General features: G+C 39.1%; 1 protein-coding gene and 1 long non-coding RNA gene across 2 annotated transcripts; one reads left to right on the top strand and one right to left on the bottom strand.

The window, feature by feature from the left end:
* The first annotated feature begins 455 nt into the window (after nucleotides 1–455).
* On the top strand, nucleotides 456–87,646 carry LOC149747892 (uncharacterized). Its single transcript, XR_016395204.1, has 3 exons — nucleotides 456–599; nucleotides 73,573–73,650; nucleotides 87,188–87,646. It is a non-coding gene; the product is annotated as an uncharacterized LOC149747892 (long non-coding RNA).
* TCF21 (transcription factor 21) lies at nucleotides 36,313–38,785 on the bottom strand. The gene is made up of 2 exons (XM_022557002.2): nucleotides 38,167–38,785; nucleotides 36,313–36,402 (listed from the first exon to the last, which is right to left on the bottom strand). The coding sequence occupies exons 1-2, from the start codon at nucleotides 38,614–38,616 to the stop codon at nucleotides 36,313–36,315; spliced, it is 540 nt and encodes a 179-aa protein (XP_022412710.1). The 5' UTR covers nucleotides 38,617–38,785.
* Nucleotides 87,647–121,896: the final 34,250 nt, after the last annotated feature.

Here is a 121,896-nt window from a genome sequence, read left to right as displayed (position 1 = left end):
CAGTATGGGCTAGAATTTGCTGTGCTGGAGTATTAGAGTGGATGGGCCATCATGATCAGAGCTGGGGGTAGAGGACATGAGATGAAGTTGGAGAGAAACTAAGGCCTTGAACGTTCAGTGCCTTGCAGACCATGCAGAAGGGAGTTTGGATTTTCTTTCAAGTGCTAGTGGAAGTGAAGGGGTTTAAGCTGTAGAGTGGCATGGTCTGATTTACCAAGGAAGTGGCAGGGGAAAGGCTCTATCCCAACGATTACTGCCACTGCTGAAAAGTCAGCTTTACAGCAATGGTGACTATGGTCTTTATGAGGCACCCTCCTTGCAGGAGACCAGCAATATACCTGGTATCAAGCATGTCAGTTGCTTTGGACCCCCTTTTGTCACAGATCAGTCCACAATCTGTCTCATTACAGTATTTCCTTATTCTGGAATTGGGTTTGATTTTACTGCAGGCACCGTTCTCCATAGACTCATTGAACGCTTTAGCTCAAACACCATTCCTCTGACCCAGGAATTCATTTCAAGATGAAAGAAGTAAGACAATGAGATAAAGCCCATGGGCTTCACTGGTCTTATAATGTGCTCCATTATTCAAGATCCAGGTAAGATTATAATATTATTCATTATTCAGGTGCCAGGTAAGATTAGAATATACAGCGTATGTTCTGAACCAAGCCTCTCCATTAATACAGAAATTGATATCTAGGCTGGGAAAACAGTAAACCTTATCAGTTAGATATGTGCTACTAAAAATGTGATTTATAGACAAAAGCCAGTTTGTAAACTACTGATCAACAATAAAATAGGTATAGAAATCAAGAGGAGCATTTTGAAACTTTCAATAATCTGACATTACTGTGACATCTAAGCGTGCAGTTTTGTATTTATGAAAACACTTGTCTGTGTTGGGTTGGTAAATAAAAACAAACAAACCAAAACACTGATCCTTCACCACAGTTATGCCCACTAAGGCTCCAGCTTTATGAACTTGGTTAAGAAAAAATCAGGTTATTGGAATATGTTGGCTACTGCTTGTCTCCCTTAGTGCTTTGAGAGAGACAAACTGTGGTTCAGCACAGCCTTTCTGAAGAGACAGGCAATAGTGGGGTGGTACTTAGACAGCGTTGTTAAGAGGAGTCCTTTCTGCCAGTGATTTAGTTATCCCGTACCGGTAGGGATTAGATAATATCTACTCTGCCAATTGAAACAACAAAATTTTCTGCCCCACATAAAGTTAACATGCTAGCTAGGAATGCAGAGTCCCAGCAGAACAGTGGAGTTGGGGATCCTCATTTCTCAGGATTCTACTCGAATATCCCCTGCTGTACACTCTGTACACCAGCTGAAAAAGTAATTCCTCCCATTATGCCAGTTGAGTGGTGTGCAACTTAAAGGACAGAATGTGATACTGTAACCTGGCTTTATGACCCCAGCTGTTCCCTCCCTCTGCGCTCAGATAGCGTAGTGTCTGTGGCAAAGACAGAGAACTAAGATCTAGGGAGAATGATACAGAGGCCAGGCCAGTTTCCAAGGGAGAGAAGCAGGAAGGGCAGAGTCCATATTCAAAGCTTACATTTCAGTGAGATTTCTGTTAACAAGCTAATGGATTTCCTCCAAATGACACTGTTTGAAGGTATAGCCAGAAAATCCTCAGCCTGGCAGAAGGCATCTCCTGGTATGCTGTCTCAAAGACAATGTCCCAGTCTCTGTCTCTGTAGAAAGATGAATTCGCTTGCTGGGGCAGTCCCAGGAGATTCCTTCTCACTATTCCTCTAAGGCAGGGTCTTTCAGGATAATAGATAAAGGAAATCTTGGCGCTTTGATTGGCTCACCAGATATCTCAGTCCTCTGCTGGAGAAGAGAGGTGCTTCTTACCCTTGTTACTCTTGTCCACCAGGATACGGTGTAATCTCACAGCCATCACGTATTGCATCTCCTTTTTGCCGTTTCTCGTTAGTTTTTGTTATCCCATCTTCCACCTCCTTTATTGTATACTTGTGCATTGGGGAAAACTTTATTATTCATCCTTTAGCTACATTTGGACCCGATCAAGATTGACTACACCCAAAGACCCTGAATTTGGGCTGGGTATGACTGAGTTTTCGCCTCCCACTGGGTAGGGATTGAGTACATTGTCAATTGTGTATGGATCATTGCTTTATGTTAAGAGAAACTATAGCTATGGAGAAATCAGTGTGTGTGTGTGTGTGTGTGTGTGTGTGTGTGTGTGTGTGTGTGTGTGTATGAATACACCGAACAGCCAAGGGTGATGTGAAGGGAACATTTATTGTTTTGTCAACCCAGAGCTCCCCTCTTACTTTGGGAAGAATACTCTTCCCTTCTATTTGGGGCAACTACTTCTACTCTTTATCTACCTCCAATCTAATATGTGTCCAAATGGGACATGCAGTAGCCACAGTGATCGATAGAGCAATGGGTTTCTGAGCTGAGCTAAGGCAACTATATAGTATCTGTACTGTAATTGAGTTATGGCTCTTCATTCCAAATTCAGTCTTTGTGCCTGTTCTGTGAAGGTAGATCTCGACCCATTGAATATTCTTCTTTTGTTAGTTATCACAGTGTTACACTTTGTCAGTAGAAAAAGTGCTGGAGCAACACTGAAGGAGGAAAAGGTTTTGCTTCCTGGTTCCAGTGTGCTTCCCTGCCAGGCACCTGAAGCATGGAAGGTTTTTCTAGAATCCACCTCCTGCGGCACAGGTGGCTTCCCCAGCCCCACTCAGGGGTCTGAAGGACAGTCAGTGGTGAAGGAAAATCTTCTAAGTGGGCATAATTCAAATAGTATATTTGTTTATTCACCATGTCTGGAGTGAGGGATGACCAGAATGGGCAGTTGCTAATGGTTTTTCTAGATGGAATGGGATTGGAAGATTGGAGATGAGGAAGTATGGGGAAGAGGTATATGAATGGATTTCTCTGAATGGTCACAGACTGTGAAGATATCTGTGTCCTATCTGAATGCACATTAAAGGTACCCACTGTAGAGGAGACTCAATAATCAGGTGGATAAAATGGTGCACTCTGTGGGTGTCAGCCAGCCTCTTTGCCTAGCCACCCCAGTGCTTGCTCAATGGGCTCATGAACAAAGTGGCCATAGTTGTAGGGATGCAGGCTGTGCATGTGCTCAGCAACCTGGATTTTCCAATACTAAGGCTCACCTAGCTGATGCTACTGCCAAGAGCCTAATTTTGCAAAAGCAGAAAACAACATTGACTCCCTGATACGGTCCCAGTCCCCAGGGTGATGAACCAGCCATCTGGCAGGTTGATTACACTGGACCTCTTCCATCATTGAGGGAGCAAAGATTCATCCTCATGGGAATAAGTACATGTTCTAGAAATGGATTGGCCTTGACTGCTCATAATGTTTCTGCCAACACCACTGTCTGTGAACTCACAAAATGGTTTATCTACCACTGGTACATTACACACAACACTGCATCTGATCAGGGTGCTTGTTTTACAGCAAAGGAAGTGTAGCAATGGGTCCATGTCTATGAAATTAACTGATCTTACTACATACACCATCACTTGGAAGCAGCTGGCTTAACTGAAAAGTGAAATGACTTACTGACGACACTGTTATGATCCAGTTGGGAGGCAACACTCTGGAGAAATGGGATTCTGTTTTACCGGATATGTTTTGAGTCAGAGACCATTATATGGTACTCTCCCTCCTACAGTCAGAATACATTTGAATCAAGGTGTGGCAGTGGGAGTGTCTCTTTTCACTCTGAGGATTTTTCTTCCCTTACCTAAAAACTTTGACTGCTGCTGGTGTGGAGATATTTGTCCCCAAGGGGAGAATGTTTCCTTCAGGAGATGCAAAGGTTCCAGTAAATTGGAAGATGAGGCTATCAACTGGTCATTTGGGGTTCCTTATACCACTGAAACAAAAAGCAAAAACGGGGTAATCTACTGGCTGGAGTGATTGATCCTGATTACCAAGGGGAAATTGGCTTGCTTATTCTACACAATGGAGGCAAGGAGGACAGCCTGGAGCCCAAAAGATTTTCTGGGCATTGTCTTAGTACTTGCATGTCTAGTATTAAGGATAATGAAAAATTAAAGCAACCAAAAGTAAAAAGTAGAGTTCTTGAGGACTCAGAACCTTTGAAAATGAAGATCTGGGTCATTTCACTAAGTAAAGGATCCCAACCAGTTGAGGTTCTGACTGAGGGCAGGGGAAATACGGAATAGTTAGAGGAAAATGGAAGCCATAGATACGAATTATGATCTTGTGAACAATTACAGAAACAGGGACTGCAGTATCTTTGTATATTATCTATTGACTTGTTATATCCATGTGTTTATTTGTATTTACTAATCGTTTTCTTCCTTTCTCTCCTTCCGATTTTTATTTTATATTGAAGTTGTCAAAGTTGTATTCGTTTCCTAGGGCTGCTGTAACAAAGTACCACAAACTTGCTGGCTTAAAACAACAGAAATTTGTTCTCTCACAATTCTGGAAGACAGAATTTTGAGATCAAGGTATCGGCAGGGTTGGTTTCTTTGGGAAGCTCTGAGGAAGAATATGTCCCATGTCTTTCTCCTAGTTACTGGTGACTGGCTGCCTGGTAATCCTTGGCATTCCTTGGTTTATAACATATCACTTCAATCCCGCCTCCATCTTCATATCGTCTTCTCTGTTTCTCTCTGTGTCTCAGATCCCCCTCTTTCTTCTCATATAAGGAACAGTAGCATTGGATTTAGGGCCCCCTCTAAATCAGGATAATCTCTTCTCTAGATCCTTAATTTATCTCCAAAGACCCTATTTCTAAATAAGGTCATGTTCACAGGTACTGAGGGTTAGGACTTGGACATATATTTTGAGGCCACAGTGCAACTTACTATAGAAGTTAGCTTTACAATCAAGTCTTTAGGTAACAGAATATTCAGTGGAACTGTGACTGAATTTGAGGATTAATCAATACAGGCAGCGGTGGATACAATGAATCCTAGGAGTCTGTCTCCTCATTTTGGGGAAAAGGTGAGACGTTCACTTGTAAGAAGGATAGCAGTATCTTACTAGAATACATAGCAACACAGCATTGATTTATCATAGACAGGTGCATATGGAAGCTAAGTAGTCACAGGTTCCTGTAGTGCACGGGGCTCCTACAAAGTGTCTGCTTGAGTGTCTGCTTCCTGCAACACATGCAGCTCCCGCAGTTCCTAGCTCCTGCAGCTACCTCCAAATCTCCTCATCACTGGGTATTGTAGGATATTGCCTCCAGTCAGTCATCACCTTGTGAACTACATTCCCCAGCACCCAGGGCCAGTTTCCAGTGAATTTTTTCTGTCAAGCATCATAGCAAATTCTGTGTCACTTGGTAAGCCATGGCCATGCCCTCTCCAACAAGGTCTGGAGCTCAGCCATGGAGGGCTTTTCTCTTGGGTGTTCCATCTCAGACCTAGAGGTGGCATCTGTTCCTTATTTGCACTATTCTTGTATTCCTTAGAGTTTTCTTTATTTCACACTAGCCAATTCTGCAATACTCCAATCCCCTGTTATAGATAAGAATTATGTTGTACTGTCTCTGCTCAAATTACTGTGTGATTTATGTCTCCTGATTGGATTCACGACTCCACTTTCCTGGCTCCTGTGATTGGTTGGGAAGAGGACATATGACCAAGTCAAATCAAAGAGTTTTGTTTATTGAGATGCAGCTAGGAAAAAGAACAATTTCCTTTTTTGGTAGTGAAACTGGGAAGGTGTGAAATGAGGGCAACAGGCTGACGTATCCTCTTCTGTAAGGCAGAGAATGATAATCACTAGGAGGTAACAAAGCCGACATGGAGACAGAAGTTGGAGAGAAAAGAGAAGCAAGTGATTGGCTGGAAAGTTCAGTGGTATAGAGAAGTCATTTCTCCTCAATTGTATCTATAAATTTAATGTTATCCCAATCAATAGCCAGCAATAATTTTTTAATGAAACTAATCAGATTCTAAATTTCATCTGAAAAAGAAAACGCAAGAGCATAACATAGACAATTTTGCAAAAGAGGGAATATTATACTTCCAGATATAAAAACACATTAAAAAGCAATAATAATTAATGAAGTATACTTCGGGCAGGAATGGGCAAAAATATGAGTGGAAAAGAATAGAAAATACAGATCCATGTATTTAAAGAAATCTACAAAGTGATAAAGGTGACATTTCAACTCTGTTGGAACAGGATAAACTATCCATAGATGGTATTGAGACAGTTGGCTATCTATTCGAAAAATATATAGTCATATCTTTATTTAGTAACAAAAATAATTTCCACATGGATTAAGGATCTCCACTGTCTCTGATTTTAGCTCCGTTTTGAAGAAGTTCTTGACATTTGTCGAATGCATGGGTTTCAAAGATCCTCAGCTCTATTAGGTTTTATCATCAAATCTCTATCCATATAGTTTATTTTAAAGTGACTACGTAATCTTTCATTCGACACATGTAATACATGAATACATTTCTCAGTAGAAATTCAGACAACACAAGCATACACAAAGTGAAGTCTCCTTTAGTCCCCCACCTCCTACCATCCCATCCCTCCTCAAAATTAACACTGTAGTGTGACATTTCCTTTATACGGTTCAGAAATTCTCCAGTGCTCTAGTCTTCTGGCATCATAGACTCCTTTTTAGTGCTCTGAATTAATTTTTATTTGTATTTCTTCTGTTAGTTTAATTGAATTTTGAAAGACTAAGGAGGTAAATATGTTTTTAGGCCACCTTCTTGAAACAAAATTTACTTGGTCCTTTGATTAATAATTCAATTCACAACTTAGATAAATAATAACATTATTTTGAAATATATAAAATAAAAACTTATTTTGAAAATGCATCTTGCCCTCTAGTGGTGAGAAAGTTATCTACTTGATTTCTACTCTGGAAATTCCCTCATGCTTTTTAGCAGTTCAAGTAAGTTGGGAGAGCAAAGTGGAGTCTGATGCAAAAAGAGTGTCCTTAGATTTGTATTGTTTAAAAGAGGAGTTAAGGTATGCTGAACGTTAGACATTGTTGAGTTGTTAAATAAGATCACTAGAAGACTATTGCTATTATAAAAAGTAAAAAATAGACTATAAATTCCCATCTAATAGAAGGCCAAAATTAAACAACAAAACAAACAGATATAAAGTCAAGAGAGAAAGAAAACACAGAAATAGTAGAGCAAAAGAGATCATAAAGTAAGATAGTGGAAACAAATTCTAAATTTCCAGTAAACATAATACATGTAAATAGATTAACCTCTCATGCAAAAAATCAGAAAATATAGTAATAGATTAAAAATAATTCAACTATATTCTGTCTATAAATATATTAAGCTCACCAGTTAAAAAATAGAGATTGTTCTGGTGGATTAAAAAATAAAAATACCAGGAGAACTATATTGTTTGCAAAATATTCTTTACATTTAAAGAACAGAAAGAGTGAAAGCTAAAAAATGCAAATGATTCCAGAAAAATGCTAAACATTAAAAACCAGTAGCCATATTAATATTGTCAAAACAAAAACAAAATTGATGATGAGAAATTGACAAATTTAGATCAGAGAAGATATCCCTATAAATCTCTCTGATTTATTGAACTATAAAGCAGTTAAAAATTAATAGAGCTATAGTTTTTTGTTTTGAATTTTATTTTATCTTTTATATAGCAGGTTCTTGTTAGTTATCTATTTTATACATGTTAGTGTATACATGTCAATCCCAATCTCCCAGTTCATCCCACCACCCCTCCCCTGCCCACTCCCACCACTTCCCCCCCTTGGTGTCCATACATTTGTTCTCTACATCTGTGAATAGAGCTATAGAAGTTTTAATCAACATAATTAACAAGTTTTACTTGCTTTAAAGAAGAAAGCCTGAAAATTGATATGGGAAGTATCAAGTTAGAGAAAGAAAAACAGAAGAAACTCCAAGAAAGCTGAAAAAATACATTCACTTCAAATGGACCAAATATATATGTAATGCGGTCAAGACCTTCTCTCCTAAACAATGCTGCAAAAGACATTTTAAATTCTTCTCTGTCTCCCCTATTTTAGACACCATGCAGACTATTATCTTTCTTTTTCTTTGTTTTTATAAATTTTATTTTATTATTTTTTTGACTGCACTGGGTCTTCATTGCTGCACACGGGCTTTCTCTAGTTGCAGTGAGCGGGGTCTACTCTTCGTTGTGGTGCGTGGGCTTCTCACTGCGGTGGCTTCTCTTGTTGCAGAGCGCAGGCTCTAGGGCGTGCAGGCTTCAGTAGTTGTGGCATGCAGGCTCAGTAGTTGTGGCTTGCGGGCTCTAGAGCGCAGGCTCAGTAGTTGTGGCGCACGGGCTTAGTTGCTCCGCGGCATGTGGGATCTTCCCGGACCAGGGATCAAACCCATGTCCCCTGCATTGGCAGGCGGATTCTTAACCACTGCGCCACCAGGGAAGAACCTGTTATCTTCCTATCATCTTATTTTTTCTTCAGAAGAGTTACAATATTACTGATTAGTTATTGATTTTCCTCTGAAACTATGCCCTGATTGGATTGGAGTGTTTTTGTATTTTTCGTAGGAGGAGCTGTTAGAGTTACTTTCATTAGGAATTGATGCTTTCTGGTTTTCCTCTGAGATGGTGGTTTTATACATAATGATTGATTTTAGTACATTTTCTAGGGTATGGAAATTGAACACAACCAGTGTTTTCTAGGTCATTTATAACTTCCATCACAATCTCCCTAATTTCTTTTGCCCTGGAGACCCTCAAACATTCAAAGAGGTTTGCTGAGCTTGTTTTATTACCTTCCTTTGGGGAAATGCTGGGAACACCTCACTTCATGCCCTCCCTCATTACTTCCTTACTCTTCACCTGTGCTGGTCAGCTTGCTCCTGAAGGCTTTGTCCCATCGTCCTTTTCTCACAATCTTCATAGATTCAAGTTCAGTGGCAAGTCACCTTTGGAATCATAAATCAGAGTTTGGAGATCTATTCAGTTCCATAAATAAGGAAATAAGGGCCCACACTATTTTTCCTACTAGTGTCCTCCAGAAACTTCGGTCTGAATCAGTTGGTTTCTTCCCAAACTTACTACTCATTCAGTAACAATGAGGATCCCTCCTTGAAAATACAGAAGAGGAAATGAGAGACAAGGCTGCCATCGTGTGGTGTGATACTTGAACAGAAAGGTGGAGTTCACACAGAGAAGTGTGAGAATTGGGGAAATTACACAAGGTGAAATTTCCATTAGTTAGAACAGTAATTACCAACTTTTAGTAATTACAACTTTTGGACCTAGCCATGTAGCTGCCTGAAGTCCCAGGAAGATATTATAATTGACCCATGTCCATAGATTGAAAGGTCTATGGAAGGCACTTAGGAATCTATAGTTTTCATTTAAAAATATGGCTAGATATGCATAATTTTATTTGATAAAACAAAATATAAGATATTAAATTCTTAAAATTCTCTTTGTTCCTACCTTTTTCACAATCAGATACTTTTGGCATGATAGCCATGTTATATAAATGAGATAATTTAACTAAACAGAATTTAATGAATGCCAAGTGAAGCAAATATTTAAATAGATTTGCTCTAGTTTGAGTGTCACAGAAATGGGCACTGAGATCTTTTTTTGGTTAAAAATAAAGGGGGGCCCAAGAGGAATCACTGCTTGAGTTGCATAGAGGCCCGCTCTGTGGCTGGGATGCCACTAATAACCAGACGTAGGGTAAGAAGAAAGGCAATGAAAAATAATTTCGCCAAAATATTTGCCGTATCAGCTGCTATCTTCATCCTAGACAACTGTAAATTGCTCATGTCAAGTGTCCACATGTCTGCCCTACCTCACTTGGAATTAATGAAAATGGGCAAGGGGCACCATATCAGAAACTCTTCTTTCCCTGCTAATCTAACAGGGTTAGAAATGGGCTTCCCCCTCTAAGACTGCTTAACATTCTTAAAGAAGTCTAATCATCTCAAGGGAGCAATCTCTTTCATTAATCAAAAGCAACTGAAAAATGTATTAAGCCCATTTTTTATTTTTAAAACTTAAAAATATAGAATATTTGAAATAAAGAAAGTGTACAACACAGGGTAACTGGATGGGCCCTGGCTTCATGATCATGAACTTGAGCTCTGGAGTTAGACCTATTTTGGATTCAAATTCCAGTGCCACCACTTATGTGATAACTTGGTGAAATTATTCAACTTCTCCAATGTTCAGTTTTCTTATCTGAAAATGGGACTACTAACCGTACTCACAGGGCTGTGGCAAAGATTACACAGCAAAAGGCATGCACAGAACTTAGCACAATGCCTAGCATTTACTCACTGCGCCATAGATGTTAGGCTGATAAAATCTCCCAGCAGGGGAGATGTGTGTACCACTATACTTTAAGTGTAATCACAATGGAGCTATCAAATTTCTTAAAGAAAACCAGCACTTCTATTTCATTTTTTAACGCATTCTTGGAAAAGATGTTGTCCTAAAAGTAACAGATTCTTGCCAGCAGGATTTCTCAAAGGCAGGACCTTAGTTGAGGCACCAAATTTTAGCCTAGAACATGGAATTTCTTAGCACATCGCACAAAAATTAGTCTCTTGGTGCGAAAGGCTGAGTTAGTGAACACAGCAGCAATTTTCTAGTGAGATGGTCCTAGGCTTAGAATTTTAGATCCATCAGTTACTAGCTGTGTGTTCTTGAACTTTAGTTTCCTCATATGTTTGTTAAAGTAAGAAGAACAGTAGCATATACTTACATACTGCTTACTATTCAATATATAACAGTGTAGATTGTGTTATCCTGCATCAGGGAGATAATGTATGCAAGCATCTGTCCTAGAGCAAATCTCAAAAACTGGTTTTTGTTGCCCTGGAATTCTTTGATGATGGTGGTGGTGATGGTGGTGTCTAAAGAAACCTTAGGGTTTAGATACCTGGGAAGTTGATTTACAGATCCATTTTGTCTGATGAACAGACAAATAAAAACACAGGAAAAGAATGGTTTTGCCAGTGTTCCAGTTATCAAGGTATTGCCTCTCAGCTCCAGATCCACCCTTTTGCCTGCTCAGCTCTAAATCCAGTGTTCCGGAGCTAGATTTTATAAGCATCTCTCCTTTGCAGCTGGTGGGATATTAAGCTTTGTCAGTAGAGGGCGCAGGAGGGACACTGAAGGAGGAAAGGTACCCTTTCTGTTTCACCCATTTGTGCTCCTTCTAGCAGCCTCCTTCGTGGGCCAGCTTCTGCAGGCCAGGCTCCTGCAGCGTGTGTGGCAACCTGCAGAGTCCAGTGGCCAACAGAACATAGCACCTCTCTGCAGGGGCTTCCACCCAGCATCTCTGGTGGCTTTACAACAACTTCTGAGGTATGGCACCTTTTGTGGATGGTTTTCCCTTGTAGCATTCCCAGAGGTCCAATTCCCAGTGACTTCCAGCCAAGGATTCCAGTTTGCCAGCCTCTGTTTGCCTCCACCCCAGAAGATCGTTCCTTGCATGCTGGTCCCAGCTGAAATTCCTTGCTTGCCAGCCTCTGCTCCAAGCACCTGTGGACCAGCTGTGGTCCAGAGCAGCACAGAAATCTTCTCTGGTGGACTTCCTCGGTAAAAACTGAATCCTAGCCTTGGGAAGGGGGCCTCTCTTACAAGTTTCTTCCCTCTGTGGGTAAGCCCCATCAGCCCCAGGGTTCTCCCTTTCTAGTTAATCCTCTGCTGTAGTTAATAACTTTTTAAATTAAATTTTCCCTGTTCAGATAACTATATGGTTTCTGCTCTCTGATTGGACACTGACTATAAAGGTGGGTCCTTAATCCAACTTCTGTGGAAACCCAGTGAACTCTGCTCTACCATCAAAGTACCTTTCTTGTGAAAAAATTTCCTCTGTTTCTTATATCTCTCTGGGAAGTTCTGAATAGAATGGAGAGTTTGCTTTTCTATGTCGATCACGTCCCTTTTGTCAATCCATCCTTGGCTCAGATATATACATTTCACTAAATGGGCAAATCAATATTGATGGGAACCTGCAAATGTTATGCCTGTACCAGTTATTAGTTGATTTAATTTGGCTGACTTGTAGCATTCTAGAATTATAGTTGGCTTCATCTCAATCTCTCCTCCCTTTTTTCTCTTCCTCTAACCCCCTCACCCTGCCAGTTCCTGACCCCCAAAAGTTGAAACAGGAAGCAGTGGGTCTGGAGACTAGTAAGGGAAAGGAAAGTTATTATCGGAACAGAGTATCATTATAACCTGACCCCAACCTTTCTCTTATGGGCACTGTGCCTTGTCCCAGACAGATGCATCTTTACATCAGGTGGCCACTTCAGTTTCTATATGTGGACTGTAACTTACTGCCCCTCTGCCTCTCCAGGCGGTGTGCTGGGACTGGACCCATGGTAACCTCATGCCTGCTTACTCTCTCCTATAGGGGGACAGGCTCTGGGTATATAGATCCCAGCAAGTATCTGACTCTTGGACCTGCCACAGGGGATGTTAATCTCTGTGACCTCAGGGGGAGCCAGTCCTATCCTCCCCCCACAGGAATAACACCTAAAGCTCTGGGGAGGCTCCCCATCCCCCAGTATGGCAGGTTCCTGCTTGCTTCCTTGGTTTGGGGTGAGGTGGGGCTCTCAGCTGAGCCCTACACCACATGCAATATCTTCTTCCAAAGAGAGTCTTCACATGACAATCTCCTTTCTCTCCACACTTTCCTGTCCCTTTCATATTCTTGATTCTTTATAGGGGGATCTGTTGTGAATCTTAACATCTGTTATCTTGTACTGCCTCAGTGAAAGCTTCTATATGAACATTCTCTTATGCGAGACTAATCCTAATGGTAATTATTTTTATGAATTTCTTTTATAAAGAATAAAGTCAATGCTATAATTTTTATATCAAAATTCATATTAATAATTTATATATTTATAATCTAAATTATATTTATATATAAACAATATAATTATAAACTATATATATTTCTAAACTATATATGTGTATGTATCTATATCACTCTCTGAGTCTAAGGAAAACTTTAAGACAGACTTCATATATTTGGTATGTTTGTTTCTAATTGCAGCTGTAACAAATTACCAAACAAACCTAGTGGCTTAAGACAACAGAAATTTATTATCTTACAGTTTGGGGGGTCAGAAGTTTGAAGTTGGTTTCACTGGGCTAAAATCAAGATGTCAGCAGGGCTGCATTCCTTCTGGAAGCTTAGGGGAGAATCAGTTTCCTCATCGATGCCAGTTTCTAAAGGCTGCCACCATTTTGGCTCATGGCTCCTTTCTATCTTCAACACCAGCAATGGCAGTCCAGTCTTTCTCATGCTGCATCAGATTGCATTGGGCTCACTTGGGCAATCTAAGCTAAAGCCCCCTATCTTAAAGTCAGCTGCAGCTGAATGGCAAGCTTAATTCTATCTGCATCCTTAATTCTCTTTTGGCACGTATATCAGAGAAGCAGAACCAGTAGGAGACATATATTAAGAGATTTATGGCAAGGAGTTGGCTTATGCGATTGTGGGGGCTGTCTAGGCACGTCTAAAATACACAGGGCAGGCTGTCATGAAGGGCAGCTGAAACTCAGGCATATGCGGAAATTTCTGTCCACAGGTGGAACTTTTTTTCTTCAAGGAAGCCTCAGCTCCACCTTAAGCTCGTTCAGTTGATTGAATGGGGTCATCCAAATTGTCCAGGACAACTGCCCTTACTTTAAGTCAACTTTAATGGATCATGGATTTTTTATTTAGTACCCGGGGACTATAGCCTAGCCAAGTGGACATGTCAAAAAGACCATTACAGTCCACTATTTGTCTACTTGGCACACACACACAACTCCATAAACCATACTTAACCTCCACATAAAGACATCAACAGAATCGTACTTCCACCCGACGTCACACATACTCCATACAACCAAACACACTAACCCTTTCTCCAGAAGAGGATGCAAAATCCTAGGGTAATATTCACTCTTCTTTTTGATATTCTTAAAAATGTGATATAAAGTTAATTGTCATTAATATATCTTAGATGATAAAGGAATAAGAGAGAAGAAAACAAAAATAATTGCTTAAAATATATACAAAATATTTATAACAAAACCAGGAAGAAACACTCGTAACGATTATAGCCCTAATTTCTGCAGCTGGTTACATGGTTGTAGCTGGTATTTATAGCTATCTTCTTCCACTATCCATTTCATATTCCCTTGGCCCTCAGCAAGCACCTCAGCTAGTCGTGGTTCTTTACCTGGTGAAGTGACCCAAATCTTCATTTCTGAAGGGTCTGGGCCATCAGTGGTCCTGGCTGAATTCGATTTTTTACAGCTTTCCATTGATTTAATTACAGGATATGATGCTTAATTTTATGTGTCAACTTGATGGGTCACATTATTAAACATTATTTCTGGATTTGTCTCTAGGGGTGTTTCCAGATGAGATTAGCATTTAAATCGGTAAAGTGAGTAAAGTAGATTGACTTCCCCAGTGTGGATGGGCATCATCCAATCCATTGAGGGCCTGAATAGAACAAAATAGGAGAGAAAGAGAGAATTCACCTTCTCTGCCTGATTGTTGAACTGGGACATAGGTCTTCTCTTGCCCTTGAATTGGGACTAACACCATTAGTTCCCCTGGTTCTCAGGCCTTTGGCCTTGGACTAGAGCTTATACCATTGGCTCTCCTGGTTGTCAGGTCTTCAGACTCAGATTACAACTACACCACCGGCCTTCCTGGGTCTCCAGCTTGCAGATGGCAGATCATGGAACTGTTTAGCCTCCATAATTGCATGAGCTAATTTCTTATAATAAATCATATATACATATTATTTATATTTATACATATTTATATAATCCTATACATTCTGTTTCTCTGGGCATGATAGTACAGTTGACCCTCATTATTCAGGGATTCTGTATTTTTGAATTCCCTTATAATCCTCCAATCAAGACTAGCAGGCTTTTGTGGTCATTTGCAGATATGGACAGAGCAGAGAAAAATTTGAATCAATTTCTGGGCATGTTTCTAAGTTAGGTTATACACAAGGCTACACTCTGCTTTTTGTTGCAGCTCTAATATAAAGATAACCAGAAGATATAGCCAGTAGGACAATGCAATGATAGTACAAGAAGTTCCAGCTCTGGGGCCAGTTGGACAGGGTTTGAATTCCAACTCTGGCACCTGCTGGTGGGGTGGCCTCAGGCAAGTCACTTAACATTTCTGAACCTCATTTTCACTTTACAAAAAAATGAAACTTTTTGAAATAGTTGTAGCATTTTTCCTTTTGTGAAATAAAGAAAATGGAATTTACCAGGATGAGTTGTTTTAGGATTTAAGATTGTAATCTATGTGAGAAATGTATGTATACATGTGAAATACAGGCATATTTCCCCTGGAAACAATGGTTCAATATTTACTACTCAGTGTTTGTATGGGCTTTGTAGAACATAACTACCACAAATAAAGAGAAGTGACTGTACTAACAGGTGCCCTAGGGTATCTCCTGTATATTCTTCTTTACTTTCTGTATAGTAGCAACTCAATTTCCCTTGTTAATCAGGATAAATCACTCCAGCCACTAGAATAACCCCTTATTTACCCGTGTATTCAGAGGCATGAGGACCCCAAAGTGGCCAGATGTCAGTTTCAATTTCCATTTCAGTGGAATCATTGTTGTGTCTCCTGGCGGAACCATTCCTCCCTTTGGAACTAGGACCTCTAGACCAGCCTAGACCAGCAGAACATAAGTTTGTGTGGTTAGGTAGCAAAATCTTTGATAGTGAATCATCAGTGATAATCGTGAGTGAAGCCATTCCCATTGCCACCCTTTGATTCCTGGACCTGTGAATCCTGGTTATGGGAGACTGATTTAGAGGATATGCTGCCTCTTGGAGGACATTGCCCCAACCCAGGAAGGTATTGTCACTTAGCCAGTGCTGTAACTGAGTCTTCAAAAGGCCATTCCACTATTCCAGCAAACTAACTGCTTCAGGTTGATGGGGAACATGATAAGACCAGCGATTTCCATGAGTATGGGCCCATTGCTGCATTTCATTTGCTTTGAAGTGAGTTCCTTTATCAGAAGCACTGTTCTGTAGAATCCCATGATAGCGGATAAGGCATTCATTCTACAAGTCTATTCTTTGGCACGGTCTGAAGCTGCTGTACACCGGTAGAATTTCTTCTTGATTAGGAAAACCTCAGCTCTGCTTTTAAGGCCTTTCAAGTGATTGAATCAGGCCCAACCAGGTTATCCAGACAATCTCTCTTACTTGAAGTTAACTGATTATGGACTTTAATTACAAAATATTTTCACAGCACCTTGAATCTGTTGGTTTATGTCTCTTGACAAATTTGGGAACCTTTTAGTTATTATATGAGTACTTTTTCAGTCTTGTTTTCATTTTCCTTTACTCCCAGGACTCTGATGATACAAATGTTAGATCTTTTGTTATAATCCCACAGGACACTGAGGACCTGATCAATTTTTTTCAGTGTATTTTCTCTCTTTTGTTCAGATTAAATAATTTCTATTATCCTATCTTCTAGTTCACTGATTCTTTCCTCTGTGCCCTCCATTCTGCCATTGGGCCCATCCACTGATGGTTATTGTATTTTTAGGTTTTAAAATTTCCATTTAGCTCCTTATACCTCCTACCTCTTACTCTTCTTGCTCTTCTTTTTCTTCTTCTTCCTCTTCCTCATTCTCTTCCCCTTCCTTTTCTCCTCCTCCTGCTAAAAGAATATGTTTAGTTTTGTAAGAAGCTGACAAACTGTCTTCCAAAGTGGTTGTACAGTTTGTATTCACTCCAGCAATGTATGAGAGTTCTGGTTGCTCCACATCCTCATTAACATTTGGTGTTGTTAGTATTCTGGATTTTGGCCATTCTGTTGCTGTGTTGTAGTATCTCATTGTTGTTTTTAATTTACATTTCCCTGATAACATATAAACTGGAGCATCTTTTTGTATGCTTAGTTGCCATCTGTATATCTTCTTTTGTGAGGTATCTGTTAGGTCTTTGTCCTTTTTTTGTTTGTTTAGTTTTTGTTTTTTCCCCTTCCCAGCCCTCACATTGCCTGCTCCACTGATGGATGGGTTCCCCTGGGGCAGCAGAGCTCTGAACTGCAAGCAACCTGTCCCCTGGAAGACTGTGTGTGGTGTGTGGGAGCAATTAAAATAACAAATCTACCTACCTGGGCCTGTTACACATTTCACCGTTACCCCCTCTTTTTACCCATTTCTTAATCATTTTTTTTTTATTGTTGAGTTTTAAGAGTTTTCTGTATATTTTGGGTAACAGTCCTTCATTAGATATATCTTTTTCAAATATTTTCTCCTAATCTGTGGCTTGTTTTTTTTATTAGCTTGACAGTATCTTTTGCAGAGCAGAAGTTTTTAGTTTTAATAAAGTCCAGCTTATCAATTCTTCCTTTCATATATTGTGCCTTTGGTGTTGTATCTAAAAATCATCAAACCCAAGGTCATCTAGATTTTTCCCTGTTTTATCTTCCAGGAGTTTTATAGTTTTACATCTTACATATAGGTCTGTGATCCATTTAAGTTAACTTTTGTGAAGGGTGTATGGTCTGTGTTTAGATTCCTTTTTTTTTTGCATGTGGATGTTCAGTTGTTCTAGCACCATTCGTTGAAAAGTTTGTCTTTGCTGCATTGTATTGCCTTTGCTTTTTTTGTTAAAGATAAGTTAACTATATTTAGGTGGGTCTATTTCTGGGCTGTTTATTCTGTTCCATTGATCCATCTATTCTTTCACCAATACATACTGCCTTGATTATGAAAGCCCTAACTTTGTTGTTCTTCAATACTCTGTTGGCTATTCTGGATCTTTTGCCTCTCCATATAAACTTTAGAATCAGTTTGTTGATATCCACAGAATAACTTACTGGGATTTTAATTGGAATTGCATTCAATCTAGAGACCATGTTGGGAAGAACTGACACCTTACAATATTGAGTTTTCCTACCTATGAACATGGAATAGCTCCCCATTTATTTAGTTCTTTGATTTCTTTCATCAGAGTTTTGCAGTTTTTCTCACATAGATCTTGCACAGGTTTTGTTAGATGTATACCTACATATTTCATTTTGGACAGTGCTAATTTAAATGGTATTGTGTTTTTAATTTCACATTCCACTTATTCATTGCTGGTGCATAGGAAAGCAATTGACTTTCCTATATTAACCTTGTATCCTGCTACCTTACCATAATTACTTATTAGTTCTAGAATATTTTTGTTGATTCTTTTGAATTTTCTGCATAGATGATCACGTCATCAAGAACAAGCAGCTTTATTTCTTCCTTACCAATCAGAATACCTTTTATTTCCGTTTCTTGTCTTATTGCACAAGTTAGAACTGCCATGTTGATTGTCTTTTTAAATTTATTTTGAGTTCTTCCTGGTTCTTAGTATAGTAATTTTTTTATTGAAACCTGCACCTTTTTGTATTGAGAAAATGGATCTCATTTAAGCCTTCTGTTTTAGCTGGCTTTTTCTGACACTACTCTGGCAGGGCGCCATTGTTCCTTGTTAATGCTTTGTTACTTGTAATCAAACCTTGTTACTGCCAGACAAAGGTGAAAGTCCAGATGACCCACTTGGCCTCCACTGAGACTCAAAGGTGGGTGCTCCTTGTTACTGCTTGGACAGGGTAGGAGTTCTGGTACCTCACATGGCCTCCACTGACAATGCAGTGGCAGTGGTCTTGTTACTGCTGGGTGGTGGTAAAAATCTTGATTCTCCAGTAGACCTCTAACACCACCTCAGCAGGGAAGTGGAGGGACACCACATTACTGCCAGGTGGGGATGGAAGTCCAGTCTCCTCACATGGTCTCCCCTGACACTGCAGGAAAGTTACTCCATGTTGTTTCTTAGGCTCCAAGGTCTCTGGCTGGTTTCAAAGTCTATTTTTGCTTTATATAAAATGTCCAGAGTTTTTAGTTGTACTTAGCAGTCAGATAGAGAAAAATACATCTATTTCATCTTTCTGGGAGCAGAAGTCCTCAGCAAAAGTTTTAAAACTTTATAACACTGAATATTTTCCAGGGTATGAGGAAATTGGTACTGGGAGTGTAAACTTTTTCAAATTTTGGTGAGAGCAATTTGATAGTAGGCATCCAAAAATTTGAACAAGATCAGCAATCCTACTTGTAAGAATCTATTCTATGCAAATACTAACATGAGTACATAAAGAATAAAGGTGATTATTTTAGCATTTTTTATAATAGGGAAAATAATTAGAAAACAATTATCCAAAAATAGAGAAATGGTTAATACGGTATCCATAAATGAAATTGTATGACTTTTTAAAAGCAAGCTGAAAAATAAAACTTATTGAATGTTCTACACATACTAAAATTGTTAAGTGAGGCTTTTCCTGTTGCTTTGGGCAACTAAAGCTATAGGCTATGGGCAAAGGATCATAAAGTAACCTATTCTACAGTGATAGGTTCTACAGTGATAGGGAACCTTGAACATTTGCAGCTGACCTCTCTATTAAGGCTAAAAACAAGTGGGCAAAATTTGCTGCCTCCAAACCTTATCCTAGTACATCCCCTGCCCTTCCTCCAGCCTCAGCCATCATCTCAGTGTTCCCTTACAGTCCTATAAAAAGAAGACCTAGGGATAGTGGTAGGGTTGGGAAAAGTCTTTGAAGTCAGATGCTGTTGGTTTATGTGGGACCTCTGTTTATTCCCCACTGATTTCCATGGAAAAAGGAGGGGTGATGCTTACCCCCCACCTCCCCATCCGCACAAATCAAGTTAAGGGAGAGAAGATCAGGAGAACTGCTTACAGACATTAAGGTTGCGTGAAACACTGTGAGACTGGCATCTCATCCCCTGAAGGAAATTTTGGGATTTGGGCTAAAATAGTTGATCCATCAATCGGCCCATATACGTATATGAACAGGGGAAAACAGAACTGGAGACAGATGGTAAATGGATGAGAGCTGACCACAGGGTGAGAGGACACCAGAGGCAAGAGGGAAGGTGCTGAAAAGGTTGGGAAAGCTAGACATGAAGATGTAGAGACAAACTCCACTTCATGGAACTGTACAGAAGGGTGGCTTCATAGCATCCTCTCCCCTCCCAATATCCCCCTCCCAGAAGAAAGCCTACAGAAGAACTTACTCTTGAGCCCAGGTGAGAAGATATATTTGGGCCCTTGTTACATAGAGGGCAGCCAAGGCAAGCGAGAAGCAACAACCAGCAGAGGACCACAAGACTAGGCAGTCAATAAAGAAACATCCTCTCTCATCCTCCCTTACAACCTGCACAACTGAAAATAAGTTCTTAAATAGGTAGAGGAAGAGATAAGCCAGACCCCCGCCCCGCTTGACTCCAACCCCAGTCAATGACCAAACTCACTGCAGGTGTCTGGAGCCATGGACCATGACTAGCAGAGATGAGATCTGCATCAGATGAGATTGGAGTTTTAAACTGGACAATACTGAATTTGTCTTTTAATTATGAAGTGTTGGAAATGCTGTGGTATCTGCCCAAGATATCATTAAGGATCTGTTTCCCACTCAGAAGAGGAAATTCGACATAGCATAGTAACAGGAGGAAGGTGAAACTGGTTTCATTTTTATCCCTGTGAACTTAAAACTGTTAATCAACATGTTACATGTTCATGTGTGTATGCATGTATGCAAGTGTGCATATATATTCATTAGTCTATATGTGTATATATTTTCTAAGCAAAAAGAACTGTTTGGGAGTTTCTGTGCTCCATTATTTGCAGTGGCCACAATCTGGCCAATATAAAGATGGAATTTATAACAACCAATAGGTTTTTAATTTGAGAAATAAAAGAGTTTTCTTTATCAGTAATGGATGTACACACTGTATGTTCCAGCCAGATAACAGCATGTCCATAAATTTCACAAAGTTGAAATGGCTTCACCAGTTGATGAGAATAAATCTTTCATATTTGTATCCCACACATCCCAATGGGCTAAGTCCCCACTGTCTTGACTAGCGATCTGTAGTCTTTTTCTTAATGAATTTCTAAGAGTTTGACCCTGTAGAGGGTCATTTTCAATGTTGGAATCTCTGGGGGACTGGTTGGGTGGGGGCAGGAGGTAGATTGAAGCATCAGGGCTGTCCTTTCAAGGTAATCAGAAACAGTGGCTTCTGGCTCCGTTGAGCCAGTGTTAGCACTTCTAACTTCCTGCTCGGTTTGAGGTTGACAGCTGTCACTCTTCTCCTTGAACCAGCTCCTTTGGAAGAGCAGACTCCCTCTCCTCCCATGGGTTTCTGCTCCCTCCTCTGCCAATCTCGGGACTGTTTCCTGGTATTCTTTTTACACTAACTATTGGAAGTCTCCTATTTCTGGTGACTCCCTCTTTAAAAAGGGGTTCCCACAGCACAGTAATTTGCTCATCTGGGATACTATTCTTTCAGCCCTCAGGGGCTAGTTCAGAGGATGGTCAAGCCTAGTTTTTTATTTTCCCTGGAAAAAAATGCTATCTTCAATATCTGTACCCTGCTGCACAGCTGGTCCACTCCTTTTCACTCAGCCTTCACTGTCTTTCCACCGCTCCAGATTACTTTGGGGACCCGCAGGTTATCAGGTCTGTACATCTCTTAACTCCAATTGTAAAGAGAGTTTCAAGTGATTTCTCACAGGACTTCTGAGCTCCATGCAAACCAAGGGGTATGCCTGGGCATCTGTTCTATACATCCCTCAGTATTTCATAGCAGTAAAGCTAATCATGCAGCAAATGTGACCAGAACATTTAGGGAAACTCTAGGGCGTGGTGGCGACTAACTCCGATAAACCATATAACTCAGCAACTACCCAACCCAAATGCTACCAAGGGAAATAACTTGCCTTTCCTAGCAATCTGAACAATTTTGGGGGCAGAAACTCACAGTCTCTCTCAGTAAAAGCTGTATAAGAAATAAGTGAAGTTACCCCGACCTGGCTGGAAAACAAGTTAGAAAAATAATGAGACATCTTTGACAAAGACCTAGAAGATAATGTTAAGCATTCATAATGGTTCATTGCAATGGGTATCCTTATATGCTGCTAGTGGGAGTTTGAATGGGTACGACCTTTCCGTAAAGCAATTTTGCAATATTTATAAAGAATCATTCTTGGAATCTATCCAAAGTAATAATCTAAGAGGTAATCAAAGATATAAGCGTGCATAAGGATGGTCAATACAGAATTATTTATCATAGGAAAAATTAGAAACAACTTAAATGTCCAAAAATGAATGATAGCTTCCCCATTAAATGGAAGATTACCCAGTCATTAGAAATCATGTTTCCAAAAAATTGTATGATGTAGCAAAAAGCCTGCTTCATAATATTAAGTGACAAGTAGTAGAGTACGAACCGCATATACAATATTAACCTAATTTTGTTATGTTTATCAACCTATATGTCTGGAAGTAAACCTTTTCTTTCCAAATGTTTTAAAATAATCATAGATTGCTTTTATTATCAGAAAAAAACTTACTTAAGAGCATTTGTTCTAATTTGGCAACACCTCTATTGGGACTTTCTGGTTTGGGGGTAAAAGTCTTTTCTATAAGGCACATGAGGTAAAATTTTGTTTTTAAAAGTTCTTGAGGATGGAATGGAGAGGCAAAAATTTGGAAACAAGGTTACTCCCTCCCCCAACAGTTGCACAGTTATAATAGTCTTAATTTTTTCATGTTCTCCTTCAACCCTTGCACAAAAACAAATATTATTTTTTTAAAGTTGTAAGTTGACCCAAAAGGGGATGATGGTATAAATTAGCAGAGAAGAGAGAAATCTGTTCATCTCAATCCCTCGTTCTCTTTCCCTACTCAATGGTTAGACTTCCTTACATGGGCAAGAGAAAAAAACAGTTAAATTTAAAATTTAGTCCAAGTAGTGATCTAGGTAATTGCTGATGGGGTGTAAAGTGAGAAGCAATTTGGCAAAATGTATGAAGAGCCTAAAACTGGTCATGCTCTTTGGCCCAGAATTTTACTTCTGGAAGATGCAGACAAAGATCCAAAATGGGTATCGTGAACAAACTTATGGTTACCAACGTGGGGGAGTGGGGAGATAAATTAGGAGTTGGGGGTTAACAGATACACACTACTATATACAAAATAGGTAAACAACAAGGGCCTACGGTATAGCTCAGAGAACTATATGGAATATCTTGTAATAACCTATAATGGAAAAGAAACTGAAAAAGAATATATATATATTCTAATATTCTAATATATATATGTAAAAAAAAATGGGTATCATGGCCTAAAGTGAAATACCATCTAAATATCTAAAAATCATGGACTGGTTAGGTAAACTGTGGATAGGATAAATAAAATTTGGTAAGACATTAAATCTTTTGAAGGTTCACTACTTCTTCAGAGTGCCGTGCTTTGGGCCATCATCCTCTTTTCAGCCCTATTTTGCTTGTTCAGCCATTGGTGGAGATAAGCCCAGACCAGGGTCAGAATGGTAACTAAATAGATGTGCACATATCATTTGTTTTTGAATTTTTTCTAAATATTATGTAACATGCAGAAAAGGAAATCATTCTAATGAGAGAGGGAGTCTTAGAAGGAGTCTCATGTTCTTCTTGGTTCTGTATTCAGGGCCAGCAGAGGTTCTAAAACTAGTCATGGTACCAAGAGTTTCTGGGTCTTCTTACATTTAGTTGAGAGTGGTTGGGCATTTTCCTGGCCAAATACCAGAAGTCTGGCTCAAAAACCACATGAAAGTGTTTTCTAGAGTTATGACTTTTTAATTTAATGATGAAGGGAACTTTAAAAACATTGCTGGTGAAGAAATCAAGGCACAGTGAGATTAAATGATTAATGATTAGCTTGGGGTCAGAGTAGATTAGCCCCTAAAGCTCAGGCCTATGAGTTTTTGGTTTTTTTTTTTTTTTAATAAATGTTTTATTGTTTTACTTTGGAAATTTTTAGATGTTTAGAAAAGTTGCAAAATTTTTTATAGACTCTGTATCTTAACTCACTTTCCCTATTTTAAAACTTTTTACATACACAATTTGTCAAAACTAAGAAATTAACATTGGTACAATTATCCTAAATCCATACGTTATTTAGTTTCCTTTATCACTACCAAATGGCTTTTTTTTTATTCCAAAATATTATTCAGGATACCACATTTTACTTGGTCATTGTGTCTCCTTAATCTCCCTTGATCTATGACAGTTTCTTTAGTCTTTCCATTTTTCATGACCTTGATAGTTTTGAAGAGTACTGATACTTTGCAGAATATCTATTAATTTGGATATGTCTGATTTTTTAAAATAATTAGTCTGGTGTTATTGGTTTGAGGGAAGAGTACCATGGTGTCTATGAGCTTTTGAAAATATCACTTAAAAATATCTTATCCTAATAAACTAGAGTATACCTGATAATGTAATATTGAAAAAGTTAGTGGAATTCAGTGTCATATAGTTTATGAGTTGCTTTATAAGATTCAGAAGAGAAGAAAAAGCAAAAGACAGGTTCTGGAGATAAAAAGCTTTGGGAAGTTCATACTTGTTTGAGGGGAAGGCCCCTGAGATGATGCAGAATGCTTGGAAGGTAAGGCATAAAAAAGTTACGCTCAGCTATTATAGGGCATGGCTGACTCTGATGGTCTATCATTCATAGTTCTGGTGTTGATTTTCCAGTAGTGAACATAAGTTTCTGCTAATGCACCTATCATATCCTGAAAATGTTTTGCTTTGGACCGAGAGCACATATTTGCAAAATGACTGCCTATATCAGTGTGGTAGAAAGGTGGCCCACTATATATAGCCAATCTCCAAATGGCCTGAGATCCAATTTTAGCTTTGGGAAAATAAAAGCCTCCAGGACAACCACCTTGGATACAAAAAGTGACGTTTTGAAATCACTTCCCCAGATATTTGTTCACTCCTGGGAGATTGGTTAGTCTGGGGTAGAGGCAGTGCACCATGTTGGACTAGCTTAATGAGTGACAGGCTGAGCTGTCTGCAGCACTGACTTAGAGTGTGGCAGAAGCAGCCAGTATGTCCCAGTAGCCCACCCTTCTGGAAACTGGTACAGCAGGTGCAAGACTGCCCTGCTCTTTCAGGTCCTTGCAGAGAAGAAAGTCTGCAACTACTGGAGAGTAAGACCTAAGCTGGAGATAAGAAAGGTGTCATCTTATCTATTTTCAGTGTGTAACACAGGGTCCTACATACACTGGGTACTCAGTGATGATGCATGGGATGAAGTGAGCTACTGTATATCATCATTCTAAGATGCATTATTTTTCACATTTCTAAAATTGAGATGCGCCTTAACACTGGTCTATTTGTTTGAATTTTCTATATTGTTGGTATTATCCATGCTGGGTTAAATTGCCATGGAAAATGTCTTTTAAAAGATTATACTGGGCTTCCCTGGCGGTGCAGTGGTTGAGAGTCTGCCTGCCGATGCAGGTGACACGGGTTTGTGCCCCGGTCCGGGAAGATCCCACATGCCGCAGAGTGGCTGGGCCCGTGAGCCATGGCCACTGAGCCTGCGCATCCGGAGCCTGTGCTCTGCAACGGGAGAGGCCACAACAGTGAGAGGCCCGTGTACCGCAAAAAAAAAAAAAAAAAAAAAAAAAAAAGATTATACTGCATCAGAATAAATTTTATTTTGGTATATAGATATCAATAATAAATATAATTTTGCTATGCATAGCAAGGCATGGAAATAGAGAACTAAAGTACGGGAACAAATGCATTTTTCATTGGAGGAATATCCATAATTCTGTACTTTCTTGCAAAGGCACGTGCAGATGCTTTATAGAACTTAAGAAAGGAAGTAAACCGTAAGTAGATGACCCTGTTACATTTTGTCACTGAGATACATGCAACAGATTGCCTGTCACATGCTGTATTAGCTTCCTGTGGCTGCTGTAACAAAGGACCACAAACTTGGTGCCTTAGCACAACAGAAACTTACCCTTCCTTGGCTGACAGCCAGAAGTTCAACATCAGATTCACTAGGTCAAAATCAAGGTGCATGTATGGCCCCGCTCCCTCTGGAGGTTCTAAGGGAGAATCCATTCCTTGTCTCTTCCGGCCTCTGGTGGTTTCATCACCCTACTGTCTGCCTCTGTCTTCACACGGCCTTTTCCTCCGCTGTGTATCTAATCGCCCTCTCCTTCTCTCTTGTAAGGACACTTGTAATGGCATTTAGGGCCGACAAATAATCAAGGATAATCTCTCCATTTCAACATCCTTAACTTAATTGCATCTGCAAAGACTTTTTTCCAATTATGATAATATTTACAGTTTTCAGGGATTAGGATCTGATGTCTTTGAGGCCACCATTCATCCTCTTATACATGTCAAGTAATGAAACTAGTGTCAGAAGAACCTCCAAATTTCTAAGAATAGGTAAAAGAAAAGTGGGTATGATTAACTTTTTTTTTTTTTTTTTTTTTTTGCGGTACGCGGGCCTCTCACTGCTGTGGCCTCTCCCGTTGCGGAGCACAGGCTCCGGACGCTCAGGCTCAGCGACCATGGCTCACGGGCCCAGCCGCTCCGCGGCATGCGGGACCCTCCCAAACTGGGGCACGAACCCGCGTCCCCTGCATCGGCAGGCGGACTCTCAACCACTGCGTCACCAGGGAAGCCCGGTATGATTAACTTTTGTTGGTATTTTCTTTATCCTTCCTTCTGACAAAATCAAGAAAGGGTAAGCACTGAAATTTGCAGAATGTGTATCAGTGGCTTGGAAGAAAATCACAGTAATTATAGAGGAAAAATCTTCTAAGAAATATTCTTTGTAACCCAGAGGACAAAATGGGTGGTACAGCACTAGAAATTGACAATTCAAAGTGGGAAATAATTCAGAACGGCTAGACTCTGAATATGAAGAAGTTTTAGGAAAACCTTAATATGGCAGATTAATTATAAAAATGGTCCCAAATCTCACCCTTCTCTGTATCCATGCTCTATGCGATGTGACTGCAGCTTTTCCCATCAAGAAGTAGCATCTGTTTCCCCACCTCTTGAACCTAGGATGCTCTGTGACTGGCATTAGCCAATACAACGCAGCCAAAGTGACACTAGCAAGTTTTGAACCCAAGTCCAAGAAGCTTGTGAGTTTCTCTTCCCTCCCCAGTCACCATGGAAGCAAGTACATGCGGGCCTATTGGATGATGAGAGACACGTGGCTCTGTCACCCTCATCACTTCAGCCAGTAGCCAGCCTGCCATCAGACATGTGAGCGAGGCTATCCTTGACCAGCTAGCTCTCAGACAAACTGCCCCCCAACCACAGATATATGAGCAAGCTGAGTGAGAACAGCATAGCCCTGTCCAGATCAGCAGAACTGCACAGCTGACTTGTAGATGCATGAGCAATAACAAATGCTTACAGCATTAAGCCGTTGGGTTCTGGGTAGTTTATTACATGACAAAAACTGATACGTAATGGGTGGAAAATCACTAGATTTTAATGGTGGAGTAAATAAATAATTCAGAATGAATTGCACTCTGACTACAAAACAGGTTTTTGGACTATTTTAACTAACTTATTTTGCTTATAGTTTCCTTTTTTGTATCTTTAACAGTGGTAGAGGATAAAAAATATTAGTAAGTCTAAAAGAGTTTTTAAAATGAGTATAAAACAAAAATTCTGATTGAAAAAAGCATCATGTCCTGCCCTTCTTGTAAGGATTTCTTTCTTTTATAGGGCTATCCTATAACCCATCCTTAATTTCTTTTATCCTGGGGAGTCTCCTATTTTCAAGGCAGGAGGCCATTTCAGTTTAATTAAGTAGAAAAATTCTATACTCAGCTTTCTGCCACTAATCCACCATATATCTTCTGGTGATTTACTTCCCCTCTCTGTGTTTCAGCTGCTTTACATGAAAAGTAAGGGTGATAATACCTTCTAGTTAGGGTTGTTTTGAAGATGAAATATGATTGTTCATATGCATGGTCTCTGTGTAATGCAGATGGATGAAGAAAATTAATAAAGCTGAATCTATACGAGTTAGCATTTTCCTAAATATGCCCAGTAATAGCACTGGCATACCAGTGGTGATTTTCTCAATAAAATTATTCTATTCCATAAAGTAGATCATTTGGTTATATGTATATATGTTTTCTTGATGTTGGTATCTCTACCCTTTCCCCCCATTACAAATACAACATGACCTTTTTCCAAACACATGTTGCTCACCATTGGTGTAGCAGAATAAAACCAGGTGGCCCATATGCAGACACCTCAACCCTGATTGCATTAGATTACATTTGTAGCAAACAGATTTGGGATTCCTGTCTCACCCAGAGCCTACATCTCAAAAGAATCTGCCCCAGCCATCAGGCAACCTGTCCATCCACCCCCAGCCAACCAGAGCTGACAGGACAAGAGGCATACAACTGACCTGGGGAATTTAATCAGAGCCTCTTAGAACGAGTCTATAGTAGTCCATATGCATATTCCTTATCTTAAGAATTCAAATTAAGAGGTGCTGAGACTAAAATTTTGGATAGTAGAGCCTACAACTGCATGTTCTTATAGAATTGGGGCCATAGCAACCTAACAAACAAGTTCCATCTGAAATAAAAAGTTCAGGAGAAGTAGAAAGTAAGTCAGCACAGAAAATCAAAAGAGGAAATGCAGAAGACTGGCAGAGAAAGCAGAGATAAGAGCCCAGAGAGCTCCAGAGAGAGAGGAAGGGAGTTGTACTCTTGACTTTCAGTTTCCCAATAGATTTTCCCCTACTGTTTATTTTTTGCCTGGAGATGTCAGCCAGAGTCCTTGTACTATCTTTACAATGCCTCATTCCCCTTTTTATTTGAGCCAGTTTGAAGGGATTTTTGTTCCATGTAACCAAATGACCCCTGTTGGTTTAAAAAATTCTCCTGGGTTTAGAGATGTCTTGGGTTTCTTTTTAGTCCTTGGTGGGGAGAGAAAGAATGCTTGTTAAGAAAAAAAAAAAAAAAGTTGAAGGAGCTATTGAGTGGGTGACAGATGCCTGAAAGTGAGAGATTAGAGGGCAGCAGCAGAAGATGGTATTCACATAAAGTGCAAAAGAAGAACAAAAACGTTCTATTAAGATTCATTAGTGAATAATTCCAGGAACCAAGCAGAAAAGTTTAGAGGTGACTGGTCCCCAGGGATAGTAAGAATACTGAAGGGAGACATGCGTTGTTTTGAAAGACACAGTACTTACTATAGACATTTTCCTGGGATTTAGTGCTAAAAGGAGAATCCGCATGTGTTGAGGACTAATGTTTCAGGTTAATTCCCCATCAACAGAATTGATGGTGAGTTTTTTCATTATAGATTTATTTTTAGTTTTAGAATACGTGTCCATTACCAAATTCTAAAATTAAAATTAGATGATATATTTAAACCAGCCTTTGGTTATAGCAATGCAATATGAACTTACCTAGAAAACAGAGGTATCTCTAAGAAGCCTATTATTAAGCTTTATACGTTCAGTCCTCTTCAAACACTTACCACATGCCTGTCACTCTGCTAGGGGCTGGGAAACAAAAGTGGATCAGTCAGACATGGTCCCTGCCCTCATGGAGCTAGTGAGGATAAGTACAAACTAAGTAAAGAAACAGAGAAATGAAAGAAAATAATGATTACCTGTTATTGATAATGTTATAAATGTTGAAATACAGAGTTAGGAACCGGGGACTTCCCTGGTGTTCCAGTTAGGACTCCACACTCCCAATGCAGGGGGCATGGCTTCGATCCCTGGTCAGGGTCATGGGGGAAATTAGGATCAGGATCCACTGTGGACAAGGTGGTGAGGTCTGTTTTGATCACATTCAAAATGACCTGAAGCAACTGGGTTCTCCTGAGAATTTAATAATTCTATATAATAATTATTCTACTCAATAATTACTACTGGGTAGATAACTATTTAGGGGAGATGCATATCATTCTTTCAGGCACTTTTATAACTTAATGACCAGAAGAAGAAGAGAGGAAAGGAAGAAAACCAATATTAATTAGTGCCCATGATGTACCAGACATCGCCCACATACATTATCTTACCAAAGCAATCATTACCTTTTTTAAAATAATTTTTTAAATTGATGTATAGCTGATGTACAATATTATGTAAGTTTCAGGTGTACAATATAGTGATTCACAGTTTTAAAGGTTATGCTCTGTTTATAGCTATTATAAAATATTGGCTATATTCACCATGTTGTACAATGTACCCTTGTAGCTTATTTTCTACCTAATAGTTTGTACCTCTTAATCTCCTACCCCTATATTGCCCCTCTTCTCCTCCCTTTCCCCACTGGTAACCACTAGTTTGTTCTTTATATCTGTGAGTCTGCTTCTTTTATGTTATATTCACTAGTCTGTTGTATTTTTTAGATTACACATATAAGTGATATCATACAGTATTTGTCTTTCTCTGACTTATTTCACTTAGCATAATGCCCTCCAAGTCCGTCCATTTTGCTGCAAATGGTAAATTTTCATTCTTTTTATGGCTGACTAGTATTCCATTGTATATGTATACCACATCTTCTTTATCCAGTCATTTGTTGATGGGCACTTAGGTTGCTTCGTATATCTTTGCCTTTTGGGTAGCATTTGCAAAGCAGTCATTATTATACCCATGTTTTCAGATGGAAGAACTTAGGTCCTAAATGGTCAAGTTTCTTGCCCAAGGATTCAGTCAAAAGCTTTTTCCGCTATACCCTCCACTAGATGTAGATCTAACCCACACAAATGGCAACAAATTACTTGTTTATCACTACCTGGATTAATTTTAAAATAAGGATCCTTTCAGTTGTATAGTCTACATTTTATCCTATAAAGTCTCTCAAATTATCTCCACTCTTCAAAACACCTTTTAAGCTAATGATTCTGACCTAAGGGCCATATAAATTCAAAACTAATAATGTCATCTTCTACTGGGAGGGGAAAGAACAGACTTCATCTGAGTGTCAGGGGCAAGGACAATTCAAACAACCCATCCCCAGCTGATGCCATCTGGTCCCAAGATGTCTGCTTGCTTTATTCTTTTCTCAAATATACACCCAGATTTCAACTAAGAGGTTCCATTTCTTTCTGTTTTTTTTTTCCAGAAATTTTATTTTTTAAAATATTTTACTTATTTATTTTGGCTGCACCATCTTCACTGTAGCACGCGGGATCTTTTAGTTGCGGCATGCGGACTCTTAGTTGTGCCGTGCATGTGGGATCTAGTTCACTGAGCAGGGATCCAACCCCGGCCCCCTGCACTGGGAGCCCGGAGTCTTACCCACTGGACCACCAGGGACGTCCTGGTTTGTTTCAATTTAACCATGGCAACAGCCCCACTGTCAATTTCTTTGCTTCACCTGCCTGCCTTGTATCTTAACTTCTTCCTTCACCATAGCCTCAGAATTAATGATTCACTGGCGGTTCAACATGTATTGAGGTGTCGGGCGCTAAGCTGGATGCTGGGTACAATGGATGAGATGACGTCGCCTCGAGGAGTCTGGTCTCATAACTCGAAGACATTCTCAACTGTTCTCTCTGCCCTTTCCACCCCTTTCTCCTCCCTCTGCCCTGGGAAGGGATCTGTAGCCTAGTCCTTGGGGTGGTTAATATTCCCATGAACGGGCTGGAGGTGGACCAGCTGAGCCTGCCAGATAGAAAGATCAAAGGCGCCCGGAACCCCGACGCCTGGAGGAAGCCAGCCTGGCTCTCAAGAATGCCACTGGCACCGTGCGAGTTTCCTAGGGCATCGCCAGAATTTGGAGAAAAGGATGCAAAGCTAAGAAAGGAAGTTCCTCTCGCCAGCTGGCTGGAGTCTGCGCCTCTCCTTGTTGACTGAGCAGGGTCATTACCCTAGAAGCTTCCCTGGGCGGTGTCTTTGCGCTGGGCCAGTCCGCATTGGCACACGCACCCGGCTGTCTCGGAGGCGGCTCCCGGAAAGGGATGCGGACCCAGGAGGCAGTGTAGGCTGGGGCTCGAAATCGGATTCTCCATCCTTCTCCTCCCGCCCACTTCCAGAAACTTGTCTCCCGGGTAGAAAAGCCTCAGAGGAGCCGTTCCCTACGCCGCCTCTTGGCTCGGGGCCCTTTCCTGCCGGAGAGCCCCACCCGGCGCTTGCCACGTTCTCCCTACCAGCTCGAGACCCTGCACCTCAACCCCAGGCTGACTTCCCACCAGCCGGAAGCACAGGGCCCCAGCCCAGAGCAAACCCTCATACTCCCCCTGGAGTGAAGGGGCAAGCTTTGCTGACCTGGATTGGACCGCGGGGACCCTCTGCGCAACCGAGAAGTTGTAGAGGGCATGAGTCCCGCGCGCTCGGATTTCTCTCCCCCTTAGGGGTCGCAACGGAGCCAACAGCAGCCGGGCCCTAATCCATCCAGGCCTTTAATCCATCACCTGAAATCTCTTTGAGAGCTCAAGACGAACGCGCACACACATCCATACACCAGGGTTGCACAAATCTTTTATTAATATTTTCTGAGGACGAGTGGTTTGATGTCTTGATCGGCATTTAAGCGTTAAGAATACACTGCATGCCACCGTGGAGCGAGTAGAAATGTAAATGAAACTGGAGCCCAGAACATGCAGCCTCTTAAGAAAAAGTAATTCCCAAATATTTTCTTTCTCTCCGCTTCAACGCCTTTTGTTTCTTTAATGAGACAGATCCCCAAACAGTGATTCTGAGTGTGGTTTCCCGACCAGTAGCCTCAGCATCTTTTGGGAACTTGTTAGAAGTAGAAATTCTGGGGCCTCACCTCCACCTCACACCTCTGGAATCTGGAACTCGATGGATGGAGCCCAACTTTCTACTTCCAGGAGCTGTCCAGGTGATTCCCATACACACCCAGGAATCACTGGCTCAAAAGCCTCCCTGGTCAGTGTTTCCCACTGATCACTAAACATAACTAGCAGGTACCAACCTTGTTTACCACTTATCTGTTTAGAAAGAAGTCTGACGTGACAGTGGGGAAGACTGCTGGAAGCACAGTGAGTTGCCTATAAGAAGTCATAGAATCAATCAGAAGGGGGAGAGAGAGAGAGAGAGAGAGGGAGAGAGAGAGAGAGAGAGAGAGAGAGAGAGAGAGAGAGAGAGAGAGAGAGAGAGAGAGAGAGAAAAGGGAGGAGAAGGGATTTCCCCAGCTTCAGTCCACTTTCAGTATCTGTCTCCTCCTCCTGAGAACTCACAGACATGCTTATTTGAAACATGTCATTTTCCTTCCAGCCTTCTACAACCTGCTTTGGTTGTTCTCCTTCTAGAGTATCTTAGAAAGCACCTTCTAAGATATTTTTTATAACTGAGAGGTCACACCTCCCTCACCCCTAACTATCTGGCTTGTGGTAAAGGGGGTCCCCCACTCCTTTCGATACCGCTTGCCTCCTTTAAAATCGAGACATGCCAAGTACCTGTGCTGGCACGGTAGGCTCAAAGTCACACCCCGCTGGGACAGGCTTGAGAAGAGCACCAGACATTGGGACGTAGGGCATGGTGGGTGCAGGAGGACTGACGACCTGGCAGAAGAGAAGGGTCCATGGGAAGGAGAGATGTTTAGACTGTGGATGTGTGTGTAGAGGGGGGTGGTCCTGCGCCAGGGCTAGTGGTAGCCACAACCCTGTCATTCCCACCATGTTGCTTGCTCCTTTCTGTGGACAACCTTTGGGTCCCCTAGTGTGCCCAGGCTCAAAGGCTGAGACCCCTGTGCTCAGGGTTTCCAGACAGCCAGGCACCAGTGTAGCCTGTCTATTTGCTGGTCCCACTCCCTATCTTTGTTCTCTGAATTTTTCTGGACTCTGGATTTCTAGGAAATCGTCACATTGGTATAAAGCTCTAGACAAAATGGGAGAACATCGAGGAGGGGTAAAGGGGTGTGTGTGTGTGTGTGTGTGTGTGTGTGTGAGAGAGAGAGAGAGAGAGAGAGAGAGAGAGAGAGAGAGAGAGAGAAAGTTGTAACCTTCAACATTGCATTGAAGGGGTGTGTTGGTTCCTGCAATAAAAAGACCCTCGCTTGTGCATGCTCTCGAGCTTCCTGCCTGAGTACTTTCAGGTCTGGTCGGGTCTAGTATAGGCAGCTCACCGCCAGCCACTTAGTACAAGTGACCAATATGTGCACGGATCTTTTCCATTGCAAAGCAGTTGCAAAACTATAACTTCATTTGAGCACCACTAAGGCTTTGTGAGGTGAAAGAGGAAGTGTATGAGTACAATTATTATTATCATTATAATCACGTTTATCCCCACTTTTGGAGATGAGAGAACTGAGAATCCAAACGCTTTCAGGAAAGAACTGGACGCAAAATTAGGGCTTAACTTGCGTGTCCCGCGTGCACAGCTTCAGGCCTCATGCTGAAAGCACAGACTGCAAGTTGTCGGAGGGAGGCATGAGGACTTTTTTTAACAAATTGTTTTGCGGTTGGGGGTCGTCAAAGAATGAGCAAGCAGGAATTTCTTCTCTAGGGGGCCGCCTGCGTAGAGTGCTCAGAATTTTGAGTATTTATTGTAAAAACGTGAGTGGGAGCTTGGAAAATTTGCTGAACGTGAAACGCAGACAACTGAATCACGTTGGGACGCATCTCTGACTTGAACTGTGGATCGGTGAAGTGAGGGTAGACGGTCCATCGCTCTGGTAGAAGCGAATTTGGGAAAGGTGGAGGTGGCCAAAGCTTAAAATGCTCTCTTGAGGGTCAAGTCCGGGTAGGGGGTTAAGGGGCTGGGAGGGAAGCCTGACACCCTGAGAGGTCCTCCGACGTGCGAATGACAGCTACGTGGATGAAGAGTCACCCGCGTTCCCAGCGCTTGGAGAATGGAGATGTGGACTTGGTAACGTGGTAACTGTCTCTGGCAGAGAACATCCCTCCTGGCACAGCGGTTCCCCGGGTCAAGAGCATCGCCGGCTCCTTCCCTGCTGTCCAGGCTGAGGGCTCCACCCTCTAAGCGGCCTTTGGTGTTGGTTGAAGGTAAGTGCAAGAGCGGGGGAGCCCTTACTCAAGGTACCTAACTGAGCCGAGAAAAAGGAAAAAAAAAAAAAATCGAAAAGAAAGAGCAAATGAAGCGGAAGTTTCAAGGCCCTCTGCGAGGAATAACAGTATAAATAACCGAAGACGTCTTGTAAACACTGCGGTCATAACCCCGAACATTAAACAGCCCCGGTGGCATCTGGCGCATCGGCCGCCGCTGGCTGCGCTGGGGCAGAGAGGGAACCCGGTCCCAGGCTCCTCGGACGCGCCTCTCTGTTTATCTCAACTTAATCTTCCCCAACGAGCTGTTCCGTAGCCTGGAAGATGTTTAAATTAAAACCCAATCCACCGGAAGTCGTGGAGAGGAGCTGAACGCGCTGGCTAATGTAACCGAAAGGCAGGCATGCGCGTTGTTATAAGTAATCATCAATTATTAATAAGAAATATAAAATACACGTTGCAGCCCTTTGAAAATCGTAAAACACATTCCAAAGGTATGGCATTTATGTTCTTCATCGCTCCCAGTATTTCTTCACTGTTTTGCAGCTATGGGTTGCTTGGGTTCATGTACGCGCCTGGAAAGTTATAGAATGTGGAGTTTACCTTCCTGCTCGTGTTAGCAATTAAACTGTGGAATAACTGAAAATCAGATTTTTCTTTTCTGGTGTGTTTTTCTCTTGAATTGTGTAACTGTTAATAACTTTAATCCTTCCCTTTCTTTGTTTACAGTTACATTATTTCCAGTTGTCTGAAAAGTAACGTGCAAACTTGAGGGACTAGTTTCTTTTTGAGGTTTCAGTACAAAATATGATCTGCACCTTCACAGTGGAAATCGTATTTAATCATTGTCTATCTCTAGAAGTTTGGATTGAGACTCAAAAGAACCACTTTTATTATATAGCTCCCCCATACTTCCCCATATTTCTATTCCAAATATATATTTTAAAAAATCACACCAAATGTCAGGGCTTTTAGCAATATAAAGAAAGATTTATTTTTGAAAGTAGCAAAACTTGTTTGAAAAAAATATATATCTTTAAGTGAATTACTTTATAAATGTGACTGTCAAAGTCAGCTATTCTATGATCTACATTTTACAACATATTGTACAAAAGATACACATTGATAGGCTCTTATTATCTATTTATATATTTATAATTACATATTGCACTTGGACCAGCAAGGCTCGCAGAGTCATTCACGGTAGAAGTTAATAAAGTTAAATAGATGGGAATCGTTGTAAGTACAATTGATGTCCTCTGGTTTGGAAACGAATCTCCTCGTCGCTGTAAAGTGTTCTCGAGGGGTGGGAAAGGGAGAGGAGAGTTGCAAGGGGGAAGAAGAGACAGAGAGCAGGGAGGGCAAGGGTCGCCTTCCCGGGGCCCGCTCCCCCCCACCCCCCCGCCCCGGGAGCGCGCCTTTCCCAGACTCGCACCTCCAAGGTCAGGACGCCGTGGTTCCACATAAGCGGCTTGCGGTCACCACTTCTTTCAGGTCACTCTCGGGTTTCCCGGCCACCATAAAGGGCCACGTCTGCAGGAGAGAAGAGGGTGGAGGAGGTAAGTGGCCATGGAGGAGGGGTGGGATGAGGCGGGAGCCCGAGACCAAAGGAAAGGGCGCCCAAAGGAAAGGGCGCGGTGGGGGGCAGGCAGTGAGTTGGAGAGGCCCGTTATCTCTGCAGTTTTCCCGGTGACCTAGTGCGCCCTGTGGCTGGGTAAAGCAGAAAGCAGCGTTGGCGCCAAGCCACAGCTCGAGGTGGTAGAGCAAAGAGGGGCTCGCCCTGGGTTTGAAGTGAAACACAAGAGAGGCTTGGAAAGCCCAAAGTGGTTCCTGCCCTGCCACAGCCCGGAGGCAGATGCTAGGGTGAACCGGAGCAGGGAAGCCGAGAAGGACCTCGCGCCACTGGGCGCCGGGTTCAAGGTGAAGCGCCCTGCTGGCCCTCTTCTGACGTGCTGGTCAGGCTTCCCAGCCCTCTCTCTTTCACCCCCATGGATTTCCCTACTTCTATCTTTAGTTTCCTCCATCACAAACGCCGGTTTTAACCACAGTTTCTAAATTAATCCCCAGCTCTTAAAAACAAATAATGTTAATAAAAGAATATAGCCGTGTGTTTTCACATTGTGTTCCTGCTGGGCTGAGCAAGCATAGCTTTCTCTTCCCTTCTCCGTTCTGTGTATAATAAAGCTCCCTTAAGTTTCTTATTCCAAGATGAAGGCAGCAGCAGTTGTAAATGAAGGCACTGCTTTCATTTTCGTTCCAGATTTTAAAAAGCTGTTTCCTCATTCAAAAACCCTGACTTTTAATTAGAAGGAAAAAAAATTTTCACAGCAAAATGTGGTTTTGCATCCCCCCCCAATTCCTGAAACCAATTCAGAGAGAAGACAATTCAAACCTTCAAACCTCTCTCTCTAGTGCCCACCGATAAGAAGACTTTTAAGAGGAAAACCTCTCCTTCTTATCATATATAAACAGAGGTGGTAGTTTTTGTTTTTCTTTAGCCCCTGGAAGGTTTAAAATTAAATCAAACGAAAAAGGAATTAAAATATAGTTCTCAAACAGTAAAATGCGGTTGAGAAAAATATTAGACTCAATGAGCATTATTCTTTAAGATAAAAAGTATCATGTTCTTAAACTTGAAGGAGAGTGACCTATTTTAATATTATTTATTACACTAATACTCGTGATAATGTTCTGATTATGCTGGTATTTGCTAGAAATTCTGGGATTCGAGAATGTTAATCCATCTGTAGGAGAAGTGCAGAATATTTAAATAGTTGGGGACTTATGTGACAGTTATGGGGGGGCATGATGTGTCCATATGTAAAGGTTCTACATATCCTTGGGAAAGAAACAGAGTTGGCTGTTCTTATTTACAGGAATTAGAGGGGGCGGGGAATCAAGTTCTACTCTTCAGCTGAAAGAATAAAAGGATTACTAAAATGCCGCCTCAGCGCGCAGCATCTTGTCCGTGTTCGCTGTCCCGCACCGGCCCTGAAGGCGCTGGCGCGAATGCGGAGGGATCCCTCCTCTTTGCCAGCTCGATACGCCTGCAAACTCCTAATTGGGCTGCCACGTCAAATACTCGCATAAATCAACGCGTTCCCGCGGCTTGGAAGGCAGAGAGTGAGGGCCGTGTGGGGATCGCCTGCACCGGTTCCCTAGAGACGCTGGCTGGCGGTGACTAAGATGCGCGGCTCCCAGGCTGGCGCGCACCCTCTCACCGGGGACCCACTGCAGCCGCGCTGGGTCGCCCCCGCCCCCCTCCCCGGGACGCCGCCGCCGCACCGGAGAACTTACCAGGTTGACCGGGTGAATATAACCGTTCTCGTACTTGTCGTTGGCCAGGATCTGCCTCAAGTGGGCGATGTAGCTGGACGCCAGCCTAAGCGTGTCCAGCTTGGAGAGCTTGGTGTCCGGGGGCACCCAGGGCAGCGTGGTCTTGAGCCTGGAGAAGGCCTTGCTCAGCACCCGCATCCGGGCCCGCTCGCGCGCGTTGGCCGCATTGCGCTGGACCTGCTTCCCTTCCTGGCTGACCCCGCTCAAGGGGCTCTTCTTGGTGGGAGCCTTCCTCCTCTTGCCCAGGCCGCCGCGGCCCTTCTGGGGAGAGCCGGTCTCGCAGTTGGAGCTCTCCTCGGTGCTCTCGTTGGAAGTCACAAACTCCTTGTTCGAGTCCATTTTCAGCCCGTCGCAGTCCAGCATCTCCACCTCTTGAAGGTCGTCCACATCGCTGAGGGAGCCGGTGGACATGTTTGGGGGAGAGGATGAGAGAGACAGGGAAGGGAGAGAGGAGAAAGGGAAGAGAGGAGAGAGACCCCGAAACCAATGGACCCCCCGAACGTGGAGTGTGGGGCAGCCACCTCGGCTTCGGAGCCGGGAGTTGCGGGTCTGGTTGGGTCTCACACCCCTTTCCCCTTCGCAGAGTCTTGAGAAGGAGCCGCGAGGGCTTCTGCGGGCAGGAAGCCGACGCTCTGTTTCCCCACCCCCGGAGTCGTGGCCGTAGAGGAGTGTGAGAGAGCGCTGAGGAATTTGGTGGACACTAGGAATTTATCTGGGGAATAGAGGCGGATCCTTGCAGCCCAGGGGAGGGGCCTGCCAGGCCCCAGCAACTCTCTTAGACCCCTTTCACAACCGGAGGGAAACTCACGCACAGCCCCTGATTTCCAGCCTTTAATGTGAATCAACTCCATTGCAGGACGCAAATACCAGTCACCTTCTCCCACTCTTGGCCGGTCTGGGGAGGAGCGGGCCCTACTGAAGCTCCTTCTCCGGGGGCGGCCCATCTCCTAAGGCCCGCTTTCCTTCTTAACAGGTCATAGCTGCCTGAAACTGAGAACTTTAGGAAAACGACCACATCCTTTTGCTCTTTCTGGGCCTTCCACCCACAAATCTCACTAGCATCCTCTGGCTCCCCGCTTCCCCCCAGAAAATACCAATTAAAATGCAGGCAGGGATCAAGCACCTCCTGCCAACACCCTTTAAGACTCTGTGGCTTTTCCAAGATATCTTCACACCTTAACTCTGGTGAATTAAGACAATAAGTGCTTTCTAGGATCATTAGGATGATGACAGAGAAAGTACCAAAAAATCCATCTACACCTGGTCACTTTAAAGATATCGAGGAACTGCCAGTGTGTACACGAACAGACATGACCATTGCACACCCACACACAACCACACACAGTTTAGGGGGAGTGGAGGAAATGAGATAGAGTAATACTGGTGTGTGGGAAACATTTTGTTAGTCGATAATCTTTTCTTAATGAAACTAAAACCTATAACCTTTTCTTAATGAAATTAAAACTTTCCCCTAAATTTCTTTCTAGAAATGCAGTTAATATTGTCTTAAGAATGTTAGTTGCTCTCAGACATCACCTTGTCCGGGACTTCTGGTTTCCTCCCTCCCGGTGCTGCCTGCTGCCTTCGCCTTCTCCTTACATCCTCTTGGCTACCAGGGTTCTGCATGTAAAGCTGACATTACAAAACATTAAGCAAAATGTCCTGTTCAGAAGGTTCTTTTTTCCATCTCTAACTCCAGCCCTGACCATCTTTCCTGGAGAAGAAGAAAATCTGGGGAGTAAGTAGAAAAGCAAAGGGAACCAGAAACCAAGGGATTGAATGACATCGATGAAATGAAATCAGAGAGACAGAATGCATGAATCTTTCTTACTAGTTCTCCAGGTTTATTTCCTTGCAATTAAGCATTGACAATGAGGGGCTAGAGCAAAATGCAAGAGCGGATTCTGAGCTTTTGGCTTGGAATCTGCACCCCTCTCCTACATTAAGATACCATATCTCTAATCCTGGGCTCAGCTGGGAATTCACTAACCTCTAACATTTTGTTTTGTTAGCAGGGTCTTGTTTGCTTTCCCCCTATGCTGTAAACTAAACAGATTGTCAGCAAATCAGTCTTTATTAATGAATTAGTGAGACCCCTCCCCGCCCCCATAATATCTTTGCCCAGGATCCAAAATTTGTTAATCACCGGTGTAGAGATTTATGGGCTCTCTTATTTTCTGTTGTTTGTGCAGGTGGAGATTTAAATGACCATATCCACTACCAAGATTTATTGCGAGAGTGATTGATGTTATAAACCAGGAAAAGGACTCTTCACACAGCAGGGATGATAGAAATATCAAGTTGAAGTTGCCTTTGTCCTCATGCACAAATGACCCAGCACTACAACACAGAAAGTATAATAATTTAATCTGAGATTCAAGACAGCATTAAGAGAACACCCAACAGGCCTGTTAAATGTTTCCCCTCTGATTCCCAAATTAGTTTTCTTTGATTTTCCCTCCCTTTTCTCAGTCTTGGTAAGACATGAAAGTTTAAGTTATTTTTAGACTAAAAGAGCTATGTGAAAGTGGGCATTGGCCAATACTTTGTGAAACGTGTGTGTGTGTGTGTGTGTGTGTGTGTGTGTAGCTACTGAGATATCTGCGGAATAACCACAGGTAATTTATTTATTTGGGCTCTGGAATGGGATGATAATTAAGAATCAGAACTATGGCCTTACCATATACCAGGCTAGTAAGCTAGGAAGATTTTGCTTAGAGTACTTTTCTTACTGGAGGGAGAAGGTCTGATTTTCTGCTGCCCTTCAGTTGGTAAGCTGCTGAGGCTGTTTGGGGGATAGTAACAATCATAGTAATATATACATCCGAATAGATTTCTGCTCTCTGATTTTTCTAAGGTTTGAAACTTAAAAACAGCAATTTCTGGAAAGGAGCAAAACTAGCTTCATGCCACAAGCTGCTTTTTGTGCCTAGCAATGAGTATTATTTTTTAGATAAGTAAGAATTAAATCCACTTATCCTGCAGTGATACAGTTAGTCTGGGAAGGGCTAGTGGGTTGATAATGAACTTGGGGTATTTGTAAAAACCCTCTAAGCGATAGCTACCTGTTTGGGAGCAAGCTATGAAGAAGGCTGTTATTTAGGTACCTGATGTGCAGTCTTGAAGACAGTAGATTAAGATGAATAATACTTTTTCCTCTTGACATTTTGTGTCTACCCTACTAATAAACACTTAGGGACAGATGGGTGGGGGAAATGACTTATTGTTGGATTCTACTGAGAAAATCAGTTAAGCTGTAACTTAAGCTGTGCCAGATTCTCCCAAAATATAAACTATAATTTTGTGAGAAGAGAAGCATTTTTGAGAAACTGTATTAACTCTTTCAATAACAAGAGAAATCCTTTGAACATTACAGTTTCAAAGAACTAAGTAGAAAACTAGTGGTGTGAGAGCATGAGGTAGTTACTAAAAGTTCTTACCTTACTTTTAAGAGAGAATTTATGCCTCAGCGACATCTGGCCAATTTGTTGCACACTTCTAACAATTTGTTCTGCAAGAAAGGCTATCTTTGAAAGATTTCAATGCTAAGGAAGATTTATCTCCAAAAGTAGTAAAATGAAGATTAGGCATGGAATGTATCCTTGAACATAAATCCTCGTTTATCAACTGATAAATTTTCAGGAAGTTCAAATTTGATTCAGTTGCACTTGGATGGGATAATTTGCTTCCTTTTTTATGAGAAGAAAAACTTCAGGGCTTCTTTTGAACTGACTTCATCTACCATCATCCCATTCTCTTTCCCAGGGGGCAGGGAAATATGTCTTTAAACTCGAATTTTAGTCCTTTTCTCATACTCCCTACTAGTTGGCCAGGAGGCACACAGGCTGGCAAACTGGCGAAACTGCCAATTCTATCTTTCTTTCTTCGCTTTTCATTAACACCTCCAAATGTGTTATTCTCTTTGTTTGATGGTAACCAACACCACTTCAACGATGTGCTGACCTTCTATGCAAATCCACATCTCTTTCTCCATTGGACACAATTGCCACTGTATCCTTTGCTGCTAATTGATTATTTTCCATCTTCAGCTTATAAGACTATTGAAATTTGACTGTATTTTGTTAAATTTTAACTTATTTTGTCAGGTGAGCATTATCTCCCCTTACTGATTTCAAATTATAATGATGCTGGCCTGTTATATTTTGGCAGCCAAAGTGAATACAGCACCAGTGAGTGAGATTGGTGGCTATGTAAGGACATCAGTGATGGTGATGCTATTATCTTTACCTGGCACCATTTTTAAAAATTTATTTTATTGACATATAGTTGATTTATAATGTTGTGTTAATTTCTGCTGTAAAGCAAAGTGATTCGGTTATACATATACCGTATATACATTCTTTTTCATATTCTTTTCCTACGGGGCACCATTTATGATCAGTATTCAGAAGTCCTCTTGGTGTTCACCTTACTGTCCCCCTCCTTTTCATTTAATTCAATGAATTGTAGATCCAGTGCTACAGCACTAAAATTTAAAGCTGGCAGACAGCAACAATAAAGTCCAAAGAAAGACTCATTATGGTTTTCAGATCCAAGAGTTAACCTTGCATCCCACATGCTCCGAAATGTAACTCTGAAAGAAACAAAGCCTGTGTACGTGAAAGACAGAGTTTACCTTAAGGGGCAAGTGAGCTGAAAGAAACTCAGGCAGATAGCGAGAAGTGAAATTTTTACAAATTGAGTTTGATGTCATCCTAAGTCTTCTAACACTAGCATATTTTATTAGACCTGCTCAATATTAGGAGAGAAGAGAGAAGAAACTGAACAACTCTCCTGTCAGGTGCCATGTGAGGTTCTGTGCCTCCATTCTCCCATTTTATGTAGAATCTCTCTTTTCTGTTGTCACCACTAAAGAAAGAGCTGCTATATGAAATAGAAATCTTTTTTTTTAAAGTTATATTTGCAATTTTTAGTTGAAGTATAGTTGATTAACAATGTTTCAGGTGTACAGCAAGTATATATCTCTTTTCCAGATTATTTTCCATTACAGGTTATATAAGGTTATTATAGGGCATTACAAGATATTGAATATAGTTCCCTGTGCTATACAGCAGGTCCTTGTTGCTTATTTATTTTATATATAGTAGTGTGTATCTGTTAATTCCAAATTCCCAATTTATCCCTCCCCACCCTTTCCCCTTTGGTAACCATAAGTTTGATTTCTATGTCTGTGAGTCTATGAAATGGAAATCCTAGTAGAATGTGTGCCAGAGGCTTTCCACCCATAACAATGAAGTTTTAGAAAAACTTGCTTGAGTGATGACTTTTCTGTGTCTTAGTGTAAAGCCTGAGCAAAACCTCCCAAGTTTTCCTAAAAATAATAAATTTTATGGATTATTTGAAAGATGCCTATAAAGCATTTTATGTTAAATATGGCTTATTGATGGCAATAAAACAAAGAGGCCAACTTACCGTCAGGCCCCTTCCTATCAGGTTAGGATAAGATGGGCAAAAAATAAAATCACAGCTTCTTTCTGGTGATGATCTGCTTGTAATTACGTCCTTGTGGCAGGTGCTTTTAGCCTCAAGGAGCCAAAAATCATGAGTCATGGAGTTTAGATCCTGGGACCATCAAGAAAGTACTTAGGATGTGACTCCTGACCTCATGAGCATAAAATATGTCCAGGTAATGTAGTATTTTAAAATAGAGCTCCAAAGTGATAGACTCTTAGAATTGGAAGGGGCTGAGAATCAAGAAGGCCCCTAAGTGGTCAAGAATTCTGTGCAGGCTCACATAAGTGGTCAGCTACAGTATTGCCACTTGAACCTGTGTCCTGATTTGCCTTGTAATGCTCCTTCCACTAAGCTAGATTGCTTTGAATTGCTTTTCGTGTTTGAATAATGATAAGAAATGGGTGAGAAAACTTATATCCTATCATCCCCTATTTAGTAACAAGAATCTGTAGCAACTGAACCCTGAACTATACAAAATGAGACAAACTCGAGCCGTCCTGGGGTATAATGATTTGAACTCTGTCTAAGGGGTTAAAGTAATGTAAGTTCCAAAGTGGCCTTGTTAAAATAAATCTCATTTCTACCATGGGGACCTGATGGGCAGCCCAAGGGCCACTCATTCAATGAACACATCCTCAAATCTGCCCTCTTCTCTCCATCTCCCCTGCTAAACACTGGTTCAAGTCACCAAAGTCTTTTACTAAGATGACTACAAAAGTCTTCTAAACGCTCTTCCTGCTTGCATTCTTGCCTTTCTAAAATCGTCTTCCAACAGAGTGATCCAAGCCATTCCCCTTCTTAAAATCCCTCAAAGCTTTCTATTGTGTTTAATACAAAATCCAAATTCCCTATCATGGCTTACATGATTCTGTTTGGCTCACCACCCTCCAATCACACTGGCCATGTCTGTATCTCTCAAAAACACTGTATCATTGCCACCCCAGGATCTTTGTCCTCACTCCTCTCTCCGTTTGGAGGCTCCTCTCCGGCTCTCTGCGTGGTGGAGTCCTTATTTTTCAGGTCTAAGTTCAAGGGTCATCTTCTAGGTAAGAACTTCCTGAGCATCCACTATGAATATTTCTGTCCCATCATCCTATTTTATTGATTGATCATAAATAATAATAGCCAACATTTACTAAATGTTTACCACAAACCAGGCACTGTGGTAAGCACTTTCCAGATTAACTCACTTAGTTCTAGTAGCAACCTTATGAGATAGGAACCTTGGAGGTGAGAAAGTGGAGGCACAGAGAGAGTAAGAAATGTGCTTAATTCATGAAGCTGGTGATCCAGTTGGCTCCTGCTGTGTTATAACCCAAATTGGTGGCTTAAGTTAGTGTCATTTCTCTTGGTTCTGTGGTTGCTTGGGCTCAGCTGGCTGGTTCTCACTTGGGGTCTCTCATGCTGTTGCAGTCAGAAGGCAGCCGAGTCAGCTGAAGGCTTGATTAGGCTGAACATCAAAGATGACTTCTTCATTCACACACCGGCATGGGCAGAACAGCTAGGGTTGGTCTGGCCGGGCATCTCTCTCTGTACAGCCTCTCCACATGGCTTCCTCAGCCTGGCAGTCTCAGTCAGTTGATCTTGTTACATGACAGCTGACCCCTTTCTGGGTGAGCACTCCATAAGATCCAGGTGGAAGCTGAAAGTCTTCTATGTCCTAACCTTGGAAGACACACAGCATCACTTTGGCCTCATTCTATTGGTCAAAAGTGAGTCATGGAGCCTGCTCAGATTCAAGAGGAGGGGTCTATAAAGGAGGAGGTGTGGTTCAGTGTGCATGTTTCTGTTTGGGGGGGTCATTCTTGGAGGCTGGCCACTACAGGGGATAAATGGCAAAATCTGGGTTTAAACATGGGCCAATCTGAGTGTAGAGCCTTCACTTTAAACTATTGTTACTGTTTTGAAATTATTGTGTTTATTTGTATTTACTTTGTTATTGTCTCTCTGCCCCATTTCCTCCCCCATCACTGTAATGAAAGTTATTCTGAGTTCAGGGACTTTGTGTGCTTGGCTTAGTTGTGTGCTCAGAGCCTAGAGTAGAGCTAACACATAAGATGTACTTAAAAAGTAGTTGTTGAATGAATGGATGGATGTTCTAGAACATAGCATATGGAAGGCACACTGTAAACTGTAAGATATGCACATTATTTAGAGGACTAAACACAACTCCAACGTACAGTGGCTCAGACAAGTCACAGATTTACTTCTCTCTTTCTTATAGTGTAGACCTTGGCAGGTGGTCCAGAGTGGATGGGTGACTCTACTTCACAAAGATAGCCAGGCGCCCAGGTTCCTTCTGTCTTGTTACTCTGTAATCCTTTGGGAGCTGGATGACTTCATATACATAGGTAAAGTCAGCTTACCCTCACCAGCCCTCAGGAGGGAGGAAAAAGAGGGTAGAGGGCGAGCAGGTTCTTTATAATAATGGGATCTAGAAGTTATACATATCACTTCTGCTTCCATTCTATTAGCCTCTTCAGTACAAGGAAATTTTGGAAATATAGTCTCTGAATATAAGGGGATCCATTAGTAGAAAGAAGGGGAGCCAATTTATTTTCTGCCAGTGTATTTGTAGCATAAAGGATCAAGTTAACCACAGCTAGAGTACAATATTTTGTTTGATTCTGATAGAAAAGGCAGATCACAAGTTCTCTATGAAGTTTATAATTTGTTCAAAGTACCAGTGGGCTTCACTTCTTATTTGGAGCTCACAATTAGTTGAAAAATATTTAGCAATCTACCTCTGACTACTCATCTGAGAAAACTCATCAATATGAGCCGTTCCAGCAAATGTTGTCGTTAACTTACTCTCAGTAAAATAACTTTTTAAAGTTACTGCTTTTGAGAAATGGCCAGAAAAAATGTGCAGGTTGTTAAGGCTGTTTACTACCTACTATTGGCCCTAACTGAAACCCTGTAAATTGCTTGTTTAATTTCTATCAATCTGATCATGCAGCAGGTAAATTTATAAGCGTTTAGAGCAAGTGGAAAGCTTTTTAAAATTTTTTTACTTTTCTGACATATTTTTAATGTTTGCTAATAGTTTTATCATCTTAGTCAGCAAAATACCATAGACTGGGTGGCTTAAACAACAAACATTTATTTTCTCACTGTTCTGGATGCTGGAAGTCAGCGATCCTGGTACCAGCCTGGTTGGTTTCTGGCGAGAACTCTCTTCCTGGCTTGCAGGTGGCCACCTTCTTGCCGCGTCCTCACATGGTTTTCCTTCTGAGTACTTTTGAGGAGGGAGAGAAAGAGAGTGGTCTCTCTGTCTTCCTCTTCTTATAAGTCCACCGATGCTATTGGACCCCACCTTTACGACCTCACCTAACCTTAATTAACTCCTAAAAGCCCTATCTCCAAATACAGTTACAGTTACAAATTTGACATGAATTTGGGGGCAGGGAGGACACAAATCAGCCCATAGCAGTTATCTTTGGAAATAACAACTGGAAAATGGTTTTTCTTATTTATTATTATTTCCCACTTTCAATCTACTCAGGATATGCCTAGGACTCTTCTGTCATTTGAGGGTTTACTGCATCCAATGTTGTTATACCAACCACAATTACAACAATAAGAACAACAAACCTCAGGCTTTGTTTGTCTTTGTTTTCTTTTTCTGAGGAATCATTAGGATGAAGAGCTTTAAATCCATGGTCTATGACAAGAAGGGTCATCTGATACTTATTCTTAAAATTTGCAAAGGGCAATCCTCCTAGAGAAAGGAGGACCATTCTTTAGTTAGAAGCTCTAAATCAATTCTAAAGAACCCATTAGTAGAAGAATTTAGGAATTCTTCATCCATTGCATTTGAGTATACCACATAGCTCCCACACAGAAACAGACATGGGTTAGATCAGTTCAGTACTGAAATTTGCTAAATGTGTTTTTGGGGGTTACTCAATAGACAAAACAAACAGTTGATTGACTGTACTGGGTTTTTTTTAACTGGTCACTGTGACATATTTTAGATAAAGCCAGTATTATTTTCAGCCAGAATTTTAGGCAAATACTAAACTGCCCCTCACATGAATAAGTTCTTTTTTCTTTTAACTCAATTCCAGAACTGACCACAGTGAGACAATCTACCCAGGAAGGGTAGGGTATAACACTTCTCAAATGAATTTGGGCAGAAGAGTGAACTAAATGTTGGATGTATAGTGTAATGCTCACATCCTGTTAAATTATAAAATGTGAATGTTCTTAATAGAAATATGATTTTTGTTCATGTTTTTCTCTTAAGTTATTGTGGCAAGTACGACACTAAGGGACTGGGTCTAAGTTCTGCTTATACAACCAGTTAGTTGTGTGAACTTGGACAAGTCCCTTAATTTAACTTCACTGGGTCTCAGAGTCCTCCTATTTAACCTGATGACAGCAGGGATGAGTCCCATAGCGTTTAGGGTGTATTAACTGAGATGATACATGTAAAATGACTGAGTTTAGTGCTTAACATATGATAAACACTTATAAATAATGGTTGTTGTTGTGATGGTGGTTGTTGCTATGACAGTTATTTCTGTGGCCCTTTTCAATAGTTGCATTCCATTTTTTCCCCCCCATTTTCACTTTAGGCTAGGGGTAAGATTATAAAAGATACGACTTTCAACAGTCATAGAACAACAACAAAGAAATCCCTTTTTAACAACTAAGCCCTAAAACCTTGTGGGGAGGACAGGAGTAATTTCAATAAAATCTAGAATATTCTATTATTTTGGATGAAAAGCAGTTTATGATGGCAATCGCAAGATTAAAACTCTATTCGGTATTAAGCCATAACTACTTCAGTCTTTTCCTTCACTTTCTGGTGATTTAAATGATTGCTTTATTAGCAATCATTCTTTTTTCCCCGAAATTAAATTTAAGAAGTCTAGACCATGGTGGAATAATGATATAGCATGTTTTGCAAAGGCCTCATAGTAGGTCACGGAAATCACCAAAGGTTTGACTCTATAGGTAAAAATCACAACTTTCTTTATCGTGAAGGTAACTACACTTTTGATATAAAAGTTGTTGCCAAAGATGAACAGACACAACTATATTTATATATAATAGTTGCAGACACAACTGTATTTATTTGGGATACTTATTTTAAAATTGATGCTGTGTTATCTGTTTTGACTTTTTTGTGATGGAATTCTATTAATAAATGATTTCCTCTTTGCCTTGGTATAGATCTAATTTTAAATAATTGCTTGAGTTTCTTAGAAAAGAAAATGGACTATTCACAGTGAAGATGATCTGCTGCTTATTCTTTGGCAATTCTATTACAAACTTTGAAAATTAGATCTCAGTAAAAAAAAAGTATTCTAACTGAAAGCCAACATGGCCACATCCTATAATCCTGGCCTCAAATTTCATTCTTATTAAGAAAGGCCAACACCTTGAATAGCCCCTGTCTTTTGAATTCATAACTGAAGAATGAACTTAGAGATTTTAAAGCACAAGACTTGTATTAATTTCCTAGGGCTGCTGTAACAAATTACCACAAATTGGGTGGCTTAAAACAATGAAAGTTTACTCTCTCATAGTTCTCAAGACCAGAAGTCCAAAATCAAGGTGTTCACACGGTAATGCTTTGTCTGAAGGCTCTAGAGAAGGGTCCTTCATTGCCTCTTCCAGCTTCTGGTGACCCTAGATGTTCCTTGGCTTTCAGTCACATTATTGCAATCTCCATCTTTATCTTTACATGGACTTCTCTCTGTGTCTCTTTCTGTATTGTTTCCCATTTTTTATAAGCATAGTTTCATAGGATTTAGGGCCCACCCTTAACCAGTATGATCTCATTTCCATCCTTACCTTAATTAACATCTGTAAAGATCTTATATCCAAATAAGGTCACATTCTGAGATTCTGAGTGGCACATGAATTTTGCGGGGGACACTATTCAACATGTCTCCATTTTTACTTTGTGACTTATACTACATACGACCATGAGCAAAAGTCTCAGGTTGGGTTTCCATGGAGTGAGAGAATTAAAATGGGTTAAAGCACATAGTCACCAGTTTGCATCATGAAGACATTTCAACTTACATTGGATTGTTATACAGATGGAAAATGGTGCCAACCTTTACTTCTGGTGATGGTGGGGAAACCCCCAATCAACAAACCAACCAAACACACACACAAATGCTTTTTAAAAGGACACTGTGGAATAAAGGTTTTAAACTTTTAGAACAGGAGGAAAAAATCATCATGCCTCTCCAATAATATATTTACATATGATTTCTCATTAAATGGAGACCAGTAACGGAATCATGAAACCTCTATTTTAGTGTTACTCAAACACATACTTTTAAATTTTTATTTTCATATATGTATTCATATTTATATACATTTTAAGTCTTACAGAAGATCAAGTCTTAAAAACTCATCTAAGAACTGAACCAATTATTGAATGTATTGTTCATCATTTTGCCTTTAAAAGGAGAAATTTTTAAAACTTATCGTCTATTGTAATGTTAAGAAAAGCATGAAAGGCTTAAGTGTTTCACTTTCAAATTTTATTTCTACCAAGTAACTCTACTTGATTCCAATTATTTTGCATTCTTAGATCCCCCTTTAATTGCCTTTCTTTAAAATGTGTTCGAAGTCAATATCTGATGCTGGATAATCTTATAATAAATGTAATGTCACTTCCCATTCCTTGTGGACTTCTATCTATTGGACCAAATGCCTCATAGACTTCCCAAACAGTAAAGAGTTAGCCTTAGAACATTACTTAAATTATGCAAATTAGGGGATATTTCTTTTTTTTTTTTTCTTATTTATGATAATATTTCTCACTGTGGAAGACAGAGATGCTTGATCAAACAGATGTCTTTTCTCCTTTGGGTTGTTTTGATTTGTGTTGTTACTTCTACACATACCTTGAAAGGTCAGATATATACGCTCCTTTAAAGATTTTAAAATAAACCTTCAATTTAAAAGACGACATGAATCTGATACAACTAATGAGAATTTGTTCTGGGCACAGGGAAGTGTCCCTATTGTTGGGTTGTTTGGTGGAGGTGAGAGTCAGTGAGGGCCTGTGTCCTCTCCAGCCAGCTGCTTTGCCCACTCAAGGACTATTCTGTCCCGTCTCTGGCCTCACACTCAATTCACCACTCAACGGCAGAGAGTTAACCCTGAATTTCCCTTCTTTGTCATGATGTAGCAAACTTTTGGAGTACACAACATTTTCTTCTTAACATTGACAAATACACATTAAGAAAAGAAAGAGCATCTGTTCTTTAAAAAGCATCATTTATTGTAAAACTGAAAATAAGTAAATCAAATAGTTACAATTACAAATGAGAGAAGGGTGTTTTTGAGTCCAGGTTTCCATTGCTAAAATAAAAGTTTTCAAAACATTAATTTAAGGATTGTCTGAAAGTAAGGGAGCAGATATTTCTTCTGGCATTTACCTTTAATTATGACATTTATGATAATCTGTTAAAATTATTATTTAGTAATGATTTAGATCAGATTCTAGTGGCAGTAACCTTTGTGACTGCTTTCTACAATTTTAACATGGAAATAAAAGTATGTTTCTATTCTTTCCTTGTGGAGGTATTATTGGACAAATGTCCTTTGTTTGCACTGCAGGTTTGTAAGAATTATGGAAAGCCTTGAGAGGTCTAGATAGGGCATGGGACCATCATACAATGAGCTGTCTGGCTTCTTTGAATGTATATTTTAATGCTTTGCACTCTTTTGGATAAATGTAATTTCAGCACATGACCTAGATGGGTTGAATATAGGGTATGGATGGCAAGCAAACCCTTTTCTTCCACAGTTCTCTCTTTATTATGGGTTCACTGGTGAGATATGAGAACTGATTTAGATCTTAAACAGCAACTTATACTAACATAGAAATCCACTGAATCAGTGGGAGTAACGTTTAAGAGTGACCTTCCTGAGGAATTTTCTAGGTGCGCTATCATCTCTAAATTATTTAGTAATGTGGTTCAGATGTACGTGTGTGTGTTTTAAAATAAAACATTGGCATATAAAAACAACTCACGTTGTATTAGACTTCCATCTTTGATACTAGCAGTGGTATTGACACATACCAAGTGAAACTAGTTAAAAGAATAATATTATCTTAAAGACCCTGTAGATATTATTATATCTTTCACTATGGAAAATAAATGACATGTAAGAATAAAACATTCTTTCTCAAATCCTAGAGAGCTCATGAATTTTTAAATCAAGTAACTGTTGTCTATTTAAAAAGTATTCGGTGCCATAGAAACTCAAACCTGTTGAGATTAGATTCTTTTTTTTTAATAACGTAAAAGAAAAATGTCATGCAAACTAGGCTGATGGCTATTTGTCAGATGGCTACGTGCTCTGTAATCTCACAATTTTCTCTACAAGGAAAATGTTGAGAGTGATAATGTCTTTTTTTGACTGCTTGCTCCTAGAATGTTAAACTTTACACTAATATACTTCACCTACATTGTTTGTACATATGCAAAACAATTAGAAGAATTTTTATCTTTAGCACAATCCATGCCAATATTTTTCTCCTGAAATATCAAGATAACTGAGACGAAACTGGTATTTCGGGAAAACGCTTAAATTATCTAACCAATTGCTTTCCTTCTCTGCTTCACAAACATAATTATAAATTTTTTAAAAATCTTGAATATTTTAGCTTTCTTTTCTTATATTTTAGCTTTAGGTCTGTCCATTTTGTGATAAGAATGCTGTTTCATTTAAAATTATATCCAAAAGAGTGGGATCAATTTGGCCAACTCATCCTTTTATTCCTGGTTTTCTATAGTTGTTTTCCTTTCAAGGCATGTTTGGTGTGATGTCCTATTTCAATGAACAACTACCAGGTCACAAACCAAACTCAACTGAGAGTTGCAAACTTGTGGAAACACAAAACTTAAATGCCTCTGACAAAAAGAAAGAGGGTTTTTAAAGGAGTAGGCAAGGCATAAGTTATCATGAGGGCTGTGGGTAACTCTATAGTGTAAGTAGCCATTGACCTGTCCACCGAGTTACTGAAACCTCTCCGGGCGCTCCAGGAAGGAAAATAAAGTGTTAGTAGAAGTTTCCTGTAATCCCTCCTCATCATGACATAGGATCCCTTGGGAAACTGCTGCTGTTTTAAGATTTCTCTACTTGTATGTGGAGTGGTAATTATCTTCCCAATGTCATATTTTAGGCCCCTTAGCAAGTAATCCAACTCATTCTTACTCAGTTGCCATCTTCAATAGCAGGTCTTTTCAAGTTGCTGGACCTCTCCCATTCTAGCTTTACTTTAAAATGGGCTAGTTAAGGGACTTCCCTGGCGATCTAGTGGTTAAGACTTCACCTTCCAATGCAGAGGGTGTGGGTTCAATCCCTGGTCGGGGAGCTAAGATCCCACATGCCTCGTGGCCAAAAAACCAAAACATAAAACGGAAGCAATTTGTAACAAATTCAATAAAGACTTTAAAAATGGTCCACATCAAAAAGATCTTAAAAATAAATAAAATAAAATGGGCTAGTTAAACAGTCCATGTAAATGTTAAAATTTAACAGACTGAAGCTGCTTCTTCAAAAGCCCAAATAATTTATAGATTGCATTAATTAAGTGAAATCAAACAACAACAACAACAAAGAATTAGATTTAGTACTTTAGAGATATTATGACAGCACTTGAATTTTCAGCAGCTTTATTGAAGTATAATTTATATACCACAAACTTCACCCTTGTGATTCAGTGATTTTAGTAAATTTATAGAGGTGTACAGCCATCACTATTGTCACAATCTAACTTTAGCCCATTTCTGTCACTCCAAGAAGCTCCCTCTTGCCCATTTGCAGTTACTCCTCACTCCTGCCCCCAGCCCCAGGCACTCACTGACCTGCATTCTATGTCTATAAATTTGCCTTTTCTAGACATGTTGTATAAACCATAAGTGATATAAATCAAACATTATGTGATCTTTTGCATCTTCCTTATTTCACTTAGCATAATGTTTTTGAGGTTCATCCAAAATGTAGCATGTATTAGCATTTTATTCCTTTTAATTGGTGAATGATATTCTTGCATTTTAATTTTTAACTGGGTATTCGGCATAGCATGGAAACACAGACCCAACCAAGGGGCATAACTTTGACTTTAGTGTTAACAAATATATTTTCAGTGTTTTAAAGAGAAGCAACAAGGTAAGTACTTTCCTTTCACTTTTGAAAACCACAATGGAGTATGATGACTAGTTCCTCATAGTTTTTACTCAGGTTTCTTATGAAGATAACACTCAATTTGTTCTAGGAAGGCTGTAATGGAGAGAGTCAGCAGCTTTTTCTCTATATAAATAACTCCTGAGAGAGAAACTATGTTCCTATTTACACAGACACTGGCTGGGATATATTCCACTCCCAGGCTCCCAGGTTACATTAGGTTTGAACAAAGAGGAAAAAACTGAATAACAATACGGAAAACAAATGCTTACTATTATACAGCAGGGAAAATTACATGAACTACAGTTACACTCAACATTATGGATGAAACAATGTTGAATGAAAAATCAAACCATAGAAGACTACATACACTATGATTGTATAGGGATATATATACATTATATAAAATATTATATAATATATACATATTTAATAAATTATATAGAAACATAAAGGGAGGTTGAACACAAAATTCAGAATACTGATTTTATCTAGGGTTAGTAAAGGGATGTGACTGACGGAACGCAAAAGTAAATTCACTGGTGTGGGCAGTGTTCTAGTTTTTATGTTGAATAGTGGTACTAGGTGTTTGTTGTAGTCCATTTGGTCAGCTATAACACAATACTATAGAATTTGCAGCTTATAAACAAGAGAAATTTACTTCTCACAGTTCTGGAGTTTGGGAAGTCCAAGATAAGGCACTGGCAGATTCTGAGGCTGGTGAGAGCCTGCTTCCTGGTGCCATGTTTGCACTGTGTCCTCACATGGTAGAAGGGGCTAAGAAACTCTGTAGGGTCTTTTTTATAAGACCACTAATCCCATTCATGAGAGTTCTGCCCTCATGACCAAATCATCTCCCAAAACCTCACTGCCAAATACCATCACACTGGGGATTAGCTTTCAACATATGAATTTTTGGGGGAGGGGACAAGCATTCATTGCTATAGTAATGTTTTTTATTACTATGTTTCATAACTTACATATGTACTGCACAAATTTCTTTTGCATGGATCAAATATTGTACAATTATATCATTGTATGATATAACCATGAAATAAACTGGATACAACCCCCTAAGTTTTATGAAGTTCATTAACTTACTATGTCTTCTCAAATAACACAGAAACAGATTTATATTTCTAAGAAAGCCATTCTTTGATAGCATTAAATATTTCAAATATTACACTCAAAAGAAAATCTACTAGCCACTCTCCATCAGTATGCCAGGAAGAACTAGCTGTTGAAGGTGATAACTTCAGTGAGGCCAAACAATTTTTTACCGACTGAATATCTTTGGAGCTCACTGCCTTGGGGATTGATTATCCTCTTCTCTTTCGCATTCACCTTTTGGGACTTTTCACTACTCATTAAGCAGCTCCATTAGAGAGGAGGGAAAGGAAAGGAGAGGAGGTGAAATCCAAACCACCCAATGTTATTACAGTGTTGGTTAGCAAGCTGTTCTGGTAAGAGCTATAGGACAGACGCTGAAATTAATGGCCATACTAAATTCTTTTGGTTATTTGTGGAATTCAATTTAAGATGTTCTTTCATAACTTATTTAGATAGAGTCCCAAATAAAAATAAGCCTTTATGTGAGTTCTGTGTCAAGTGACAGAAAACCCATCATGATTTAAAAAGCAAAGGGAAATTTATTGGTTCTTACAGGTGAAAAGTCCAAGGATATAGATGGTTCAGCATATTGAGGATTAGTGCCTAATTTCATCATTAGAATTCAGCCCATGTTTCTCTGCTGCCTTCTGCTAGGTTGATTTCTTTATCAGACTCCAGATGGAATCAGAATTGCTGGCTGAAGGTCTAGTTACACCTCCTCCCATGTATAACCTCAGTGGGGAAAAAAAAAAAAAAAAAAGAGGGAGCGATCTTCTCCCAAGCTCCAGCAAAAGGTCTCATGGCAACTCAACAGCTCTGACGGGCTCACTGAATATCTCCCAAATTTAATCCTGAGATAGTCTCTGGTTACCAGTTTTCTTTAGTCTTTCCCCAAGGCACAGATAAAAATCTTGAGTAGGTCGTATCTGTAACTCCCCCTCCAACCCCTTTCACCTCTTCTCACCCTTGTAATCAGGATTCTTTCCTTACCAGTATTCTGAACTTGCTCTTTTTAGGCCACCATCAAATTGCTAGTCCTAAAACAATGACCTTTCCCTTCGTTTTCATTCTCTTTGGTTTCTTCCTGCAGCATTGGTTGCTGGCTTATTGTTGGTTTATTATAAAAAGTATATATAGTTTATTACCATTTACCCAAGTAGTGCATAAGTATAGTTTTATTGCAAAGCTTCAAACAAAGTAGAAGTATCTTAATCAAAATAAGAAAGTCCTACTTCAGACTTTTCTCAAGCCCTCTTTTTCAGTGTGGTGATCAACCTGAAAATCCTACAAGTACTATATTCTATGTATATCTATCAATCAATCGATCGATAGATAGCTCCAGATTTATAGATATGTGCAAGAATATATATATAGATCCTACATTTGTATTATGCAATGCTTTTCATTTTTCTCTTACATTATTTGGAATCATAATATACATAAATCATAATATATAAATATATATATATATATATATTTCTGTGATTTACTTGTAAATTTAACAATATGACTTGGGAATCTTTCCATGGTAGCAAGCATAGATTTACCTCATTCCGATGGTTGTGTAATAGTCTATGGTATTACTGAACCATAATTTAATTATTTGCTGACTGATCCATTTAGGTTATTAACATTTTGTTGTTGTTATTTCAAACAAGGCTACGTCACTTTCTCTGTATATATTAAAATTATTTTCCCTTTGTTTGGATCCTGTGACACTATGTACTTTATGTTTGATCCTTTGTTTTATTTTCACTGTCTTCTTACACAAATCACCTAAATATGGGCATTTCTCAAATTTCTGTTGCTGGTTTTCTCATTCCTTTTACATTGAATGATCACATCCATTTTCAACTCTTTATTACCATTTCCCTACGCAGTTCTCCAATTAAGTCTTTACTCTGGATTTAATTCCTGAAGGCTAGAAATGGATTTTCATATGCCTCCTGGTCATTTCCATATGGATATATCTTGCAGGCAACACGTCCAAAACTAAACTCTTTACTTTCTCCTTCAAACTAACTTCTCGTGTCACACTGATTACTGATAAGAAGGAATAATTGGGATTACAGTGAACCAGATTTTTCAGAGGCTTCCAGCCTTATCAAACCAGCCCAGGCACAAGTTATGCAAGATGAAAATACGTTTTTACAATAATGATAAAGAAAACCTTAAAAAAAGCATCAAATAGAGAAAATAACTAAGGTTGTGAGATGTCAAAAATTATTTGTCAGAGCCTTGTATTCTTTGAAAAATTATGGTGGTTAAAATCCAGCCATCAAAAGGGGCCCAATCAGATAACTCTGGTTAGGGTTCAAGTCGTTGTAGATGGTGTGAGCAGACACTGTGCCCCATTCAATTGGTCAGTTGGTCAACAATCCAGATTAACCTTGGCTGGTCTGAAAAAATAGCCTTTCTTTTCTGAGTCTTGTAATATTATTGTAAGAAGTGTTGACATTCAGTTGGTAAGTACAAAGATGGCCATGCCATTGGTTAAAATTCAATACTTCCTTTCATGTCAGTAAATACTCCAGTCTTGTCACCTGCCTCCTCAATCCTGCGTTGTACTTCCACAGATCTCCCCGGCTTTATCTAAAAGGGTTTATGCCTGGGACAACTGAAAGGCCAGGAAAGTTGGGGCACTTAGGAGCTTGCTTTAGTACTACAGGCACCCAATTCTCCTTAGTTAACAGTACAGGTTGTTAAATATTTTGAATATCATCTGTCTAGAACTTGGAAAATTATTTTTAAAATGTGAGTAAGTATAGGGAAGATGAAGGAGCAAATTTAAATTCAAGGTATTAATACATTTTAATCCACTTAAGTATAATAGGAAGTTTTATAATCATTGTGATCATCTGTGTGAGTTCTTCGAAGTGTTTAAATATATCTAAGGTATTAGCTTTGTGATTTCAATTAAATGAGAATTTTGATGAAGTAAATTTGAAATCATTACTGAAATGGTTGAATTACTTTGTTAAGTTATAGCTTTTGATTTATTAGTTGTATAATAGTGTTTGCTTTTAATAAAATTGTAAAATCAATAAACTGAGCAAATACAACATACAAACTACAGGGATTATCCCTGTTTCAGAAGGACTCTTCTTAAATAAGTAAAATAATGCTATCAACACCTGTAACAACCCATTCTTGTTGTCCAACCCTCAGGCTCCTTTTTCTAGTCTGCAAATATATATTAGAACTTTCCATGTGTCAAGTAACATACAAGGCCCTGTGGACTTTATCTTGTTCATCTTTATCGCCATCTTATTCATCAGGTTGGAATGCAAGGTGCTTCGTTAGCCACAGCACACTGCTTAGGGCAGCAGGCTGTAGCTGCAAACTGCAATCAGCAGGTGCAATGTTGGATTTCTTTTTTCTTCCTTTCATTTCACACACGTTTTGAACTAAGGCATTTTTCTACTAAAGCTGTTTTTTAGATTTAGGTCTGTGCTCCAAATATAAGAGTTTGGTTTGTTGACCACAAAATAGGTCTGAAGCAGAAAGGGGTCCTTAGTGTATTGTGACCCTTGTCTTCTTTCCATGAACTGGCTGCTCGAGAGAAATGGGTACCTATGAGAGACAGACTAGCACAGCCAGGTTTGGAGCCAGATGGACGGGTCGTTCCCAGTTGTGCTTCTCTCTGGCTGTATGAGCTTCGGCATAATTAACCTCTTTTAGTTTCCTAGAGTGGTTAAGAGGACTAAGTGAGATTACACACACACATACACACACAGAAATTAGCACATCCTAAATTCTCTATGAGCATGACCTCTTGCTGTTACATATTCTATCTTGTGTTTCTTATATGCTCCAGGTTACGGTTCTTTTTCTTCCCCTTTCTCTAAGTGAAATATGCTACTTCTCTGATCATTTAGGTGTATATCTTAACCTAAAGTTTCTAGAGAAATTAATCATTATAGTCAGCAATGTGAACTTTTAGTGAATTGTAAGCTGCGTGTTTGAGCAAACCCACGTACCATGAAAATCTTTGTATAACAAAATGACTATAAAGCCATGGCTTTAATTTATGCATTTTAATAAGCATTGACTAACACAACAATTTCAAGGCAGTTAAAATATTTGAGCTCTTAAGATCTTTATAACACAATTAGAACTGTATCATTGTTATACTTTTTTTTTAAAATTTTATTTATTTATTTATTTTTGGCTGTGTTGGCTCTTCGTTTCTGTGCGAGGGCTTTCTGTAGTTGCGGCAAGTGGGGGCCACTCCTCAGCGCGGTGCGCGGGCCTGTCACTATCGCGGCCTCTCCCGTTGCGGAGCACAGGCTCCAGACGCGCAGGCTCAGTAATTGTGACTCACGGGGCTAGTTGCTCCGCGGCATGTGGGATCTTCCCAGACCAGGGCTCGAACCCGTGTCCTCTGCATTGGCAGGCGGATTCTTAACCACTGCGCCACCAGGGAAGCCCTCATTGTTACAATTTTGATGAAACTTTTAAGCTGTGTTATACAGTTATAAGAGTACCTTTCTCCCATATGACATTTAAAGAAGTTCAAAGCAAAGAAATATATTAGAAAAATCAATGTCCTGTGCCTTTTAAAAGACCAAATTTCACTGTGACAGTATTGTGTTTTACGTTCCTTCAATGCATTTGGTAGTTTTATAGAAATACAGGTTTATATATACCCTTTGTAATAATTCTTTCTGCATTCATTATTAAGAATTTACAAGATTACAAACTCATTTCATCAATATTAGCCTCCAAAAGTGATATTTTTATTTAAAAGGCAGTAAATAATTTGCACTAAAGTGTGAGGGACTGGCTGATCTACTCTTAGGAATTACCTGTTTATTAAAAGCAAATGTGGTAATAATTTGAGAGACTTCTGATTCGAAGGGAAAGAACTACTGTGTACCAGGAGGGTTCAGGGCTTGACGTGTGTCATCATGTTAAATCCTCATAATAACATTTTTAGGTGGATGTCACCATCTCCCTTTACAGACATAAAACTAATACTTAGGGTGATTATCCACCCAAGTTCACTCATTCAGCAGCAGGGAGAAGCTGATGGAATCCAGGTTTTCCTGACTGGTATTTCTCCACTGTTTCACACTGCTTCCTAATTACCCCTTTCTGATAGAAATCCTTCTCAGTGGAGTAATTGCCAGGTGGCTTTCCTTGTCAGATGAAATGGTATTCTCTCAGACGTGGATTCTTGGGGATCCATCTTTTTATAATTGTTTGAACTATTTCAGGGACATGGTTTGGTGTCTTTGTAATATCTGCAGATGCCTGTATTAGTTTCTTAGGTATGTATACTAACTTCTTAATTATGCTCACCTTTTCATGAGTCTTGAAACTGAGATACTCCTGTTCCCATGGTCATCTCTGTTCCCAAGCCATGGACACAGATCATGTGAGCCTCATTCCTCTGGAAAAGCATCAACTACAGAAGCCAGAAACTCAGGACTGATTCTCGACATTTCTTTCTCTCTCACCTTCCATAGAGGATAGTCTATCACCAAGTTCTGTTGATTCTACCTCCTAAAAAGCTATGGAATCTATTCACTTCTTTCATCTTCCCAACCAACATTATTGTTCAAGCTACCACCACCCCTCACCTTAATAGCTGCAACTGGATTTGTTCAAAGTGGTCCTACCACATCCTTTCTTGCCCCCCTCTATCCATTCTTCATGATGCAGCTGGAGTGATCTTTGAAAACATGAATCTAATGAATTCAGTTCTCTGTTTAAAATCCTTTTTTTCTCATTCCTTTTTTTTTTTTTTGGTGGGGCCAGGATATCATGCTTATCATTGCTAAGCTAAAGACAAATAGTAGTTTTTGGTGAGAGGTAGATCTGAATATGGCATCTTCACTGATGTGGTGATACAGAAAGGAATAGTATCTTCCATGCCTTTTCTCATAGCTTGACATTATGAAAATTTACTGTGTCCGGCTGTGGAGATAAAAATGCATAATTTTGAAGAAAAATATGATATAGTAAAACTCAAACCAGATGAGGCAGATGAGGACCAATAGTCCTTAGAAAAAATGAAAAGTTGTCAAGACCTTCCACCACACTCCTCACCAAAAAAGCAACAGAACTAGATGATTTTATCATTCTATAGTCTCTAAAGAACAGATAACTGCATTTACTTAACCAGTTTCAGAGAGTAGAGAGAAAAATTTTCTAAGTTATTTTTATGAAGCGAGTATAATGTTGACACCAAATTTTAAAAATGCTATTATACTTGAATTTGTAATAGCCATTCACCATGCCCAAGAACTCTATAGTCTATTTTTGTGGAAATCGTCTCAAAGATCCTAAACAAAATATGAGTAAATAGAACTAAGCAGCATATGAACAGACTAATATGATACATGTAAGTGTACTTATACACTTTTATATGTATGAACACAATGATATTTAATATTAGGAAATCCATTAATATATTCATTACGTTAATTGGTCTCAGGAAAAAACCCCACAGAGTCACGTCTGTATGTGCTAAAGTCATCTGATAAAATTTAACATTGACTCATTAAAAAAAAAACCATAACTAAATAGAAACTTCTGTAATGTGACAAGGAACTAGACACATTCTCATTGAAGCCAAGGACAAAAAAATTATATTATCTCTACTATTATTCTTTATTGTTCTAGTAGTCTTAGCCAAGGCAATTATACAAGAGGAAGAAATGGGTTAGTAAAACTTCATCGGAGAGAGACAATTTACAATTCTTTTCAGGAGGACAATGCATAATTGTTTATAAATGTTTTCAGATGATAAAATTACATACTTGGGTAATTGAAGAGAACCTACTGAAAAGCTACAGAAAGAATAAGTGGCAGTTTGTAAATTGATACATAAAATCAACAATTTTCTTAATACAAGTAACAATCTGCTAGAAGAGATAAAAGAGGAAAAGTTTCCATTTACAATAATAACAACAACAAAGAATTAAACACTTAGGAAAAAATTCAAAAAGCAATGTTCAGTATCTAGTAATAGGAAATATGTATTGAGCACTTACTACGGCTGAACACACTTTGTGCTTTGAGGAGCTTCTCACTGAATTCTCATTACAACTCTCTGAAGTAGGTGTTATTATTATTTCTGTTTTACTCATGAGAAAAAGGAGGTACAGAGTGTTCGTGTAACTTGCTCAAGATCTTATAAGTTTAAGAACATATACTTTTAATTCACAGAATACAGTTCCTTCTGGGCAGTGTAATACTCACTGAGGAACATTTTTTAAAAAACTGGAAAAGAAAACCCACCATGAAAACTTATATTTCTCTTGGTCTGAAGACTCAATATTTTGAAGACATCAAGTCTCCCTATTTAATTAATAAATATAATGTACTATCAATACAAATACAAAGAAAAAAATTTAAGTTAGATAAACTGGATTTTATATTGCCAGATATATTCCAAAAAAGAATATAAAAAATAATAAGGTAATAAGGGAGGAATGGTGCCCTATATTAAAATATATTATAAAATTATATTAATTTAAATAATTGTGTGTTGGCACCTGAGTAAACAGACACATTGTTGGAACAATATGAGGAATGTAGAAATCCAAATATAAATGAAAATTTGATTTTCGAAAATGGTGTTATTTCAGATCAATGGAAAAATACATTCCTTAATAAACTGTGTTAGGACAAATAGGCTGTATCCTTACTTAACTGCTTGAACTCAAATAAATTCTAAATGGACTAAAGATTTAAAAGTAAAAAATTAAAACTATGAAACTAGTAGAAGAAAAGTGAGAAGCTTTTTAAAAATTTAATTTTAGTGTGTGGGGGGGAGGCAGGGGGGCGGTGGCTTTCCAAGCAAACATGAAACCTGAAAGCCATGAAAGAAAAGGCTGATAAATGTGCTTCCATACATATTTTAAATATAAACAAAATCAAAGCACAGATTTCAAATAGGAGAAATACTTGGAAGCACATACTAGAAAGAGGGCTTATTTCCTTAATCTATTAAGAACTTTGTGAACCAATATGGAAAAAGCCAACAACTCCAGTAGCAACATGGATAAAAGCATGAAAAGGGAAGACTTGCTTTCTAGCACATAATCTTTCTGTAGTTTAAAATTTCATATATATAATATAAAATTTTTGAACAAAAAAGTAGAATATCATTACCCTGTGATAAACCACCTGCATATATATCTTCTGAGATATTTTCTATAAATATATTTTTTACAAAACATTGAATTGTATTTTATAATCATTCATTTTGTTATCTTACATGTTATCAATATCTTTGGATGTCACGAAATGTTCTATGACGCAACTGAATGGCAAAATCATTTTTCCTGTTGTACACATTTGTTTCCAGTTTTTTGTTATTATAAGCATTCCTTAAATAAGAATCCTTATCCACATCCCATATGATATTAATTCTTTATGTCAAACAACTTCCCCGAAATAGAATTGCTAGGTTAAAGTGCATATGTATTTTTTAATCTTTAAATAATAATTTTGAACATTTTTAGATTGTTCTAATTTATACATTCTCAGACAGTATTTGGGAGTAGTTTCATTGATTTCTTGTCAAAATTGTGGATTACCATTTTAAGAAATCCTGACTAATAAGATCACTGAAAAATGTATCTTATTATTGTTTTAATATTATATAAATGATTACAATGAGATTGAATCTTATATATACATACAGACTTTTTTTTTTTTTTTTCCTCTTGTGATGTTAGGTATCTACTTAGAGAAAATAAATGCTGTGCCTATTTGGCTAAAATAACTATCTGGGCTAGAAACAAATGATCTGATCATTTCAATTTCCATAGTCACTGTAGTAGGTATTCTTGCAATCAGTTTAAGGATAGTGTCACAAACAGTATCTTAACTCTTAAGTAGTTACTATTAGTCAGGGAACCTACATATGCAGATTCACCAAGCAGTCATACAAGAAGAAAAACCTGATGAGTCATCACAAAATTTGGATGGTTCGCCAGTGTTTTTGCTGATGGTATAGTTTTTCAACCACTTCCTATACGTTTTTCTTATGATTTCTTTCCATAACAAACCTGATAATTTAAAACTCTCCCTTCAACGGAGCTGGTTTCATTTCCAACAGTCAAGGGAAGACACAAACAGCTCGGTGTTACATAGTCAGTTAAACCAAGGTGGAAGAGGGGGAGGGTGGGCACAGTGATAAATGAGCAGTCATTTCAATGTTTTCTTTCTAGAAGAAATCAGAGCCAGATTACACATTATCTCCTCGCCCTGACTTTTAGCAAGATAGATAGCCACGCAAAATTTTCAGGTTCAAATAGTCTCCATCAAAAGGGCGAAAACCCTCATCTTCTGGCCACACTGAACTTTCATCTTTTTAACTGAAGGGATCCGATTTCTCTTACTGAATAAGAAAGAATTTATTCAAATGACTCTCTCAGTGTTAGGTCTTTAACCAAAATAAAGGCAAACGATGAAAGAAATTAACATCACCGCTTGATGCAGAGCTTTTCAGAGATTGTCCAAAAAGTGCTGTTTCAGATTCTAAAAAGCAAAGTGATCGTGTTTACTTGTCATCAGTACTCCGAGTTCCTGTTCAGAATTCTGCATTTTAGGTGTCTGGTCTTACATCGTTGCGTTACTATAATACATCGTTGGCCTTAAAGCTGAGGCAACAATAAATTACATTAAAAGCATACACTGTTAGGAAAATAAATCCTTTTGATTGTATTTCAAGTTACAAAATTACCTATTTATCTTTGCCGGTCGATATTTAGTACAAACTTCTTTGTTTTGAGAAGGTTTTAATGTAGCACTTCATATATTAATGACAGAAATAAATTCTAAGAAATAAATTAAGATTAGAAATAGAGAATGAATGAATTGGTTTGTTTTTTCTCGTTAGGTGTATTAACTGTAAAAGCAAACGCTGTAGGCTTTTGGAGCGGATCGACTGCAGAATCGGCGACACCAGGGTCTAAGTTATCTTCAATTAGGGACCAGTGAGTACATTAGGTTGCATTCCATATTAGGTGGAATTAAATTTCGGGTTCAAATCGTTTGTCAGCGCTCTAAAAACCCCAAACGACCTCTCTGATATATGACCCGGATGCTGCCAGACCAAACAATTTTTACCAAAGTGGGCCCTCCAGTGTGGGCTTAGAACTGGGTCACCTGCAGGGCAGATCTCAGCTTTGGTGACCTTCCCGGAACCTGGGGAGAAGGTTCCGCCGCAGAGGGAGCGGAAATCTCCCTTGAAAGGGCCTGACGGCTGCAGCCCAAACCCCTCCAACCGGGAGAGGGTATCCGGGCGGGCTGGGGCGGGTAGCTGGCCGCGGCACATCCGCAGGTGGAGATGCGCATCTCCGCGGAGGTGCGCGCAGCTCTGGGTAGGGAGCAGGTGGGAGGATCCCGCTTTCCGCCCCAGCACCGCCCGGGGTCAGAGGGATTGTCCTCTCTAGCACTGCCCAGTCAATTTGTCAAGGACCCGCATCGGATAAATAGCTGTCTCCCCCAGACCTGTATAGTGACTAATCCAAATAAATCGCAGTCACTTTTCCTGAGCGCTTCAAGCGGGCAGCTGGGCTTTAAAGGCTCTGCCTCCCAGACCTCCAGGGAAGACTGGCCGCGGCCACTGCGCACACCTCAGCGCCCCTGGCCCGCCCGGGAGCCGCAGCCTCCTCTCCCGCGACTTGGGACCAATGAGAGCGGTGGCAGCCCAGCCCCAGCGCGCTGGCATGATCTGCCGGCTGGAGTTGCCCTTTGGGGTCCCCGGGGTGAAAAGCGAGGGTGAAGCCTCTCATCCTCCTGTGGACTTGTCTGGAATTTTATCCCCCTGGCCTGGTTTGAAGATCTCTCCTCTGGGATCTTCTTTACTCCCCACCTTTCTACCTCTTCCGCTGCTGCTCTAAGCCTCAGAAATTCGAAATATCTTCCGCATCTCGTTTGAAGCTTTTGGGCCAGTCAATCAGGATCTTTACCGGTTTCCTCCGAGATTTTTAAAGCTTTGATCCCCAAACTTACAGCTCCATCTCCCCCACTTCCATCCTTTTTCCTCTGGGATCCCTCTGGATGCCTGCTCAAAGTACCTGCTGGCGCCAGAGGAAATTCACTTGTAACAGATACTCAGCGGGTGTAAAACCAACACTCTGCTTCCGGGGTCATTTTCCTCCCCACCTTCTGCCCCATCAACTTGTCGTTTAGCCAGCGCCAACACCGGGAATTATTGTGAATCCTGAGTGCAGGGCTGGACAATTTGGAACCACTTTAATAGACCCGATGATTGCTATTTAACACGTTGTCTCCGGGACTCTGCTTTGTGCAGCCCTAGATTCTTGGCATCTGTGAAATGAACATGAGGCCCAGGATTGGTCCACAGGTAGCTGTTATAAAGGGATCCAGCGAGTCTTAAAGCTTCAAAATATGTAAAGTAAAAGTGAACTATTCCATTTGCTTCCAAAACCCTTACTGGAAAAAAAAAAAAATGCTGGGGAAAGCAGAAAATCTCACTCATTTTATTTTGGTGTTAAACTAGAAAGATTTAGGCAACATAATTTTACAATGGATTTATTCCCAGATATTATTTACATTTCATGTATAAGGTGAATCATTGATGAAGATATCGATGTTTTATGAATGTTTACCACCAGGAGGTTGAAAGACAGACTTTCTTTTCCTAAACATTTGTAAGAGCATCAGGTGTGTTTTATTTGAACAAATAAAATGATTATTATATCATTTCTTTTCACAAAAGCAAAACCTAATAGTCCGATAATGTTTTGTGACTGTTATAACATTTTGCTTTTCAGTTCTACCTAATATCTCTTTTATTTTTCAAATTTTACTCTTTATGAGTCATTTGTCATGCCCATGATTATTATGTAAAGCTCTTGAGCTTTATAAAACACTGGAAAACTATGTGCTGTGTTTATATTTCTAAACATTTAAGTTTGTTGGAGAAATAGCAGATACTTTTAGGTAATTTTATTTGAAAATTCATCTGAAAATTGTTGTCTTTCAAAGATCTTTGTCTGGATTTGTTTTCTGCTTGGCCCTGACTCTGTGCTGCTGAGCAGAGCTTCAGGTCTTCAGTAAATGTTCACAGAACTCATTTTGGTTGATAGCTAAAGAGGAAAGCCTGTCCAAAGGCCCTCACTTCAATTTCCCTGTCACCTAAAACACCTTGAGATTAGCTCAGCTGTCGTGGGGTGCAATTTTCAGTCAAGATCTGTGACGCTTCATAGTTTACTTTCTACTGTGGCATCACTCCCATGGTCATGAACTTCTGGAATGCTGTTGAGCAGAGATTTTCCCGTTTCATAAATCATTTTTGGAGATCTCGCCTGATTTGTTAGTCAGAGACGGAGTTTAAACAGTGGTCAAAGATAAGGTACAGATCTACACTGGGAGTTCATTAAGATCTTCCTGTGGGAAAAGATCTGCCATATTTCAGAGATTTGGAGTTTTTCATGGAGCCAAAAGTGACATACGATTTTTGTTACTTGAGGTATTTCTCATTTACAAGGTTTTCCAGTTTGTGTCTCTGCCAAAAAGAAATGGCAGAATATATCAGTGTATGAAATTTGTAATATAAGGACAACATCTTCTAGGTTCTAGAAAAGCTAGGTTAATTTTACAAATACCAAGGCAGACATATGAAATACTCCACAAATTAGAGCTAGACGTCAATGTTATAATTGCTGTTTCTTGAACCTTTTAGAGAGCATGAGGGAGGGACAAGGAGTAGGAGGGAGTTTCTCAGGATTTTACCAAATTAGATTTTTGAGTTGTCCATTATGGAATTTATTTGACAATTAAACTGTGCAAGGTCAGTTAACCAACTGAATTTTCTTTTCTCACTCCAGAGTATGTCGGTGGGTGACAGAGCATAACAGTGTTATTTCAGATATTATTAACTTATCCTGAAAATAAGTCATTTTTGGACACCAGTCAAGGTAAATGATTAGCTTCAGGTTAACGCTGACAAATATGAGAACAAAGCCTCATTTGGGTTAAGTTGAAGCAAATTATTCTCCTAGTAGAACAGGAAAATGACAACAAAAAAGGAATGAATAAAAGATTAAGACAAAAAAAATAATGCCAGTTTGATCATTGTATCACTTGTGATTTTTATCTTTTGACACAATTTTTTTTTTTTTTTTTTCGGTACGCGGGCCTCTCACTGTTGTGGCCTCTCCCATTGCGGAGCACAGGCTGCAGACGCGCAGGCTCAGCGGCCATGGCTCACGGGCCCAGCCGCTCCGCGGCATGTGGGATCTTCCCGGACCGGGGCACGAACACGCGTCCCCTGCATCGGCAGGTGGACTCTCAACCACTGTGCCACCAGGGAAGCCCTTGACACAATTTTTTTAAAGTCTGTCATACTTTATAACTTTCTCAGATTTTTTTAAGAAGGGAGATTTAAAAAACTCCTTAAAATAGTTTTGAAATACAATAATTATCTTTTCAAAAAAATAGAGTTGACAGTAATTTTCTAGTGAATTTGTTTAGAAAAGCAAGTAGACGATTGTGCCTCCAAATAACAAATCTAAGCCCAGATAATTACCCAAACCTCCCATCTGCTTAGAAAAAAAAACAACAACTTTATTGAGATATAATTCACATACCATACAGCACAAAGTGTACCATTCAAGGTTTTTCAGTATAGTCACAGGATTGTGCAAACATTACTGCAATCTAATTCAAAATATTTCCCTCCTCACTACAGACAAACCCCCAACAATTAGCAGTCACTTCCATTCCCTCCTTCTCACCCCAGCTCTAGGCAGTCACTAAGCTACTTTTCTTTACAGATTTGCCTATTCTGGACATTCCATATAAATGGAATCATATGATATGTGGTCTTTTGTGACTAGATTCTTTCACTTAGCATAATGTTTTTGAAATTCATCCACATTGTAGCATGTATCAGTACTTGATCCCCTTTTATGGTTGAATAATATGCCACTGAATGGATATACTACATTTTACTTATCCATTTATCAGTTAATGAGCATTAGAGTTTACATTTTTTGACTATGGTGAATAATGCTGCTATGGACACTTGTGTATAAGATTTTTTTTAAATTTTATTATTATTTATTTTTTCAATGTATTTTTGGCTACGTTGGGTCTTCGCTGCTGTGCTCGGGCTTTCCCTAGTTGCAGTGAGCGGGGGCTACTCTTCATTGCGGTGCGCTGGCTTCTCATCGCGGTGGCTTCTCTTTTGCAGAGCATGGGCTCCAGGCGCCCGGGCTTCAGGAGTTGTGGCTTGCGGGCTCTGGAGCGCAGGCTCAGTAGTTGTGGTGCACGGGCTTAGTTGCTCTGCGGCATGTGGGATCTTCCTGGACCAGAGCTCGAACCCGTGTCCCCTGAATTGGCAGGCAGATTCTTAACCGCTGCGCCACCAGCGAAGCCCTGTGTATAAGTTTTTGTGCCCCACTCTGCTTTGATTGTATATAGTGTCAAGCACTGCTTGATCTGTATGTTCCTGTGATAGATAGATGGAAATTTGCTTTCTATCTTGAAAGAAATAGAAATCTAACCCCATTTTTTACTGCCCATTTACCAGATTGTGAATTGTTTTCCATGACATATTCATACAATTTATCTCTAAGAAGCACTGTAGGAGTAAAGAGTTATTTAATTTGTCTATTCATTTGAACCAGGTAGAAAAAAGGGCACTGGAAAACAGAAAAAAATTGTTTTTTGTTTTCAGATAGTCAAATTAATAAAGTTATCCAAATGAAACTATATGCAAGTATTAGGATCTAGCTATATTTGCTTATGGATTTTCCATCTGGTGCAATTTAGTTGATTTTGTTGTTGTTGATTGTGCTAACCCTAAAGTCTTGTATGCTTGCTTACTTACTACTGTAATTCTCATATTCCCACAGAATATTCATTTTACACTTTAGTTTTCTTCTTCCATTGGGTAAACAGAGCCTCTTTAGCCTTTTTTGGTTTGGTTTTATCAGTGAGCACTTGATTTCTATGACAGCAGGCTCATTTGCATTTTTAAGGGGCTGGGTAGAATACTTATGGTGTTCTGCCTTGCAACTGTGATGAATCTGGCTCCAACGTGTATTTTAAAATATTCATTGTTTGCAAAGTAGAACTCCAAGAAGAACAGATGGCACGATATTAGACTGAATGGACAGCAGTTAGCACTTGTACATGTTCTCTGTAAAAAAGTGTCGTCCAACAGATATTTATTGATTGCCTCTCAACACAGTGCTGATATGGTTGATGCGGATGAGTTTCTTCTATTTGCTTTTTATGTAACTAAGGGTTTACATTCTTCCCACTAAAATAGATAAAGTACTGCTCAAGACTGGGCCACTCTTTGATTGTGGCCTCAGTTGCGAGAGACTAACTTGCATAATATGTTTAATTATAACATCCAAACATGAGTATTAAAATCTTTTTGTTTTAGGATATTATTTATTACATAGATTTATTACATAGATCCACGTAGCACCTGCTGGAATACCTGAAACCTTTTTGGAACCAAACATTTCATGGAACCAAATTTGTAACACACAACAGTTTACTAGCTTTGAAATTCAGTTGATTCTGTTAAGAAACCATGTAACTAACCTAATTCCAACTGAATTAAGGTTTACATTGTGTAGAGTCAGTTACAGTATAGAGCTGGTGGTTGTTACTATGTAGTTAATAATAGTTAATCATTGTAGATAACTCTGAAAAAGAAAATCCCCTTTGGTAGCATCTGCAACACTTTTGCAAAAATCTCAATGTATATGAGGTTTCAAAGGAAATAAAGTAGATCTTATTCAATTTGCAAGAAGGCTTTTAAAGAGGTAGATTCTAGTTATTGAGACTCAGCAGTGGCAGTAGGGTTAAAATCATAATTCTCCCCAAAATGTCATTAACTCTTTTATAACCTAAAACACAGGCTTTCCTGAGCTATGTGAGGTTTAGAGTTAATGCAATGCAATGAGATTCAACAGGACTTTGGTGCTTTCCAATTCCCTTTCTCTCCTGTGTCATTTCGATTAAACGCATTTATGTTTTAAATCCAGACACAAGCTATATCCTTTATTTTAAGGTCTCTTTTTAAAAATATGTATAGGCAAGAAGTGGCTTTGGAATTGGGTGAGATTAGTGGCCTGAGAATGGGGTTTTAGATGTGGCAGCATGAACTCCTGGGGTATGAAGTTCAGATGAAGACACTCCATTCCGTTAACTTCTAATTGGTCAAAACTTTTGACTCCCTTTTCCTGCTCTAGCATTTCAAAAGAGGTCCTGCACAGTCAACATCCCCCTGAGCTTTGGAAAGTTTGTTTCCAAGTGTACTGCCCAGTACAAAACATGTTTGGGTGCTAAATAGTGTAGGAAGGTGATTCAGTGCAATGAAAAATGTTAATTTGATGAGCCTGGGTATCCCAGGCCTAGGAATCTTCATTACAGAATGATTCTCCGATAATCTTCTTTGCAAGAAAAGAAATGAGACCTGACTTCCTTTCGTGGATATGCACAAACTTAGTCTTTCTTGTAGCTTTATATGTTTATCTTCTTAAGTATACAGAGATTTATAACTCCATGGTATTTACTTATTGCAGGACAGGTGGCCTCCTGACAAGTTGTCTTCAGAATAGGATACAGTAATTAATCTTATTATAGATATATTGATATTAGTACCATACAAATCACTCTCTAAAACCATTGTATAGACTGTCTACTGGCTTCCAATTAAACTTAAAAGACACAAAGATAAGTGAATAAATAAGAGAATGAATGATGTAGTGAATACAGGGTAAAATATAGGCATCTGTTGTCTATATAAGAGGGAAGGAGATAGTTAGCATGGTCTTTGGCAATCTAGTTAAGTAATTTGCGTTTTATTCTAAGGATACTTATCATCTCTCTCTCTCTCTCTCTCTCTCTCTCTCTCTCTCTCTTTCTCCTTGCACTATGTTAGTTACTATTATTATCTGGATAGTTAAAAAGCTTGGCTACTATACTGTATAGGTCAGCAAGAGAATGAGAAATTGGAAAATTAGCATGTATCTCATTGGGAATTTCAAAATGCTTATATAAGTCTTTTAAAGATACTCTATTGATGGATGGGGACTGGATCTTGAAGAAAATATAGAGAAAATGACAAAGCAACCGGAGTAAACACTGATTTTCCCGCTGTAGGAACCTGGGCTCTGAGTGTTTATAAACTATAAAAAGTATCCTTTTTCTAACTTCATTAGTTGAATCTTCTATGGTAGCGTGTCATTGCCTAACTAACATCATGACTATCCAGTAGGTGTCAAATATTGCTTAAATAATTGCCGTGTGGCCAGACATAAAACTCTGTGCTTGGTGTGTGTGTTTGTGTGTGTGTTTGCACGTGCACACGCACGTGTGGTGGAGGAGAAGAAGGAAGAGGAGGTGGGAGGAGGAGGGGAAGGAGAAGAAATAAAAGATCTTGAACTTGCTACGCTCTAGTAACTAACAATACAAGGTGTACAAGTGCTCAAAAGGAAGTTTCTTGTTCAGGATTATAAAATTAAAAAAAAAGAAATTTATTAAGGTATTAATTTTGTAATGGGAGAGAGAATAAACTCAGTTTTCACTATAAATATGGTGTTCTTTTAGCAGCAATCGTTACAGAATGTCAGCTGAGTACCACTTAATTTTTTTTCCTCTGAGGGGAGGGAGATATCGTACCTTTTGTTTTTATTACTGTCTCCATATGTTCAAGAGCTGGGCCAGGAAACTGATGGTGTTTAATCTGCCACAAGTTTTTGGGAAACCATGATTCAAAATTTCTTCTTTTTTTAAAATAGCTGCATTTTATTCACTTTGGAAAATTTTGAAAATGCGGAAAACGCAAAGCAAATGATAACTACAGCCATGTTTTGATTCTGAATTAATCTTACAATAAGATTAGCTTTTTTATCGGTGACCTTTCAGTGTCTGGTTGAGCACTTATCACTTCCTGTGTATTCACATATGGTGGGAAGACTACACATCTCACTGGGCAAAATAGGCATGAAAATAAATCCTCTAAAGCTTCCATTACTTTGCAAGGGTAAACAGAGTTGGCATTAGAACAAATAGACAAACATTTGTGTCTTTTATTCTCTAATTTTGAAACTAAGGGGAATATGTCCAGTCAGTGATAAGAGATACATGTTGTTTTATTTTAGAGGAAACAAACCTTTAAAGAACTATCTGTGTTCCTCTTAGTTGTAAAAATTTCAAAATATGTACTAAAACAAGACATAATAAATTATTGTTGCTTATAGTTCCTTCTTACCAGTGCAAAGAACAGTGGAAAGCTGAGGAATTTATTTATTAGATCCACTTTGTTGTGAAATAAAAAATAACGCCCTTTAAAACTGTGATTTTTTTAAAAAGAATTTCAAATAACCCAAACCTGCCAGGGTAAACGTGGTCTACATTATCACCTAAAGCTTAGGGGGAAAAACATACACCATGACTATTAATTTGAAATAAATACTCACCATTGTGCATGCTTTTATAAGTCATTTAAGTCAGAATTTCAAAAATTGAACTATGTACCACTGAATATTAACTGAGCAATTCAGATTAGCATGACTCTTGTGGTTAATATTTGCAGAAACTTCTAATAATTATCAAGATGGCCTTTATTTGTTTTTTCTTGCCACTGACCCATAGGATATACGAAAAGAAAACAGATCAGCCTCTTTCCTGATAAGAAGAGTAACCAAGAAGGCCATCTGCAAGAACTAAGTGGTGAGTAATTTCTTTTTTTAACATGAATCGAAATATTTTAATATACATTACCTTGGGCAGATGAGATGTATGATTTCTTTAAATAAGTTCAAAGACGTTTATATAAAAACAGTGAACAGAGGCACGTTACTTTATCTTTTGAAGAGAGAACTAGTGAAAATGGAAATTCCAGAAATGTCTGTTTCTTAGAACGAGATCAGTTTAAAATTTTCCAGTGCATAACAAAACACTTAAAAATTTTTAAGCATTAAACTTAACATACCATGTTTTAGAAAATACATAAGAGCAACCTGGATTTAGGGGGTTTAGACCAAGTCTTTGAAGTATCTTAAATCTCCTTGAGACCTAAAAGATTGTTTATAACTAACGGTTGCTTTGTAAAAACAATGTTGACGAGATGTTTTAAAATTTTCCTGTTAAATTTTTATGAGAATATGTGGGGTTGAGAAAAGGGAGCATCTGTATTGCAAGATGATTTCATAAAATTGATTTATGTAATCTCAGAAATGGGGAACAGAATGCTTAGCAGGAAAGAAATTTATCAGTGGGTTGTATATGTGAAGCAAATGAAAATATGGAAAGCTATATCAGCTTAGATGGGCCTAATAATTTCTGAATATTAGTATAAGATTAGTGATACAGCATCTTTAATAGATTTTTTGTGGGTCTTTTTTGTTAGGACAGTGGAACCCAATACTGGGGTGCACATGACTGAGAGGGAACTGTCAGACTATTGGATATATCAATTCCACTAATATATATTTTTCTGCAAAGTTTTGCTGTTAGAGTGATCAGGTTTTATTTAAAACAGATCTAAGAAGGAAAGTTTTTTTTGGAAATCAAGACTGTATTAGTATTTGGAGCTGCTGACAGGGAGAAAATTCTATTCTTAAAAAAGCATTTCTCTGTCTGGCTGTATTATATGAGGTTGGTTTTTTTTTTTCTTGTTTGCTTTTAACTCATTCATTCTTGGCTATGTGCTCTTGTAACATAGTCAGTTTTTCTCAAGAGAAGGCCAAATAATGGAGGGATACTCAACACAGAAACAACCTTACAAAATGTTGATTTTTCATTTCTCAGCTATCAATTAATCTGCTGGTCATTTATTTCACTAATTAGCCTCCTCTTGGAAAAGGCGAACAGAAATTTTACCACTGCTGAATTCCAAATTAATAAAAAAAATTTACCTTAGTTTTAATTAGCAAGAGATTTAGTAAAGAAGAGAGTTAAAAATACTTGGCATTTTACTTATATATTATTAACATACACTTGACTCTATTAATATATAATTCATAAATACATTTATTATATATTACTATATATGAATTGTATTTGTTTTTTCTTATCCTAATTACATCTGCACTACAGTATAGAATTTTCAGAGTTAATTGCAGTGACTCTCCTGTCTTTCCCTCCCATTGTCTCTAGATTCATTATTTAAACTATTAACACCTTATATTTTCCAAGATTTTGTTCTTATACCAAAATAATATTCCTCATGATATAATGAATGTATTTTGATCTATTTTCACTTTAGATTTATAAGGCTTTATCATTACAGAGTAATAATCCTAGATTTCTTAACATTTGGAGAATTCTTTTATTAAATTAGTGGGTGATTTGAGGAAAGCTCTTTTTGCGGGGGAGGGTTGCTTTGCATTTTGTTTCTTATTTTGGGTTTTTTTTTTTTGATCATCAACACTATACTCTTGACAAATGGACATATTTGTGCTTATGTTAAATAAAGTGAATTGAAATTAATCTTATAAGAATTGCATTTATACTCCTTTAAAAAATCAGTATTTCTTGGATACATATATATGCACTACAAAAAAGTGCACTTGATTTGCTGTCATTTTTCTAAAAAAGGTATACATTTAGAGACTTAAAAAGATCTATATCAAGGTACTTAGTGGGAATATGAATGTTTTAAAGAGATTTCCCTTTGTTTACCTGTATTTACTAACTTTTCTAGAGTGAACTTTAATTGATTTTGTACTCAGAAGTACAAAAATATATTTTACATTAAATTAAAAAAAAATCAGTATAGTGGAATTGATCCAGAAAGCTAGTCTCACTGGGTCTTGACAGATGGTGGTACACCTGATCCTTCGTTCAGTGGTTAAGTCAGAAGCCACACCCTTGTCTGAGAGCTGGTACTGGATGTGGGGAGGATGATTATGACCCAGAATCAATGAATTCACACCTTGAAGGGGACCCCAGTGGCTGCTGCTAGGGCAGCCTTCTCATCCATCCTACAGATGTGGTCACTTTCCAGTTCACATGGCCACATAGCCAATGCTGGTTTCAGGAAGTCTTTTTCCAGAGGTCACAGACTCATGAAATATTGGCTGCCATATCAGGTCTGCAGGTCTTCACTATTTCTTAACAATAGTTAAGAAATTTGGAATTAGTAAGTGCATTTAGCAATCAGGAGTATTCACATAAAAATTCAGATATCTAGGCTGTCTTGAAAATAACCTTGAAAAGGCCAACTTAAGAGTTCTTTCCATAGGTGACAGGTGAGTTGGAAGAGCAATTGCCCATCTTATGAGGGCCACACACTTTTGTTCTCAGCTGACTTCCTATGGACCACCTGGCCCTACAGGCCTTTGAGTTTGCAACTTCGATACATTAGTCAAAAGTAATATAAAACTGTGAGAAAGTGATTCCTTCCTGATAATAATTAGGTTTGCCAAACACCAGTTCTCAGGATGCCTTAGATTTCCTGCTTGTACTTCTATGTTATTTGGGAATCACCAAATGGGAAATGAAAAAAAGCAAATGGACCTAACTCACAGCTTGAAGTACTTAAGAGTCAGACTAAGATAGGAAACATGGCTTGAGAATATGGGTTTATTATCTCTATGACACTTGGATGGTGGGGAAGAGAAAGCATCAGAGGCAATGACACTGTCCATTGGATTTTCCTGAGACCAATTTTAGACAGCAGGAGAAGATGACTCTGCCTTCTAAGTGTCTTTTGTCCTGGACTCATAATTCTTCCACGTATATTCATTTATACAGTTCTTAATTTTAACTACATCTCTGATGGCACCCTGAAGCAAAGCACATAGTGGGAAAAATGCATTTGTTAAATCTTGACCTTTGGATTCAAAGAGGATGTTTTAGTTGTGATGTCATTTCCAGACTATCCTTCTGCAAGCAAATTATTAACATTTGTTAGTGGGAATTCCCCAGTGGTCTAGTGGTTAGGATTCCACACTCTCACTGCAGAGAGCCCAGGTTCAATCCCTGGTTGGGGAACTAAAATCCCACAAGCCTCACAGCGTGGCCAAAAAAAAAAAAAAAATTTGTTAGATGGAGATACCTACTTGTGTACATCTTACTAAACCTTTCCAAGATGGAAGTGGATTCTAAGGTTGACATTAGCATCATAATTAAGGGTGAGCGACAAAAACATTTTACTCAGAGATAGAGGAGAGTCATATATATTTAAATAGGATGTCAAGTAAGGTATGTGTTTCTTTCATGCTCTATAATAATGACACATACCTTGAGGGCATTGAAAATTTGGATTTGTTCTGAGGTTTCAGTATCTGTTGTCACATAGGTTAAACCTTTATGTGCTGTAGTTAGAGATTTGCTGTAGTTATATATGCTGTAGTTAGAGATTGCAAAGTGTTTTTGCTCATTTAATATTTTTCTAGAATAGCTCTCATCTCTTGGCTCTGAATGACCAAATACCTTGCTTATTGTAGATTCATCTTCATAGCTACATTATTTGACCTGAACTAGATGATAACCAGTTTTATTTGCAGGAAAACATTAATCTAAGCAGAAGCATTCAAACACATGTGTAGAATCATTTCTCCTAGTACACATCTATTTCATTAATTTTATTTCCCAACATCTCACCAAACTACCTCTGGCACAGTTTTCTTGTTAGTCTAAATAGGAGAGTCCTCCTCAGTCCTACATGACTGTTTACATAGGCCGTTGATCAATTTTGTTTGGATTTTAAAAAGTTTTCATGGCTATTAAACGGAAAGGCAATACTTAAAGCACATCCCTTTAGATATATTTTTTCCTGATTTTATTCCTAATTTAATAATTAGGAAATAAAGAACTGATTCCTAAATAGTTTTTGGCTGAAAAACAAAATAGTATTTTTTAACACAATGCTTAGCTGTGGCTTTTGGCCAACGTTTATGCCTTGCATGTCATTTGTGAATGCTTTCAAATAAAAAATGTGCAGAGTTGCATTTATTTTTTGGCCTCATAGACCACATAAGAGCAGTTTCCATGCTTATTCTAAGCCAGCTCTGTAAAGAGATGTAATGCTACTTAAATTTTTAAACAAGTCAAGAATCTCAAACAGGGCTGTGTTATGTTATCACATCTGGTCATTCTTTGCATTAAAAGGATTATTCTCCCTGTTTTGCATTGTTCACTACTTGGACATCCAAAATGTCAATAACAGACCAAGACTGCAATAGGTCACTAGAGGGAAGAGAATATGGAGAGTAAAGAATAGCATTGAAATACGCTTTAATCTCTAAAAACTGGTTTTTAAAGTTTTGGGTCCATAGATTTTGTTAAGAATCTAATGAAAGTTGTAGAACCCTCTCTAGAGAAATGCACATATACTTGCAAAATCTGAATATTCAGTGAGGCTCATCATGACTTTGGGCTTGGAGATCACAGGTTAGAAACCCTTGCAACAAATTGATATGTTATATTTTACACACAACATAGACTATGTATGTATGCACATATGTGCTAGGATGTACATAGTCAAATTTTTTTTTAAATTCCTTTAAGTAATTATGAAGTTAACTCCCCAAGTAGTTGAAAGCTTGGAAATCTTGGTTGTTTCTGTCTAAAGGGTTGTTTAATTCCATAAGACACAGGTAGTGATGCTAACTTTTAAAAATCAATATTTTAATGAAATAAAAGAGTATGCTGAAAACAAGTGATATAAAGGTAATTTATCTAACTGCAATTGGGTAATACCTTCTTACCCTCATCCCTTTAACAGTTTTTGATTTCAAATGTTGACAAGATGCCCATTTTCTATGTAAGTCTGTAAAAATTGAATGTTAGATTCCTTATGTCTTCAGTAACATTCAGTTCAAAATATTTCTAACTTTCCTTGTAATTCCTTCTTTGGACACAGAAAAAATTTAGAAGCCTGTTGTATAATTCCAAAATTACTTAGAAATGTGTTATTTAGAGTGTGTTCATTATTTTCAGGTATTTGGGGGTTTTATATGTCTTTTGTTATTGATTTCTATTTTAATTCCATTTTCATGAGAAAACACTGTGTATGAATTAAATCCTTTGGAATTGATAGTCACTTGTTTTTTTATTTTTATTTTTTCGTCACTTGGTTTTTATATGACCCATTTTGTTGAATGTTTTAGGTGCACTTGAAAAGACTGGGCGTTCTGCCATTGTTGGTTACAGTGTTCTACTTATGTCAATTAGGTCAAGTTGGTCGATAACATCCTTACTGATTTTCATCTACTCATTCTCTCAATTACTGAGACTGGAATGTTAAAATCCCCAAACATAATTGGTGTACTGGGTTGAATGGTGTTCCCCCCACCCCAAATCCATGTCTATCTAGAATCTGTGAATGTGACCTTATTCAAAAATAGGGTCTTTGCAGGTGTAATCAAGTTAAGATAAGGTCCATCCTACTGGAGAGGAGTGGGCCCTTATCCATTGACTGATGTCCCTATAAGACTAAGGAAATTTGGACGCAGACACAAAAGGAAGGCGGCCATGTGAAGATGGAGGCGGAGATTGGAGGTATGAAGCCAGAAGCTGAGGAATGTCGGCTGGCAATCACCAAATGCTTTAAATGGCAAGAAACACTCCTTCCCTAAGCCCTTCCTAGAGAGCATGGCCCTGCCAACACGCTGATTTCAGACTTCTAGCCTTTAGAACTCTAAGACAATGAATTTCTGCTGTATTAAGCTCCCCCCGCCTGCACCCAAAAGGATGTTAGGACACTGTAATAATTACTTTGACAGATTTCTCTGGAATGTTTTAAAGTTTTTAGAAAGCAAAAATGCTCCACCATGTTATTGATAACAAACAAGAAATAGATGCTTTCGCTAGCATGGTCTTTAATATTTTTGGGTATATGAATAGGGTTATGAAATAAATAGAGATTTTCAATAAAATCGTAAATATTTGTCTTCCGCACTTTCAATTATAGGGTTAAACTCAAACAAAAATCAGAACACAAAGATGAAAACTTTCACCCAAATCTCAACCTAGATCATTATTTATCAATCATTCCACTCTGTGCCAAGTACTGGGCTATGTGCTGTACCTTTTGAGGATTGAAAAATAGAATAGAAGCAGCCCTGTTCTCAAGGTGCTCCCAGCATAGTGCCAGAATAAGACCTATAAGCGGCGACCTCATTACAGAGGCCATCAGTACTCTATTATGCTAACAAGTGTGATGTTTTGGACATATTTCCCAATTAATGTTTCCTTATCAGCTAGCCAAGTTTTCCCTCCCTGCTCCTTCCCCGTCTTATTGGATCCAGGAAAGAGGCTGACTGAAGCTACCGGGAAGGAAGGAAAGTCGGCCCCTTCCATCCTCGGAGGGTAACAGGAGGAGGAAAAAGGTGCAAGGGACTGGGGGCACCTATGTCCCAGCTTCTCTCCTGGAATAGAAGAAGTTCCAGGTCCGGGCCTCTTAAACTCTCGGGAGAGAGCTGATGAGGGAGGGCGATGCGGGTTGCGGGTTCGGCCGGGGAGAGGCGCCCTCGTGGAGCGCCCCGCGTCTCAACACAGCGGGAGCGAGAGGACCGTGCACTCCCATCCAGCCCCGACTCGGCAGAGGATGCGCGCGTGGTGCCCAGGGAACAAAGGACCAGAGACAGCACAAAGGCGCCTGGCACAGATGCAAGACAGCTTCTTCCCCACCCAAAACAAACCCCAAACCCAGAAACTCACAGCGAGGTCCCTGTGGAAATGGCGCCCTCTGGAGGAGACGAGGAGAGGGGTAGAACTAGAAGAGACCCGCCTTGCCCGGAAGAGGCAAAGCAAAAGCAACGCTTGGATGTTTATGCAAAAGAGATGACTTAAACTTGCAGACGAGGAGGAGCTGTGAATTGTCAAGTTTAAATTGCTACCCTCTCCCTCCACACCACACCTCACTCCCAGGGTGGGAGTGTATTAGGAAAAATGGACTGCAGGGATCCTTACCCGAGATCTAAAGAGGTCACATTTTCTTCTCAAGTGAAGATCAAGACGACTGAGCCTCTTGCCTTATATGTTGTCATCCTCCGCCCCTGCTTGTCCCTGCAGACAAGGTCAAGCCTTTGCATAAACAAAATAGAATATATCTAGGAGTGAACTACCCCGAAATTAACATTCCTAACTGTGCCCTTTCTAAGGCTGTATTTAAAAAACAGCACCCAATTTCTTGACGTTATGCAATTTATTATTCTAATCATGCATCTCTGTCTTTTAGAAGTCTAAATGTCACTTCTCCCTGCTCTTATCTACCTCGTTTGATGGTTTGATGGTTCCCGTTAAAATAAAGCGATGGAGTATAACTGGCTTTTAGTGCAATTGATCACTGCTGGGGGAAGAGTCAGCAAGGGAGCATTCTAGAGCACAAACTTTGGTTCTCCAGAATCAGGGCTGGATTCCTCAACAGATAAAGACAGGCCTCTCAGGGCACCGGCTAAGCTGGGCACCAAAGTAAGTAGGTGCTTAAATCCTCTGAAAGCGTTACCTGGCCCTGTGCAGAACAGCTTACTAGAAAAAAGCAGCAATAAGACAAGGATATTTTCCCACCTGATTTTAAGAGGTTTTTTTCCCTAGATAAAATGAGAATAAAAACATGAAATTTTGTCTGTCCATTGAGAAGGTGATATATGAAGGGGAGGAAAGAACCAGAACTCACCCTATTGCACGCTTCTGCCTTGATCTTTGTTTCTTCTCATGACGGGCTGTTAAAACCACATTAGGGTATATAGTTGAGTTTCCAAAGAGACCTCTGCTTTGGGGATGTGTGTTTGCTGTGTGTGTGTGTGTAGTGGGCGAGGGAGAGGGAGACCAGATACACTCCCTCAGACTAAGGTGGCCCAAGTCCTAGGATAGAAGTGAGGTGTGAACCCCATAACTTTGGGATAATAAAGCAGGGCTGTGAAGATTCGCTAGGCCTCCAATACCCCCAACTGCAGCCAAAGGCAGGAATCTCTGCGATGGACAAGAGTAGGTTCTAGATCCGGTATGTGACCAGGGAGTTGATAACTCACATTTCTTACTTTCATTTCATATTCTTCCACATGATAGAGGTCAGCAAACATAGCAACTTGTCTCAATTAACTCTTGCTCCTCCTTTCAAAATTATGTATATTTTAAGAGCTATATAAATGTAAGATATCTATTTATCTATCTACCTACCTGTATCTTTCTACCTATCTCTAACTCTATCTATATATATTCCTTTTCACCTGAGTACATATGACTTTCCAGTGCCTAGAAGAGTAGTTTGCACAGAAGCACTCAATTAATGCTATATCAATCCTCTGAGGGATCTGAAAATTATCCGTGAACTTTTGCTACTCTCTTTTTAAGGATGGTATTATAAAATTTTAAAATATACAGAGTTATTTCAAAACAGCCAATGACTTAGTAATTGATGATGCTGGGATGACGGATAAGTGCTTATTATGCCAGACAACGTATCAAGTACTCCACACACGTCACTTCACCTGATCCTCACCAGCCTGAGAATAGTAGCAAGTGCTGGGTCTTTCCATGGGCTTGGCCCTGTGCTCAGCACCTTGACGACATGTACTATTAAATTTATTTTTCATAACAACCTTAGAAAATAGGAAGTACTATCAATTCTACCTTAAACTAAGACAGCTGAGGCTTAGAATGGGCAAATGATTAGTTTACAGGTCACACTGCCAGTAAGTGGTGGCACTGGGATTTGAGCAGGCACTCTGCTCTTAACCACACATTATTTTTCCCATTTTATAGAGGAATTAGTTGAGGTTTTCTTAGAGGTAAGTCAAATCATGTTACTCTTCTAATCAATACCCTTTAGTGACTTCCCATTTCAATCAAAGTAAAAACAAAAGTCCTTATCATCACATCCACAGCCCTCCGTGTTCTAGTCCCCTGTTATTCTGACATCACCTCCTACTGCTTGCTGGCTCTCCACCAGGTATAGCTGTCTCTCTGCTGCTCCTTCAACACTCCAGACAAGGCCGTCCTATCTCAGGGCCTTTGCACTTTGCACAGACAAGGCTGTCCTATCTCAGGGCCTTTGCACTATCTCAGACCTTTCCTCTGTTGGGCATGCGTTTTCCCCAGATATCCACATGGCTCACTCCCTAACTTTCTTAGATGTAGTCAAATGCCACATCAGGTAATTCTTGACTATTCCATTGCAAGTTGCCACTTTTCCTCCTACCCCGAATCTTGACACTCTCTGTTCGTCTTCCCTTATTCTTTGTATTTTTTCTTGAATGTCTGTTTATATTATAAAACTCATTAGAGAGGGGTCATCTCCCCTCTCTCAAATATAAGCTTCACCAAGGACAGGTATTTTTATTTTTGTTATTTTTAAAAAATGCAGCACCAGCATTTAGAACAGAACCCAGTACAGTAATGGGTGCCCAATAAGTATTTGAGTGAGTGACAGGAGGTTAAGGCGCTCACAAAAGGTCACACGTTTAGTACTAGGCAAAGTGAGGCTTCATTACAAATCCAGTATTGGAGTTTATCCACATATCAAATGCATAAAGTATCTTCTTGAGCTCTTCTTCTAAGTCTCTTGGTCTTTAATTATAGTAGGTCGGGTGAACGTGAATAAACAAACCAAACAGGAAAAAGGCAGCCTTTGTTACTGTCTCTTAAAGTGGGATACTTTAAAGTGAGATCAAATCAGAGGCCAGGTCAGGGAAAGGGGACACTGGTCTTTAACAGAAAGGGAGTTGACAAGTGATGAAGTAAGGAATGTGCTGATGTTTCTGGGCTGCACGAAGGGGCAAAGTGTGGGAAGGTCCTGGATGAAGTTGGTGTTGGGTTAATTAATTAGGGTGGGATGCCTGCACGTTAAGGGGAGGAAGGAACCGAGGGAATTGATTTGGAGTGGACTGAAGTCTCAAGTAGCAGTTACAAAGGATCCTGGAGGCACAGGAAGGATGGGAGAAGTGCTGGGTACAGCTCAATTTGGCGAGTGGCCAAAGAAACATGTCAGATATTAGTGAAAACAGGCCACAGCTGCTGCAATTTACAAGCTACATGTCAGGCCTTTCCTTAGCCACCCTTCCACCCCGCCCCATCTCATGTCCTGGAATAGCCATTTTCTTCCGAAGACAACCAGTCATAACTCAGTTCTCACTTGAGGGCATAAGAGAAGGCAGGGCATGCTCAGGATTCATTGCTAATGGAGAAGGGCTCACAGCATTCATGAAAACTCAATTTCCCCCGAGACTGAGAATTATAATGTTAGCGTACTGAACTCCCACCTCTTTTGTTCCTAGGACAGTTTTTAAAATTGTGGTTATTTTTCTTTAATCTCATGATATCTAAACTTGTAATATCTAAGACTTCTAGAATATTTAAGTGTCTTCTTACTCCCTTCCTCTTCAAAATGTATTGATATGTTTTGTATATTTCTCCATCCTAGGAAAAAGATTCTAGATAATTCAGAGTAAAACATATATATGTATGTATATACACATATACTTATATACCAGACAGTTTAAAAGTGGAAAGAACAAAAGCATTTAAAGGTATACATGTTGTTACTGAATAATGTAATTTGGCAGAACTACTTGGTAGCATTTCTCCACTCCCCCTGCTCAGATGGCGATTAAGTGCATAGACTCTGGATCCACACATGCTGGGTTGGATTCCAGGCTCTGCCACTTCCTAGCACTTTCAAATTATTGACCTTTATGTTCCTCATCTGTAAAGTGCAGCTAAAACTAATTCTTCACTAAAAGGGCTTTAGTGATGTTTGAGTAAATACATATAACATTTATAATAGTATTAAATGTTAAATATTGCTACTATTTATAGATGCTATAAATATTTAAAAGATTTTTTGTGGTTTCTTAACCTGTTATGTACAGTATTTAGAAAAGGATCCATAGAGAGGTACTTAAATATTTCCTATCACGTTGAGGAAAAGAAAATATCATTATAGTTCTAGCCAGCCAGTATTTCTTGTTCTGATGAAACATGTAAATGGCACATGGGAAGCTCTTCTATTTAGGGAAATAAATTCAATGTAAAATAAGAGCAGGTTTAACATACAGGAAGTGAATTCTATTAATTTTTTCTATCATCAGCTTTCTTTGTGACGCTGCTTCAATGCTGAGTGAAGTTGTTTCATGGAATAGCTCTCATTTGCATTCTGAGATAACATAAGGCATAAGGTAACATGATGCCCCAGAACTGCACACTTTTTAGGATGGAGGAGCTCTGATGTTTTATCAAGCACACCTACTGAGAATGAAGATTTCACTCGAAGTCACTTTCTTCCTTGATCCCTAGCTTACACAAGTATTGTAAAACACGGATAAAGATTGTGAAAAGCACTGAAACCAAACTAAATCCTAAATAAGTTATCAATGAGTACATTTACCTCAAGTTGCTACTCTTCATACTTGGTTGTTTAACCAGCTGTTCTGTGGTCACTTGGTTATTTAAACTAAAATAAATTATGGACCACTAATCAGATGTTGGACACTGTTACGGGGTTTGGATACAGAAAATTGAATAAGTCCTGTTCTCAGTAAAAAGCATTGTCTAATGAGAGAAATACAAATTATCTTCATCTAAGTCTAATGCACGTGGTAATACTATGGTATCAATACGGATATATTACTAGGGAGACGCTAAAAAGAGAGGGATTGATTCTTCTGCAAGTATGAGGTGCAGGGGGCCTTGAAGGATGAATAGAGGTAACTAAGCTTCAACTGGAGGAGCAGCATAGTGTTTCTAGTCCATGTGCATAGTCTGTTGAAGCAAGAGTATGAGTTGAAATGTAGAGACTGTCATGATACATGTGGCTGAAAAAGGGATAAAACCTTAAGCAAGGCAGTGACAATGAAAATGGTGAGAAGAGGATTCATTTGACATTTTGAGGCATAATCAACAAGACTTGATGACTGATGCTCACATTTAGTGGGGTTAAATTGGAGATGATATGGCTTGGGTTTTTGACATTACTGAGATGGGGATGCAGCACAAATTTTTGTTTTCTTCTGTTGGTTTTGCTTTTGTTTGACAAGAATGTAGGTACTGATAATTCCAATCGAGATAGTTTTAGTTTGAATATTTTGTCACAGTGCAATCGAAAACCACATTTACCCTATTATCTCTGTGTTCAACTCATCACCGTGTCCTAACTTACAGCTGCACTTGTGTCATGCATCTCATGGTTTCTCTGGCTCATTTTTTTCCTGTCCTACAGGCTGTCTTCAGAGCTCTTGGTTTTGAAATCTAGTGACAAACAATAGAATTGACCAGTGCTAACCCAAATAAAACAAAAACAGCTCTTTCTAGGATTCGAATAGGACATGCATGTAGAAGGTGTAACCCACTCCCCTGGGAACAGTATTCCAGGTGACTGTTTTTGGCCTCCCAAACCTCCAGATCCCTAACTAGGCATGAGAATTAGCAAAGGAAAGTAAACAAGCCATTTTAGCACACCAGGAAGCTTCTCTCAAGTCACAAATACATTCCTATTCCTGAGAATTATACACAAGTCAATAAAGATTAACTAAACAGTTGGAAATACAGCTAAATAAAAGCTGAGACTTTAAAAATCACTCAAGAATATGCACATTGCAAGCAGTTTGGCAAGAAGCTCTTGCACGTTTCTTTTTGCTGTATTTCTTAACACAGTTTCTTTAAAAATCAGCTTTGGCAGACAAACGGAGATCCTCTATTAACGGATACTTGAGCACTTGGGCTGTACTCACAGTTTACTTCTGCAACTCAAAGCCCCAATTCAAACTACTGATGGAGGAGCTTTTTCTTTTTTGTTGTTTAAAAATTATTTTTTTAAATCATCGTATAAAATGTAAACATGTAAAAATGACATATTAAACAAAAGCATATTTCAAGAGTTTTTGAAACAAATGAAGGCACATCTTCTTTTGGTTGTCAATATATATTTAAATGTCAGCCTAAGAGGATTTTAAAGTACACGTAATTGTGACTGAGGCAAAATTTTAGAGAATTGTTATCCAATTTGTAGACCCAAGAGATCAACGAAGTTTGTTTGTTTGTTTGTTTGTTTTTTTCGGTACGTGGGGCTCTCACTGTCGTGGCCTCTCCCGTTGCGGAGCACAGGCTCTGGACGCGCAGGCCCAACGGCCATAGCTCACGGGCCCAGCTGCTCTGCAGCATGTGGGATCTCCCCGGACCGGGGCACGAACCCGTGTCCCCCGCTTCGGCAGGCGGACTCTCAACCACTGCGCCACCAGGGAAGCCCTCAACAAAGTTTTAAAACTATCCATTAACTTCTGCCTTTTGATCCTATTGTAATTTATTTGTGTATTTTTTTCAGGGTGAAGATAGAAAATGAAACTCAGATGAATCGGTTTTGCTCCTTGAATGTAACTTCACTACAAAAGTAGATGAAGTTGAGGAGGTTTAAATTACTCCACAAACTGGAATAAAATTTCTAATGATATGTGCATTTAGATTGTTTTATTCCAGTCCCCCAATTACTATTTATAACTAAAAAATAGATTTAAATCATAGAAACCATATGTATTTCAATGCCGGAATGCTTTTCTTTGGAAAGAAATATAAAGTGTAATAAGTTGATAATTTTTTTTTTTTTTTTTTTTCCGGTACGCGGGCCTCTCACTGTTGCAGCCTCTCCCGTTGCGGAGCACAGGCTCCGGACGCGCAGGCTCAGCGGCCATGGTTCACGGGCCCAGCCGCTCCGCGGCATATGGGATCTTACCTTACCGGCACACAAACCCGTGTCCCCTGCATCGGCAGGCGGACTCTTAACCACTGCGCCGCCAGGGAAGCCCTACGTTGATAATTTTTATAAATAGTTAAAAGACTATCTATTGAAAATCACCAAATGCTTTAAAATGTTTGTCTAAAAACTCTTGTGTTTGATTTCCAAAGAAGTGAGCCAGCATTGCTGGTTGTTCTGTTTACATAGTAAGAGCTTCTCTCTGGCATAATCAGTTATCTTACTACTTTTTAAGAAAAACATTAAACCTGAGAATTGAACAATTGCCAGAAAAAAAGAAAACAAACCAAAAAAACTTTCATCATAAAAGGCTTAAGAAGGTTTTTTTATTGTTTTTTTTTTAAAGTTTTGAGACCTGAGGAGTTCATTTAAAAGTAGATTTAAAAAGTATTTCAGGGCGCCTTCAAAAGGACAGAGGAGTAAGACATAGAGATCACCTTCCTGCCCACAAATACATCAAAACTACATCTACATGTGGAACAACTCCTACAGAACACCTACTGAACACTGGCGGAAGACCTCAGACTTCCCAAAAGGCAACAAACTCCCCACGTACTTGGCCGTGTGGCTGACAGGGTCTTGGTGCTCTGGCCAGGTGTCAGGCCTGAGCCTCTGAGATGGGAGAGCCGACTTCAGGACATTGGTCCACCAGAGACCTCCCAGCCCCACGTAATATCAAATGGTGAAAGCTCTCCCAGAGATCTCCATCTCAACACTAAGACCCAGCTCCACTCAATGACCAGCAAGCTACAGAACTGGACATCATATGCCAAAGAGCTAGTAAGACAGGAACACAAACCCACCCGTTAGCAGAGAGGATGCCTAAAATCATAATAAGCTCACAGACACCCCAAAACACACCACTGGATGTGGTCCTGCCCACCAGAAATACAAGATCCAGCCTCATCCACCAGAATGCAGGCACCAGTCCCCTCCACCAGGAAGCACACATAACCTACTGAACCAACCTTACCCACTGGGAGCAGACACCAAAAACAATGGGAACTACGAACCTGCAGCCTGAGAAAAGGAGACCCCAAACACAGTAAGTTAAGCAAAATGAGAAGACAGAGAAATACACAGCAGATGAAGGAGCAAGATAAAAACCCACCAGACCAAACAAATGGAGAGGAAATAGGCAGTCTACCTGAAAAAGAATTCAGAGTAATGATAGTAAAGATGACCCAACATCTTGGAAATGGAATGGAGAAAATACAAGAAATGTTTAGCAAGGGTCTAGAAGAACTAAAGAGCAAACAAACAATGGTGTACAACACAATCAATGAAATTAAAAATTCTCCAGAAGGAATCAATAGCATAATAACTGAGGCAGAAGAACGAATAAGTGATCTGGAAGATAAAATAGTGGAAATAACTACAACAGAGCAGAATAAAGAAAAAAGAATGAAAAGAATTGAGGACAGTCACAGAGACCTCTGGGACAACATTAAATGCACCAACATTCGAATTATAGGGTCCCAGAAGATGAAGAGAAAAAAAAAGGACAGAGAAAATATTTGAAGAGATTATAGTTGAAAACTTCCCTAATATGGGTAAGGAAATAGTCAATTAAGCCCAGGAAGCACAGAGAGTCACATACAGGATAAATCCAAGGAGAAACAGGCCAAGACACATATTAATCAAACTATCAAAAATTAAATACAAAGAACAAGTATTAAAAGCAGCAAGGGGAAAGCAACAATTAGCATAAAAGGGAATCCCCATAAGGTTAACAGCTAATCTTTCAGCAGAAACTCTGCAAGCCAGAAGGGAGTGGCAGGACATCTTTAAAGTGATGAAAGGGAAAAACCTACAACCAAGATTACTCTACTCAGCAAGGATCTCATTCAGATTCGACGGAGAAATTAAAACCTTTAAAGATAAGCAAAAGCTAAGAGAATTCAGGACCACCAAAGCAGCTCTCCAGCAAATGCTAAAGGAAATTCTCTAGACAGGAAACACAAGAGAAGGAAAAGACTTACAATAACAAACCCAAAACAGTTAAGAAAATAGTAACAGGAACATACATATCGATAACTACCTTAAATGTAAATGGATTAAATGCTCCAACCAAAAGACATAGACTGGCTGAATGGATACAAAAACAAGACCCAAAGATATGCTGTCTACAAGACACCCGCTTCAGACCTAGGGACATATACAGACTGAAAGTGAAGGGCCGGAAAAAGATATTCCATGCAAATGGAAATCAAAAGAAAGCTGCAGTAGCAATTCTCATATCAGACAAAATAGACTTTAATATAAAGACTATTACAAGAGACAAAGAAGAACACAACATAATGATCAAGGGATCAATCCAAGAAGAAGCTATAACAATTGTAAATATTTAGGCACCCAACATAGGAGCACCTCAATACATAAGGCAAATGCTAACAGCCGTAAAAGGGGAAATCGACAGTAGCACAATCATAGTAGGGGACTTTAACACCCCACTTTCACCAATGGACAGATCATCCAAAATGAAAATAAGGAAACACAAGCTTTAAATGATACATTAAACAAGATGGACTTAATTGATATTTATAGGACATTCCATTCAAAAAGAGCAGATTACGCTTTCTTCTCAAGTGCTCATGGAACATTCTCCAGGATAGATCATATCTTGGGTCACAAATCAAGCCTTGCTAAATTTAAGAAAACTGAAATCGTATCAAGTATCTTTTCTGGCCACAATGCTATGAGACTACATATCAATTACAGGAAAATATCTGTAAAAAATAAAAACACATGGAAGCTAAACAATACACTACTTAATAACCAAGAGATCACTGAAGAAATCAAAGAGGAAATAAAAGAATACCTAGAAACAAGTGACAATGACAACACACCCACCCAAAACCTATGGGATGCAGCAAAAGTGATTCTAAGAGGGAAGATTATAGCAATACAGTCCTACCTCAAGAAGCAAGAAAAACCTCAAATAAACAAACTAACCTTACACCTAAAGCAATTAGAGAAAGAAGAACAAAACTACCCCAAAGTTAACAGAAGGAAAGAAATCATAAAGATCAGATCAGAAATAAATGAAAAAAATTGAAGGAAATGATAGCAAAGATCACTAAAAGCTGTTTTTTTGAGAAGATAAACAAAATTGATAAACCATTAGCCAGACTTATCCAGAAAAAAAGGGAGGAGACTCAAATCAATAGAATTAGAAATGAAAAAGGAGAAGTAACAACTGACACTGCAAAAATACAAAAGATCATGAGAGATTACTACAAGCAACTCTATGCCAATAAAATGGACAACCTGGAAGAAATGGAAAAATTCTTAGAAAAGCACAACCTTCTGAGACTGAACCAGGAAGAAATAGAAAATATAAAAAGACCAATCACAAGCACTGAAATTGAAACTGTGATTAAAAATATTCCAAAAAACAAAAACCAGGACCAGATGACTTCACAGGCAAATTCTATCAAACATTTAGAGAGGAGCTAACACCTATCCTTCTCAAACTCTTCCAAAATATAGCAGAGAGAAGAACACTCCCAAACTCATTCTATGCGGCCACCATCACCCTGATACCAAAGCCAGACAAAGATGTCACAAAGAAAGAAAACTAGAGGCCAATAACACTGATAAACATAGATGCAAAAATCCTGAACAAAATACTAGCAAACAGAATCCAACAGCACATTAAAAGGATCATACACCATGATCAAGTGGTGTTTATTCCAGCAATGCAAGGATTCTTCAATATATACAGATCAATCAATGTGATAAGCCATACTAACAAATTGAAGGAGAAAAACCATATGATCATCTCTGCATCTTAGATGCAGAAGAACTTTTGACAAAATTCAATACCCATTTATGATAAACACCCTCCAGAAAGTAGGCATAGAGGGAACTTACCTGAGCATAGTAAAGGCCATCTATGACAAACCCACAGCCAACATCGTTGTCAATGGTGAAAAACTGAAAGCATTTCCACTAAGATCAGGAACAAGACAAGGTTGCCCACTCTCACCACTCTTATTCAACATAGTTTGGAAGCATTAGCCACATCAATCAGAGAAGAAAAAGAAATAAAAGGAATCCAAATCGGAAAAGAGGAAGTAAAGCTGTCACTGTTTGCAGATGACATGATACTATACATAGGGAATCCTAAAGATGCTAACAGAAAACTACTAGAACTAATCAATGAATTTGGTAAAGTAGCAGGATAAAAAATTAATGCACAGAAATCTCTTGCATTCCTATACACAAATGATGAAATATCTGAAAGAGAAATTAAGGAAACACTCCCATTTACCATTGCAACATAAAGAATAAAATACCTAGGAATAAACCTACCAAAGGAGACAAAAGACCTCTATGCAGAAAACTATAAGACACTGATGAAGGAAATTAAAGATGATACAAACAGATGAAGAGAGATACCATGTTCTTGGGCTGGAAGAAACATTGTGAAAATGACTGTACTACACAAAGCAATCTACAGATTCAATGCAATCCCTATCAAACTACCAATGGCACTTTTTACAGAACTAGAACAAAAAATTTCACAATTTGTATGGAAACACAAAAGACCCTGAATAGCCAAAGCAATCTTGAGAAAGAAAAATGGAGCTAGAGGAATCATGCTCCCTGACTTCAGACTATACTGCAAAACTACAGTAATCAAGACCATATGGTACTGGCACAAAAACAGAAATAAAGATAAATGGAACAGGATAGAAAGCCCAGAGATAAACCCACGCACATACGGTCACGTTATGTTTGATAAAGGAGGCAAGAATATACAATGGAGGGCTTCCCTGGTGGCGCAGTGGTTGAGACTCCGCCTGCTGATGCAGGGGACACGGGTTCGTGCCCTGTTCTGGGAGGATCCCACGTGCCGCGGAGCGGCTGGGCCTGTGAGCCATGGCCACTGAGCCTGCGCATCCAGAGCCTGTACTCCGCAACAGGAGAGGCCACAACAGTGAGAGGCCCGCGTACCGCAAAAAAAAAAAAAGAATATACAATGGAGAAAAGACAGCCTCTTCAATAAGTGGTGCTGGGAAAACTGGACAGCTACATGTAAAAGAATGAAATTAGAACACTCCCTAACACCATACACAAAAATAAATTCAAAATGGATTAAAGGCCTAAATGTAAGGCCAGACAGTATAAAACTCTTAGAGGAAAACATAGGCAGAACACTCTATGACATTAATCACAGCAAGATCCTTTTTGACCCACCTCCTAGAGAAATGGAAATAAAAGCAAAAGTAAACACATGGGACCTAATGAAACTTAAAAGCTTTTGCACAGCAAAGGAAACCATAAAGAAGACAAAAAGCCAACGCTCAGAATGGGAGAAAATATTTGCAAATTAAGCAACTGACAAAGGATTAATCTCCAAAATATACAAGCAGCTCATGCAGCTCAATATCAAACACCCCAACCCCAAAATGGGCAGAAGACCTTAATAGACATTTATCCAAAGAAGATATACAGATTGCCAACAAACACATGAAAGGATGCTCAACATCACTGATCATTAGAGAAATGCAAATCAAAACTACAATGAGGTATCACCTCACACTGGTCAGAATGGCCATCATCAAAAAATCTACAAGTAATAAATGCTGGAGAGGGTGTGGAGAAAAGGGAACCCTCCTACACTGTTGGTGGGAATGTAAAATGATACAGCCACTACGGAGAACAGTATGGAGGTTCCTCAAAAAACTAAAAATAGAATCACCATATGACCCAGCAATCCCACTCCTGGGCATATACCCTGAGAAAACCATAATTCAAAAAGAGTCATGCACCACAATGTTCATTGCAGCACTATTTACAATAGCCAGGGCATGGAAGCAACTGAAGTGTCCATTGACAGATGAATGGATAAAGAAGATGTGGCACATATATACAATGGAGTATTATTCAGCCATAAAAAGAAACGAAATTGAGTTATTTGTAGTGAGGTGGATGGACATAGAGACTTTCATACAGAAGGAAGTAAGTCAGAAAGAGAAAAAAAAATACCATATGCTAAGACACATATATGGAATCTAAAAAAAAAATGGTTCTGAAGAACCTAGGGACAGGGCAGGAATAAAGACGCAGACATAGAGAATGGACTTGAGGACATGGGGAGGGGGAAGGGTAAGCTGGGATGAAGTGAGACAGTGGCATGGACATATATACACTACCAAATGTAAAATACATAGCTAGTGGGAAACAGCTGCATAGCACAGGGAGATGAGCTCGGTGCTTTGTGTCCACCTAGAGGGGTGGGATCGGGTGGGTGGGAGGGAGACACCAGATGGAGGAGACATGAGGATGTGTGTATATGTATAGCTGATTCACTTTGTTATACAGCAGAAAGTAACACACCATTGTAAAGCAATTATACTCCAATAAAGATGTTTTTAAAAGAAAACTACCACAAAAAATGCTTTTATGTCTGAGTTCCAGCTACTTTTTAATAATTTCATTTTCAGTTATTAAACTTGAAGTATTAGCACAGACCATAATAATGGTAAAATTTGTTATTTAATATTGTTCAAAACTGTCATACTATTTTAAATTGATTATTTCAGTTTTACTCTTTCCTAAGTAGATGCTACTGCACAGAACCATTCTAAATATTGTCAACAAATAGAATTTTCCCTCCGAGGTTCATCCTCTATTTCTCACCATTAACAAAGACCTTGTGTATTTCCTTAAATAAATAAGATTCCCTACTGCAGAGACTCTTTCTTCTCATGTTGTGGACTTTCCTTTCTTTCTCCCTGTTAAAGCTTTTTTTTTTTTTGTCTTTTTCTTGGTCCTGAGCTCTGTTCCCAGACTGTCATTAAAGCGTTATGACCAAAATGGCTTAATAATAACTTTTACTTTCCAGGTAACTTCTTTCTAAAATGCCAAAGCAAAGTAATGCTATGGAAAAAAAAAATCAGGGATGCTTTTTTTCAAGGGAAGACTTTTCAGTATTTCCTTAAATCATACAGGTAAGATCTGCTCTCTTGCTTTGGTATAATATTTCCATAATAATCCCACAATGCATTTCATGGGTTACAGCTTGAGTTCATACAGGAGTGCTAACTTTATAGTCTTGTCACAGCTCTATGGCAATGATTCCTAACTGGGACTGATATGAACACCCTCCTTCCCCCAGGGATATTTGGCAATGTCTGGAGACATTTTTTTTGTCACAACTGGGGATGTGCTACTGGCATCTAGTGGGTAGAGGCCAGGGATACCACTCAACACCCTATGATACAAAGGTTAGCCTCCTACACCAAAGAATTACTCATCCCCAAATGTGAATAGTGGCAAGGTTGAGAAACCCTACTAGAGGGCAAAGTCAGACTAGAAAGCAGGTAAGTAATCTGGCTGAAAGGCTTTCCTTTTAATCTGGAGTCAGAGGTAAAATGAGTTTTGATTTCTACCAAGAATGGTACAGCTATTTATGAAATGGTATACTACCTTTTTGCTTTGGTAGAGATAAAGGATTAAAATATATACACTTTCAAATTTGGATTTAAATTAAGCAGTCTTTATTAAATCAAATAGGCAAGATTACTCTTTTGCCTTGATCATTAATAAAATAGTTTTAGAAATAACACTTTTGGTGTTTTTTATTTTATTTTTACACTTAGATTATTTTTATTTTCTCTAACTCAAGACAAATAACTTGGCAAGCCACTTGAGTTTGTGTGACTGCACAACATTTATTAATGTCTACCATAGTTTTCGTTACATCTTTAAATTATGTCAAACCCTGCTGGAGTTCTTCAACTTTCCCTGGTTTGTGTCACTCGTTAATTTATTCATTAAATAAATGTTTATTGAGTATTAACTAATTCAGTCTTTGTTCTCTCTCTATTTTTTTCTGTTGTGTATTTTATTTATTTACTTATTTATATTTTTGGTTGCATCGGGTCTTTTTTGCTGTGCGTGCATAGGCTTTCTCTAGTTGTGGCGAGCGGCGGCTACTCTTCGTTGTGGTGCGCGGGCTTCTCATTGCGGTGGCTTCTCTTGTTGCAGAGCACGGGCTCTAGGCACACAGGCTTCAGTAGTTGTGGCACATGGGCTCAGCAGTTGTGGCACATGGACTTCGTTGCTCCGCGGCATATGGGATCTTCCCGGACCAGGGCTCGAACATGTGTCCCCTGAATTGGCAGGCAAATTTTTAACCACTGTGCCGACAGGGAAGTCCCTGTTCTCTGTCTCTTACTGGTCTTACAGGGAAGACCAGTAAGGAATCGATAGATGGTGGTTTGAGCCAGGATGCTAGCACTAAGTGGTTTATAAATTTGTTGATTTATTGATGGATTGGATTTGAGAAAAAGAGAGTAGCCAAAGTTTCAGCTGGAGTAACTGGAGGACTGGTGGGATAGATTGTTTCACTGTTTACCAAATATTTCAGTTTCTTTAAATATAGAGTCTCTTCCTGTAGGAGAATAATACATCTCTGTCCTATTGAAATTGGGAGGCCATGTGACTTGCTTGACCCATAATAAGTAGGTAGATGGTTTAAGAGCCAGCACTTGGCTTGCCACATCATTTTTCCTTCTTTACAAAACCAGCAATGTTCCAGCTAAAGCACACTGTCGGTTTGGCTCCTAGAGCAAAGCCATTGTGCATTATAACTGCAGGATACACACAGAGGATATGTATCAAGAAATTAACCTTTGTTGTTGGAAGCCAGCAAAATGTTCAGGTTGCTTATTACTGCAGCATAAGCCAGCTTAGCCTGACTAATACAAATGTAGTTGGCAATAACTAAGATGGGGACACTTGCTAGAGTTGTAAGTTTTGGATGTGTTATGGAGTAACCCGGAGTTCAGTTTTGGTACGTAAGATTTTTGAGATGCATATTAGACATCCAAGTGGAACTCTCAAATTGCCAGTTGGATATAAGGGGCTAGAGTTCAAGGAAGAGATATAGACTCAGGATACACATTTGGGAGTCATCAGTCTGGGACTGAACAAAATTACCAAGGGAGTGAAAAGATAAGAAGCCCAGGAACTGAGCTCTGGAGTAGTCCAACAACTAACAAATGAGACTGAGAGGGAGAAATCAGTAAAACAGGAGCCAGACCAAGAGGTGTGGCGTCCTGGAAGCAAAGCGAAAAAAGTCCTTCAAGGATGATCATCTGTGTCCCACAGTGCTTGCAAGTCAAGTGAGGGTGAGGACTGAGAACTGACCTCGGGAGGCAGCAATGTGGAGGTCACTGATGACCCCGACAGGTGCAGTTTAAGTGGGGAGGAAAGCTCGGATGAGACGGGTTCAAGAGAGAATGGTAGGAGAAAAGTAAGATAGCAAGTGTAGGTAATTCTTTCAAAGAGCTTTCCTATAATGAGGAGAAGAGAAATGATAGCTGACAAGGGAAATAGGGTCAAAAATGTTTTCTAGTATGTTGGGTGAAATAACAGCTTACTGATATGCTGATGGGAATAATCCAAAATGGAGGGAAACAATCGATGAGGCAGAAGAGAGAGGGGAGAATTGCTGGAGAGACCACATTTAATAGTTGAGAAGGGATGGGATATGGTATACAAATGGGGGTGTTGAGTTTTGATAGGACCTCACACAGTTCATTTACAGAAACAGGATAGAAAAACGTATGTGGATATATGATGGAAATACACAGTTGGAGTGACAGCTTGTGGAACTTCTGATTACTTCTATTTTTCTCATTAAAATAGTAACCAAGGTCACCCACTGAAAGTGAGGATGGGTAAAGAGCTGTTGGAGATTTGACATAATTGTGTATTTTTCTCCATCTGTGTTCTGCTGGAGGTGGGCTGGTTTGAAATGTTGGAAAGATACACTTAACCATAGTTGGAAGTTGTCCTAGCAAATCTAACAAAGCATAGGAGGATGAAAAGTTTAAGAATATATTCAGGGGAACAATTGAAATGACCAGCCATGACATTTTAGCTGCCTTTTCATTTCATTTTAGGTTGCCTTTTCATTTTGTTGATGGCTTCTTTTCCTGTGCAAAAGTTTTTAGCTTGAGTAAGTCCTATTTACTTATTTTTGCTTTTGTTTCCCTTGCCTGAGGAGACATATCTGAAAGAGTATTGCTAAGAGTGATGTCAAAGAGCATACCACCTGTTTTCTTCTAGGAGTTTTATGGTTTCAGGTCTTGCATTTAAGTCTTTAATCCATTTTAAGTTAATTTTTGTATACAGTGTAAGAAAGTGCTCCAGTTTCATTCTTTTGCATGTAGCTATCCAGTTTTCTCAATACTTTTTATTAGAGAAACTGATTTTTCCCCATTGTATATTCTTGCACTTTGGCTTACTTTAGATTTATACAAATAAACATTTACAAAGCCAAACTGAATAAGGAAGGAGTTTATTGGATATTATTTAATAATTGAGATGGGTTCCTACAAAGATGACCTAGTCATTCATTAAAACCTCTGTATATATTAGACAGTTAAAAATTGGTTACTTGTTCAGTATTTGGCTTAATGCCTCCTTCTATAATTTATTATCTTGGAATATCATTACTCTCAGCATCATCCATTGAATTAATGATATTCTTAAGACATTGGCTAATATCGTTGCAATCACTAATTTTTATGTTGTGGGTATCAGGCATAGAGACAAGTGGTACTTGACTATCAAAAAATGTGAGTCTGCTGTTTATCTTAAACTCTGGAGAGAGTCCTGCTTTTTACCTAAAAAACATAATAGAAATATAAGTTAACTTTGAAACACCAGGGCAGCAAGTAGTTTTGAAGGCTTAGAAAAAGTTGGTAGTAATCAATGAACTTATGTTAAAAAATAATCACAAACAATTTAAAGTCACTTCTGAAATTAAAAATGGGTTTTATTCCTAAGTAAAAAATATGCTTATTGATCCTACTACTACTCTCTTAACAACTTTCAAGTATACAACAGAGCATTGTTAACTACGGTTACCAGACTGTACATTACATCCCCAGGACTTATTTATCTTATAACTGAGTTTGTACCTTTTGACCACCTTCACCCATTTCCCCCACCTTTCACCCTTCACCTCTGGCAACCACCAATCTGTTCTCTGTTTCTATGAGTTCAGTTTTTTTTTTTTTTAAGATTCCACATATAAGTGAGATTATACAGTGTCTGTCTATCTCTGTCTGGCTTATTTCACTTAGTCTAATGCTCTCAAGGTCCATCCATGGTGTCCTAGATAGCAGGATTTCCTTCATTTTTATGGCTGCATTGTGTGTATATATATCTGTATATATACACACACATATATATCCATTTTCTTTATCCACTCAGTGCCAGTGAACACTTAGTTTTCGTGTCTTGACTATTGTAGGTAACACTGCAATGAACATGGGATGCAGAGATCTCTTGGAGATGGTGATTTGATTTCCTTTGGATATATAGAAGGTCCCCGATTTACAATGGTTTCACTTAAGACTTTTCAACTTTATGACGGTGTGAAAGTGATTCGCATTTGAATTTTGATCTTTTCAAGAAGACACACAGCTAGCCGTGTGCAGAGTGACACTCTCTTGTGATACTGAGCATTGGTAGCAACCACAGAGTACAGTCAGTCACGCGATTATGAGGGCAATCATACTCACAACAATTCTCTACCCATACAACCATTCGGTTTTTCACTTTCAGTACAGTATCCACTAAATTACATGAGATATGCAACACTTCATTATAAAATGGGCTCTGTTGTAGATAACTCTTGCCCAACCGTCAGCTAATGTAAGTCTTCTGAGCGTGTTTAAGGTATGATGTTTAGCAGGTTGGGTTTATTAAATTCATTTTCTACTTAGGATATTTTCAATTTACAATGGGTTTTTCAGGACATAACCCTGTTGTGAGTCAAGGAAGCTCTGTATACCCAAGAGTGGAGTTGCTGGATTATATGATAGTTCTATTTTTAATATTTTGAGGAACTTCTATTCTTAATATTTTTCACAGTGGCTGCACCGATTTACATTCCAAGGGCCATTGTTTTCATTCACAGCCATTTGTTTCAGTCTTCTACATCGATGACAGCAGTTCATTCTTAAATTATTAAGTAACAACTCAAATGGTAGCTCTGAATGAGGACGAGGGTGGAGGCATTGTAGAGTCAGTTTGGGGAAGTTTTCCAAGCCATACATTCCTAGCTCCATTATCTTTCTGAGATGCTGATACTGTCCTACCAACTCCCATTTGAGAATCACTTATCTAGAGCACATCCGCAAGTTTTTGCTTCCAATTGGCAAAATTTAAACCAATACTTAAAAACTAAGTAGGAATTTTGCTAAGTGAAAAACTAGTGTTAGGATGGAGTAGAAAAGAGGTATTATGTTTTAATATTTTGAAACTTAAGAGTTTCACAACCTTTTAATTTAAAAGTATTTTGAATCTTAGTTCAAAAAGCCCAGTCACATATCCATAAGCAACTGTATTTTTTTCTCCACTAGGTTCTTCCTAGAATTACTCCTTCAGGAATATGGGGAGGGAGTGTGGAGGAAGACACTGTGCCATACCTCCGTCTAACCACTATTTTTCTTTTCACTATCATGCTTTCAGGAATATTTGTTAAATATTATGGCCTATGGGTCGCTGTGCTAGGCACTATTTGCACTTGCCAATGACAAAACACAATTATCTCCTGTTTCCATCAAAAGCTCTTCCAGTTCTCTGTGGGAGGAACCAGTGTCTTCTTTTTCACTCTCGTGGTGGGTGGCCTGTTGATTTGGGCTGACACTGTTCAGTATGTACTCATTTGGCTAAGCTGTAATTAGACCAAGACTGTGGCACTTCTTGCTTTGTCTACAATGAGAACTGGTGATAGGGGAGACAAAGAATGAATCACATATACCTGAAATATTTGATAGGAAACTCTTTAAGCATAAAAACCATCCAAAAGAAAACAAAACAAAAAACAATAAGAAAGACAGGCTTTATATATAATAAGGTAGTGTCTTTAGCTTAGACGTGTAACAGCAGCACTGCAGATTTTAAAATTGAGAAAGAAATTATATACTGCCTTATCTTTTTAGTTCTCTGACTACAGAGGGAACTCTTTAAGGTCAGGATGCAAATATTGTATTTGTTTACATTCACAGCATGGCTGAAGATGGGACCCTGAGCAAAGTCTGTGTTCAGGGCATGTGTTTTAACTTACTGACTGATTAATTTGAAAAAATAAGTAGAAGTTTTGTGCTTGGGTAATATTGAAAGTTAATTTCAGTTTAACTTTGAGTATGTCTTTGATTTTTTAAATCTTATTTGTGCAGCTTATATTTAATTGTACACTGCCTTGTGTTCTTTGTTAGTGGATATACGCTCTGAGAAGTTAGGGATTTATTATTATGGTATTTAGCTCAGATTGGACCCTCAATATATTATAGACAAATTGAAGAAATCTGAGGAATAAAATGCAGCTGTAGATTTGATTCCTTCTCCCCCATTACTTAAGACTTAAGCCCTAAGTGATGGATTTGAGAGAGTGACTGTGGCAAAGATTGTCAGCTAGCTACCAACGGCCAGTCCCTCCTCTGCTTCAGTGAAAGGACAGTAGGCAAGCAAGCACCCAGAATTCACTTCTCTTTCTCCCTTGGCTTGGAGTGGAAGTGACTTGTGCACATCTGGGCTGGGACTTTTCAGAAGTGTGTGTGTGGGTCCTTTAGGCTCTCCTTCGGCTTCTGCCAGCTAGGTGAAGATGATGCTGCATCCATAGAGAATAGAAAAGCCACACAATAGATTGAGGAGAGAGACCCACCACCATGGTTACCAGCCCAGAACTGTTGCATGAGTGAGAAATACATTTCAATTGCTTTTAATTCACTAAAAATTTCCTATATGTTACAGCAGTTTAGCTTATCCAAACCAATATAGTCTTTAATTTACTTATATATTTAGGAATAAAAAATTAATGATTCAACCAATAAAATGCTAATAAATCCTTAAAAGTAGAAACAGATATATACAAAGTACTATACAAACATGAGAAAATAGAGGATATTATGATCACTTTCAAAGAAGGAAAACATTATAGAAGAATGGGATTTGAGGCGCCAACATACAGGACAGAGGCTGTATCTTAAATGAAGATCTGGATTTTTCGTGCCTTAAAATGGCCTGAGTCCTGATTTTGCCACTCATGTAGCTGTGTGATCTCAGGAACCTGTGCTTTGGTTTTCTCATGATTGAAGATATTAGACTATCCCTACTTCCAAAGAAGCTAAATTTAGGAAAGAGACACTGCTTCTGAAGTAAGAGCTGCTGTAGTTTCTTGACTAATTTGAGAATGTAATTAGTTTTTAATTAGCTTTGTCCTATCATAGCTGGCCTCTCCTGCTGTATACAATATTCATTCTTTGTGACTTGTAAGTAGAACTTCATTAGATTTCCTCAAAAAACATCACTTACTCAGCTTTCTTTCAGCCTCTCACTTCAACATATTATTATTATTATTATTTTATTTTTTTGCGGTACGCGGGCCTCTCACTGCTGTGGCCTCTCCCGTTGCGGAGCACAGGCTCCGCACGCACAGGCTCAGCGGCCATGGCTCAGGGGCCCAGCCGCTCCACGGCATGTGGGATCTTCCCGGACCGGGGCACAAACCTGCGTCCCCTGCATCAGCAGGCAGACTCTCAACCACTGCGCCACCAGGGAAGCCCCTAACATATTATTTTTCAATTTACAAAATTATTAGTGCATGGAATAAATGTATTTATTTCTATATTTAATAGCATACTGAATAAATAGATTTATTTGTATTTAGTAGCATAGTGAATACATGTAATAATATTTAATAGCATACTGAATAAATGTATTTTCCCCATGTCTAGTTCTAGGTTATAATGTTTTACCTGTAAGATGAATGAGCTGGATTGTATACTCTGTAAGGTTCTTTTCTAAAAACTGGGATGTATTCTTCTAGGAGGAAGTTGGCCCAAGTACATTACTGGCGAAGCCTTGGCAAAGAGCCGGACAGGCTTTTCAGCTCCAAGACCGCCACAGGCGGTGAGTGTTTTCACAGGAGAATTCCTTTTTACCCAGTGAAAACATTTTTAGAAAAAAAAATTCGGTTTTGTCTTTACTGTCAGTTCTTCTCTCTGCAACTGCCCTGCTCCACTGCACCATGCTGGCCCCGTCTTTCTAGGAAATACCCTGACTTTAGTGCCCAGTTCCTGGCAAATGTACTTAATGTAGGCGGGCATTGGAGTGTGCAGTGCTTCACCTCGCCAGTAGGGGCGCTGGCCCCACCATGTTGGGTTTAACCTGAAATTCCCTTCGAGTCTTGGGTTCAGTTTGTAAAGTAAGTTATTTCTGCATGCGATCACTCCCTAAAAACACTTGAATTTTATTTAAAATCTTTATTTTATTTATATAATACACTTATTTTATGTATAACACCCTTACAGTAGTTAGTAGTTTTCATATAAACAAAATAGTCCTTGGGGCTCTGAAGGTCTTTATTATAGAGCAAAACATTTGATTCAAGACATAGACCCTTCAGAATAAGGTTCCTAGCTCTTAAGAGCTGTAGTCATCCCTGCCTAAGAATTTTCTGTTGCCTTGAGTAACTATTTGGCCTGACTCTGCCAGCACCCATCTCTCTTTGCCCGTTTTTAGAAAAGGCATTTATATGTAACGTGTTATGAATGAAGCATTTTCTTTTCTCCTTCAGCTGGCAGCCAGGAGGGAAGCCCTGACATAACAGCATCGCTACCCATTATACACACAGCATCTGGCTGCCTGCTTTTCTCTCCCAGTGCCAACTCACTTCATATGTATACAGTGGGATGCACAAGTAGCCAAGGGTCATTAAATACACAGTAAGAAGTTGGGAAGGAGAAAAAGAGATCAAAATCTATATGAGTCTTTCCCAGAGGAGCTAAAAGGCAAAAGGTCAAAGTTTCCCTGTGTGTTTAAAAATTTTTTTAAATGAAAGAAGACACCGTTTTTATGTTCTGTGTGTCTGAGTGTTAACAGGATGAGAAACACTTTTTGTTCACATTTCCTTGTAACCTTGAACTGAGAATGTTGAAGTTCTTGCCTTGCTTTTTCATTGCATCCCACAGAAAGGTTATTCCAAATTCACTTGGCAATATTCAGACAAGCTATTTCCTAATCCTGAAAATAGCTTTTGTTTTGAGTATTTCCCAAAAGTCTTAAAATATGTTCATGAGCTGTATATATACTTCATTTACTAAACTTTTGGATTGAAAATTCTTAAAGGAAAAGTAAAACTTGAAGAACAAAGACTTTTAAATATTGTAAATCTAGATGAGCAGAAAAGCACATTAAAGGATCACCTATTTACTAATAAATGTTATATGAATAGTACAAATTTATACTCAGAAGAGAATGTCACCAATACTACGAAGTTTAATTTTTGTTGTTCCTGCTGTGATTCATACTAATTTATTGACTTTTCAACCACAGAATCTTTTTATTTAAAATAAAATTACTCCCTGAGTTACAAACAAGAAACAATACGACACAATGATTCAAATTTGAAAGTCCTCTTCCAAGGGTTTTACGTGGTGTAGACTGTTCCCCCAGAAAAACACATTCTGTTTTTTAAAATGACAAAATCATTCATTTTCTCGTTCAACAAATTCCTGTTAAGTGCCAACTGGCATTGTGCTAGTATTAGTGATACAATAGTTGAGGAAATAGACATTAACCCAATAATCACACACACACACACACACACACACACACACACACACACCATTCTATTATTACAGATTGTGAACTATATTGTAAAGGAAAAAAATATGGTGCCTTGAGAGACCTGATTTAACTAAGCAATAGGGAAGAACCTTGTGAAGAGGTAATTGTTGAACTGTGATACAAAGAATGAATAGGAGACAGCTAGGTAAGGAGCAAGGAGGGACAGCATGTGTGATGATCCTAAGATGGGAAGAAAGCACAGCATGTGTGAGAACCCAAAAAAAGGCCAGTGTGTCCAGGGCACAGAAGTTAAGAAAGGAATTGTCCCATGAGATAGGTCCGTCTGGATCTTGCAAGGTCTAAAACCTTGCTAAGGATTTTGATCTTTGTACTAAGGCCAAAGAAAGTTCTTAATGTATTTTAGCAAAAGTTCTTAAAGTGTTTTAGCAAAAAGGTGACAAGACCATATGAACATTAAAAAAAAAAATCACTCTTGCTGTACTGTGGAGGATAAATTACAGGGGAGATAAGAACAGATAAAGGAAGACCAGTTAGAAACCTATTAAAATGGTTCAGGGGAGAGCTGCTAGCAGAAGTTGTGAAGAGAAGGAAAGTGGAGAGGGTCAAGGAACTTCTAGAAGATAAAATCAATAGGAAATTTCCTAGAATTCTCACTTAGTGAAACTTAGAAGGATGGGTAAAAACCTTAGTTGATGAGGCACTCGTTTTCCTTATTGTTGAGGGGCAGGTGGCATTTATGTGACATCAGCAGAGGTGGCTGCTGAAGAAGGTAGACAAGTAATAAGCCATCACATGGTAAAAGTCTCAGAAACAGAAAAGCCAAAGTTACCACAACATAGCGGCCAAGTTAAGGTCGGCAGCAACAGCTGGGAGTTCTCTTGGGAAGGCTTGCTGAATGAAGCAACAAAGCATGACATTCAATACTGGTTATATATGGAGTGGCTCATGATTTCCCAAGCAGCTCTGAAAATGTCCCAAAGTAACCCAAGAAAGCGAAATCTGCCAAGTCACCTGACTTACCTTTGCGATAGTTCCATGTTTTCTCAAAACATTTCTCTCCTTCTAGGGTGCAACACAATAGTCAAAGTTTCACATCCTTCCCCCCACTAAATGGAACCTGGTGTTCTAGAAAGATTTTGGAATGAAGAATCAGAAGACCTGGGGGCTAAATGTTGGCTCTGAACTTTTCTAGCGGTGTATGTTTTCGAGGTACAGTTTCCCTCATATTTAAAATGTGGTGAATAGAATCTACAATCTTGCAAGGTTGTTGTGAAGGGTAGGTATTAACAGGTCCTCCACAAATGGTAGCAACAGCAATAACTATACAAAATAATTTTTGCTATTAAAATATCCTCTATCTTTCTTCTTTCTTTTATATAATTTCTCTTTGAAATTTTTTCCACATCCATAGTTTCAGCTATACGTTTATTTGACAAAAGTTGCACACTTGTTAGGGGTCAGACAATGTATTATACAAGGTGATGGAGACAGAGTGGAGAAGACCAACATTGTCTCTGCCTTCATAGAACTTTTACTTAAAGAGAGGAGGGCTGGGTCTCCCCTGGGGCAGAGACTGCAGGCTGTTCACAAAATGCGTCCTCTTTTCCTGAACACATGATAGATTACACTTCCTAGCCCCCCTTGCAGTTAGATGTGGCCACGTGAGTCATTAACAGAATGTGAGCTGAAGTAATATATGTGTCACTTCTGGGCCAGGGTTCTTAAGAGGTGGGTGTGCCTACCCTACCCTCTCCTTTTCCCTTTAGCGGGATGGATACAGATGATAATGAAGGATCCCAGGAGAAAAACAAAGCCAAAGATGGAAGATACCCAGGTTCCTGATTTACCATGTGGAAGAGAGCTTTTTCCTGCCCAGGAATATTGACCTTGGACAGTTTTATGGACAATAATAACAAAAATAACTTCTACTGTGTTTGAGTCACTAGAAATTTGTGTGCTCATTTGTTATAGCAGTTAACCTCTCTATTGCAGTCCTCTTCAGTCCCAATCTTCTTGCTCTGTTGCAGTCACTGGCCTTAACACATTTCTTTTTTGTTGTCCAGAAGGCACCTTCATCTCAAAATGTCTAAAACTAAATTTATAATCTCACCTCGCAAACATTTTCTGACCTACATCTTTCTAATGATGGCATCACCATTGTAAATTTCTCCAGGCTTCACAGAGGAGTCAGCTCTGGCTCTTTCTCTTTTTTTTTCCCCAGTTGCAATCAGTTACCCATTTCTGTACCTCTTCCTTTGTGATCCTTCCGGAATTTGACCCTTCCTTTTCATCCCTTCTTGTACCATGAGCACCACTGAAAAAGGTGACTCTCTCAAGAGATAAAGGGGCTAAAATTCAAGTCATGTATCCCGGCACAGGGCAGTGTCCACCTGGAGGAAGGGGAGGCTTTTTGTAATTTGCATAAAGGTGTTAAAAGAAGTGCTTCCTTTCTAATCTGCCACAAGCTTCTTGGGGGTTTGAGAAGACCCTATGACACACTCATCAAGCCTCTAGTGCTTCATGCTGAGGCATTGGTGGACACCTGCCAATTTATAACATTCTCAGCAGTCTCCCCTACTTCTGGTTTATCCTGTGACTCCCTCCTATGATAATCTTCCGAAAGCATTGATGTTGTTAATTCCTGCTTAAGAAGTTCATGGGCTCATCCTTGTCTATCATAGTGAACTATGTATTCAAAGCTTACAGTGATATAAAATCATCTTACTTCAACCTTTTCTTTTATTATTCTTTCCCATATTTCTCCATGCAAACAATATTGGCCCAAAGGAAGGAATTTTCTTTGTTATATCATAATGTCCCAAGAATTACAGAATATTTAGCCACATTGAGCCCATCCACTAAATGCCAGGAGAATCTTCCAGGCATTGTGGCAACAACATACATGTCCACAAATTTCAGAGCTGGGGGCAGAACTGGCTGCAGTTGAGAAATTCTAGGTCTACACTGCCAACAAAAAAAATATGTATTTATTGTGTTTGTACCACTCTTGTTCCTTTATTCAACCGGAACAACAAACAGTGAGCTCAGTGTTATTTTTATGGTTTTATAAATGAGAAAACGTTAGCTCCAGAAAGTGAAAAGATGTAACCAAGTGTATATAACTATTGAGAGAGAGAGAGAGCTGATTCAAAATATACACTGTGTACTTTATACAAACTGGTCTACTTGGTATGCCCTAATATGCTTTGTTCTACCCTGATTTTCTTCATTGTGTTTTTCCTGCCTGGAATACCCCAAATTTATTTCTATAAAACCTGCTTCTTCAAGCATAAGTTTAGATGCTGCCCCCTTCAGGAACTCTTCTCTGGCCACACTAACCAGGGATCATTTCTGGATCACTGTGGTGCTTTCTCCTGCTGGTCAACCTGCTTCATTGTCTGCTTTGGACCATCCTACGTGCACGCTCCTTCTCTCCTATGTTGGATCATATGCTCCTTATTGACAGGACCTTATTTATTTTATTGTTGCTCATAATTTCTAGCAGTTTCTTGCATGCGGCTAAATGTGCTAAACACTCACAAAAAGGAGGAGGCCAAATGACATGGTATAGTAGAACTAACATGAACTTTAGAGTTATTTTCATAGTGAGGCTGTATCGCTTGCAGTTGTTGGCCTGGCACGTGTAATATAATCTCCCCAAGCTTCAGTTTATTCATCTGTAAAATGGTGCTAATAATATTGAACCCAGTGGGTAGAAATGAGGGGTAAATAAGAAGCTATAGAATATTAAGCACATTGTAGGACAATTAATAGAAGGTATTAGTAGAAGTAACAATGAAAACAGCTAAATATCAGGTTTAAAAAATCAACACAAAACTTTTTTAATGCTGACCTAGACATTTGCCTGGAAGTCCAGGACTGCATTATCTCTTTGTGACCATGTCTGGGGCTGGTGTTCATTGAATGGTTTTGGTTTGAACTCTTCCTTTTCTCACACTATTCTGGTTGGTTCTGAGCCTGGGAAAATTTAGAGATATAGGGAAGCCTTTCCCTAATACTCCCTACTAAACTTCTGTATAGACCTTGCTATCTAGACACAGGTAAGGTTGGGGGGTGGGTGGAACAGGAATGTGCTCATTCTGATCCTCACTCACAGGAATTTCACTAGGCAATTGCACATCTCACTGTAACTGAAAAACTGTAATGTTAACCCAACCAACCATCCATCCATATATCCATATATCCACCTCTCCATCCTTCTATCCACCTATTCACCCATACACCCATCCATTTGCCATTCGACATTTCTAAGTGCCACCTATATATCTGTATTATGCTAGGAACTGGAAATATAATGAGGAAGAAGACACAGTTTCTCATCTCAACAATATCATGGTCAAAGAAGCCAAAGAGAAATGTAATAAATAAAGTGAACACAGTTATGTCAATTAAACAGCATGTATAAGATTCAAACTATTTGTGGATCTGGATCCCTCTGATTGAGTTGAAAACTATTTGTAATCTTTAAAATAACTGTTAGAAAAGGGCTTGCTTTCTCTAATAAAATATAAGCAAAACAAGACCATTCATCTTGAAAGCTAAGTCAACTGCGAAGTTAGAGGGAAGAGTACACACAAGGCCACCATCATTTATGACACCAATTGCAGTTTTAAGGGGTTCCCAGAACTACCCTCAGGTTTGATAATTCACTAGAAGGGCTCACAGAACTCACTAAAAGCTGTTATGCTCATGGTTATGGTTTATTACAGGGAAAAGGTACACATTAAAATCAGCCAAAGGGAGATACACATGGGACAGAGTCCAGGAGTGTACCAAACGTGGAACTTCCAGTTGTCCTTTCCCCATGGAAGCAGGACAGCATTACTTGCCTGGTATCAATGTATGACAATCAGCATTGAATATTGCCAACCAGTGCTGCTCCCCTGATATTGATGTCCAACGTTTATATTGTAATGTAAGCATTACATTATATTGTAATGTAAGCATGACTGATTGCCCAGCTGGCTGATCTCTGTCTTCAGTCTCTCCAAAGGTCAACTGATACCACATGACCTAAAGGGCCCATTCTAAATACATTGTTACTAAATGATGCAGCCAGCCCCCACTCTAAGTCACATTGTTAGACTATCCAGAGTGACTCAGGGCCCCAAGGCAAACAAAGACACTGTATCAGGCATGACATTCCAAGGGCCTAGAGATTTCTTCTGAGGAACCAAGGGCAAAGGCCAGATTCTCTTTTGGGCAAGGTTAAATTCTTTTCTACAAATATATTTATTGAAAAACATATTTTTAATGAAAAAAATCTCACAATTTATAGTAACTTTTAATTTTTATTGCCTACCCTTAATCATGTATCTAAATGAGTTTTGGAAGTCTGCTCAAAAGTTGGGGATGGGGCTTCCCTGGTGGCGCAGTGGTTGAGAGTCCGCCTGCCGATGAAGGGGACGTGGGTTCGTGCCATGGTCCGGGAGGATCCCACGTGCCATGGACCGGCTGGGCCCGTGAGCCATGGCCACTGAGCCTGCGTGTCCGGAGCCTGTGCTCCGCAACGGGAGAGGCCACGACAGTGAGAGGCCCGCGTACCACAAAAAAAAAAAAAAAGTTGGGGATGAAGTGATTAAGATGAGTTTAGTAGATTATCTGATACATTATTTGGGACATTGGTTGTAAATAGTAAAAAAAAACCTACTGACTCTAGCTCAAGTGAAAAAAGGGATTTATTTTGAGGATAAGGGGTAGTTTATGAAATTCAAGGTCAAGAATTTATCCTTTCTCTTTTTCTTCACATATGTGCTTCTTTCTTCCTCAAGTTCAGAAAGAGGGAATTGGTCACTCTATGGTTCAGAATATACATGAATTAAGTTGAGTAAAGCAGACACTGATTATTTCTTTCATGGTCCTCATTCCAAATTTCTGTCAGAAGAAATCTGAGCTGCTCAACTTGGAGAAGCTATTTATCTCTGACCAATCAGCTATCACCAGTGGGGTAGAGATACAATGTGTAAACATGTGGCTAGGAGCCCAGAGGAATATGGCAGGGGAGATATCCTACCAGCTATCAACTATAGAGATTCTTATCAACTGCAAAATAAGATCAATCATTAAGAGGAATGTAAAGAAAGGATATATTCTAGCTTAAAATCAAATTGGGTAGACTAAGAGATAAATCCTGGGATTTCAAGAAGGAGACTTATGTTCTATTTTGTGACACATTTGCAGCATTATGTTATGTCAGACTATGCATTATGGTGAGAAAGACATGGAATTTGGATACACAGGACTCGCATCTTAGCCTCTTACTGATGTTGAAGTTAATTATCTTCTTGGAGGCTTTGTTAACTTATTTATCAAATAGGGAAATTCTCAACTCATGAGGTTGTAATGAATAACAAATGAGATCATGTATGTGAAAACACTTCCTAAAATGCTGAACCCACATTAATTATTATCTTTTGGAAATAATCCAAAGATTTTCTAATTTGTGTATTTCAATTCTATAATTGAGAAAATATATACATTTAATGAATCTATTAAGTATTTTGAATTCAGGATTATATATAAATTTAAGTGTACAGATTAACTTTAACACCAAAAAAAAGTGTTTTCTTAGGGAATTACAAGACTTAGCCAAGAAGATCCTCATCAAACCAGACGACTGATTTTTTTTTAACACTGAAGAGATGATTAATTAGGAATAATGCAACGTATTTCAACAATTTCTTTAAAAACTCAGCACTATTTAATTCAGTTCAAAAAGGTTGAGTGGTCGTGATGTGCAAAGAATTATGTTTTTCCTTAAGAGGAAAGAGGGAAATCTGTTTAATACCATAATTCAGGAGGTTGGGCTACTTCTTTTCTGATGTATTACAAACTTTAGGCAGAATTTACTTATGAAACAGTTACTGATTCTTTAAGGAAGGAACTTATTTTCCCTGTGTTTCTAAGGTAACAAATGCAACTGATATATCTTATCTCACCTTGAAGTATATAGCATTTAAATTAAACGACTGTGAGCACCAAGGCTACCCATACGAGAATATCCCACCTCTTTCCCAAGGTTCCTCTTCCAGTGATAACTCCAAAATGCTCCTGCGGAGTTTTCCACAGTCCTATGGACCTGTCTACTTATTCTTGTCCCATTGAGAGAACAGGAGAGCTTGGAAGTTCCATTCCTGTGACTGTCACTGAAACACAGATGTTTTGGTCTTTCTAGTGATATCCTCATTGCTTACTGAAGGAAAATTCTTCAGTGACTCATAGTCACCACTACCATGGCTGGCCCACTCATGGTTTCTCTAGGTGTAAGGAGAATAAAGGAAGTCTGGCTCTCCTGTGCTACTCTCACCTGTCCTAGCTGCTGTTCACATGGTCATTATTTCTCAGGCAGACCTGGGAGGGCAAGAGAATTGGGTCTGAAGGGCTTTTCAACCTCAGTGACTTGCTACACCTGTCGTCTCTCAAACCTTCACATCCCAGCACTGGAATGTGTAACACTTAGTGCATAGGAAAAACTCTATCTTTTCACAGAGATGGAGAAGACACACTTCATTTCTTAAAGTCAACTTGGAAGACATATTTAGTATTACGCAGTGTGGTTTAAAGCTGAAATAACTGCCTCATCCCATTTACAATGAACAAAACCTTGTGTTATACAAACTATTATTCTTTATTATTACTTATATCCTTAATTTCTCTTTGTCACTGTGTCCACACAGTACTTGGGACAGCTTGGTTACAAAAAGAAGATAACAAATTCAATGAAGAAGCTCAGAAACAGAAAACTGACGAATGGAATAAACAAGTTTATTGTATCTCCAAAGGGAGAACATGGAGAGTTTGCCAAGCAGACTGTAGGATTTACTAACTTCAGGGTCTATGAGTGTGTAAAATAACTTATAGGCATTCTGGCCATTTCCTCATGCAGCACTGCTAAGTTACAGAGGGATCAGACAAATAAAACATTTACAAGTAACTCAGCACACATTTATGGGCCTTTGATTTTACCCACCATCTTCGTGATTGCTCCTTACCTCAAGTTGTTCTTTATTTCCTAACAGAAGAATATCATATCTGTTTATTTTTTTTTTTAAATCAGGCAGTGTTCTTCTAAAGACTACATTCTCACATATCTCCTTTGATATAATGGATACTGGTTTATTTCAACCCACCAAAACTAAACCCAAGTAAAAGAATGTAAAAGTATTAATCACGTTGCCCTCTGTACTTCAGACTTACTAGGTTGAATGGTCCTATGTGTTAAAAATGTATTTTGATTTGAACTAAACTTGATGTAGTCCTGCTGCATTACAACTCTTTGGGAGCCCCAAAAGGCTGATAAAACGTAGTGCATGGGCTTAATCTGGTCTTTCTGGAGTTCTTTAAATTGTTTCAGGTGCATCTTCTTTTTAACATTAATGTCACCATCTGGGAATCGAGTTGTGGCATGCCTCATTAGTGAAACTTCTCTAAGTGTGAAATTAAAAATATGAAAAATAAAAATTTAATGCACTGGTGTTAATATCAAAGGGATTGTTTTGTTCTGCCCACTTCACATCTCTAGTCACTTCCACTCAAAAAGAGAAGGATGTTCTCCCTGTAGATAGGGTATTTGGTTTGTCCCATCTCTGCCTTGGACACATAGAATACAATTTTCCTTTCAAAAGATTTCACATTTGTTATTCATATTAGCAGTCTACCTTTCCATAAGGTAGGAGGAAGCAAGTTTTCAATGCACATGGTACAAGTGAGTAAATTGAGGTCTCTGGTCACAAAAAGCACATCTCAAGTTTTGAACAATAATTCAAAAAATTTTCTTTAACAGTCATGTTTTTAAAAGAAGTGGGTGGTGTGTGTCCAGGATTGTCCATGAGTAATGGAAGGAAGTAGAGAAAATGATCTTAATGAGGCCTCCTGCATTTCCCTGGGGTATTTGCTTTCCTCCTCTCCAAGAAGGCAAATTTATATCATCTCCTCTGTCATCAAACTGTCAACTCCACCTTCCCATTCTTCGCTATCAGCTGGTGACTTCACTGACTATTTCAATGAGAAAATAGAAGCATTCAGAGGAGAATGACCTCATCTTCCCATCACCAAATTCACTAACCTTTACATATACTTGTACGTCAACTTCCTTCTGTTACAATGATGTGCTCTGTCCTCCTGTAAGGCCTCTGGTCCCATCCTTTCTCCAGCAACTGTTATCTCCTCTCTCCTGAATCATTATTTTATCATTCTCAGCGAGATTATTCCCACAGCCTTCAAGTTAATTCCCTCTGTCTTAAATAAACCAAACCCTCCCTTGATCCCACACCCAGTTCTAGCCCATTTCTTTGCTTTTCTTTAGTAAAGTCCCTGGGAGGACTTATGTATACACAATATATCCTTAATATTTTGAACCCACTTCAATACTAGGGATTTTCACTCCTAGTATTCCACAGAAACTGCTCTTGTTAAGGGAACCCACTGGCTTCCAACTTTTCAGACCAATGGTCAGTTCTCCACACTATCTCCCACCCACTTGCTTCTTGTGCTTTCAGCAGCGTTTGGCGCTGTTGATGATTCTGTTCCTGGAACACTTTTTTCTTTCAGTACCTGAGACACCACTCTCTTGGTATCTGTAACCTCATTGCTCCTTCCCCTCTACTAGCTACTCTTCCTGCATCCGACCTCTAGATGTTGGCCTGCTTTCTGTTTCAGGCCTTAGCCCTCTTTTTTCTTCTATTTACATACTTTTCCTAGCTAACCGTTTTCTGGGCCATAGTTTACAATACCTTCATTAGGCTCGAGTTTATATTCTTCAGCTACAACTTCCCTCCTGAGATTCAGACTTGTATATGTAACTAGTTATTTTAAGTTTCCACCTGGATATCTAATAGGCATCCCAAATTTAACATGTCCAAAAGAGAATTTTTTATATCCCTACCCCAAACAAGTCCTGCCCCAAGCTTCTCCAACTGAATAAGTAGCATAAGATTTTGCTCAGGTCTTCAAACTAAGAATCATAAAAGATTTCTCTCTTTCCCCCACCCTTCACACCCAATCCATTAGCAAGTGCTGTTGGGTCAGCCTTCCTAATGTATCTTGAATTTGACCGCTTCTCACTGCTGTCACTGCTTCTATCCTTTTTGGAACAAATGACTGTCATGCCATGTTTGGACTCCCATCCTAGCCTCTTAACCAGACTTCCGGCTTTGTCTGTACTATCCCTGTGGGCAATTTCTCTTTGGTTCCCATTCGGAATAAAATCCATGATTGCTCATTATCTGGCCCCTGCAAAACTCTCCTACCTCTTTCTCCCTGATTCCTTCCACTTGAGCCACACTTACCTTCTTGATGTTCCTCGAACTATCTGAGCCTTTACACAGCTATTCCCTCAGTGTAGAATGCTTTGCTCTCACTCCTTCACATAATCCAGGTTTCTACTCAGATATCACCCCTTCAAAGAGAGCCTTCCTGACTGCACGATTAAAAATATTACCATTCTTTTCTCCCGTCATTCTCTTTCCCCAAACAGGTTTCATTTTCTTCATAGCCCTTATCACCATTTGACCGTATGTTATTTATTTAATTTTAGTTGTTTATTCTTTTTGTCTCTTTCAACAACATGTCCACTCATTGTTATGTTTGCAGGACTCTTTCCTTCTTAAAATACATCTTCTTTTGGCATCTGGGATACTACGTTCTTGGTATTTCTTACGTCTTCATCAACCTGACTTCAGGCTTCCCATTCCATAACTCCAACAGAATGACACTGGGCAAAGAGATAGGGAAATGCTAGACTGGAAAAATCTGAAGCACATTTAGGCGACTCAGAGGAAGTCGTAGGGACTATCAGGAAACCTCAAGGTATAAACAACTAGCCTGGTGCCAACCAAAGGTCAAAGTTGCAGGTGGGAGTTCTCCTAGGAGAGACAACAAAACTGGATGTTCAGTGCTGGTTTTAAAATGGAGTGGCTCATTCTCTTTCAGCTGCGTTCCAGAGCAATCTTTCCTGATCTTAATGGCAACATGCTCTAGGGGGTAGTTAAGGTTCTCACATGAAGCAATTGCTTTTATTTTCCTGTCTCTTTTGTTATCTTCTCCCCTTCTGTTGTTTGTCTTTTCATTTCATAAGATTCAATTTTAGCAAGTAGTAGCAGTAACACATCTTAGGGTAAAATAAGTGTGACAGATTTTTTTAATGCAAGAACCTCAGAATAAAGTGGTAAGCAAAAATAGACTTTCTTGGAACTCATAGACTAGTGGGAGAGAGAATTTAATCACATAAGTACACACACACACACAGGCACACATTTTATAAACTGAAATACGAGTTATGGAAAGAAAAGATGACTATGCAGTGAAATCATCCAACAGCTGGGGAAGCCAGGAGTAGTTTCCCTAGAGCTCACACTGGAAGGTTGAGTAAGAGTTAATAAGTAATTTGGGAATTTGGGCCACATAACTCCCCTTTTATGAGCTAGTACTCCTATCTGTACAGAGCTGGAAGTCAGGGTGTTTCTCCCTTCAAATTGTTTTTTAACACTTACCAATACAGTTGGCAACTGTGGGTCCAAGGTCAAGTCTGAAAAAGCAGCAGAGGAAGAAGTGGGAGGGGTGGAGTCTTTAGAGTTTATAGGTTATCAAATCGATAAAAATGGTTGAGTTGAAGTCTCCATTTCCATGGAGACAAAATAACCATGTTGGAAATTATATTTTGTGTGGTACAGGTGCAGGCTAGCTATTCTCCCCCAGAAAACTCAGGATAGGAGTCTCAAATACATAACACCTTCCTTGGGACCATGGCAGACATCATTAATTATTAATAGTCCTATTTCCTGCTGAACCAGCCTGGCTCAGAATCCTTCTCAAAAATGTCTCCTAGGCATCCTCCTCCAACTGGCTGCAGTTAACATGAGAGTTAGCAAAATTTATCTACTAATGCAACTGGAGTTTGTGTATATACTGGGAGTAGTATTTCTTAATTAATTCCGTAATTAATTCTGTGTCTGGGTGCATCACGCCCTGGTGAAGTTATGTTGTCCCAACCACCAGATCCTGAGAATCAGTGGTAAAAAAGGAGTTGTGACATCCTTGAGCAGTAACTTTCAAACTTCGAAAGAAAGCCTCATACCTTATTTTTCTCATAAAAATTTAAAAGTAGGATTCAATCATAACTGCAACATGTAACACAGGAATTAATGGGCTTGCAGCTAGATATGGAGCCCCACCTCTTGGTCACTTCCTACAGAAAATCCTGAGACATCCCATGGAATCCTAGCTACTGTGATACACATTCTGGAAACCACTCTTTCATATGACTGTCTTCTCATGGTTTTTGGCCACAAGTCATAGTCCTGGGGCTCGTGAATTAATATCTAGCTTCAATTAGCAGCCTTTGGCCAGGATCTTCTAAGACTGCAAGGATGAACTTGGTCTAAAATGTCCTCATGTCTCACATCTTTGTCGATAACACCACTTGGCCACAAATCAACTAAGATGAAGATTTAACATTTTGGATCATGAACACCATTAAAAAATCTAATGAAATCCATTGCACTTCCTTTAAAAAATGGACATACAAACAAAGACACAGACATACAAATCCAAGGAATTTATAGAATTTCGGAAGCCCAGGTCAAAAGCCTCTGACTTAAAGATTGAATCTGGAAGATGGAATTCAATCTACAAGTAAAGAAAGTGAGGAGCTTAGCTTGGATGGAATCAGAAGTATTAGGCAGGACCACAAGTGTTCTCCATACAACAATGCTAAGAATTTCTCCTCTTTTAAAGGACTACTGCTTATCAGGGAAGGTCCTGGTGAATGGTCTTCTTGTCCAAACTATAAATAGGAATTCATGTTTGTTGCTTCCTCTCTTCTTGGCAGCCATCCCCATGTGCAACTATTAAAGGCTGTCATGAGGGGAACATGGAAAATATACAATGAGATGGCTATGGGAAATTGGAATCCTGGTTTGGAATTCTGTCAACAAGGACATAACCTTACCCAGCTGGTTCACCACCTGGGCTGGGGGTCCCTCAGGTGGGTTTTATCCCAGGGCAATGAGATGTCATCCTCTTTGGCTGAGCTGTGGCCCAATGAGGGTCACCAAATATGTTTCAAAGTATCCTTCTAGTTCAGTATTTTGAACACTTTTTTATGCTTTTATCAGGCTACAGGTGCACTAGTTCTGTAATCTAAGAGAAAGGTCATACATTTTGAAATCAAACAGAATTGAAAAGCTGTGCTTCTAAGCTCTAATTCACTTTGATGAGGGGAAGTCACGCCCATCTTATGGGGCCCAAGGAGTAGTCATTAATTACTCCATCCAATAATGCTAGTGTTGGGCAAGTGGCCTGCATTGGACAGTAATTGGCTGATGGGTGCTGCTGATGAAGGACACACAGGCATATATGCAGATGGCAGGAGGTTGGATTAGGCACTTTAGCTGGGGTTTGGTGAACAAGGGACAAGATCAAGAAACCACTACTAGGGTAGGAGTGGTGGAAAGAGAAAGAGAGGTCATTCCTATGCAGAGCGAGTAATAGGAATAATGTTGCTCCTTCCCCAGATAAATAGGCTCTTGGAGATGAATGGCATGGCAGGTTGACAGGGAAAAGACTCCCAAAACATGGAACCCTGGTAGAATATTGGTGAAGTCACACAAGTTGTGAAGTAAGGGCTGGGGCACAGTCAAGAAAAATAGTTAGTGTTTCTGGTTGGTAGGCAAGGTTCTTCAGCACAGCCTGCTTTAGAATCAGATTTCTTTGTTTAACTCAGTGGTTCAGCATTTCCAGACAGCTTCTTGGCTATCGCTGTACCTGGTTTTAAATGGGCCATTTCTTGGAGGACTCAAAATTCTCCACTGACACTTCAGCACTTGAGACTCCTGTAAAGTGACTTGGAGGGAAGATTGGAGCCCCCTAGAGAAAGAAAAATCCCTTGGACACATACTTAAGGAGTTGAACAACAGAGAGGTCAGAGAGCAAACTGGGAGCTACTGGAACTTTGTCTAAAGCAAGTGTTGGTAATGAAACCTCTAGGTTTTGAAGGAAGGGAAAAGAGGGGGAGAACATAAGTTTGAAGCAAGAAAACTAAAGAATAAAAATGGATACTATTAAGGGTTCATGAGTAAGTTGTTTACGTGCAATTCTTCAAGTATACAAAATGTATTTTTCGGTAAAAAGTAGTTAACTTTTTTTTAAGCTTAACTTTTTAGTGAAGTCATGTTTTCATCAAGAAAAAATAATTTAGGGGAAAAGAGGTCATTGTTTGTGTCAGTTATGGAAAATTCTATGTGTTCAGAGCAAAAGACACTGAGGCACCACCATCTACCAGGTGGCAATGTGCCTTAGTTTCATAGCAACCTGACTTTAAGGAAGTAAACCTGGGGATGGTGTCTCTCAGCTTTCAAATACACATGCTCCCTTTAGTTGCATAAATATATCCTGCCCTCAGGGCTGGCTATATAATTTGCAGGGCCCAGTGCAAAATGAAAATGCCAGGCTCCTTGTTCAAAAAGCAGGAAAATCATGTTTTCCATTTTTCCACGGTCTTTTTCAACCTGTCATGGTTTCTTTGTTATTTAACTTCAAACTTCCTGGGCAAAAGCAGACCCTCATAGACATCCCAGACCCTGCCCCTTCCTAACTCATGCCCAGCTTCTCGTGGGGCAAGGGTGGCCACAGTTGCTTGTCAAGGGCAGGGTGGAGGTAGGGGGCACAGGCAGCTGACAACCCCTCCTGGGGGGCAGAAGTGGGAGGAGGCAGGATTGCTAGGCTCCAAGCTTCTGACTCACCCTCCATTGTCCCATTGGACCGCATTTACAAAACACACATTCAAAGAGAAAATGATTAAGGCCTTTAAGACGGCAACTGCAGAGTCTCAAATGTGGGAGGGGAGAGAGGGAGGCCCTTCTGAGTTGGCCCTGTGAGAATGCATGAGTCAAATGCCCATGTAGCTGGCCCTACCCCCATGCCATCGACAATTCTGACATATCCTCCTTAGTTGAAAATCACTTTGTCATAAACCAGTGTAGTGTGTTCATCAATGAGCTGGTCAACAAAACCATTTCTGGAACTCTTTACAAGTAAAGATTCCTATCACATTGCAGAGATTTCTTCTGGTTTATTTATTCATCCCTTCATTCCTTCACAGATTTATTGAACACCTACTAGTTTCTAGGCCTTAGAGTAACTGTTATGAACAGGATGGAGAAGATAACAGTCAACATCTCTGACTTCATGGGCCTCCCTGTCCACTGGGGGAGACTGAACTTAAAGAAGTAACAAATAAACAAATATCTAACTACAGATTGTGGAAAGGGTGGTGAAGGAAATAAACTAAGGTGAAAGAATAACTGGGGAGTGTTCCACCTGGGAAGGAGGAAAGATGATATTCACCCCAGGATATTTATTCTGAGAATTTTCTCAGATAATTCTGATTATTAATCAGCTTTGGATTTAACTAAAAGTCTAACTGCTGCCTACCTCACTGTGCTAGAGGAACTCGGCAAATTCACCTTTTGCAGTTTACATTATGAGAGCAATATGAAATCATAGAATGATATTATAATAATGAATATGTTTTTCTACATTATAAATTCCCCCCTAGTAAGTTTTCCATCTCATCTCTTAGTTGTGAATCTACAAATCTATTCATTTCCCAAATACAATGATGGCACATTTCACTGGTGCCGAGAAAGTACATTACGGACCCAAGCAAAGTTGTAGTGTGTGACAGAAACATGACCTAAAAAAACCACATCTCTTAACTCCCCATCTGTGACAGACCGCAGATGTCATCACATGTCCCTAACACTTAATATCAAACAAGAAGTATCCTTGTTTCCTTCATAGAATCACTTAAATCTGTCACAGTGTAATTTATGGTGGCTGTGGCAGATCAGTCGGTTTGAGAGTAGTCATTTTTTTCTTTTAATACAAAAAAGCTGTGGAATACATTTTAGTTCATCAAAATGCCTAACAAAACCTAAATACATGTTTCAGTTGATCATGTCTTCTGCTTTATGACTTCTTTCATTATAGCTCCATGACTATTTCAGAACATAGTGAAGGCCCAAAGCCTTCACTCAGGAAAGCTAGGGATGATGGACTTGCCCTTCCACAGTAAGAAACTAGAAAATTTCAGGAACTACAACAATGCCTTCCTTCTGGATTTGCATTTGCTTCTGGTTAGACCATGCACTTGCAATCTAAAATTACCTCAGTCTGAGTACATGGATTCAGATAATTTGAAGCTGTAAGAGCAAGTCAACTTGTGGTTTACCTTTCCTCCTAGAGTATAGCCCTGAAGGGTTCCAGCACCAAACCTCAAGGTTTATCAGTGCTCTCTCCTCTCCCTCTCTGATAGTCCTGAGCTTCAATTTTTGTCCCACACTCTGCAAATTTGTTAAGACCTCTGTTCTTCTTCTCAGACTTCTGGTTGTCTCACTTCAGAATTGCCTGTTGTCCCTAGCAGAACGGTCACTTAAATGCTGGACTCCACTCTCTGAGTTTCTTATCTTCCTTTGGATATTGGAGAGAAAAAGTAAAATGGAAGAAGGACCTGAAGAAACCACCCAGAATACAATCAAGAGAAAAAAGTACTCATAGGAAATACAAAAGTTGATTAAGATTCTTGCTTGGTTGGTTAATATTCTTGGAGCATAGAAGAGAAAGTTCTAAAAGATATCTCATTAGAGTTCCAGAAACAGAATAATGGAAAGGCAGTATTCAAACAGAACATGATGAGTTAAGAACTTCCCAAGAATGAAATGGATCATCTTCAATGAAAGATGTGGATCATCAGGACATTCTCATCAGGATATACTAAAATAATTCAACATCTAAATGCACTGTGCTGAAGCACTGCAGTACAGAGACAAAAATTAATCAGACCAAAAGAAAGCCAGAAGAAGAAGAAAAAAGAAAACTTGCAAAATCAGAAGATGTAGCACAAAATGAAGTTGAAGAAATAAACCCAGATTTGTAGTAATATTAACTACTATAAATTCAATAGACTTAACAGTTAAAAGTCATATATTGTCAAATGGGATGAAAAACAACACCTAAAATAAGAGTATACAGAAAAGTCAAAAGTAAAAAAAAAAAAGAAAGAAAAATAGGAAAAGATATACTAAGCCAATACCTACCAAGATACTGATAGATAGATAGATAGATGATAAATAGATGATATGTCAGTCAAATAGTCTTTGAGGCAAAAAAGTTATCAGGCATACAGGGGATTGCTACATGATGATAAAAATTTAATTCATCAGATATAATCTGTGTAAACTTTGTAGCATAGCCTCAAAATGTATAAGGTCATGATGGAAAAACTGCTAATAGGAGTATAAGAATTTACAAACTTCTTTCAGTAACTGATAAATCAAGCAGCAAAAATTTTTTACAAGTATGTGAAAAATTTGAATAACATAATTAACAAGCTTGATATGAAAGGTAAATAACCCCAAACGAGAGATTACATCTTATTCTCAAACACACAAGGAACAGTTGTCAAAATTGACCCTACCCTAAGACATAAGTTCATAGAATTTTTATCACCTAGACCATTTTCTAATAAGTTAGAAATCAATAATAAACAGCGATGCAGAAAAATTCATACCTTTGAAAATTAATTTAAAAAAGCTTTCTAAATAACTCATAGTTCAACTTGAATAACAACAAATATATGT

The sequence above is a fragment of the Delphinapterus leucas genome, chromosome 12, assembly GCF_059928025.1.
Source record: "Delphinapterus leucas isolate spDelLeu-1000000601 "Yukka" chromosome 12, BTC_Dleu_Yukka2, whole genome shotgun sequence".
In the NCBI taxonomy this organism is placed as follows: domain Eukaryota; kingdom Metazoa; phylum Chordata; class Mammalia; order Artiodactyla; family Monodontidae; genus Delphinapterus; species Delphinapterus leucas.
This window is presented reverse-complemented; position numbering and strand designations above follow the sequence as displayed.

Bases quoted from the DNA above. Each gene is read 5' to 3' on its own strand.
- TCF21 (XM_022557002.2), bottom strand. From the start codon at position 38,616: ATGTCCACCGGCTCCCTCAGCGATGTGGACGACCTTCAAGAGGTGGAG. The intron at 36,403-38,166 runs GTAAGTTCTCCG...TCTCTCCTGCAG, and splicing joins ATATTCACCCGGTCAACCTG to ACGTGGCCCTTTATGGTGGC.